This window comes from Mustela erminea, chromosome 7, assembly GCF_009829155.1.
Source record: "Mustela erminea isolate mMusErm1 chromosome 7, mMusErm1.Pri, whole genome shotgun sequence".
Classification (NCBI taxonomy): domain Eukaryota; kingdom Metazoa; phylum Chordata; class Mammalia; order Carnivora; family Mustelidae; genus Mustela; species Mustela erminea.
The window spans coordinates 134,812,854-134,956,650 of NC_045620.1; the positions used below are offsets into that span (position 1 = coordinate 134,812,854).

Here is a 143,797-nt window from a genome sequence, read left to right on the forward strand (position 1 = left end):
TCCTCTACAGGCACTGGTCTGCCTCTCTTCCCTTCTGGACCATGTCTGCGATGGATCTAAGCGGCCTTCGTGTTGTAAAGACTAATGGTCCCATGCTTCAGTCCCACTGCCTGGTACATGGTAGGCCCAAAATAAATATGGGACGAATGAATAAATAAATCATAGAACCCAAAACAGGAACAGTAAGGGCCTGAGGTTGCTAGACCTTAGATATATTAATAAAAACATTGGGTCTCTTTTGTAAATGTTCATACAGGCTTATTGAGCTTGTCTCTGAGAGTTCTCTAAAACAGAAATTAAGATCCAGATCTATGAGTGATCCGCCTAGCTATTGGCAATACCTTTATGTTTTTTACTATTTTTATAGGTTATAAAAATCATGCATGGTCATCGTTTTTTTAAAAAGGAAAAAAGAAAAGGAGAAGTAAGGGAACAAAAAAATGGAAAAAAGAAAATTTAAGTAACACGGAGGGTTTAGAGCCCAGAGTCCCTCCCTCTTCATCCTGTCCCTCTCCCCCAGAGATCATCACTGAAGTTTTTGTATCTCTTCCTAGATAATGCTTATGTGTCTGCAAGCATGCACATATTTTATTTTCTTACACAAATGGGATTCACACTGTGCACAACCCTTCTCAGTGTGCTTGCTTCTGTATCTTTTGTCTCCAACATTTTCCATGTGAGCATATACACATATGCCTTTAAAAAAAAATGACTACATATTATTTCTTTGTATTGATGGGTGACAATGAGACCCTATGGGTGAGCAATTAGGATTTTTCTCCTCAGTATTTCACAATCATAAACTTCCTGCAGTAAACATCCCTCTAACTATACACTTTGCACACTTGACAGGTATGGCTGTTGGGTAAATCCCAGAACTGGGACTTCCATGAAAAAGGCATGCAAAGTTGCAATTTTTATAGATTTTACCAAATTGTTTTCGAAAAGGTTGCCCCATATTTGGGTTCCAACCAGCAGGATATCAGAGAGTTTGAAGCACCACACCCTCACCAACCCTGGGCATTATCAAACTTTGCTGACCCGGTCTGTTAGATGAAAAATTCTGTCTTGTTGTTTTGATTTGCATTTTCAAAAATTATGAGTGAGGTTTGGCATCTTTTTGTTTGTTTGGCAATAATTCTTTTTTAGCCCATGAGTGGGCTTGTGTTTTGTTTTAAGAGAAGGAGGCTCTTTGAGGCACCTTCTCAAGTCGTGGGCTTCCAAGTAGGGAATGTGGAAGTTAGGAGGAAGGGCTGAATAGACGGAGTGAGTTCTAGCCCAGGCTCTTCTGCTTTCTGGGCCTCAGAAAAAGGAAGAGGTTGGACTGGACGTCTGGGCCCTTCCAGCTCCAACGGCTCCTGAGTCAAGAGAAGGGCCGCTAGCAGTGGTTCTGACCTTAGCTATCCACCGTCCACACAACTGCAGCCCAGCCTCCAAGCCTGGCAAGTTCCTTCTCCCTCCGGCCCCGGCATACATTTCTGGATTTCCGTCCCACTGAAAAGTCCCCAGCGCTCTGGATCCCCTCACAGTGTTCCCGGAATGTGTCCCGCAATCTCCGGCCCTGGTTGCCTCTGCTGTTCCTTCCCTCCTCTCCACCTCACGCCCCTCTGCCTTCGAGGCCACCTGCAAGGCCGCCTCCTCCGGGCCTCCCTCCCATCCCAACCGAACCACCCCTGCAGCGCCTCAGCTGTCCCCTTCTTAAATGGCTCTTCACAAGCTGCTCTGCCCCTCAGTTGGTTCGGCTCTGTGTGAGTTCGATGGAGTGACTTTAAGGCCAGGAGATCTGGGTTCAAATCTCAGATCTGCCTCATATTTTTACCTCGAGCCGTCTACCTCACGGCCAGTCCTCAGCTCTCCCTTCTGTAAAATGACGGAAACAAAAATCAGGTTTTGTGGAGTTCAATAAGATCACGTGGTCAAAGAAGCCACCACAATCCCCGACACAAAGACACTTGGCAGTTGGCCTCCATGGAGAGGTTAGGTGGTCGGAAGCCAGTCTGGTTCCTTCCCGTGCCTCTGCGTTGACCATGTCACCTCACCAGCACCTGACCAGCCCCGTGCAGGGCCCATCGCAGGCAGGCACCTCACGCTGATGAAATAGCCCGTATCGGAGAGACATCTCAGGTGGCTGTGATGCAGGGCCTCCGTGCCTGCCATCCGAGATCGGTCCCGCCCAGCGTACCACAGCCACCCTGTCTCTCACCATTGTGACATGAGAGCCTTCCGCTCTGGAGATACGGGGTGTGGACGGGAGAGTGTGGAGTCCCCACCCTCGCCTCCCAGCTCTGTGACTTGGGAAAGTGACGGAAACCCTGAGCCTCAGTTTCCACAACTGGGGGATATGAGACACTAATTCCCATCCCCAAGCGATTTATCTGTTTTGTTTTGTGAGAAGTGTCTGGAGCTATGCCAGATCTGTTGGAAGTCAGTAAATATGAAGGGTTCCACCTTCGCGTTTTTCCTCACTGTATTTATTATAAGCTGCTTAAGGGACAGAAACTATACCTCGTACCCAAAAACCCCCTCATCATCTAGCATAGTAATAAGCATATTCGAGAGTAGAGACAGTTGTCATTCAGGGGGTGATGACATTAGCCTGCTTTGGGCAACACTCATTGATCTGCATGTCCCGTCTTGCAGATGAAGAAAGGAGGTCCAGAGACATCAAGAGATGGATTCAGGGTCTCCTGGTCAGTAAATTCAGGACTTGAATCCAGACCCTTGTTTCAAATCCCTCGCTTTCCCTTGTAGGTAGTGGTACGGCCAACAATGAGAGCATTTCTGCCTGACGTTCCGGGTTTTGCCCGTCGCCTCATTATAAAAAAACCTGGACACTTTAATTGTGACAGAGCCCTGCCCGGGGCTTCCAGTGACATCTGGCATAGAGGACAGTGTGTCAGATTAGTCTCTGAATTGATTCTCCAACTCAGAGAACACGGTGACTCGCGGAACTCTCCATTTTGTGGTGTCCAGCGCGGTAGCCTCCGATGTCCTTAACGGCACTGTCCTGCACATGCTTGCTCCCGGAGGCTTCGCCCCTTCCCCTCCAGGTCTGCCTGTCATGCCAGGCTGACAGCAGTCTCCGGTGAGTCTTGTTAAGTACCTGGGACTTGATCCAGACTCTCTCCGCGTTTCTGAATGGAGGCAGAAGAAGCTGTGTCAGGTTGGGTGTCACCCTCCTGCTGGCAACAAGAACCCAGATATCTCACATTCTTTTCTTATGGCTTCACGCAGATCGATCATTCCAGAGAAGGCTCCACAGTTGCAACACGGCTGCCAGAAAGCCCTTGGCTTAGACACGCTAGCCTTACCCTTTGGTACACCTCTCCTGTCTGTGACTAATACGAAGCGGGGAGGAGCCATGTGCTTTGGAGCCGTCTCAAGAAACCGCTCCAGGCTTGGGAGTGGGAGGCCTTGGCTGGGCTGGCTGGCACCATTTGCATATTTCACTCTTTGAGGAAAAGGTTACTCCTGGTAAAACATCTTCACGATGAAACGGGTGTTTAAAATTGTAGCATCTCACCACATTTTAATACGAGAGAGAGCCATCACCCTGCCTTTAGAGGAAGGAAACATGGGATTAAGTTGCTGGCCCAAAGTTGACATTTCATTAACTCAATTTTTCTAGTAATTCTTCCCCAGCTGGGTTTCTTTTTACTTGCAATTTGAGTATTTTGTGACTCACCTTTGATTATCTTTCCTAAACACCCCGAAACTGTCAATTCCAATATCTGGAATTTTGAGTTATCCTTGTTGGCGACAGTTAGAAAAAGGAAGAACTAGGGATTGAAAAAAGGAATAGGAGGAAAAAAAATTCAGGAAAATTTCACAACAAGAACCCAGAGAGAGAAACGACGTAGAAGCAGGGATCAGAGTTGCGGGACTGCGTCTCATGAAGGTATCGGGGTGCTGTGTGCTCGGTCTGTGACCTCCTGGAGCACCACCTGGAGCTGCTTCGGTGACTTCGGACTTGGGGGAGGCAGTAGGCATTACCTCTCCGGTATCCTTCCATCCGCTTAGTCACAGCCTCTCAGGACATCACAAAACTCCAAGGGACTCGACTCTGGGGCCATCGTGGGGATCAGCAGATGGGGACGTGAGCTCTGAGACAGGACATCAGAGGGTTTTTAACACAGAGACGGCAAAGCACGAACAGTGCTTCCTGGCGCACACGTAATCCCTAACAAAGCAAAATTACATGCTGGCACCGCGTTGAGGATGCACAGAAGAGAGACCCCACGAAGTTTCTGGTGGGTGACAAGTAGAAATTAATTGTAGGGGGGGCCCTGGGAGGCTCAGCCGGTTAGGCATCTGCCTTGGGCTCTGGTCACAATCCCAGGGTCCTGGGATCGATCCCCACGTCAGGCTCCCTGCTCAGTGGGGAGCCTGCTTCTCCCTCTCCCTCTACTGCTCTCCCTGCTTGCTTGCTTGCTTGCTCGCTCTCTCTCTGATAAATAACTAATCTTCTTTAAAAAAAAGATTCTCTCTCTGCCCTCTCCTCCCTCTCTAAATAAATAAGTGCATGCTTGCATTAAAAAATTAATTGTATGAAGTTCATTATTATAAATCAGGTGTGTGACGTCTAAATGAGCTTCTTCTTGGGTGGGTTACTTACCTTTTTTAAATCTTTGTGCACTCTATTTTTCATATAAGATCTCAGGTTTCTTACCCTCAGAGTCTCCTACCCAGCCCACAGGTGCGTGTATCCACGAATAACTCACGGTCTGGTGCCCAAGTTGCTGGATCCGGAGACCTGGGCACATTCGGACAAACGTTGTAAATGCCCTAAAGGGGACGTGTGTCGAATGCTTAGGGAATGATGGATTCTGCCTGGGGGCTTGGGGGGGGATGTAGGGGAGGACATTACAATTGAGAAGGGCCATTAAGGAAGAATTAGGGGTCTCCTGAGATGAGGGAGGGCATTTCTGATAAGGAGTACAACAAGGGCAAAGGCCCCGAGGTGGGAGATGTCCTAGTTGTTCAGGATTGCCTTGTCTGGGATGGAGGGAGCTGGGCTGGGGCCGGCGACAGGAAGTCCTATGTAGGAGCCACACTTAGACGGACCGTCCAGGCTAAGCCATGAGGCTGTGGGTAGCAAGGAGTCATCAAAGGCTGCCGAGCCTCGGAATGTCATTAGATCTATTTGGGGAACGTAACTGGCAGGGGCATGACAGGGACAGATGCTGGGAAATGAGAATGGTTTTGCCCACACCAGGAGGAAGGTGATGAGGGTCTGAGCTGGGCAGTGACTATGTTGTCAGAGGACTCGAGACTGGCCAGAGAGGTCGTTGGTGGTAGAACTGTCAGGGCTGAGTGACAGAGATGTTGGGTGACAGACTGGGAGGGGTTATAGCGTAGGTGATTGGGTGAATGGTGCCATAACTGAGAGTCAGGGAACAGGTTCAGGGCGGAGGTTTTGAGGAGGGGGTGGAAACACATCAGTCATAAACACTAATGTCTTCTTCTTCATGGCAACATTTGGGCTCCTTTGATTCCAAACTGTCATCACCAGGGCTGGGAGCTTGGAGAGGCAGGGCTGTAAGCCGAAGCCCGCGGACACCTGAGCCAGTTTGCCTGGGATCAGGACTTCTCAGTGTCTTTATTTGTCAAATAACGTAGCACATCGTGGGATCCGTCAGGGGCTGAGAGCCGAGGGCTCTGTAAGTGCTGAGACCTGTCTGCGCCTGCCATAGTCCCAGCACGTGAGATCTTTGCGATACTGCTCAGGGGTACCTCAAGCAAAAGTGAGGCCCGTGTCTCCTCCTTCTGTTGTAAAAACTCTTCCATCCGATTCAAAACCAACACTCGGAGGGCAGACGACCGGCTTCCTTCGTCTAGCAGTGATCCTCGTGGTGCACAGCCGATAAGAAAGTAGGAAAGTTTTCGTAATCTTTCCCTTTTTGTCATCATTCCTTCCATCAGAACCCTTTCTTTTTATTATCATTATTTTTTTTTTATTAACACAAAACATATTATTTGCCCCAGGGGTCCAGGTCCCTGAATCGTCATCTTACACAGTTCACAATGCTCACAGTTCACACACCCTCCCCCATGTACATCCCCGCATCGGAGCCCTTTCTTGAGGATCTGTGGGAAGTCGGGTTCTCTACGGAGCATGATAAAGCACCCCCACCCCCTGCCCCATCTCAAAGGCATCCGCCTGCCTGGGGCAAGATGCATGCAGAAGTAGGCTCCCCTAGATGCCAAACACAGGGGTGGGGGGTGGCGGGGGAGCCCTGAGCGCCGAGGAGCTCTCCCTGACGCTGTGGAAGGGCCCTGTGCCCTTTCAGACGCAGGGAGGACGAGATCAGTGAGGGACACAGTGAGCTGGGGACCGGGAGACGGGGACCAGATGGCAGGAACAGACAGCAGAATTATGGTGCGTGGGAAGCCAGGTGATAAAGTGCAGACTCGGGGGCCACCCCACCCACTCGGAGCCTCAGGCGGTGCTGAGAAGGAGGAGGCAGGGGGGTCTAAACACGTAGCACCTTGACCAGACGCAGATCCCTGGGCTGGACCCGGAGAAATTCTGGGGCTAGACCCGGAGAAGTGGAGAGGGCTTGGCACGGGCCCATTGCGTTTTGGCAGACGGCACACGGGGAGTGGGAGGAGAGGGCCCAAGCAGAGGGACAAGGGGCCCCGGGCGGAGGAGACTGTCTCAGCGAGACTCCTGTTCTGGTGTGAATTTCTAAGGAGAGAAAGGTAAAAATAAGTGAACATGTTTATCATATATGCTTATCCTCCAGCGTGGTGAGGAACACATCTTTCCTACTTTTAACCTTTCCAGTTAAAACCGGAGACCATCTCTTTCATTTTAGGTAATGTTTAACTTAATCACGTAATCCGACTTAATGCAGACAACAATGGTGACAAAAGGTAATTACGTTTAAGTGGAATTCTAACTTTAAAAATTCTTTTGGAAATATCTGTGAGTCACCCAGTTCCACGCAAATATCCATAAAACATGTACTAATTGTTCCAGAGGAAATAATTGTTGCAGAAGGGCAAGAGGCCAGGGGAGCTGAAATACCAGGTTCTTAATTTATAAAGTCAATAAAAGCACTCTTTTGTAAGTTCTTCTCAAGTCGTAGCCTATTATCAGCTAAGTCTGGCACTAAAATCACTTTATGCTTAAATACTTCATAGGGCACAAAACAAGGGAACACACACTAAGAAAACATTTTGTGAGAGACTTAATACTTACTCAGCTTTCAAGAATAGAGAGGTATTTAAAATGAAAAAAAAAAGTCACTGCTTCTCCGCCCAACATGAAAATACATACTTTTAACTAGCTGCGATGTATAATAATTCACAGAACTTTGGAAATTCTACTCAGTTCTCCTGAAGACTTGGAAATAATGCTCCTTCTCTCCCAACCAGCATTGCTTTCTGTATAAATACAGGGTTGAATTAATATTGCTTTTCCCCTCCTAGGCTTTGTGCCAATGGAGGGGGAAAACAAAAACAGAAACAAAGAGATAACAAGAAACTACAGACAGTCTGTGGTTAAAGGTTCAGCCGCAGCTGCCCTGGTCCCGGGCTCTCCTCCTTCCTCTGCGCTGTAGAAGGTCCCACTTCTGTGTGACAACCGCAAGCCTGTTGTGGCCCCTTCGGGAAGGTAAAGCGCATGGCATAACCTATACCCATAACCTACGAGCTCACCCCCTCATGTCCACAATGATGTCCGTTTACCCGATGCAAGAGGAGCCGAGGCTGGCAGGGGGAAGGCCCTCCTCGAATCTCAAAACTGCCCGAAGAAATCCATATTTGTTAAGGATTAAAAAAACCACCCCTGCAAAAAGACAAAAACAAAAACAAAAACCCCACACCTATGTTCAAAATTTATGAGATAGGGGCACCTGGGTGGCTCAGTGAGTGAAGCCTCTGCCTTCAGCTCAGGTCATGGTCCCAAGGTCCTGGGATTGAGCCCCACATTGGGCTCTCTGCTCAGCGGGGATCCTATCTCCCCGCCGCCCTGCCTGCCTCTCTGCCTACTTGTGATCTCTGTTAAATAAATTTAAAAAAAATTTATGAGGTAGCCTTATAGATTAACAACATATTTAAGCCAGTGTTCTGTATTCTTACGGGAAAAGATTCTCGTCGTATCTGTTTAATTTTTTTAATTTTAAAAATCTAGAAGTTTTTTTTGTTACTCTACTATGATCAAACTTTTATTTGCCACAGATGTAGATGGGTAGATTTATCTAGATATGGTAAATGAGAAAACACGCAAAAGGTTTGGAAGGTAGGCAGGTGTGGAATAAGTGTGCTTCCCGGCTGTGTTTTCCACGAGGTTCTGAGGATCCAAATTTGATGCTCAGACAACTAAGAACAGGACATTCTTTCCACTTCAGAACATATATGCTCTATGGGCATGGCTGTGAGCATAGACTGGTCACTGACAGACACAACAATCTAAAGACTGTTTTTCTAGAAGTGATGGCATTTTTCTAGAAGTGATGGCATTTTCTAGAAGTGATAGCATTCTGCTCTCACCCCTCCCCGCCTTGGAAGGATCTGCTTTCATACGATTACAATAGTTACGGGAGCTGAGACCATGTGAAATATTACTTGGTTTTATTTCCTTTTAGGGTGGTCCCCTAATCTGTAATTTCACTGCAGTGGTAAGGAATTTAATTTAAGAAAACATAAAATAAGTTTTGTTCATAAAAGCGATTCCACCCAAATACGCAAAGATTACAAGTCACTCTAGTGGCGAAATAGCGAATTCTTAATCTCCTTCCAGGGGAAGCAATAAATTATTTCTTCCCCTGAAAGGAGATTAAAAATTCGCTTCCTGCTCCGCACAGGGACAGCCCGGGACCTGGGCACAGCTCCCAAGAGCCCGGCTCTGCCATGTGGCCCTTCCACCTGCGCCCTCACCTCCCCCTCTGTGCTCCTCCGGGGCTCGATCCGTGCACCATCGTGGCATCAGCCTACTTCTGCCTTATTGCATCATTGGGCACCTTTCTAGTTTAGATAGAGCTGAGGCAAGTGTCCAGGCAGAGACGGACCTTGAGGAGACCACCCACTGGATGCCCTGTGCCCATGGGGCCGGGGTGGGGGACTGCAGCAAAGGAGAAACGGCACCCAGAGAGTGGAGGTGGCCCAGGGACACCGTCATTCATTCTCGCAGTCCGAGTATGGGGGCGCCGGTGGAGCTGAGCACCTGCGTTCCTGTGGACAACCCCAGCCAGTGGGAGCCGAGCAGAGCGATCAGCACCCACGACCACGTGCGTCAGAGCCTGGCAAGGACCTAGAGGACACATACAGGGTTGGGGCTCTTCCTCCATCTCACCCTTGAACCCAAGGCCATCTAGGGAAGGAGACTGGTTGGGAGGAACAGCCTTCATAGGGATTTCAACTTTCACTTTGCTAAATATTTATTCTCCCTCTGCTTGCTGCTCTCCCTGCCTGGGCTTTCCCTCTCTCTCTCTGACAGGTAAATTTAAAAATTTTTTTTTTTTTTTAATTTAAAAAATCTTAAAAAAGAAAAAAAGATAGAGCAAATCTGGATGCCAGTAGTTGGAAAGTTTCTAACCAAATGCCCTGGTAGCAGACGATCAGCAGATGTTAGAAATTGTTTTGCCCATAATACCACAGCGTCATATTTTGCACATATGAGATGTTGAGACTTTGAACTAGAAAGGAGAGACCACATACGCAGACATTGTTCATTGCCTGTCAACAGACAGCCCCCGCCCCAACTCCGCCTTTCCCGGCTAATAGTACCGGAAGTTTGCTCAAATAGTAGAGAAAGACCCTTAATCCTAGGGAAAGTAGGAATGCATCAGGATAGTCTAAAGCAGTCATCGTAATCCTATTCCCCTTTGCCAGTGATGGTGCAGATTTGGCCAATGCAACGTAAAGGAAGCTCTACCGGGGAGCTTCTAGAAAAGGTTTTCTCACTAGACACTCTTGGGAAAACGTTTCGTCATAGTTCCCTCCTTCTACCAGGATTCGTTCGTATGGAATCGCAGCATCCATCTTGTGACCATGAGGAAGCAAGCTGAGAACTAGAGGCCAATGTGCTGGGAACGGCAAAGCAAGAACAGTTGGGCCACTGAACCAAAGCTGGTATGACTTACTTCCAGAACTTTATTATGTAAAAAAACCCCACAAAATACTTCTGGTTTACTAGTTGGAGGGGAGTCTGTTAATTGCAGCCTAAAAGCATTCCTTACTTCCCACTCTGTGTGTCATTTGTTTTTGAACGTGACGGTTATGTGATAGAACCAACAGTGGTTCGCACATTAGTGGGTGTGCAGCAGAATCTCCGGGAGGGAGATTCTCCACATTGTTGGGCTCCATGCTGAGTTTCTAAATTGGCAGGTCAGTGATAAGGCCTGGAATTTTCCATTTCTAGTTAAGTTTTCAGGGGGTGTCAATGTTGTTGGGTCAAGGATCACATTTTGAGAACCACTGTGATAGTCAAGACATTTTTATTGAATTATATTTACCGAAGTGTCCACAAATCTTCCTGCTGGTAATGGAGGAAAGAAAGCTACATTTCTTATGAACATAGATACAAAAAATCTTAACATTTCAGCAAATCAAATTCAATAATATGTAAAAAGGATGATAGATCATGACCAAGTGGGGTTTATCCTAGGAAGGCAAAGCTGGTTTAGCATTTGAAACTCAACTGAATTTCATATTAACCATATTGTAAATGCCATATTAATTGGCTAAAAAAGAAAAAACCATACCATCATCTCACAAATGCAAGAGAAGCATCTGAAAAACCAAACCAAACCAAACCAAACCAACATTAATTTCTGATTTAAAAAAAAAACAAACCACTCTGCACTCCAGGAGTAGAAGGGAACTTGAAGTAGGAACAGCATTCATAGAGATCTCTTCTATCTATGCAAACCCTCTAGGAGATCCCATCTGGCCTCACAGTTTTTAAATAGTGCTTATATTCTCATGTTTCCGATATTTACATTAGCCCTGACCCCTGCCCCTCCAACTTCAGATTTTGAGGTCTCTCCAGTGACTAACAGGGATCTCAAACTCAATATGCCCAAACACTGATTTCCCAATACCCACTCTTCTGAGTAGTGGATTGCCTAAAATCAAGGCCTGGTACCATGTGTGGCTTTGGCACCTGGTGAAACTGTGAGGGCCCCGAAGTGGCCTAACTTAACTTCGTCTCCCCACTTGGCTCCCATGGAGAGGGCTCCCTAGCCGAAGGCACCTTATTAAGAAGATCAGAGGAGTTCCTGCCTGCCCATGGGATTATTCAAATAAGTCAATCATACGCTCCTGCAGGAACCAGGGGTCACTCCATCCCTCCGACAGGACAAAGCCTGCCTCCCTGTCCCTTGTTCTCTGTTCCCGAGTGTGACCCCGCGGGCCCTGCGAGTGTGCTGCATCCTCTCCCAGGTGGAAGTATATGGGATTACGCTGCTGTCAGTCTCGTCTATTCAATCTTGGGTTCCCACAGCCCTATGGCCAACCCAGGATACGTCCCTCCCAACAGGGTGAATGGGGGAAATTAAAGCTGCCCATCTTAATAAATGGTACAGGGGGCAAAAATCAGGGCATTTGGATTTCTCACCCCTACAACCGACCCATCACCAAATCCTTATTATTTCATACGTAAACTGTCTCTGGGATCTAATCCCTTCCTAGCACTCCCATCACCACCTCTGCAGGGCACACCGCCTCTTGCCCAAACCAAATAGCAGCCTCTGTTGTGGGCGCTACCTCTGCCCACTTCCCCCTGCAATCTGTTCACTACAGAGCACGTGCTCCTTTTATGACACGCGTCTGATCACACCATTCTTTGTGTTTTTTCTTTTCTTTAAGATTTTATTTGACAGAGCGAGAGAACACAAGCAGGGGGATCAGCAGAGAGGGAGAGGACGAAGCAGGCTTCCGGCTGAGCAGGGAGCCCGACGTGGGGCTCTATTCCAGCACCCTGGGATCATGACCTGAGCCGAAGGCAGACGCTGAACCAGCTGAGCCCCCAGGCGCCCCAGATCACACCATTCTTTTGCTCAAAAATTGCTAATGGCTTCCCGTGACACCCTTGGGTTATAAGCCCACGTTCTTACCACGGCCCCGAACGTGAACTCTTCCATTTCACTCATGCTGCCCTGAACAACTTGCTATCCCTTGACTCCATCCAGCTCACTCTGGCTCAGAGCCTTTGCCGGGTTTCTCTGCTCGGAATAACCTTCCCCTGGAGAGCACCGGGGCTTCTCCACCCACTTGATCTCCGCTCAAGGTCACCTCCCAGGTCCTTCCTCAATCACCTTTCCTAAAAGGGCCCACCTGACACCCTCACCTTGCTTTTTCTTTGTTTGCACCTCATTAGCCCAACTCCAGTCCACTTGTTTACTCTCTGCCCCCACCCAGTGAGAAGATCCTCAAAGGCAGGGCCCTTGTTTTCTGCCGTGTCTCCAGTGCCTAGAATATGCCTGGAGCTCACGTGCTCAGTGTTTGTTGCATGAATCAACTGTGAACAAGAACGCCTGGTTTTCTAATATCCTTACCGGATATTATAAACCTTTATATATCTTTGGTAATCTATTTTAATTTGTATCATTTTTGGGGTTGACCTTTGTATTTCTTTTTTTCAGAAAGCTATCTTTTCAGAGTCCTTGCCCAGCTTGTCTTTTTCCTATTGCTTTGCAAGAGCTATTGATTCATTGAAAAATTATTCCTTTGTCTGTCCTATGCTACAAATATATTTTCCTACTTGCTATTTGCCTGTGACTTTGTAGTCACATTACCAATTTTTCCCTTTTGGCTTCTGGTTTTGGGGCATGCTTAGAAAGTCCCTCCCTGTTCCAAGATCATCCAAGCAGCCGTACTTGTTTTCTTCTAAGCAATATATGTGTATGTAAGAGATGATGGTGTTTAGATCTCTGATGCATCTGGGATTTCCTTTGGGGAATAAAGAGTAAGGAAGTGATCTAGTTAAAAGCAAATTTAGCTTTTAAGACGAAAAAGAAAAAAAGCAAAGAAAAAGAAAAAAAGAAATAAAGCAAATTTGGCTTTAAAATACAAAGAATTCAAATTTCTGGATACCACTTATGAAACTTATTGTTTTAATCTTCTCAAAGAATATTCATAATTTAAAAAATAAATTCAAACACAATTCACTTATTTTCCAACACACATTTTTAAAAGTGATTTATTACATATATATGAATCTAAGTATGTGTAGATATATAATAAAATTCTATTTCCCATAATTCTCTGGAATATTATAGTTTGACATTATCATCACTATAAAATATTTCGCACTATAAAAATATTTCATTTTTCTCAATATTTTCTCCGTTTCCTGGATCTTGATTTTTTTTTCGTTTTACTGTATTTTCTTTTAAAAAGTCTCTTTTCAATTAAGCTCACTTCTTCATGGAGAGAAGAGGCCTTTATTCTCAGCAGGAAGGAGAAGAGATTTATTATGAACTGATAGCTCAGCGAAAAATTTGATTCTTCATAGGTTGTCACGTGTTTACAATAGCTAGAAAGGGAAGATAAAGGAAGATGTTATCTTAAAACGACCATTTAAAATGTATGCGTCTATCCCTGAAACATCCCCCCCAGTTGGCATGTACATACGGTCGGACTGACAACAGTACTCAGAGTTGGAAGGAAACGTGGAGCAATATGGCACAGCAATTTTAGAGAGGACACACGCTAGCACCATGCCTGGGAAGCTACCATGCCAGGGTAACAGACGGTCTCGAGCAAGTGCTCACGACTCCTTGCCCAGAAGTCCTTCCATTCCAGATGTGCTGCTTCTTTTTACCGTGCCCAGAGCAAACAACAGCACACAAGCAGAGATTCTGGGCATAGTTTTAAAACAAAAGAAAATAAATCCCTAATCCCCACCCAAAATAAGACACCAGACTTGATAATGTAGCCTACAATCTTGTACCTATCACAGAAAGAAGAGTTTACAAAGCAATTCCACTTATCTTAAAAGTAGAAGGTCAAGTCTCCAACTACCACCAAATCTCTAATTACGGATCTCTAACACTCCATCTCTAACTAGACCAGGTGCAGGCAATCCAGGGGACAGAGCAACATGTTAAATGGTATCACAGGTCATAATCAGCAAAATGCAGACTATGGGAAATTGTATAGGACAAAAGACCTGACTTATTCAACAAGTAATTTTTTCCCTGCAAGGGGACAGAAAAAAAGACATTAAAGGGGAATTTACCAACCAAAACACTTAAGGGATATCTTAGCTACCTGCAATGTATGGGCCTTATTTGGATCGAATTATATTAAAAATTTCATAGCAAATGGAAAAATCTAAACACTGACTGCATATTTGGTAATATTAAGGAATTACTATTAGCTTTTTAATGTCTGATCGATGTTTATTATGGTTTTGCTTTTAAAAATATTATGACATCTGAGATATGCTTCCAAATAATCTGGGGGTGGGGTGGAGGAGTGAGTTGGCAGGGGCGAAGCCAAGACTAGTCACGGTGACAATTGTTAAGGCTGAATGGCAGGTATGGGGGGTTCATTATACTATTCTACTTTTTTAAAGATTTATTTATTTATTTATTTGACAGAGAGAGAGAGAGAAAGCGAGAAAGCACATGTATGCAGAGTGGCAGGCAGAGGGAGAGGGAGAAGCAGGCTCTCCACTGAGCAGGGAGCCCGATGGGGGACCCTGGGATCATGACCTGAGCCAAAGGCAGCTGCTTAACCGACTGAGTCACCCAGGCGGCCCTATTCTCTGTAATTTTGAATATACTTGAAATTTTCCATAGTAAAAGGCTTTAAAAAACAGGTAAACAAATTTTAGATATTGGATTTATATAACATATATGGTCCTAAGTTCCTGAAAGAAAGTTTATGTGTGCACCACAAAACTCGGTCTCCATAGCTGTGACTATGGATAACTAGCCTTGGTTCTCTAACCCACAAAATGGGAAAAAATAACACTGCCTACCTCAAAGAGTGAACAAAAGTATCGAATGAAAATATATATTAAGCACTTAATCCAAAGGTCAGAACACGGTAAGGGCTCAAAAATGTTCGCCTCCGCAATACTCCTTTAAAATTGATTTCTGTTTTCATTTAAAATCTTACTACTTTAATAATCTGTAATAAAGCCAAAACCCTGCCATATTCACTAACAGGACATTTAAAAGGCTCAGCTACTCATTGATTGGTTTAACAGAAATCAAGTATAAGCCATTCACAGGAAACTCTCACAAACTCGGTGGCCTCTTGCCACCAAGAGGTGGCAATTTTCTTTTCAATTTCAGCTACCATGAGAGAGTCTTCCAGACAAACCACTGTAACAAAAAGGGTAAAAAAATATCATTTCTCTTACTTAGGAAAGCTCTTTTTCTACACAAGAAAGATAAGAAAAGGTTTATAAATTATTTGCTCCCATAAGGACTTTTAAGTCGAATCACTAACAATCCTTTATAAGGATTACATTCTTTACCACAGATTCAGAGAACTATCCTAGAGTTATAAGCCACAAAACCAAACAGAACGTACAATAATGTGTGACTGCCAAGTATTTTGCTGTAAGTAGCATATGAGCCAAGAGATGTTCCTTGAGCTCTGACCGGGAAAGAAATGAATGTGGCAAATGGATACTGTAAGAATATGTTTATACAAATAATTTTATGGGAAGGGATAAGCACAGGTTTATATTTAAAAGAAGGGTGTACGGTACATCTGAATTTCCTTATGAGAACTTCCTTGTGAGAAGTTCGAACCTACGCAAAAATAGTCTCTCAAGTCGGTACGCCTGCAAAATTAAATGAACCTGCCAAAACAAGTTCAAGTTTTGGTGGTCTGAAAGATGTTCAAATTTGGCATACAACATATTTGAGTACTGTTTTTTTTTTAAACTCTAGTTTAAAATATTAGTTAAAATAAAAATTTTCAAATTCAAATCAAATTTTTGTGGGACCTAAACAAATCTGTGTGTGTTTGGGGGCAGGGGGCATCCAAAGCCTCTCCATTTTCTGTGGATGGCAACCTGAAGGACCTCGGCTGTCCCTCTTCTTGGGGAAGGAGCGCAGAGCCACCTGCCCCTTTCAGGGAGGCCGGGGACAGACACTTGATGAGTCAGGGCCCACGACAGATCTTTAGACCGGTCAGTGACCGGCCTCCTCCAGAAGCGCACTTCAACACGCACGCGGAACATTAGGGAAGCATTTACATTCATGGGGACTGTCCGTTCTGCCTCAGGTAAGAAGCATAAATGACCTCTTCGTGTCGGAAGTGCTCTTACAGCCTTTCTCTGCTTAGTCCTCACAGCCCGAGCGCTCTCGCAAGTATTCTACTGTACAACCTTTATCTCTCGAACCCTCAGACAGGAGACCTTCTGTGTAACACAATTCTCTGCACACCTGAAGGTCTGCTCTTGTAAGCATCAAAACACTACATTTATTTTGTACGGACATCTTTGAAAACCAAGTTACATGTTATTAGCATAAATTATAAGTGCATAGTATAAATTAGGATGAAATTAGTATGAAAACATAAGGTGTACTTATATTATTGTAAGTTGTTCAGTTTTACTGTAAAAATATTAGAAAATGCAGCTAGGAAACACAAACCCAAAGAGAACGCACACGGCATTGTGGGTCACGCCGCGGGACAACTGAGGCCCCCCCGGGCTCGGTTTGTTAGGTGGAGCCACTGCCCAGTGTTGTGAATGAGCTCCAGACCGGCTGCTTCTGCTGCTGCTGCTGGCTCCTCTCTGGTTCGTCACGGCAGGGCACTAATGTCTGCTGTCGAGATGACTATCAGCAGAGCACCTCTGCGGCTCCCTCCCACTTGTTTGATGATTAGGAGTTTGGAAGGCAGACCACTCCGCCTGACGGAAACACACCCGAAGGCAGAGCGAGCCGCCTGAGTGAGGGGCTAAGGGGCTTTCTGAGAAAAGTGCATTAGCTCTAGTCAAGGACTTTGTGACATTTTTACTGGTTGGTGGAAGCCTTTTTGGCCCACTCTATAGTTCTAGGCTATGGTCTAAATAGGCAAGGTGGACAGAATTTTGGCGCATAAAGTCATGGTGTCACTGAGGCTTGGTCTACAGGTTGTCATTTTCAGTCTTACAGTTCATGCAGAGAAAAAAAATCCCAGCTGTTTCATCTCTCACTCTACAAGGTCTGTTTGTGACTAACTGTATTATGTAACTATGACTGTATTATATCCGTGAAGATTTAGAAAGATCTAGAAATCCACTGATTGCCCCATGGGAAAAGCATAAAGGTACGAGCTCCCCCCAGCTAACCGAGGACCAATTCCACAAGCATGAGAGACAGAAGGCGCCACAACACTACCTCCCAGCTTACTGGTCTCATGCCGGTGCCCCTCACCGGCCAGGACTACCACCATTTCTCTTCCTTTTGATCAAATCTTAACATCGAAAAAAGCCACTGCGCTGACCACTGCGCAGGAATGTGTGTCCCCCTCAGACGTGGAGCGGAGCCTGGGGTTTGGATTCTGGCCTTTCCTTGTTGCTGCTGGGACCGTGCCACTCTGCGGTCATTCTAGACGCAGCTGAACTTTTGTTAAGCAGGAAATTTTCATTCAGATAACTTCATTTTGTTCTCTCCTATTGTATTTTCTACATTCTACTTAGCTTTGATTCTCAGGAAGAGAGTCTTCAAGAGAAAATCAGTTTCAGTCAGAGTAATGATCGCAGTTATCATGTACTGAGATTTACTATGTGACAGACACCACAATCTCATTGAATCCTCATTCTCTATTTCCCATGCATTCATTCAACACAGTAACCAGTGAGCACCTACTATGTGCTAGGCCCTGTTCGAGCCTCCGGGATTTTTCATTAACTAAGAGTCCAGTCCCGGCACTCAAGGACCTTCTACTCTATTCTGGTGTGTGTGTGGAGGGGCAGACGAATAAGCAAAACAAATATATACTCATCTATTCGACACTGACAAGAGCCGTAAGAAGTACAACAGAGGCCGGGCGGGGGGCGGAGAGAGCGCGGCGAGGTGTGTGTGTGAGGGGGAGGGAGAGTTCCTGCTGTTCCGGACAGGACGGTGCATGAGATGCAAGAAAACCCGGCAGGAGCGGGTAGTGTGGCCACGAGGAGGAAGAGCATTCTAGGCGAGAGGCACAACACGTGCAAAGGCCCGTGTGGGGAGTGTGCTTGGCAAGTTCAAGGAACAGCAAAGGAGGCCCGCGTGAACGAGGCAGAACGTGGGGTGGAGGTGGTGAGCAGGGAAGGTCAGAGAACTGCAGGGGCCTGTAGGCTCCTTAGGGTTTTTTAACCCTACTCTGTGTGAGGCGGGAGCCACTGGAGGTTCCGAGAGCAGAAAGACCAACAGGACACGCGGCTGTGCCATGGGGAAAACCTAAAGCTACGAGCTGCCCCAAGCTCGTCTGCACGCTGCTTCGTGAGGGGACAACGGCTGCAGAGACGGTAAATGACTTGCCCACAAGGCCCAAGCAGCAGAGCAGACAAAGGCCTGGTTCACGGCCCGGCCTCCTCACTACGGGAAACTGCCGTGTGAACAGGTTCTAGGGACAAAGCCTGAGATTAGTATACAATGAAATTAGTATAAAATTAAAAAGGCACATGGGGCGCCTGGGTGGCTCAGTGGGTTAAGCCTCTGCCTTCTGCTCAGGTCATGATCCTGGGGTCTGGAATCGAGCCCCGCATCAGGCTCTCTGCTCAGCGGGGAGCCTGCTTCCCTCCCCCCTTAACCTCTGCCTGCCTCTTTGCCTACTTGTGATCTGTCAAATAAGTAAATAAAATCTTAAAAAAAAAATTTAAAAGGCACGATGAAAAAAGTCCTTAAAGTCTAAAACCTTTTTCAGCTTTATCAGGATACTATGGACATAACATCTGTTAGATTTAAAGTGTGCAACGTGTGTCATGTAGTGATTACCACAGTAAGGTCAGCTAACACTTCCATCCCTAAAACTCTTGAACAAGACACAACGTGTAATTCCAATTTTCTTGATTGTGAGCACAACGTCTTCTAACAAATAACCTATCCGGTTCTTATACAGTCAACTGTAATTTTATGTGACTTTTTGAAATTAGGAAATACTACTACTTCAGGCCAAACTAGAGATTTCATGATTTTTTTATCCCATATTTCTGAAAGCATCACATACCTTCTACAGAATTTCTGGGTACTAAGCCAATAGAGTGAATTCTTGATTGTCAGTGACTGGCCTTTCTTCTTCAGGATCCCCTGGAGGCTATGGCCATGGAAACAGGTTCCTGCAGAGTCTCCTTCAGTCCAGTTGAACTGAAAACTTGAAGGACTTTTTTTTTCAACAGTTGGTGCTGAATCAGTCAGTGCGCTAAACTGTTTTTGTAGACTCACCACCATTTCTGGAAATGGAGGGAAAAAGGAAAGGAATAAAATAAAAACTAAAGTAAACCACAGATGGGTTTACTTGTTAGCAATGTACTACGCCGGTTTCTGAGTTGGACAAATGCACCACGAGAACGGAAGCGGGGAACACGGGGGAGAGGAAAGCAGCTGAGGAGAACTGGGGAACTACCTAAAAAAGGCTGAAGTGGTGGGTACTAAGGAGGACATGTATTGCATGGAGCACTGGGTGTGGTGCATAAACAACGAATCTTGGACCACTGAAAAAAATTAAATTAAATTAAATTAAAAAAATAAAATCAGCAAAGGGGAAAAAAAGTTAAATGGTAAATCTTACGTATTTTTACAATTAAAAAAAAGAAAGAAAAAAAAAGAATGAACAAGACACCTTACAGGCAATTCTCCACAGAAAGAGTTCTGAAAGTCATAGAAATACAGGATGATTTCAGATTTTGGTGGGAACTTAAGTTCTGTTTTAAAAAGTACAATGTTCCTGAAACAGATTCCTCTGGAGGTTTCTTAACGGAGGACGATTATTTCTTTGGATGGGCACCGGAACACTCGAAGAAGTAAAATAATCCCTTAAACACTTTTAAATTTATTTAAGTAATCTCTGCACCTGACATGGGGCTCGAAATACAACCCCGAGATCCAGAGTCGCAGGCTCCCTAGACTGAGCCGGTCAGGTGCCCCGAGACACTCACTTTTCAGGAAGTCAAGATATTTAGCTTTTCTACAACAATATAACTAAATGGCGTTAAGAGAAAATGCAACTTACCTCTTCTTTTATATACCACTGCTCTGTCAATGGATGAGTGGTAGAGTGGCTTTTCGCTTTTCCACACGTATCTGTATGAGGCAGAAAAACATTTGGAGCAGGATGGAGAAGAAATGGACCTAAACACATTTCAGAGACGTTTCTCTGAAGCAACATCTTCAATTCCTAATACTCCGTGTAAGGGCTCAGCCTTAGAACGACCCACTGACAGGTCTTACGTCCCAGATGCAAGCAAGGAGCTTTGAAGGGGACGGCTGGCCAAAAGAATGATGTGCTCGTCCCCAAAGACTCCCAGATGTCATAAGGTCCCGAAGAAGATATTATACAAAAATGTAGAAATGGTTTCTCTCACTGTAAAATTCTCTTGCTGTCTGTTCTCAGAAAGGGAATCCACCACCTAAGAAACAACTGTTCCTCCTTGCCCTTGCCCAGCTGCCCAGCTGCCCTTCTGCTGAGGATTAAACCAGAGGTACATCCGGTAACGGATACGAAGTGAACAGTAGGTACCAGTCTCCTGATATAAAGATGTAATCGATGTTAATAATGACTGTTTTCCTCACAATTATGTGTGAACTAAATCTTAATGAACATACCACATTTAAAATATATCAGAGAACTTGTCCTTGGCCCCTATGGTAAAGGAGGTCTGTGATTCTTTCAAATATCTTTTTTTAATTTGTTTTCTTAAATAATAAATGTAACAATATACTCAAGAAAAAATAATGAAGTTTCCTAAATAGTCTAATCCCAATTGGTGGATAAACCCACTATTAAAAATCTCTTGCAAATACCTAACCTAGACAGATTTTCTCATGCATTTATAAAGCCTATACTGGTGGCAACTAGGGCATTACTTCCTTGGGGCCATAAGTCCAGGAAATGGGAGAAGTGATCTAGAATAACCTTCTGTACAGATACTCCTTCTTTAAAAATGTACTTTATTTTGCCTACCTCTTCCCCAAAAGCTACAAAAAACAGAGGCACTTCACAAAGTCCTAAAGTTTTCTGCAGGAATTCTGCATCCTTCTCTCCAGTTTTCCAGTAGGATTTGGTTTCCCAGCTATTCAAAATTCAGGTATAATGTACACACAAACCCATCATGTTCAGTGTGCGGCTCCACGGGCTCTGGCAAACAACAGTCCTGTGATGACCACCAGGGTGAACGCGCAGAGCAGGCCCTTCAAGCCGAAAGTCTCTCAGGCCTCTTAACAGTCCATCCCTCTCCACGCTCCCAGATCCCTGGCCTTAGGCAACTACTGATGTTTTTCCATAGCTGCAATTTATAGCCTTTCCCAGAAAGTCACATAAAGGGAGTCATACCATAGGTAACCTTTTGAGACTTTCTTTCAGCATAATGCATTTAAGTCATTCATATTGTTGATGTGTCAGAAGTTTGTTCCCTTCATTGCTGACCAGTACTTCATCGTACAGATAAACTCCGCTTGGTTGATCCCCCTACCAGCTGAAGGGCGTTTGGGTTGTTGCTACTTTTTGACCACTGTGAACGGAGCCACCACGAACACTCGAACAGAGATTTTTATGTGGAGCTGTCATTTCACTTGGGTAAAGATGTAAGAGAGCGAACTATAGGTAGTGTAATAAATGTATGTCCAACTTTACGAGACACTGTCAAACATCCAAAATGGCTGCACCATTTTAAATCCCCACATTAGGTACGGTCAGTTTTTTTTTTTTTTTTTTTTTGCTCATTTCACTTTGTTTTTGACCATTCTAACTGGTGTGTAATGATACCTTACTGTGGTCTTAATCTGCATTTCCCTATTAACTAATGATGTTGAGTATCATTTCACAATCTTCTTTTGTTCAAATCTTTTGTCCATTTAAAAAACTGGGTTTTTGTGTTCTTACTGTATGAGAATTCTTTATTCTGAATACAAATGTCTTATCAGAGATGGGATGCGCACATTTTTTCTCCCATTGTATGGCTTCTCATTCTCTTAACAATGTCTTCTGAAGAGCAGCTATTCTTTCTTTTGATGAAGTCCAATTTATAATTTTTTTCTTTTATAGATCATACTTTTGGTATCATACCTACAAGATTTTGCCCAACCCAAAAAACTAAAAAGATTTTCTGCCCATGCTGTTAAATTTTCTTCCATGTTCCTCGCAACATCTTCCATGACACCTGGAAGTCATCAAGGCAACCTCTTAAGTGGTTATTAGACTGTCAACTACTGTTTACTGATGTTTTCATAATCTCCTACATAGGGACTCATACTTAGCTACGGAAAATGCTTTAAAAACTTTCATCTGGAAGGTGATGTTCAGAGTAACAGGAGAAAAATTACCAATTAATGTCACCAGTGGGGGTGGAGTAGGGTGAAACAGACCACACACACAAGGTCTCTGTGCCTAAGCACTAGTCATTAGTGATTTACATGTGGGATTTTGCTTAGCTCAAATCACCTACTCCATACAGAAGGATCTCGGTGGTGTATCCCCTGGACAATCTCTTCCCTGAGCCCTGGTCTCTCCCTGAAGATGCCATTTTGGAAACAGATATATCTCTTTGGTCATTAAACTCTCCCCTGATGTACCTAAAAGTCAGTAAGTCAAAGATGTGTAACTAAATGCTAAAATATCAATCTGGGCTCCAACAGCCACGTCTGCGGTGTAAGCTGGTACTTGGCTTGGGCTAATGAATTCCTAGTTACCACTGAGATGCCTGAGTGGCAGGGCCACTGAATACCTAGCCTCTCGGTATCAGCCAGGACAACCCCTGCTGGCACCACGAAAAGGCAGGCCTCGTGGCTGGTACTCCCAAGATAACCTAAGGCAACAGAATGAATTTCTGTTCTTCCTGATACTCTTGTAACCACTGAGATCCAAAGACCAAAGAGACATTCCTTCTCTGACAAAGAAGAGGAAGGACCCAGTTTCCTGGGCACCCACAGGCGGTCAGAGTAAGTTCACACGCCACCTCTTTTCTTTCATCGTTAGGTATCAAACCTGAATAGTGAGAAACTACTACCCCTCTTCCCTTTTTGGCAAGGATCCTCTTCCCCACAGTGCTTTATTCATCCCGCTAAGTCTGTTTCTCTATTTAAAAGCTCTCTTAAGGGGCGCCTGGGTGGCTCAGTGGGTTAAGCCGCTGCCTTCAGCTCAGGTCATGATCTCAGGGTCCTGGGATCGAGTCCCGCATTGGGCTCTATGCTCTGCAGGGAGCCTGCTTCCTCCTCTCTCTCTCTCTGCCTGCCTCTCTGCCTACTTGTGATCTCTATGTGTCAAATAAATAAATAAAATCTTAAAAAAAAATAAAATAAAAGCTCTCTTAAATGTAGAGGAAAAATAATGCAGTTCTACCTGTGAAAACTAAAATTTAGTTCTTAGAGCACAAATTCGGCATTATTATGCCTATTTCATTGATGAGGAACCTGGGGCTGAGCAAATTAATTTAACTAATTCTAGGAGCCTTGATTTTTCTCAAAGTATATAAAATTAGTTGATCAATTGAGTATTAATATAAGTTTACATAAAATACAGAGATGTTAACTTTTTCTTCAAAGTCTTGTAAAGACTCCAAGTTCTTTTTTTTTTTTTTCAAGATTTTTTTTTTATTTATTTGACAGGCAGAGATTACAAGTAGGCAGAGAGGCAGGCAGAGAGAGAGAGGAGGAAGCAGGCTCTCCGCTGAGCAGAGAGCCTGATGCGGGGCTCGATCCCAGGAGCCTGGGATCATGACCTGAGCCAAAGGCAGAGGCTTTAACCCACTGAGCCACCCAGGCGCCCCAAGACTCCAAGTTCTAAAAACAGTTACCAAACTGTTCAAATCAGAGATCAATAGAAATATACTCTATATTATGTAAGATATAGTATCTATGAAAATTTATAAGCAAACTAAATTTCAGTGCGCTGAGGCTAAGAAATCAAGTAACTTGCGTGGGGTTACACAGCTAGTCTGTACTGGAATCAGGATTCAAACCCAGAATGGTCTGTCTCTACAGGCTACACTCCTTCCACTCTATCATAACGAACCTACATCAGAACGAGAGTTCAAAGCCAAATGATGAGACTGACTGAATTAAATATCCTCTTTTTGTGCTTTCCTCCATTTTGATTTTTGTAGGGATTTTTATTTGGGGGAATATTCCAATTACAGACATCACGGGCTGGTAATTGTAATCTTTGTAATATTGGAAAGCAGACGGGAAATGATCAACTTTGAGAAAAGGGAAGAAGGAAGAATATTAGAAATGTAGGCATGACTCATGCAAATTAAAAAAAATTAATAACTAAGTACAATATGGTACTCTGGATTGGATCCTGGATTGGAAAGAGGTCATTAATGGAAACACTGATGAAATCCAAATAAAATCTGGAGTCTGACTAATAGTAACACCAAAAAAAAAAAAAAAAAAAAAAAAGTCGATTAGAACACAGGGACTAATATTTTCTAGAAAAAATGTCATAATGCTAAGTAGTCTAACTGCTGAAACTTTAGCTTTCAAATATAAGGTAACAGACTTGGAAATCAAGCAGGTAAACTTAAAACCAGAGGAGACAACATACTTTGCCCTGGCTTCTTCCCACTTTTGTTTTTTCTCATCAATAGATTTCTTCATAACTTGGTACCATTTTCTGAAATCAAACCATGGCTTATCTGAAAGAAATGAAATCCATGATTAGTAACCAAATAAGTGACATTATAACCATATACATTATTCACCGGAGTCTTCATTCTTTGGTATAACTAAACATTCTGAAGTCAGCATTCTGGGATTATGGAGTAACTGTCTCCATACCTTAACATGACTCCTGAGCAGTCCATCACGGAGTTCCTATCTATATTGTGGCCCTAACTAGATAATACTAAAATAAATTATTTATTTATTTACAGACATGGGGAGTATGACAAGGGACATTAGAAGACACCTTGGTCAACCTTTCACTCTGAGTAGAAGCTGACATAAAGCGATGTGTAGAAAGAAGTATTTAGCATGTATTCTGGAAAGAACTCCAAAATTGATTTCTACCACTAAATCCAAGCTCCTAAAACCAATGAATATATATGTGAAATCTTGAAAAAAAAAAAAAAAAAAAAAGTAAAACTCTTAGAAACAGTAGTTTCTACTCTAATAGAGTAGAAAGTAGTTCCCAGGGGCTGGGGGTGGGGGTGGCAGATAGGAAGAGGTTGGTAAAAGGGTACAAAGTTTTGGCTCTAAGAGAAGTAAGTTCTGAGAATCTAATGTAAAACATGCTGACTGTAGTAAATCACAGTGTATTATAGCAAGGAAATCAACTAAGGGAATAGGACTTAAATGTTCACACACAGACACCCAAGATTAAAATGCGAGGTGATGACTGTATAACCAGATGAGAGAACCCTTTCATAGTACATAGTACAAATCATCACAAGATGCACTTTAAATCGCTTACAATTTTTGAATGTCAATTATACCTCAATAAAGCTGATAAAAAAATACAATGACTATAAATCCTAATGAAGGAAATAAGAAACTAGAATTGCATTTAAGAATTCATACACCTACCCAACTTCACTGAATTGCTCTTAGGCCAGACACTATGTTAGGCACTAGAGAACCATTAAAAAATTAAAAAAGACAGAAAGATATGGTCCCTGCCTCTAGAAGCTATAATCTACCTATCCTTCTACCATTTATGTTGGGCCTTACTCTATGTCAGCTGTTCTTAGCACTCTACAGACACTAGCAATCGAACTGGGATGGACATATTTAATGCACCAGTTCTGATTCAGTGTGCTAACCTCTAACAGATGTTTGGATAGGAGCAACTGTGGCAGGAATGATTAGTTCTGATCTGGGAAGTGGTAAGGTCAGGAGTGGGTGTGAAGAGAAGGTAGAATCTTGAAGAATAAAGGCAGATCTGTCAGGGATTGGGGGAGTTGGGGGGTAAGAAGGAAAACATTTCAGGTAGAAGAACCAGCATGAGCAAAGGCTGAGGCATCACAACAGATGGTACAGTCAGGGAACTGCCAGGACACTCTAGGTCCAGCATGGCTAGGGAGGAGAAGGCAGGAATAAAAAAGCAGGCTGGTCTTTACACATCGCAAGGAATCACCGAAGTTTAGCAGCCTAGATGTCCTAGATGTATAACTAGGTAATTATAAAAAGAAATAACTCTGGTATTAGGCACAATTTTTATACATGTGTTTGTCTATGTGTACTTGTATATTTTTCAAATATACATAACATTTACTGTATCTTCTAATCCATCACTTAAAATCACTCGGAATTTGAATGACAAAAAATTAAGTACCTTCTTTGTTCTTTTCATTATATTTCTCAGCAATATTAGACAATGTCCTGGAAAAACCATAAAGCACGTCAATTTATTTGGAAGTCACTTATTTGAAGACAGTTAAATTTTGAGTTCTTCTGAAAGAAAAATATAGACTAGCACTTGAAACCTATGCTAACTTTTAATGGAGAAGCAATCACTCTACACACTGCCATTGTTTATTGGCGTTTGGGTGAAGTGACGATTTAAGTTGCGTTTACTTTCTGAAATAATCTTTGAAGTCGCATAGCGCCAGGAGCCTAAAGACATACAGATAAACTGCTACAAGATTCTTTAGAATTTCTGTATGATTTAATGTCGGGAATCAGTGAAGCAATGAGAACACATGTATCTACTTAAAAAATAGGAACACAACATGAGACAAACAACTTACTAAGGTAGAATTAACTCTCTGACAACTAGCTGAGTCAAAATTCACGTAGGAAGTAATTATTGGTACTAGTCAATGTTCTGCAACTAAGAGGCTCTATTTTCTCTTGAGATAATATAAAGATTCCTGTATTCCGACTAATTAGGTAAAAACTGTATAATTTTTTCCTCATAAAACTGACGTACACTCACCATTCTAAATTGTCATCCAATAAAAAGAGCAATTTCAACACTATGACGATGACAGCGACGGCCTGTATGTCGTATTTAACAGTTTTTGCCATTTTAGCTATAGGATCAAATGTCAGAAAATCCACTTCTCCTATCCCAGTCATTTTTACCACTTGGTAGGTTAAATCATTCATTTCATCTGTTGAAGAACAAAGAGTAAAATGGGAATTAATTCTTTGCCTCACTAGACCATACCAATGTGTACCTCTGTAAGATAAGCTTTATTATCCTAAAACACGGCATAATGCTAGAACTGAGGGAACACATTTTGTAAATAAAATAAACCAAAAAATGGTATCTGTACAGAAAAACAAGTGGTAGAATCATGGCAAGGCCTTTTCCTATTTGGACTTCCTAAAACATCTATTACGTATAGGACACATTCTGGTACCTAACACACAGCCAAATGCTTGTTCTCTACCGTTTCCTACAACTCCCTTGTCTGTGTTCTACAGCAATTTGCACTTGTCTGAAACAAAATCCCCTGTAAGACCGAGAGCTTCTCTAGGAATGCACACTAACCCGCTGGCTGGCACCCTAGGAGCCTCTGTCCACATTAAACTCGAGGCACTGCTTTCCCAGGGAAATCATATGGTCGGCTTAGCCTCTATTATTCAAAGCTCAATAATGTGGCACTTGGCACCAGAAAGCCTAGCCAGGGCCTATATATTTAGGTTTTCCAATCATTATCTTTGTGACTCTGCATTAGTCACTTAACCTCAGTTTCTTCATTTGTAAAATGAGCTGTGGGAGGATAAACTGAAATTTAAAAAGATTAAGTGAATATACTTCGAAAACTCTCAATTACTAAGCAAATTTCTTTACTCACTAATCTAAGTACCCAAGATGTACAATATTCTATTTTTAAGTGAACAGCTAGTATTTGTAAGAGCACGATCAGCTGTACTGAATTAAGTAGCATTCCCTACATGCTTTCAGTCGCCGTGTCCTGTGGATCTACTCCCCTTCTCCGTCCAGTGGCAAGCACGGGAACCAGACACTTGCCATGAGCAGCCTGTCAGTTACATTCTGGTAATCCCTTCAGTCCCTTGCGGTCCTTCTATTACCTACTATTACAGTCGTGTGTGTATGTAATATACACATATACTACCACATATTTATACTTATTTTTATCATACCTACAAACACAGTTTTGCATATTGCTTTCTTCATTAACATATGCATTTTCCTTCCCTATTAAAAATACATCCGACTGTGTTTTATACTGCTTAAGCAATAGGCTAACCACACCATGTCTATATTTTCTCTTTAGAATATAAGTCCTGAATTTCTCACATTTCTAGTTTTGCAAGAAATTCAGGACCGGGTTCCATTGGCAGATTCCACCGGGTGACCTGTGTCTTGGTATATTGTGAACAAGGTCTAGTGAGGCTCTCCCCACATTCCGCGCTTCATCGCCTTAAAGAGTTCATTATGACCCTGCAAACGACCAAGCGCTGCCTTCTTTCCAGAAGGGGGGCATCCAGCTCACTAAGAACACATACTGGAACATTTGTTACTTTCACTGCACTCAGTAAATTTACTGTAAAAACCAAGTGTATTCCTCACATCAAAACAGAATTCTTTATTTCTGAACAAGGTCCTTTTAACCTTTCCAGATAGCCTGAAATATTTTAAGAAAGGATTCTGAAATTAAGCTTCATGTTAAAATAGACCCTGTCAGGAGGCTCTAACTATCCGTGATCTGAGAGGAATTCTCTCTTTTGTTCATTGTCATTTTACAAGTCTGTAAAGGCTTCCTCACCACATATACTACACTTACCAGGGAGATTGACTTCCATCAAGTATTTCATACACAAGATATCTGGGTGAAGATAGCAGTCTTCAGTTATGTCTGGAAAACGTGGCAAATCTAAGAATTTGGCGATTTCAATCATTTTTTTATAGATATCCTCATAGGCAGGCCAAGACTGCAATAAAAAATAATCAAGGTAGCAACTTTTGCAACATAAATTATTTTTAAAAATATTTTCTAATTTTAAAAGTAATATGTATTTGCTGAATGAAATTTGGAATGTGCAGAAAAGCATTACGGGGAAACCACCCATAAATCCCTAATATCCTAACTTAGCAGCTTAAAAGTGGTAACGCTAAATTAAAAAGCCACTAAAATTCCATTTGGCTCATAAAACTCTTACTGGCCTTCCCCACGAGAGAGGGAAATCATTACTTCTTGCCAGTCACAGAAGAACCAGGGGAAGGGACAAAGCTGTGACCTAAACTGAAGTTCCAGAGCCCTCAGGAGTGCTCTACGGCACGACTTCCCTCTCATAGTCCCTCACCACACCCGTCTCATTTATCTTCAAGTTCATGTCTAACAAACTTAGCTCTCTGTTTCACAATATTCACAAGCTTCTATGTGGGAGCTAACACCAGAATTTAAGTCTAATAGTTGAAAATATACAATTCAACTTCATATTCTCCCATATAACCACATATAAAATTTTATACAATCCAGGAAAATCTATTAGCTACTATGAATAAATTTATTCTGTTCACTTGAAGATCACCCCTGTATTTTATCTGGTATGCTATTTTTAGCTTTGCAATTCATAAACATACTTGAAATTAATACTACAGGGTGCCTGGGTAGCTCAGTGGGTTAAAACCTCTGTCTTCAGCTCAGGTCACGATCCCAGAGTCCTGGGATCGAGACCCACATCGGGCTCTCTGCTCAGCAGGGAGCCTGCTTCCCTCTCTCTCTCTGCCTGCCTCTCTGCCCACTTGTCATCTGTCTCTCTGTCAAATAAATAAATAAAATCTTAAAAAAAAAAGAAATTAATGCTACTTTTTTTTTCTCACTTCTTCATCTATTCACATAAAAATATTAAATTTAGAGTCACTCAATGGAAATGACTTTGGGAAATGTAAAGATGACTAAAACAATGCCTTCATGTGTAAACCTGGCGATTCACAGACCTGTGCCCCTGGGGATAAAAATACATGATATGTTTATAAAAAACTTAATAAAAAAAAATTAAAAAACATATTCTTAAAAAAAAATGTCATCAAGGAGTTTATAACCTAGAAAGAGAGACAAGGTATACAAAAATACAGTATAAAATAGAGAGTTATCAGGTACCTCAAGTAAGACTTTTTTTTCTTATATGGCTTATGGAGTCTTGGAAAAACTAACACTTCTCATATGGTAGGACCCTATTAAAATTGAGCCTGAAGACACATTTTGGCTACCTGTTGGCCGTATTAAAGTTGATTATGTGTACATTCCGTGGCAAGGCAATTCTACCCCTAGCTACATATCCCCCACAGAAATGTGCATGACGTCCAGGAAAGACACGTCGGTTCTTAACGACACTATTTGTAAAAGCCCCAAGCTGGAAACTACCCAAACGCCATCAACGATAGGTAAATTTTGACAAATCTCATAATGGAACACTTCCGGGCCCGGAAATGAACGCTCTGCCTGCAACGACATGAATGAATCTTCAAAACATCACGTTAGAAGAGAGAAGCCAGATGCAAAAGAGGATGGTTCCGGTATATAAACAAAACTCCCGGTACGAAACTCAGCGACCGAGCACCAAGCTTCCACGGAGTGAGAAACGAGCACTGAGGCGGGGGAGTAGTGCCGGGAGGGGCGCCGGGTGGAGCTCGGGGGAGCGGGTCATGGTCAAGGTGTTTCTCCCTCTCCGGACTGGTTCGGGCTGTGAAAATTCATCAAGCTGCGTACATGTGCGACACGTTCGCTTTTCTGTATGTCTAGTTTACCGCAAAAAGTGGCAAGAAAGGTAATACCAGTTTAGAAAACCACTTCGTGTGACAGAAATACTTCATACATCGCCTCGTAGGAGGAATCATCAGCCAGCACATTCAGAGTTGGAAACACCCTTAGAAGTCTATGGTCCAACTTTACAAAATCCCGAGCAGGCAGATGTCTGTCCCTTTTTACAAATGTCCAGGGATAGGAACTCAATACCTTCCCCGAAGTTAGGCTATTCCACTTTTAATGGGTTTAGTCATTAGAAAGTTCTTCTGTATTCTAAGTAAAACGTTCCCGATTTGAGCTAATAATCAGTTAAAATCGGCCCAGCTGCTTGTGAAAGTGCTGCTGTTAAATCATTCCTTGTCCATCTTCTAAATGTTCGAGTGTGTCTGAGAGCTGACTAAAGGAATAAATATTTCTCTGTTAAATTTTACTTTGGTAAATTCAGCTCATATGCAATTGTAAAGCACAAGGAAATGCTTTGCATTATAAAAGATAATCATACTGGTAATTTCTAGAAATTATAACTATGCTTGATTCTACTTTGCCTGAAGCTACAATCTCATTTGTATTATATTTATTTTGAGTTTAATAGAAAAAAAGGCCTTTGGTTTATGCTGTATTATTAACATGTGATTAACTGTAGCTGAAGGCTACGAAGTAAATTTCTGTCAATCCGAAGTAGCAGTGTTACCTTTTAACCTTTTTTTAAGTGTTGAAATAGAGTGATTGTACTTGTACACTAAAGTACTGTAAACTGTATTCTAATCTGTGAATTTAAAAAATGAAAAGAGGAAAACATAAATTCTCAATGAACTTTGGGAAGAAGTGGTCTTTTTTCTTTACAAAATGAATTCATTTAGAACGCTGGGATGGAGTGGTGAACAAACAGGCTTCGTTTTGCACAAGATTTGAAGTATCTTTTCAAGTTAAAATAATTTTAACATTGCTGACGAGATTTATGACAACTCTAATCCTTTCAAATAATGCAGGTAGGAAATGTAATTAAGCACTTTTATCTGCAAACAAAATAAACACTAGAGAGCAGTGAATGATCCCCTTAGAAAAATAATCACCTCAAAAAATCAATTTAATGTATGATAAATTCATGACTAATAATTGTAAGGCCCTAGGAATCTGGTAAACTTACAAAGATTTAATATATTTCAAATGTCCACACTAAAAGCTGGTATGTCAAACTAAAAATCTTGTGACAAATAGGCTATGATTCTTTCATGTATGAACTGAGGATAAAATATTAATTATTAATAATGCAAGTCTATCAATTTATATTATAGTTTACAATAGATTCTAGATTCTCCTAGTCTCAAGTAAGTACAGCAGACTTCACTTTTAAAATTTTCATTTATTTTTGGGGCGCCTGGGTTGCTCAGTGGGTTAAAGCCTCTGCCTTCAGCTCAGGTCATGATCCCAGGGTCCTGAGATTGAGCCCCACATCGGGCTCTCTGATTAGCGGGGAGCCTGCTTCCTTCTCTGTCTCTGCCTGCCTCTCTGCCTACTCGTGATCTCTGTCTGTCAAATAAATTAAAAAAAAAAATCTAAAAAAATAAAATTTTCATTTATTTTTAAAGACTTTTCCTTTTTGAATACCTTGATTTTGAATACCTTGAATTCCTTTTGAATACTGAAAACCTTTTCTTTTAAAAGGTGGCTACAGGGTTTTCAGGGTGCCTGCATGGCTCAGTGGGTTAAGCCTCTGCCTTCAGCTCAGGTCATGATCTCAGGGTTCTGGGATCAAGCCCTGCACAGGGCTCCCTGCTCAGCAGGGAGCCTGCTCCCCACCCCCCCCGCCTGCCTCTCTGCCTACTTGCGATCTCTCTCTCTTTCAAACAAATAAAAAAAATCTTTAAAAAAAATAAAAATAAATAAAAGGTGGCTACAGAGTTTTCAAGATCATCCTACTTATTTTTTACCAATCTGCTATAATTGTTATGCATATAAGTTGTCTGCAATTTTTATACTACTGTAATTCCATGATGAATGTAATCTGATTATAAAACTACGTGATTACAGAAAATTTATGAAATATAAAATACTATAATAAAGGCAATAAAAATTGCTCATAATTTAGAGAAGGCCACTGTTAGCATGTCGGAGGACTTTTCTCTCAGCCCTTTGGGGCATATCCACATTTATAACACTAGGATTTCAGTTCGACAGCCTCTTCGACACTGCCACTGTAACACCTTCCCACTGTGCCAAACGTACGTGTTCCAGACTGAGTTTTTCATCTCCCATACCCCTAAATTTTATCCCTCCATCAAGGTTCCTTAACCCGTCACTAAAACCCAACACTTAGGAATCATCCTTGGCAGCTCTGTTTCCTCGCACACCACAAGCACCCGGACTGTTTGCCTCAAAGCTGGGTCTGGAATGCTGCTGTTTCTCATCACATCTACAACTACCCTCCTACTCTAAACCTCCACCATCCCAGACTGGACTCCCAGCCAAAAGTATCCCCCAAATGCTCCCTGCTTTAAAGCACTAGCTTCTGCCACTTTAAAACTACCACCAAGAGTGATATTTCAAAATGCAAGTCTGGTATGTCACTCCTCTACTAAAATCTAACAGTCTACCTCACTCAGGCTAAGCTCCCATCTGTCTGAGAACCACTGTACAAACTGAATTAGATGTACATGGTTTTGTCTCTTATCTTTTCACCTACCATTGTATTTTGTGAGTATTTTCTAATGTCAGGAGATAGCCTTTGAAAGGATAATTTTGAGTAACTGGAAAATATTCCCCTCTATGAACCCATCACTTCCTTATTATTGGCCATCTATGTTAGATACACATCACATGCACACGCACTAAGCAGCTATTAGAAAGCATTTTCATAGGCTGCTCTATGACTTAGGACAACATTTCATAGTACAATTCTGATTAAAAAAAGCAAGAAAGAAATGTATATATAGCGTTCAAGCCTAATTTGGCAAATATGTTTACGTACATTAAATGAGACAATCAAAAATACCAATGTTAAGTGTTAATGGCATCCATGAGTAATTGGATTGTGGGTGACTTTTATTTCCTTTTTTATACATTTTTTTCTACATTTCTTTTAATCACTCATTTAAGTATTTAAAAACGTATTACGTGGTCTCAAAATTACACATAGAATTACCATGTGACAGAGCAACTGTGCTTCTGTGCGGATGCCCAGAACTGCGAGAAGGGCCTCCAATGTCCACAGCAGCATTCTTCACTACAGCCAAAGGTGGAAACAACTCAAATGTCCACGGATGAAGAGATCAACAAAATGTAGTATATACAAACAATGGGATAGTACTGAGCCTTAAAAAGAAATTTTCATTTCTGAGACACGCTACAACATGGAGAAAGCTTAAAGACATTATCCTGTGTGAAATAAGTCTGACATAAAAAGACAAATACGGTGTTATTTCACTAACATGGAGGCAGGGTCACAGAGACAGAAAGGAGAGTGGCTGACCTCGGGCCGGGGGGCACGGTGCAGTGGGGAGCTGAGGTTTCACAGGGACAGTTTCAGTTTGTGAAAATGAAAGGGTCTGGAGATGGACGGTGGTGGTGGTTGCACAACCATGTGAATGGACTTAATTTCGCCAAACTGCGCACTTAAAAATGGTTTAAGTGGTTAAGTTTTATGTTATGCATATTTTGCCACCATTCTTTAAGTGACTTTTTTTTTCAAGATTTTATTTATTTGACAGAAAGAGCACAAGCAGGCAGAGAGACAGGCAGAGGGAGAGGGAGCAGCCAGCTCTCTCCTGAGCAGGGATCCCCATGCAGGGCTCAATCCCAGGACCCTGAGAACACGACCTGAGCCAAAGGCAGACACTTAACCGACTGAGCCACCCAGGTGCCCCTGCTCGTCCCTGCCACAATTCTTAAAAAGTATAAAAGAGGAACCTAAATAACATCTGTATAGAGGGGAAAAACCCACAACATATTAGAGAGGTCATAATTAGAAATAATTTTAAAAAATGATGAATATTATAAAAAAATCAACATATATAAAATCTACTACAAACATTCAAAATCTGTAACTACTTGCTAATATCTGCCTTTGTCATCTATAAAATACTGTAACAAAAGAACCTTACGTCAGGGAGATGGAGTCTATGTAATTGTAATTATTAGACATGTAACACTCAAGTATGGGTTTGCCTTTCCCAGAAGACAAAATATACTGAGCAAAAAAGAAAACATAGTATCTGCAGAATCGCTTGTTCCAGGTCTCTTTATACATAAATGATTACTTAACGGTTCTAGTACAATACCAAAAGGGACTGTCTTCTTGACACCTCAAATGAGGGAAGAGTCAGAACGGAATGTGACCACTGTATTCCATTTCTGTCCCAGAGGACATCATCAAAAAGCCCAGAATGCTACCCTCTGCCCCCAACCCCAATTGAAATGGTGGCCCCATTGTCCCTACAGGGCTTGGCTATAGACTAACCTCCCCATATAGCTATCTGCTTCCACTCCAACTGAGACAGGCTAGTCTGTAGGGCAGCAGAGCCCCAGCCTCAGGCAGGAGACCAGGAGCACAGTTACACAGCACTCTTTTACAGGGTTAAGACCACAGTGAAACATTTTTTGTTCCTGTCCTGTTGTCCTCAGCCCAGAGGGGAAACAGGCTCTAATTCCGACAGGATTCTAAAGCACCATATAATATTTATGGTAAACATTTAATGGGTATGTTAGTAAAGCCTTATTTTGACTTAGAAACCGCACTCGTGTATGGAGCACACCCCAGGAACGCTCTCAGCGAAGCTGCTGGGACTCGTACTGCATTTCCACTTGGGGAGCGGAATGTCTGGTGTATTCAGGTGGAATAAGAGGACTAGCAGGATCCTGTTGGAAACTCTGCAGGTGTAGGAAAGTATAATGACATCTTGTTTGATACTGGCCCTTTGGTTATCTCCCGTGTCTCATTCTACCTGGAACCTTTTGTGCAACAGGACGGAAGAACAAAAGCAAGCCGCGGCAGAGCGGGAAGCCGAGTCTGTACTGCCCAAAGCACCACCTTTACCAGAATCACTGCAAGACAGTCGTTAAAAATTCACATCCCCAGATCCCACTCCGGACTGAATGAATCCATCTCTGACATCCAGCTGAAGAACCTGTGCTTCCAACAAGCTCTCCAGCATATTCGGATGCCGGCACCCCACAAATAATACACTAGAGCGCACTGGCTTCCCATCCTCCTTTGCCCTGCAGCCCGGCAGAGCGCCTCGGATGGCTTCAGTGCACAGGCGTGAAGAGAAGCGCGCCCACAACTGCCAGCGACGGTCAGGGTACTGTGGGAGGACAGGAACAAAAGAAGCGTCGGTCGGTTTCTGTTCGTGCTGTCTGGCAGCGGCGACTCTGGGAGGAGGAGTGGGAGTGAGGGAAACTGAGAACACCTGTTCTCACTACACTCACCTCAGTTTCCCTCGGGGAGATTTACACCCGCCACCTCACTACTCTAAGGAAGCCCGCGCTGCAGAAGGCCTACGGACTGAGACGGCGAACAAAGCTGAGTGCGGTTGGAAGACTCCAAGACCTTCACTCGGAGGTGCTTGAGGAGGAAGTGACAGCTCTGGGGCAGTCTTTTCCCTCCTTCAACGACAGGGACCTAGTTTCACAAAGGGTGTAAGACCGCTCGGAGGCAGGGTGAATCATCTTGGCGAAGTGCCACCCAGTGGGCTGGGCCGCCCCAGCGTTACATCTTTTCTTTTTACTCCTCCGGAGAGAAGATCAGAATGCTGCTGGTCAACATTCAACAGACTGGAGATGTAGCTCCAAATGAATTTCCAGTCTCCTCCTTATGCCCTCTTGCTAAGTCTAGTGAGCGATGACGAAATGCCTGCCTCTAGAGAGGACTTAGAAACACTGTCACCAGGCCCAGCAGAATAGCACGTATGTGACATATTCTCCATGTAGAAACTGCTCTGTGGGTTTAACACATCCAAACAGAAAGAAAATCAATACTGAAAAGATACATGTAAGTCCCCAGCAGACTGAGCAGTATCTATGACAGGGACCCAAGCATGCCCAGGCCCAGCTTTTGTTTGAGCTGCGATCTGCGACCACAAAGATGGTCCCTGAAAGAAACATTTTTAGCTTATTCCACCAGACGGATGGATTTTTTGCTAGAAGTAAACGAAGCTTTGAATCAGTACCATACTCCAGAAACAAAAGTCATAAATAAAGCAGCAGAAGAGGCAGAGGGAGAAAAATGGAGGAGGAGTTATCTTAAATTAAGTCAGTAAGTAAGACGAAGAGCCTGTCCACCGGGAGATGGAATCGTAACTCGGAAAAGGGAGATGGTGGGAAACACTAAAACTTAACTCACACTCAAGCTCAACCTCCTCTTCTGAGCTCTGCTCTGCAGGGAGGGTAAAGGCACGAAGACTTGAGTGTTCATGGTTTCCTTGGAAAAGAAAACAAATCACACCAATACCCTGTATTCCGAGTTCCATTCGGGTTTAAGTGCGTTCTGTCAGATTTGTTGTCATTGGAACAGAGGGACCCACTTAAACACTAACAGAACAATTTACGGAGGAAAAAAGGAGCTCACCCAGGATAAAGGTTTAAGGGTCTTTAAAGCTCTTTTTGGGAGTGGTGGCTTGTTTTTAAGGTGTGCTCAACTTTCTAGAATAACAAAAACAAAACAAAACCAAACACAGCAGAAAGACCGTCCCCCGCAGCCCACACACAGAACACTCCACCAGCATTATCTGCATCGCCATCTCCTAGAACAATTGCACCTTTTGTCGTTTCTGCTGGAGGTACAGCTGCTGAAGAAGCCAAGACTTACTGGAGAAAGCGAAGACATGGAAGGAGGGAAGAAAATGCTTCCTTTGTTAACAAAAAGGCATTTCCATTGAAAAGTTTCAACATACTGTGGAACCGTGAATGCACTTTTGTGAGCGAAGGCAAAGCGTACAATGAAGAAAATCTGCCTGTCAATTAAATAAACGGTCATTTGAAGACATCCCAAACCTTCCCCCTTTTCTTGAGAAAAGGAGGGGAGAGGAGAGATGGAATGCTAACTATCACTAGACATGGCCAAAGATGTGTAAAAGGTACAGCAAATATGATACACAGGGCTCTTGGAGTGAGACAGATTCATTTAATTACAATCGTAAGAAATCACAAAGTTAGTATGTTTTTTAAAAGACCACAAAGCTATAATAAATTCTTGTAGCATGCATTAAAAACGAAGGGCTTGGGAAAGCATTTTATTGAATTTCACAAATATTCCGGCGAGTTTATTTTCCTTCATGAAGCAATGCCTTGAGACAGGTAAGGACAAGCTAGAGTTTCTGTTACACAACAGCAGGCTCTGGTGATAAACCTGATTACAATACCCTGTCAGAGGTGAACTTCCTGCTTAGCTATTAAAAAAAAAAAAAAGTACAGTGCCTCACCCTTACTTATTCTTATGATTGTTTTGAAGCAAAGATTCAGCTGAGAAAAAGCTAATGCTTCAAGCACCTGTTGGTCCAGACTTAGAGCAAGACTTTTCATGACAACGGAAAATTAACAAGAAATAAAATTAATGATAAAGCATGTAATATACTGCCTATGGAGGAAGGATAAATGATTTCCACATTATCATGATTCACAAAAACAGTTCACTTTGCATTTTTCATCTGTTGGAATTATCCTAATAGCTGTAATCTACCACGCAGCAACGTAAAATACTTTTATGTTCAAAGTCTAGTCTGGAAGTCTGTGGTGAACACCTTATGTGAAATATGGTCTTGGTCCTGGGGATGAGACTATTTTAGAAATATGCTGTCAACTTGTACAAAGACAAACCTTAGGAACAAACACTAATTTATGAACTGATAACAAATGAGGACTTGCCAACCAAATGGGGAATCACAATTTGTTTTGAGCCCAGGATGAGAGCGGGGAAAAACCTACTGGAGTCCCCTTCTTAAGATTTGTCTGTTCTCCAAATACTCTCCTGATTGTAGCACACCTGATGTTCAAATTTCACATACCTGTACTAACAAAGATTAAAAGCTATTATCCAGAAAAGCAGAGGATCCTCAAGCAGTTTCTATTTGATGCTGGGAGGGTTGTGTAACTATTTTTGCCACAGACTGACCTTTGTCATTACCCAGTTTTCTTTTGGCTAATGTAAAACTTAGGTCCCATCTCTCTTCTCCTGGGAAGTAGTGGTGAGGAGAGACTGAGCATGCCTGGTTCTGGGGGTACTGGCCAAGGATCAAACTAAGTCACAGACAATCCATGTGAAATCACCAGTTTCACAGAGCAAATATGAAGTATGAGATTCCCAAAAGAAATATCCTCAATGTAGCCTCATACGAAGTATTTTCTGACCAGGGTAATTCATTATTGGTTTTAGTATGTTGTACAATATATATTTAGTATATTGAACAGTATACTGAATATTTAGTATATTGAACAGTACAAATTAACCAAGGAGATTATTTATTTCACGCACTGGTTTTCATGAGTGATAGTGATACACCCCACAACTCACATTTCCAATGTCCTTGCTTATGTATCGAAGTTCTATCCCTTATACACTTATTGCTAAAATATTAGTAGAATCTTTTTATTTTTTCCATCAAATGGCACTATTTAATGGCCTCCTCATATTTTATGTAATAAATCATCTGAAAGTTTCCTACACTTAGGTGGAAAAAAACCCCCAATAGATCAATTTGGAATCTCCTGAAAATGAATTATTTAAACTTAGTTTTTTAGCTCTTTCAAATCATTTAATCAATAAACACAGACTGAATCCTTACCATGTTTACAGAATTATATTAGGTCTTAAGGATAAGAAAATAGAAGCACTAAATATGGTTCAAAGAGTAGCTGGGGATGCAGGACATAGACAAACCCTCACACCACATACTGCCTTCTACTTCTGTTTTAGAAATTTCTATTGGACAACATCCGCTAGTTGCCTTTAAAATCTTGAAAAATGCAAACACCACATGTAACATACTTGTAATCTTGACACGTGATAATAAAGCAAACACCCATGAATCTACTACCTGACTGAGAACCAGAATGTGGGAAACAGCACGGCATCTACCGGCACACCCTTTCCCTACCCTCCCCTGGCCCTCCTCCCTCCAGAGTTAGAACTAGTACCCTGAATTTTGCTCATCACAAGCTTACTTTTTAACAGTATCATACGCATAAACATACCTAAATAAATAGTTTACCTTCCTTTTGAAGTGAATACAAATGCATCACACTGTGTGCAGTGTTGTGAATCTTGCCTTTTACACGCAACAGTATGTCTTTTAGATTCATTCATGTTGCCGGTGGCTGTAGCTGTTTAATATATTAGCATCTGACTGTCCCATTTTATCTGTTTTCCTGCTGACAGACATTTAGATGGCTTCTAGTTCTGTTTGCTTTTTTTTTTTCATTACCTAGCTGCCTTCTTTAGCCTTTTATAACCAAGTACAAAACTCCACCAATAAAGAACAAGTTAACTAAACTGTGGCATATCGTATAGTTCAGTTCTTAGAAAAATGAAAAGTTAACTAAATTGTAGTCATATAGAAGAATATCTCTATTCTTAGAAAATACACACTAAAATATTTAGGGGTAATGGGCCATGATTGATGTAACTTACACTCAATGATTCAGAAATAGAATTGTGCAGATAGACCAACAGACAGACAGTGAGAACACCACAAATGATAAAATGAATGGGATAAAATGTTAATAGCAGTTGATCTGGGTTAAGGATATACGGGTGTCCTTTGTACTATTTTTATTTTTGTAACTTCACTTCTCTGTAAATCTAAAATTATTCCAAAATGAAAAGTTTATTTCAAAAAGATACTCTCCAAGATATAAGCAGAAAAGGCAAAAAGTGCAATGGTTATTGTTACCAAGACATAATCTCATTATTATTTTTATGTTTATACTTTCTACCAAAATCTCTAGAAAAAAATCACTCCCCTATCTTACCCCTGTCCCCTCACTCAAGATTAACTTAAAATAGTCAACAAAAGATATTATCACTAGGGCAAGTATTTTGTGTAAACAAAGTCCATAACCATGACCTTCCAATAATATGGTCCAGCCAGGAGAAAATTTTAAAGATCAGATTAGTGATAACATTCATTAATAGAGATTATAATTTTTTTTTAAAATCCAAGAATGAATGAGCAGTAAGATACTTTAGGCATTCAAGAAAGAATTTTTTTAAGGTAACACATCCCTAAAATACTGAGTCTACTTCAAAATGTCTAAAAATTAGTATTTGGCAGGCTTCCATTTCTGCCCATCAAGGATTAAATACGATGGAAACTGACTTCCCACCATAAACACAGAAGTGGAAAAATCCATGAAATAATAGTTTCAGGCAATGGACAACAGAAGTATAGGACTAGAATCCCTGAAAGAAGAGAAATAAATGGCCCAGTTTACTGCCTGGAGGCAGTTTCCAAGGTGCAGTGCAGAGAGCCAGGGACTGAAGTGGAGCCCGGTGGTTTTGCTGAGCTGAGGAGACAGAGATTGGAGCTCCTAAAAGCTGAGGTGGCTACACTTTGCAGGCAGAGGACCGCAAGGATAAAACCATACACAGAAAGAACTCTGGAGATCTGCAAAGAGGTCCTCTCAGGTCTCTGGCTGAGCACCGATTCATGCTGTATGAGGAAAAACCTAAGGCCAAGGAAAAAAATATCACTGGATTCTTTCCTAATGAATCTAAACAATTCCCAGAGCTCAGACAAGGCACCAGCTGCAGTGGAAAGATTGCATAACGCTGGGGGCACTGGATGGAGCCTTCTGAGGGAACATGCCATAGCAGCAAGGATAAGTTAGTTCCAGAATAAAGGCCCTGGACCAACAATGAAAAAGCTTAAACACAAGCTTCTACAGGATCAAAATGTTCTCCATATTACCTAATTATACCAGAACAAAAATCCAGTATTCAACAACATAAAATTCACAACATCTGCATTCAATCAAAAATTACCAGGCATGAAGAGACGCAGGAAAATCCAACACATAATCAAGAGATAAAGCGATCAACAGAAACATACCCAGCGGTAACAGAGACAACAGAATAGAGCGGACAAGACCCTTAAAACATATGTTGTAATTATGGTCAATATGCTCAAGGATGTATGAGGAAACACACATAATGAGGGAAATGGAGAAAATAAATCTAAAATGAAACTTCTAGAAATGAAAAGCATAGGATCTGAAATAAGAAACACACTTACTAGATTTAATAGCAAATTAGACACTCAAAAAGTAAAAATCAGTAAAACTGAAGACATGACTATAGAAACTGTCCAAAACAAAACACACTGAGAAAGAAGATATAAAAAACAAACAAAAGGGGCACCTGGGTGGCTCAGTGGGTTAAGCCTCTGCCTTCAGCTCAGGTCAGGGTCTCAGGGTCCTGAGATTGAGCCCCGCATCGGGCTCTCGGCTCAGCAGGGAGCCTGCTTCCCTCTCTCTCTCTCTGCCTGCCTCTCTGCCTACTTGCAATCTCTCTCTCTCTGTCAAATAAAATCTTTAAAAAACAAACAAACAAATCCAAAAAACCCCAAAGCCTTAGTGAGCTGTGAGCATTATCAAATGGTTAAACATATAACTGGTATCCCGCCCAAAAATCAAGGGGAGGGCAGAAAAAAAATTTAAAGAAATAATGAATGAAAAATGTCCAAATCTGATGAAAACTATATACAGTCACAGATCTGAGGTCAATGAACCCCAAGCAGAAGAAACATAAAGAAAACCATGCCAAGGCACATCGCAATCCAACTGATGAGAAACAGTGATAAAAAGAAAACTTTTAAAAGCAGCTGGAGGAAAAAAGACACATTACATGGAGAATAGAAGAGATAAGACTGACAGAATAGAAGAGATAAGAATCAGAAATCAGGCAGGCCTATATCGGACAAGCCCACAGCTAACAGCATACTCAATGATGAAAAGCTAAAAACTTTTCCCCTAAGATCAGGAACAAGACAAGGATGCCTACTCTCGCCACTTTTATTCCAGATAGTACTAGAAGTCCTAGCTAGAACAATTAGGCAGCAAAAACAAATAAAATGCACCAAATCAGAAAGAAAGAAGTAAAACTGTCTCTATTTGCAGATGGCATGATATTACATATAGAAAACCCTAAAGACTACCAAAAAACTATTGAACTAGTAAAGAAATTCAGTAAATTACAGGATACAAAATCAATATATGAAAATCAGTTGTGTTTCTATACACTAACAGAAAACTACCAGAAAGAGATATTAGGAAAACAGCCCCTTTACAAAGGCATCAAGAAGAATAAGGGGCACCTGGGTGGCTCAGTTGGTCAAATGTCTGCCTTCAGCTCAGACTGTGATCCCAGGGTCCTAGTCCACAGGGAGCCTGTCACCCTTTCCTCCCCACTGGTGCTCCCCCACCCCTAATAATAAATAAAATCTTTAAAAAAAAAAAAAAAAGAACAAAATACGTAGGGATAAATTTAACCAAGAAGGTAAAAGATCTGTACACTGAAAACTGTAAGACACTGATGAAAGAAACTGAAGACACAACTAAATGGAAAGATATTCTGTGCGTGTGGATCAGAAGGATTACTATTGTTAAAAGGTCCATATTATCGAAAGCAATCTACAGATTCCATGCAATTCCTATCAAAATTGCAATAGCATTCTTCACAGAAACAGAATCCCTAAAATTTGTGTGGAATCACACAAGACCCCAAATATGCAAAAACAATCTTTTTTTTCTTAAGATTTTATTTATTTATTTGACAGACAGAGATCACAAGTAGGCAGAGAAGCAGGCAGAGAGAGAGAGGGAGGAAGCAGGCTCCCTGCTGAGCAGAAAGCCCAAAGCGGGGCTCAATCCCAGGACCCTGAGATCATGACCTGAGCCCAAGGCAGAGGCTTATCCCACTGAGCCACCCAGGTGCCCTCGCAAAAACAATCTTGAGAAAGAACAAAGCTGAAGGCATCACACTTTCTGATTTCAAGCTACATAACAAAGCTGGAGTAATCAAAGCAGTATGGTATTAGCATAAAAAGACCTATAGATCAAAGGAACAGAATAGAGAGCCCAGAAATAAATCCATGCATATATGGTGAATTAATTTACAACAAAGGAGCCAAGAATACACACGGGGGAAGGATAGTATCTTCAACAAATGGTGATGGGAAAACGGGACAGCCACAGGCAAAAGTGTGAATGAAATTGGACACTATTTAACACCATGCACAAAAATCAACTCAAAATGGAATAAGGACTTAAATTTAAGACCTGAAACCAAAAAATTCCCAGAAGAAAACATAGGGGGTATATTCTTTGACATCAATCTTGGCACTGCGTTTTTGGATTTGACAACAAAAGTGAAGACAACAAGAGCAAAGATAAACAAGTAGGACTAGATCAAACTAAGAAGCTTCTGCACAGCAAAGATGACCACCAACAAAATGAAAAGGTAACCTATGGAATGAGAAAGCATATTTGCAAATCCTGTATCTGATTTATCCAAAAAATATAAAGAACTCACAAGCCTAAATAATCTAGCATAAATAATCTAATTTAGCATAAATAATCTAATTTAAAAAGGAGCAGAGGAACTGAGTAGACATTTTTCCGAAGAAGACATACCAGTGAACACCATGTACGTGAACACACTCAGTATCACAGATCATCAGGGAAACACAAATTCAAGCTACAATGAGATGTCACCTCACACCCGTTAGAATGGTTACCATCAAAAAAACAAGATAACAAGTGTTGGTTAGATTGTGGAGGAAGAGAGAACCCTTGTGCACTGTTAGTGGGAATGTAATTTGGTGCAGTCATTATGAAACACAGTATGGAGGTTCCTAAAAAAATTAAAAATATAATTACCATATGATCCGTTAATCCCATTTATGGATATACATCCGAAGGAAATGAAAACAGGATGTCAAAAAGATACCTGCACTTCTAAGTTCACTGCAGCATTATTCATAACAGCCAAGATAAAGAAATAACCTAAGCGTCCAAACACAGATGAATGAATAGAGAACGCATCACACACACACACACACACACACACACACACACACACACTCTGCAACATTATTCAGCTGCAAAAAAAGAAGGAAATCCTGCCATTTGTGACAACCCGGATGGACCTTGAAAACATTAAGCTAAGTCGGATAATCTAGAGAAAGATAAATACTTCATGGTATCAATTATATGTCAAATCTTAAAAAACAAAAACACCACTGAACTCATAGAAACCATGAGTAGAAAAGTGTTTGCTGGGGGGCTGGGGGTTGGGGGAACAAGGAGAGGTCAGTAAAAGGTTACAAACTTTCAGCTGTAAGATGACTAAGGTCTGAGGATCCAATGTAAAACACGGTGATTACAGAAGATAACACCATATTATACAATTGAAATTCGCTGGGGAGGTAGAATTTAAATGACTTCATACACACACAAAAAGACAACTGTATGAGGTGATGGATGTGTTAGTCAACTCGATGGGGGAATCCCTTCAGAGCAAACCACCATGATAGACACTTAAAATATCTTACCATTTTGCCCATTATACTTCAATAAAGCTCAGGGGCCGGGGCGGGGGGAAAGAAAGAAAGAAACCAGGCAGGCCTGCAGAAAATGAAACATCTTTAAAGTACTGAAAGAAATTAAGTACAGACCCAGAATTCTGTACTAGTGAAAATGTCTTTTCAAAAATGAGGGCAAGGGGTGCCTTGGTGGCTCAGTAAGTTAAGTAGGTTAAGTCAGGTTGTGATCCTGAGGTCCTGCAATCAAGCCCCACGTCCAGCTCCCTCTCCAGCGGGGAGTCTGCTTCTCCCACGCCCTCTGCCCCTCCCCCCAGCTCATGCTCACACTCTCGCTCTCTCAAATAAATAAAAAATCTTTTATAAAAAAATGAGGGCAAATAAAGACTTTTTTAGACCAAGAAACGCCAAAAAAGAATTCACTGCCAACAGATCTATACTCTAAGGAAATGTTAAAGGACTTATTTAGTCAAGAAGAATGCAGAAATAGCAAATACATAGGTAAATACAAAATAATTTTGCCCATTTTAATTTCTTAAAAAGATAAATGATTTTTTAAGCAAAAATAATTTAATGCATTGTGAAAATTATAACAGATAAAAGTAAAATGCCTGAGAGGCACCTGGGTGGCTCAGTCGGTTAAGCGCCCCACTCTTGATTTTGGCTCAGGTCATGGTCTCCGGGTTATGAGACTGAGCCTGGGGTCTGTGCCACACTCAGTGGGGAGTCTGCTTGGGATTCTCTCTCTCCATTTCCCTCTGCCTCTCCCCCCTCAAGTTCTCTCTCTTTCTCTCTCAAATATATAAATTGAGTTAAAAAAAAAAAAAAAGGTAAAATGTCTGACACTAGAAGATGGGAGCCGGGAAATTCAAGTATATCTTTGAAAAGGTCCTACTTTATACTTTATACCTACTTTGTACTGGTATACTAGTATTTGAGGCAGACTGTGGTAAGTTAAAGACGAATGTTCTAAACTCCAGAGCAATCTCACACACGCACACAAAACTCCCCAGGTGTAGTTAATATATCAACAATGGAGATAAAATAGAATCATTAAAAAAAAGTCGATTCAGAAGAAGGTGGGAAAAGAAGACAGACAGAATAAATACTAGATGGAACAAATAAGAGCAGGACAGTAGATTTAAACCCAATCATATCTATAATCACATTCAATGTCGATGGTCAGACATATAATTCTAAGGCAGAGAATATCAGACTGCATAAATTAAAAAAATCAAGATAACTACAAACTGACTACCAGGAAGGCATTTTAAATATAAAGACACACAGATAGGTTAAAAATAAAATAGTTCCGGGACGCCTGGGTGGCTCAGTTGGTTGGATGACTGCCTTTGGCTCAGGTCATGATCCCGAAGTCCCAGGATCGAGTCCCGCATGGGGCTCCCAGCTCCACAGGGAGTCTGCTTCTCTCTCTGACTTTCTCCTCACTCATGCTCTTTCTCACTGTCTCTCTCTCAAATAAATAAATAAAATCTTAAAAAAAAAGTAAAATAAAATAGTTCCAAAAGGTATGTTAAGCAAACAATTTTTTTAAAAATTAAAATTGGACAAGGTAGATATAAAAACAAATATTCTGGGGGGAAGAAAAGGACATTACATAGTGAGAAGAGTCAGTTCATCAAGAAGACAAAATACCCTAATTATTATGCACCTGAGCTCCAAAATACCTGAAGCAAAAACTGACAGAACGTGAAAGAAAAAACTGTAATTCTAGGAGTCGGAGATTATAATCCACCTGTCTTGGTAACCGATAGGATGAGTAAAAATTAGTATCTGAATGATTTCAGAGCAAAAATGAAACATGCAAGTAAATATAAAATGACTAATCTTGTTTCTTAATTTATAAAATTTAAGTCTCATATTATAAAAATTTAGGAGGGGCAAAGAAGAGTCTAGATTTGATACCATAGTGAGAAGATAGTATTTCAGGCTGCAAGACTGAAACAGCACCAGAAATAAACATGGCTGTAAAGGCAGCCACTCCCTCCCACGCCGCCCAGAGGAGGGCAAAGCCAACCTCAGCTAAAGGCTTCAGCTATGCTTCTGGGAAACGTTAAGCCACACTCACAGCAGTCCTGTGGTTCTGTGCATTATACATCACTCCTGCAGTCATTTCAACATTTGGCAATCATGGGATCTATTATTATCTGAAAGGACAAGGTATCTATTTTTTAAAATAATTATTTTTATAGAGTGAGATTTGAGTGTCTATTTGAGTATAAAGTGAAACCAAATGTCTTAATTTAAGAGGAAATTACTGGTTAGCTACCACTCCCAAGAATATAAAGTTAGCAGAGGAAGCAAGATCCTTTGCAAGAAGCTGAATTTATGGTAGCTAAAATTATAAAACACTGTAATGAAAAGCAAGAGCCCTATCCATGAACTTCCTGGCACCTCCTTGCAGCAAACTTGCAGCAATGGGCACATTCAAAGTTTTTTTTGTTTTGTTTATAACAGCTTTAAAATGAAAATTTTAATTTCCAAAAAATGATACATTTTTTTTCCTCTGAGCAGCTTGAGGATAACTCTTAATTTTTTCCTTAGAGGAAAAGCTTTTGCATCCTGGGACCTGGAAGGAATGTCCATTTCAATGTCTATGATATACCTACATTTTGAAGATATTACCTCAAATAATCCTCACAAAAACTACTGAAGTAAGTAGAGGTTTACCTATTCCCAAATCACATTCTTCCTTCGACCTGTTTCCTTACTAGAAAATGAAACGTGGACTAAGTGATGTTTAAATTTCCCTCCACCTTTAATATTTCATGATTCCATAGAAAAGTTTCTGGGTATTTATTCCTGAGAAGCTTATCATTTGGCTAGGGAGTTAAAAACAAGTAAGTAATTTTAGGCACCAGCAAAAAGTAAGAATTACCTAAACCTAGCAAAAATGATCAGTGTAACTTGAGTGGTGAATGGTTCTGAGGAATCAGGCTAAAGCCTAGTCATTAGACTGTAAGAGACAGACTGGGCTGGAGGCTAAGGGAGAAGAGAAGGGAGGCAGGGGGAGAAGGGGAGGGGGAGAAGGGCAGGGGAGAAAACGGGAGGGAAAGAGAAGGAGGAGAGAATTTTTTGTTTGCCAAGACTCCGCTGAGGAGATTAATGCAAAAATGGTTACTGAGTTCCACTGGTCCCTCCACAAACATTGAAGTGTAAAGACACACACCAAGAACTACTGAACTAAATATCTAGCCCATGAACAATTTTTTAGCAGCTAAAACTGAAATTACTCATCAGTGAATTATACAGATTTTCAAATCAATTACCAAAAAAAACCCCACCCCCCCCAAAACCAAAAATCACCTTCTATGTGAGTCTTAGGGTAGCATCAGTACTGCCCAAGGCATGCCCAAGAAATCCAGGCGTGTCTCGCTGAACACAGCATGCTATTTAAAAAGATGAAAAACTAATCAACCTCTAAAACCTGTGCTTTTCTTTTTCTAGAGGCAGGCAGGGCTCCGGAGGTGGCAGGGGCACCTTGCGCCTGGTAAGCGACTGCCGGAGGTGACTGTTGTTCGGCAATCCCGCCACATCTCCGAAACATTAGCTGGGTCTGGAGTGCTGACTGGAAACACAGTGTGTCCTCTGTGTTCCTAGCCCTTCACATAAATTATCGCAACCCTCCAGTTATGGAGTGAGGAAGGCACCAGAGAGAGAGGTACAACACACAAACTACAGTCGGTGACCCTGTAGTAGCGTTATATGGTGACAGATGGAAGCTACGCTTGTGCCGAGTGCAGCGAAACGCAGAGACGAGCTAAACCCCTCTGCGGCGCGCCTGCAACTGACGGAATGTGATAAGTCAACTGCAGTCGGGTTTAAAAATTTTTTTTTGAAGATTTTATTTATTTGACAGAAAGAGACACAGTGAGAGGGAACACAAGCAGGGGGAGCGGGAGAGGGAGAAGCAGGCTCCTTGCCGAGCAGGGAGCCCAACTCAGGGCTTGATCCCAGGACCCTGGGACCTTGACCTGAGCAGAAGGCGGACACTTAATGACTGAGCCACCGAGGTGCCCCTAAAATTAAAAAAAATTAAAATTAAAAAGAAATGATCACAATTCTGCCCAAGCTAAGAAAACTGTCATGAAGACCCATCATTCAGGAAGGCTATTCCGGCCACCCAGCCTGTGCTTCACGCCAGGACACGTGTACCCACACTGTCACTTCCAGCCTGGGCCATCCTCCAGCTAGACCCTCTCTCCCCGGCCTTCCGGTTCTGGTTGCCATCTCTTCCACAGGCCCACCTCTTGGTTTTGGTAACCAGTCCGGAGCCCAGTGAGGGGCCTGAACTCACAACCCTGAGATCAAGAGCAAAGACTGAGTCAGAAGCTTAGCCAACCGGGTCACCCAGGTGCCGCCCCACCCCCACAGTCTGGAGCTTCTCTATGACCTCAGTAACCTCCTTCCACTTCCTGGCCCTGCTCTCCCCGCCCTCCCTGCCCTACCCCTCACCCTACCCTCAACACTTGGTATGCTCCCACTTTTTTGGTCTCCCTCCAAACTGAGGCTGCCTTGGCCATGCTGGACTATGCTCAGAGTGAGGGGACCAGGCAAGTTACCTAATCTGTGTCTCAGTTTCCTCATCTGTAGAACAAGCATAATAATAATAATAATAACAATAATAATAATAATAATAATAAGGGGGCACCTGGGTGGCTTAATTGGTTAGGCGTTTGCTTTTGACTCAGGTCATAATCTCAGGGTCCTGGGATCCAGCCCCATATCAAGCTCTCTGCTCAGCAGGAAGTCTGCTTCTCCATCTCCCGTACCTCTACCCCTGCTTGTGCTCTCTTGCTATCGCTGTCACTATCTGTCTCTCTTAAAGAATAATAATAATACACACTTCATAGGGTTGATATAAATAATGAAAGAGTTTATAAAATACATAAAAGAGGGCCTAGTACAGAATAAGCACCACCACTGTTACTATTTCTTCCGCAGCCATACCCGCCTCCCTGGGCTGCTGTGGACGGGCGCCACCACATGTGCGTGTGAAGCTGTCCCATCCTCTCTCCTGGCTGTGGAATAAATGGTGACAATGTGGAAGTAGCCCTGGGGACCCAACCCCAAACTTGCTACCTCTCTCTCAATCCCCAGGAACTGCTCCTGCACAAGAGGTTCAGAAAGTAAAGCCGTTTCTGGTTTAAAAATCTAACGTTACCTACGAATCACTCGTAGTGGCCAGTACTCTAAACTCAATGCAGACATACAGTGTTCTGGAATGTTGTGCGCTTGTTTATCTGCATTTCCAATCATCCATCAGTTCTGGCTCAAATGCTTCAAAAATAATACTTCATATAATTATATTTTCACAGCACCTACTTAAGTGTTTAGAGGAACAAGTGTAAAAAGGAGGCGGAGTGGCGGGCACACAGAGCCAAAGATGATAAAATGAGTAAAAGGCTACAGGTACTACGGTTCCAAGTCTGGGATCACTAACCGTATGGCTTTGGCATTCGCTGTGTCTTCCTGAGGTGTCTACTCAGACGTACAACTGGGATGACAGTGAACCACACTTAAGCAGGGGTTTGGTAAGAATCACAAACGTCTCCTGAATTAAACCACAAACAATATAGGGCTGTGAAGGTTAGGAGGGCCTATAAAAATAATTCCTTAAGTGGGCAAACAGGACAATATTTAATGTTAATATACAGTACACTGAAAACCTGAGGGAGAACAAAGAGAAGATAAACTTTGAGCGCTGCACACAGTGATAAGACTCGTAATTAAAGGGCAGAAGTCCTTCCGTTGGAGACATCTGAAAACAGATCTAGAAAAAGACCAAGAAGCAAAGGACTTAAAATAGCACCTCTTGAAACAAGAGAATAACTTTCTTCTCTTTTCTCAAAAGCAATATAGTATGCAACTAACAAAAAACGTTTTTTAAAAATGTGAAACTACCTAAAAGTCTCTACAGAAAACTTCTGAAGTTCAGTGTCAACCAAATGGCTATTGACAGTACACGCACTTCACACCGTAGCTATACGTTCAGGACAACCTAAAGGATTAGAAGAGACCACATGTGGAAATTAAAAAATAACAATCCTGCTCCTCATTAAATTATGACTAATGTTCTACATATGGGCAGAACAAAAACTAGGTGCCATTTTTTAAAAAACTCCCAACACCAAAGAATAAGTCAGGAAAGGAATACAAATCACCATACTATTTTTGTGTCTCATTAGTGACTACAAAGTAAAAAGGAAAATAACTTGCCTCTATAGCAAAAATTCCTTTGTCGCGCCCATATAATTTCATCTCTTCTGGGAAATGCTGAAAAGCATTTATATAAGGAATGTGGCCCTCTTCAACAAATCTGTATTTTCAAAAAGAAAGTGTCAGTAAGAGATACATACTGATTCAGCAAAGCAGAACAAAAGAGCTGAGATGCGTTTCACAGCTGAGGGGAGAACCAGTTGAGCCCGCTGCGTCTCCCACATGTTTTTAGGGAGGATAAATCTGAAAAGATTAGTTAGTCTCTGCACCCATGTGTGGAGATAACATTTAGCCAACTGTCTAATGATATCTTGAAGTTTCTGACTAACTAGATGAAATATTCCTATGAACTATATAACTTACTTGTCAATTCACCACCAGGCGTGCAGACACGGCCTCCGTCTATTCCTAGCACCCTTCACATGATGAGCGTCCACTCTTCCTCTAAATCACTCTCTCAAGGAGACTTCCTGGATCCATGTTCCTTGTTAGAAAACCGACCTTGTCTACCCGCCTGTCCTCAGTCCCTACGACAGCGTACAACAGATGCTTGCCCCTAGACGTAATCCAGGAAAGGGACCTTGCCCATTTGCTTACCACTCCATCCCAAAGTCCAGCACACAGCAGCTGATCAAATATTTTGGGTAAATGATTGAGTTTGGAGAAAAGAGCACATATATATAAATAAATACACATACATATTTATTTACAATTCATGCATTAAGTCAACAGAAATTTATCGAGTACTAAAACCCAGCACTATTTGAGGCTGTGGGCATACAGCAATGAACAAAACAGGAAAACATTCTTGCTCCCAAGGAGTTTTATGTTCTCATGAAAAGATGACAAACAAACGAATGAATGAATGAATGAATGAAATCTATAGCACGTCAAGTAGGTAAAGACGGTAAGGAGAGAAAGCAGGGAAGAACGCAGACTGAGGAACGGCGGTACCGCAACCTAGGCCATATATACGTATCTATTAGATTTTTTTTTTTAATTTTATTTATTGATTTATTTGGCAGAGAGAGAGCGAGCGCGTGTGCACAAGTGGGGGAAGGAGCAGAGGGAGAGGGAGATGCAGGCTCCTCACTGAGCAGAGAGCCCGATATGGTGCTCAATCCCAGGACCCTGGGATCATGACCTGAACCGAAGGCAGACACAACCAATGAGCCACCCAGGTACCCCATCTATTAGATTTTAAAAATATGACAATAGTTTAAAAAAATAAGATAAAGACAGGAATAAGTTAGTATACAAATGTTTTACACTGACATCTTTGTTGTTGTTACAGCTAAACTGACATCTAGCTTCTAGCTTTCTGTTTGTGAATGAACAATATTGATTCAACTTTACTTCAAATTAAAAATGTGATTTAATTTTTTAGTCTACTGAAAGTTGAGAATTAAATATTATGTAAAAATGGTGTTTTATGAAGTTTAACGATAAAGCAGGCTTCTTTAGAACAGCGCTACAGGGAAAACCATCCTCATCTAGGTTTTCATTCATTTCTTTAATTTAAAAAGTATGTGTGTGTAGTAATCAGTATCCATATTATTTTAGAACTATATTCTTGGTTTAATATTATTTCATATTCAGGATGTATTACGTGCTTATCATTTTATAACTATGTAGTGTTCCATGATGTTAATATATTCATAATTTACACAGTCATTGCCCCCATGTGATAATACACATATGCCAGCCCTGTGTGAGGGTTAGTTGAGAGTCAGTCAAGCATGAAAAGCCCCCACCATGGCCCTAGCGGGACAGGCAGATAGCCTCAGTGGATGCCTCAGTAAAGACAGTGCCACAGTGCCCCACAGAGGCACACGCACAGTGCTGTGGGAGCAGAGGGAGGAATGACAAACCTGACGAGGGGAAGCAGAGACAGCTACACAGAGAAGTCTTGGCCATCTGGGGGTTTAACAATTTTCACCATTTATAATAGTGCTGCTTGTAATCTCTTTTCAAGTTCGATCAGTTTCTTAAAAATTTCCTTTAAGAAAAATACACTTTTTCGGGGCGCCTGGGTGGCTCAGTGGGTTAAGCCGCTGCCTTCGGCTCAGGTCATGATCTCAGAGTCCTGGGATCGAGTCCCGCATCGGGCTCTCTGCTCAGCAGAGAGCCTGCTTCCCTCTCTCTCTCTCTCTGGCTGCCTCTCCGTCTACTTGTGATTTCTGTCAAATTAATAAATAAAATCTTTAAAAAAAAAAAAAAAAAGAAAAAGAAAAATACACTTTTTCAAAAAACAGCTATTGAATCAAAGCTCCGAATAATCAATTTCATTTTCTTAAGTATTATCAGATGAGTCTCTCAATCAATCCAAGAAGCTGACAGAGGAACTGCTATAGACTAAAAGCATCCCATATGCCCTTCCTGGCCCTGTCACCTGAAAACAGTCTCTATTTATAATTTGTTGTGCTTTAAAAAGGTTTCTACCTGCAGTAGATTGGAAATTTAACAAATGGATTCTTTATCACAGATAACTAAAGAAGCGCTGCACTGGAATTCGGTCGTGTCCATCTGCAAAACATATCCAGAGCCCCCTCACCTTGTTCCATTTCAACTGCTACCATCCTACTCCAAACCGCTATCTCTTGCCAGATGTACAGCAAAAGACCACTGGGTCTCTCTGCTTTCACCCCTGCCTCCCTAGAATCCATTTTACTCCTAGCTGCCTGAATGGTCAGATAATGTCTCCCCTGCTAAAATCTTTCAGGGGCTTATTATCACACTCAAAAGCCAAATTCCTAATGAGTATTTAAGGGGTTTCCTTCTAAAGTGATGATCATGCTCTGGAAATAGAGGTGATGGTTGCACAACCTTGTAAATGTCCTGAAAACCACTGAATTGCACATTTAAAAATGTGAATTTTACTGTATATGAATTATACGTCAATTAAAAAAAAATCCAAACGCCTAGCCTGGCTCACAAAGACCTGTCCCTGGTCCCCGCTTAGTATCCCTCTGTCCTCACCCTCCCACTACCCCTCGAACTGCCCCTTCAAATTCTTACTCCTGTCGCACGAGCCTCCTCTGCTGTTTAATCCCACAGACCTTGCTCTTGCTTGAGGGCTTGCCACTAGCAACCTCGCTCTACTTGGGGCTAGCACTGCGGATATCCACCTGCTACTTCCACTCACGGTGCTTCTCAGTGAGCCCTTCCCTCATGACCAGTCTAAAGCAGCAGCCACCGTCTGATTTCAGTCTTCTGCATCACAATCCACTGTTTCCTCATTATTTATTTATATGCTTGTCTATCTCCTCCTTTAGTCTTGAACTTCACGAGAGCAGGAACCTGTTCTCTATGGTTCACCACTGTGATTCAAGGGTCTAGACTCTAGAACAATGCCTGCATCTAGTCAGTACTCAGTAAATATTTGTGGAATGAGTACGCTTTGACTATTTTTATTTATTGTTGTTATCACTAGGTAGGCAAGGTTCTTTATTTTTATTCTTTTAAAGATTTATTTATCTGAGGGGACGCCTGCCCGGGTGGCTCAGTCAGTGAAGCATCTGCCTTCAGCTCTGGTCAGGATCCCGGGTCCCGGCACCAAGCCCTGCATGGGGCTCTCTGCTCAGCAGGGAGTCTGCTTCTCCCTCTTCCTCTGGCTCTCCTCTGTGCTCTCTCTCTCTTTCTCAAATAAGTAAAATCTTTAAAAAATATATTTGAGGGAGAGAGACATAAACAGAGTGATCGAGCAGGAGGAAGGGCAGAGGGAGAGAGAGAATCCCAAGCAGACTCCCCACTGGGCACAGACCTGACACAGGGCTCGATCCCATGACTCAGATCAAGACATGAGCCAAAATCAAGAGCTGGACGCTCAAGCAACTGAGCCACCAGGCACCGTAGACAGAGTCAGTTAAAGGCGACTTTAAGAATTGTGAATTTTTACTAAGGACTATGGATGCTGCTAAAGGATTTAAACTGGGGAATGACATACAGGATGAGTATAAGGTACAGGGGTATTGGGGCTAGACTAATGATGTATTTCCTTCCCAACACTGTTTTTTAAATACTTTTTCTCCGTTTGGCAGTAGTTCTCAAATGTCAGCATCTGTAAGAATCCCCTGGATGGCTTATTAAAACAGAGTTACCAGGCTCTTCCCCCAGAGTTTCTGATTCGGATTAGAATGGGTTAGAATCTCGTTAGAATTTACATACTCGTAAGTTCCTAGGGGATGCTGCTGCTGGTGGTCAGGAAGCCACACTTTGAGAAGCTAAGACTTAGAGCTCCTTCTCTGAGAAACACTGAGAAAGAGGAGCAGTGGGAACAGTCTCTTTCCTGTTGCTCCAAGCACTTAGGCTCAGTTCCCAAACGCGTATGTCCCACAGAGCAAAATAAAAGCCCTCCAGCTACTTAGATCCCATCTCCCTGAAGGCACTTCAGAATTCTCCTTAAAGGGAGGGGAGGAAAGGAGGAGGGGGAACGGTAAGAGAGAGGGAGACAGACAAATGCGTAGGATCTTAGTACCTCTAACCTTCCAACCACAGCTAATATTCTCCCTAAGCAGAATTATGGGTGAATATTGTTTTGTCCATCTTGTTAGGCGTCTAGGAGTCCCGTTACTCCCTTAGAGATTGCCCTGAGGAGCTGGACTGCCCCTCTACCCAGTTCGAGCGACATGATTTGATTGCTGTTTCGGTAAGAGCCCTGGGCTATGGAAAGGAAGAGGGACAGGTGAGGCACAAGACGGTGGGACACAGGGCCCACTTGGGAGGCTGCTAAGTAATCCAGGTGAAGAGATGGAGGGAATGGGGAGAAAAAATGGTTTCAAGGGTTGTTTGGGAAGGATAATTGCCAGGATGTAACGAATGACTGTAGCTCTGGGGAGAGGAAAGAGTCAAGGATGAATCTTAAGTTTCCGGATAGGAAGAAATGGAGTGTGGGATATTTATGAGGGAAAAAAAAGAACACTGGAGAATGAGCTGGACTGAGGAGAAAGATGATGAAAGATGAACTTCTTTTCGTCATTCTGATTTTGAGATACCATCAAGACACCTAAGTAGTGTCCAACAGGCAGTTGTATGTATGAATAGATGGGCCTGACCCTCACTAAACAAGTCTGGGCTGTAAGATATAAATTTGGGCGTTGTCATCATCATATAGATGGTAATTAAAGCCTTGGAAGAAGATGAGATCACCCAATGAAGGCATATAGAGCAAGGTGAGGTTTTTAACTTAACAGTAAAATTCACTGAATCATGGACTATCTGCATGCAGAATTAATCACCTCTGAGAAAAGCCTTGTTAGTTGGTTGATGTGGCCAAATTCAAAGGCACTATCATCATTTACTGGAGGTTATTTTATTTAATCAAAGAGCCTAGTACTGATGATGATGATGATGAAGAAAACAAAATAATAGCTAGCACTGAGTTCTTATTATGTGCTAGGCACTGTCCTGAGTGCTTTTTGTGCAGCAATAATTACTGGAAGTAGTTACAACTCTGTGAGGTAGATGTTATTATCAGCCCCATTTCACCAAGGATGAGACAGAGGCAGAGAGAAATTAAATAATTTACTCAAGGTCACATATAAGTGGCACAGCTGGGATTCAAACCCAGGAGTCTGGTTCCAAATCTGTGCTAGTAAAAATCACTGTATGCACTAAGTAAATGCAAATGTTATTGTTTAGAATACATATAAAGCAAGGCAACTATGAACCCACTAATGATTTCAGTGTATCTTCTATTTAATGAGAAAGTCTTATACATGATGCCCTAATTAACTCATTAACTATAAAACACTGTAAATTATCTTGAAAAAAAGTCAATACTGACCATTCACTAACAGGTTTTTCTAATACTTTTGTCCTCAGTTTATCTTATAAACACAGAGAACCTACACCGTAGCTCTCACCGACACCAGTGCAAGCCGCTGTGGGGCTACTAATGACCATTTGCCAACAGGAAGCTCATCTGTTCATCTTCTCCCTTAAAAATGCAAAATACTTAATACTACCACTAAGCTACGGAAGTGTCACTTTTTGTCTTCAAACTCACATTAATTATCTCACAGGAGATAATTAATCTTCCAACATCCTGTGTAAGGTAACTACCATTATTTCACTATATGAATAAGGAAACCAAGGAGATGAGTTACCGGCCAGAAGATTACATTTCAGAACTAGAACTCAGGCTACCCAATCTTTCCTGTCTCTCCCTCAATGTAAGCCTTGTAAAATTCAAGATATCCAAAGGTTGTCCCCTGGTTCACACAGATAATCAGCAAAGACATCATTATACAAGAGGTCGAGCTTACCTCAAAAGATCCGAAAGAGTAATTGTCTCTCTCTGCCACAGTAAAGACAGATAGCAAAAAGCAAGTGTCCTTGGCACTGTCATCTTCACGATTCCCTTCTCCTTTCGTAGCGAATATTCAACTCCATCGAGAGATCCAGAACAGATGGATGCTGTTTCTTAGCGGATAAAGAGAGATTTTTTTTTTTTTTTAAGTGCAAGTAACTGTTTAGACAACAAAAGAAGGAAAACGACAAAAAGAATCCAAGGAAGCATTTTCAATATCTTAAAATCAAGTTATAATTGATACAATCTTTAAAAGAACAATTTGGCAATAAAGAGCAATGATGGCTTAGAGGAAATCGACGAAAAAGGTAATCACTGGTTCTTTATAGGAAAGGAGTGGCCAGAGATTCTACAGAGGGATGTGACCTGCTGGAATTTTTTACAGTGAATAGGAACAATTTTTCAAATAAGTACAAGAATAAACAATTACAAAGCAAAACAAAAAGTACGTAACTGCTTTGATGCAGGCCCTACCCGACATGTCCCTCTGAAGGTCTGAGAGGCTCTCGGAAGCCCTGACTAGGGCAGCACCTCCCCCGGCTCCCGTCCTCCAAGCACCCTAACCATAGGACATAACTTGCCCCCGTTCATTCACTCAACACTCACTCATCTCACTGTTGTGCCACCGTCTAGGTCTGGGGAAATGACAGGGAAGTGTCTCACATCCCTACCAACTTACATTCTAGTAATGGGAGATGGTCACTAAACAGAAAAAAAATCACAAGTGACAGACAGTGGTAAGTGCCACACAGAAAAATAGCCATGTAGGGGAACACAAAGTGATGGGAAGAGAAGAGACAGGTGCGACTTTATATGGGTGCTCAGGGAAGCCTCTTGAAGAAGACAGCATCTAAGCGGAGACCTGACTGAACTCAGAATAACTCCTGAGAGTCTCAGGAAGAACACCGAGTTCATCAGCAGTGAACTTAAAGGAACAGTGAGAGCGGGGATTGGGGGGGTGGGCAGCGCCTGGGTGGCTCAGTCAGTGGAGCATCTGAGCATCTCTTGGTTTCAGCTCAGGTCACGGTCTCAGGGTCAAGGGATCCAGCCTGCATCAGGCGGCGAGCTCAGCGTGGAGTCTGCTTGACATTCTCTCCCTCTTCCTCTGTCCCTGCCCCCACTCACACACTCTTGGAATAACTAAAATCTTCGGGGGGTGGGGAGGAATAAAAAGAACAGCAAGAAAGCCAGTGTGGTGAGAGCATCATGGGTAAAGTGAAAGTGTAGGAAATGATACAAGAAAGAGAGTAAGAGGGCACCTGAGTGGCTGAGTTGGTTAAGCATCTGACTGCTGATTTCAGCTCAGGCCATGATCTCAGGGTTGTGAGATCGAGCCCCATGTGGGGGCTCTGTGCTGGGTATGGAGTCTGCTTAAGATTCTCTCTCCCTCTGTCCCTCTCTCTCAAAAATAAATAAAAATAAATAAAAGCGAGAAAGAAACCATATTACACAGGACTTTGTAGGTCATGTTCTGCACTTTAGATTTTATTCTGGATATTGTAAGAAGTTTCTGGAGAGTTTTAAACAAAGGAACAATCTGATTTCATCTGTATTTTTAAAGCTCTCTCTGGTTGCTGTACAAGAATGGAGCTATAGGAGGGCAAGAGTGGACACAGGACACTATCATCGAGGACAGCGATGACAAGCACTTGGACCGGAGCGGTGGCAGTGCAGGTGGTGAGAAGTGGTTGGAATCTGGACATATTTTGAAGCCAGCAGAATTTGCCCGTGGACTGAAAGTGAAGTATGAGAGAAAAAGAAGATGAGTGTGATCCTGACAGTTTGGGCCTTAGCGACCAGCAGAATGAAAATGCCATTTACTGAGACAGGGGAGATGGCAAAAGAGCAGGTTTGATGAAAGAAATCAAGGTTTTAGAATTGCATGTGTTAAGTGTAAGATCCTATTAACTGTACAAATGGATATGTAAGTAGATAATTGAATATAAAAATCTGTAGTTCAAAAAAAAAATCTGTAGTTCACTAGAGAATCTGGAGACAGAAATTTCTGAGTCATCAGTGTGTCGCTGGTATTTAAAGCCAGAAGCAGGATAAGTAGAAAGCAGGACTAAGAATGACCCCAAGAGACTCCGTGATTTCTTGGACAAATATCTCTAAACTATTTCTCAAAATCACCCTTTCCAAGTCCTATAAATCCTTTCTTCATAGCATGAACTTTTAAATAAATGTGTGCACTTACTGTCCAGCTCCTCCTACAACAATCTAAGCACCCTGAAGGCAGACAACCTTGCTCATCGCTGTGTCCCCAGGGCCCCAAGCAGGCTCTAGCATGAAAGAGGAATCCAATAAATATTTGGTGACAAAGAGGCCAGCGGTTCAAGATTTTTCACCAGAGTGAAAAGATTTTTAAAACGTACAAAGAGGGAGCCTGGGTGGCTCAGTAGGTGAAGCATCTGCCTTGGGTTTAGGTCATGATCCTGGGGTCCTGGGATTGAGTCCTGCATTGGGCTCCCTGCTCAGCGAAGAGTCTACTTCTACCTCTACCTCTCTCCCTGCTTTTGGTTTCTCTCTCTCCCTCTCTGACAAACAAATAAAATAAAATCTTTAAAATAAATAAATAAATAAAACGTGCAAAGATTCAAGGTCAAGGCATGTTGTGGCAGTACCGTTTATAATATGAAAAACTTAAAACGACCAAACCGAAAGGAGTAGAAATTTAAATAAGTAACTCTACACAATGGAAAACTGTATACCAATTCACTCAGTGCTTAAGTCGGTGGTTCTCAAAGTACAGTCCCTAGACCAGGTGCATTAGCATCACCTGAAAACTTATCAGAGCTGCAAATTATTGAGCCTACCAATCTGTGCTCTAACAAGGCCTCCGGGAGATTCTGAGGAATGTTAAAGTTTGAGGACAACTGCTTTTAAAGAATTTATAAAGAAGCAGATTTCAACAAGGTATTATGTTAAAAAAATCTCTCTATATAAAGGCTTCCATATATATATGTGTGTATATATACATATACATATAAATATATATACACACACACACACAAAATGAGACAGAGAGCCTCTCCAATGTATGGCAGCTTCCAGTAAAGATGGCAGATTGAAAACACATAGTAGCTTCTGCTCTGTCTCACTACAACAATTATACAGGAATTTTTAAAAAATAAACTCAAGAAGAAATAACATGGAGAAGGAAGACAACAGCAATAAAATCTTAAAAGCTGGAAAGCAGAGGTACAGGTAATTATTGCTTTAGCAGTGTCGAGAAAGCTGGATTCAAAGCCAGAAGGGAAAACCATAAGCCAATGTAACTTTCCCCTGGGGACGTCTAAAGAAAGCTCCAGAATTGGTTAAACCCTGGAAATTGGGTGAAAGTAAGTCTAACACCAGAAAGATTGCCCGAGAGTTGACTGGGAAGCAGTCAGAGGCTCAGACTCCTGCCCCAACTCCGTGCAACAAATGCTTGCCTGGGAAGAAAATTGGTGATTTCTCCTCTAAAGAAGATAAAACAAAAGGTCTCTGGAATAGGGCATGTCAATCATACACACAGTAGAGAAGAGGGTGCATTATTAAAAACGGGAAGATTAAGTGAAAGTGTACATACTGTGTACCAAGACAGCCCCCAAGCCCCACACTCTCCCCCCTCAGGCCTTCTACCCACCTGGTTCCCAGAACAGCCAGCATTACACCCTCCAAACAGATGACTCAAAGAGATTTCTCTTGGAAATCCTACCAGCTCAGGGGGAAAAGATTTAAAGATGATAATGTTGGAGGCTTGCTAAGAAAACAGTCCCGCTAGATCATGCAAAGCACAACTGACAAAACTCACTGCGGGTATAAGGCTTCCACTCAATTTTCAGTCTCCGTTCTTAAGAAGACTCGCCATATTAGGCTCATAAACATTTGAAGAAACCCTCTAATACAAAAAGCAGAGAACAAAAGATTCAAGTCAAGGGGAAATATTATCAATATCATATTAATATCCTCAGTAAAATAAGAAAAGATGCACCACAAAAACAAGGGAGTAAACCAGGAAAAGATGAAACACAGTCAAGGAAATAAGGAATTTAACAAAAGAGCGGTAAGAGAATCTTCAGGATGTTGGTAAAGAGATCCCAAAGATAGCCGGGTCATAGGTCTAGCGATATATCATTGTAGATTAGGGTAGGTCAGAAGTTCCACAAAGACTTCTTCCAGAATATGAAACTGGTAGAATATCTCAGAATTTGGGAGACTTTCAGAACTGGGAGGAAACAGGGAGACACACGAGTAATAAATTATAGATTGGTAATAAAATAAATAGAAAACTAAACAAGTAACAGGTAATTATCGACTCTGGGAAAACAAAAATATATACGAAAATGTAATTATAAGGGTGCCTGGGTGGCTCAGTGGGTTAAGCCTCTGCCTTCAGCTCAGGTCATGGTCTCAGGGTCCTGGAATCAAGCCCCGCATCGGGCTCTCTGCTCCTGCTTCCCCTTCTCTCCCTGCCTTTTTCTCTGCCTACTTGTGATCTCTGTCCAAAAAAAAAAAGAAGAAGAGGAAAAAAATGCACAATTGTGTGCTGGTGACTACATGGGGAGAGGGGCAGGCGGTGAGGATTGTGTGAAAGAGCCAAGACTTCATCTTGCATCATGGCAATTTAATAGCTAATGTCCAAAAGCAGAAATCAAGATGTAGTACCACAAGCGTGTGCTACAGAGCTATGGAAGCTGCAGAAGAGATGAAAATGAATGCCTCTTAGGAATGGCACATTTAGGTGAACAAGGGACTATAATCTTTTCATAACAAGGTTTATAAACATTTTTTAATTACATGCATGGAGGATTTTGATTAAAAAATGTTAAGAATGAAGAAATAGCACACATTTTTATAAAAACAAATAATAAAACTCCCTTTTTCTCTCTATATATGTGAATAAAAACCTTTCTGGAATGATCTACCGTGGCAACGTGGTTATTTTGGGATGATACAATAACTAGTGATTTTTCCTTTGACTATTTATATTTTAGATTTTTGAAGTAAGGGTTACATTCATAGTTACTCTAAATGTACAAAATAAAATAAAGCTCTAAGGATCCTCATTTACTAAAAAACAAACACACAAACAAAAATTTAACATAGGTAAACAATCATGATGCTCTAAAAGGCTTGGATGATTTGAGAGTCCTAGTTGTCTGGGACAGTGTGAGCTTGGGCCGGCCTGAAAGCATGGAGCCAGAAACTCAAGATTCACCGCTGCCCAATGATTCTGTGCTCCTACGTCCTCTACCTCTTTGGACACAGAAAGTAACTTATCTGATATCTGGACTGTCACTGTGCAGTCCAGCGAGTAATGCGGATATACTGATAAAAGGAATTTTTACTCTTTGGAGGGCAAGAGGCCTGCAAAGCAGCAATCCAGACAAAAAAATGTTTTGCTGAAAATGTTACATAACCACACAACCCAGATTTCCACAATCCCTAACACCAGACAGTTTGGAAGCTATTTCCCAAAGAACCCTGTCAGCATGCATCAAGATTCTAGTAATCTATAGTAAGAGTCTGGTCTGTTCTCTGAGGTCTGTTTTCCATCATGTTTAAAAAAAAAAAAAAAGTAGTGTGGAAACAATGAAAATCATGAATAATAAATGCCTTGAGAAGATCTATATCTGTTACCTTAAATATACTCCTTATCTATTTTAGATTACGGAGTTAAATCAGAAAGTAAAATTCATACACATACACACAATATGGTAAGTTTTGCTTTAGTCTATGCTTAAAAATTGGACATAGCGTCTTTGACTCTTACCTATCTCACCATATGACTAAGATCTGTCATCTTTCTATTGCAACTTTTCTTTGAAAATTCTGAGCTCACACATATATGATCTTTGTTGCGCGAGCTTTCTTCTCTCTGGATCCACGTATTATTTAAGTTCCTTTAAAAATTACACAAAAATACTCACGTGGAAACAATGTACCTTTTTAAAAATTGCACTAAGATTTCATTTAATTTACATATCTTTTAGCCAAATGATTTAACAAATCATTCTTTCTTGCCGGGCCAAGTTTCTTTCCCTAGAAAATGAAAAGATTGGACTAAACTATTTTTAAGGTGCATTACCAGCTTTAAAATTCTAGATAGCCTGATTCTCATTTTTACCTGATTGCGACGCTTTGCTGATGGGGAAAGGCTTCTGAGTGCGACTATCAAGCTGAGAGTCTGGTCCACTTTCAACAAAAGAAGGGCAGCTAAAGTCACTCAGCACGTCAGGCTCACTATCCCAGTCTGAATGACTTGGGTTATCTTCTAATACCTATTTGCAAAATAACACACATAAAATTATTACATTGGAACTTATTCATTTCCACGAGCTACCAAGTCCCGCCCATCTGAAACACCATAAAATAAACTACTCTAGAGAACATTTGCCATGTTCCTAAGACTAAAAGAGTTTTACCTCTATACTGTGTTCCTGGCTTTCCAGGCTGCTCCTGGAAAATGTTTGCAGACAAGGATGAGCAAGGTAACAGGCTTCCAGCAGATACATCAGGCTTCCTTCTCCCTCTAACTAGCATCTCTCTTGTAACCCTAGTAGCTACACCAATAAAAACATCAATAATGACTCCGGCACAATGCTGGCTTCTCTTCACTGAGCCTACCTGGGAATTATCGCTTTGTATCTTTGCTACTTCCATTTCTCTTGCCTGGACTATCCTTTCTTCTCTTTCTCTCCAATCCATTATTTACTGTATCATGCAGTCTTTCCAACCAACTCTTCTTCAATGACTTCTCGATTCCCTGAACTCCTGTGGTACTTTACTATTTATAACATTTAATTGACAAACACACTGATACCATTGTTTAATTGCTCACACGTGTATTGTTGAAATGGTGGTCAGAGTGTTCCTAAGAAAGGTCAGCTGGCTGGCTACCTAAAGGTCTCATCATTAGCTGACATAACTTTGGGGAAACTGATCACAGTTAAAAAGCCACATTACCAGCCATGCAGATGGGGAAACTCAATCTTATCAAGAGGAGGTAAGATTCATGTTAAGGAAACTTGCAAGAGAATAAACTTAAAAAAAAAAAATCAGGGAAGAGATACTTGTGTCATCTTTGAGAAATCTGAAGCAGCTGTAGAAGAGGTCCACAAGCTTAGGCAAGCAACCAACTGCCAGGAACCTGACCACATAATCTACTCTCTGTCTGATTCTTCTGGTGAACTATTCAAGCTGCCATCTACAAAGCCAGTTTCAGGGGCGCCTGGGGGCCTCGGTTGGTTAAGCGTCTCCCTTCGGCTCAGGTCATGATCCCAGGATCCTGGGATCAAGCCCCACATCGGGCTCCCTGCTCAGTTGAGAGCCCGCGTCTCCCTCTCCCACTGCCCCTCCCCACCACTCATGTGCACTAATAAATAAATAAAATCTTTAAAAAAAAAAAAAAGGCCAGTTTCAACCTCTGGGCACCCAATCTACTCAAATCCCACCCTTTCTACTCAAAGCTTATCTCTCATTTCTATCTTTCCTCTCCCCACTGAGAATTTCTTCTCTCTTGTATTATTTCTATCAGTACAAAAATATGCTATCATTTATCCCACTTAAAAGAAAACAAACTTTCTTGACTCCAGCTGCAATATAATTTCTCTGTACTTCGTTGCAGCAAAATGCCTTGGAAGAGTTATCCAGACTCGCTGTCCCCAATTTCTCTCTTCCCAGTCTATCTTGAGCCTCACTCTAATCACACTTGCGACTCCACTGCTCTGCTCATCCATTTTTAGCCCTTCTCCTTCCCGAACAGGCGGCAGCATTTCGAAGTTTTTTTTTTTTTTTAAGATTTTATTTATTTATTTGACAGAGAGAGATCACAAGTAGGCAGAGAGGCAGGCAGAGAGAGAGAGAGGAGGAAGCAGGCTCCCTGCTGAGCAGAGAGCCCGATGCGGGACTCGATCCCAGGACCCTGAGATCATGACCTGAGCCGAAGGCAGCGGCTTAACCCACTGAGCCACCCAGCGCCCCCACTTCTCTCTTCTTGAAACACTTTGCTCCTTGGATTCCAGAACGCCCTCTCACTCTCCAGGCTTCCTCCTAACTTACCAGTTGCTCCTCAGACTTCCTTGCATGTTCTGCTTTCATCCCAGACATCTTCATCCTAGAGGGACTCAGAGCTCAGTCCTCGGTCCCCTTCTCTATCATCACTCCTCAGAGACGTCATCTGATCTTTTGATTTTAAAACACCAACTGCTATGTTGTTTTCGACTCTAAAATGCACTGCCTCTCCCCTTTTATTAGTGTCCCTGATAGCAGGTGTATCTTATAACCAATGGCATGTCACGGTTTGATGTGCAGCACTGTTTTCATTCTTGGGGATATTTAAAATAATGGAGCATCTTCCAAACAATGGCATTTGAGATTTGATAAATTATAATGTATATTAACAACATCCAAATTTTTATCTCTAACATAGTCCTCTCTCTTGAATCGAAGACCTGGAAATCTAACTACTGGGAATTTCCTCTCAGATGTCTGGCAGCTGTCTCAAACTTAAAACACGTCCAAACCCAAACTAGAGCTCTTCCGTTCCACCTGCTGTAAGAGGCCCCAAACTTAAGTCATCCTTCATGACTCCTCTCTTTCTCTCACACCCTATATCCAACCATTCAGGAAATTCTGATGACCCTACCCAAAGTTTATCTGGAATCCTAGCCCTTATCACCTCCATTGCTACCATCTTATCCCAGCCACCACCATGTCTTATCTGGAAGAGGGCTTCTCAAACTAGTGTGCACAGGAACCACCTAGGAACTGGGTTAAAACGCAGATTCTAAATCAGTAGGATTGGGGGAAGCCTGAAATTCTGCATTTCTTCCCCAAGATATCCCCATGGCTCACTCCCACCTAAGATCCCCTGATCACACCACAAATAACACCCTTTCCTGCCACCACATTTTCCATCTCCCTTATCCTACCCTGATTTTTAAAAATCTCTTGTTCATTTTTTCTGGGAGTTTTAAGTAATTTATCTCACCCAAGATCACACAAGTCACAGCACTGGAGCCAGGATTCAGATGCAGACCTCTTACTATTCTTAGTTCAGTCACATTCAAAGCATGAAGGAATTACTGAATATTTGAGAAGACCGTTTCTTTTTTTAAAATCCTTTTTAAATTTAAATCCAATTAACATATAGTGTATTAGTAGTTTCAGAGGTAGAGTTCAGTGATTCATCGGTCTTATACAATACCCAGTGCTCATTATATCACATGTCCTCCTTAATGTCCATCACCCAGTTACCCCACCCACCCGCCCGCCCCTTCCTCTTCAGCAACCCTCAGTTTGTTTCCTACGATTAAGAATCTTTAACAGCTTGTCTCCCTCTCTGATTTCATCTTGTTTTATTTTTCCCTCCCTTCCCCTACGATCCCGTTTTGTTTCTTAAATTCCAAGTATGAGATCATATGATAACTGTCTTTCTCCAATTGGCTTATTTCACTGAGAATAATACCCTCTAGTTCCACTCATTTCATTAAAAATGGCAAGATTTCATTTTTTGATGGCTGCATAATATTCTATTGTATATATAAACCACATCTTCTTTATCCATTCATCTGTTGATGGACATCTGGGCTCTTTCCATCGTTTGGCTATTGTGGACACTCTGAGGCTACAAACATTATTAGGGTGCAGGTATCCCTTCGGATCGCTACATTCTTATCTTTGCAGTAAATCCTTAGTAGTGCGATTGCTGGGTGGTAGGGTAGCTCTATTTTCAACTTTTTGAGGGACGTCCATACTGTTTTCCAGAGTGGCTGCACCAGCTTGCTTTCTCACCAACAGTATAAGAGGGTTCCCCTTTCTCTGCATCCTCACCAACATCTATCATTTCTTGACTTACTGATTTTAGCCATTCTGGCTGGTGTGAGGTGGTATCTCACTGTGGTTTTGATTTGTATTTCCCTGATGGCGTGATGTTGAGCATTTTTTTCATGTGTTTGTTGGTCGACTGTATGCCTTCTTTGCAGAAAGGTCTGTTCATGTCTTCTGTCTACTTCTCAATTGGATTATTTTCTTTGGGTGTTAAGTTTGGTAAGTTCTTTACAGATTTTGGATACTAGCCCTTTATCTGATAAAACAATTGCAAAACTCTTCTCCCATTCTGTCAACTGTCTTTTGGTTTTGTCAACTGTGCAAGAGCTTTTTATCTTGCTTAAGTCCTAATAGCTCATTTTTGCCTTTCTTTCCCTTGCCTTTGGAGACATGTCTATCTAGAAGTTGCTGCAGCAGAGGTCGAAGAGGTTGCTGCCTGTGTTCTCCTCTAGGATTTTAATGGATTTTGATTTTAACCCCAATGGAGAACACTAATAAAACAGATGACACATACTTCATAAAAAAAGAAATAAAAAAATTTTAAAAAGATTTATTTATCTGACAGAGAGAGAGCACGTGCACACGTGCACGTGCACGCACATACGCAAGTGGGGGGAATGGCAGACAGAGAAGCAGACTCCCCGCTGAGCGGGGAGCCTGACCTGAGCCTCAGTCCCAGGATGCTGGGCTCATGACCTGAGCAGAAGGCAGATGCTTAACTGACTGAGCTGCCCAGGTGCCCTAAGATCAGATTCTTAACAGCCTGGATGGCTCTTTCTTTTCTTTTCTTTTCTCTTTCGAAGTGTCACCTAAGACCCACGTGGCATCTTGTTTTCTTGAGCGGCACCTGCCTCCTGCATCAAGAGAGGATGGTATTTCATAACTTCATCACTGTAAAATTGTCTGTTCAAGTTATTCCTCTGGAGTGAGTTTAAATGCACGGTCCCAGGTGCAAAATGGAAGCTTCCTACACGAATTGCTTAGGTCAGTGCCCCTTCCACCATTCTCTCTCACACGGCTCCGCTGCTCTAACCTTCTCCTTCTCGGGACCTATTCCCTTCACTTAGACCTGGACTTCTCTGGGTCACTCAGCTCTGCATGTGGAACCCCGGTGACTCCAACCAAACAAGGATCCACTGGGCCAAGACTCCAAGCTCTTAAGAAATGTATATCAAATAGATTTGGAATCTCTTCTCAGCCCTGGAGAGTAAGTACCACACATCAAACATAGCAGTTTATCAAACGTGCCTTTCTCAGAGGCGGAACCTTCCTGTAGCCCCAATGAAATGTCCCACGGCACATCCATAACGCAGTTAAAAGCAAACTAATAATGTAAATGCTCTGGGGACGATGGGAACGGGTGGTGAGGCATCCAGACTTACTTTTCTTCACATAAAGCCTGCTGAGCAGAGATAACTGAGCTGCGTCATGAAATACCAGGTAAGTGGGTATTCTAAGCAAAAGGAAAAACGTGCCAAAAATTTTTTTAATACTACAATTCATGGAAAGTCCTTAAGCTTCTATTTAGAAGTTAAGTACAAATTTGTTTCAACTAGTCCAATAAGAAGTCAAAATTAATTCCAGTGTCTAGCTCAGTGACCCTTTCCTTCTGGACTACAAGAGAACACTCTTCCCTGACAATTCTCTGACATCATAAATCCAGATGACACTGGACCGGTCTTCATCTCTGCATCACACCAGAAACGGCTTTTTATCCCGCTTCTCACTCGTGACTTACCGTAGCTTTCCTTCCCCTGATATAAACCGGGTTCTTACAATAGGCCTGCTTGCTCTTCTGCAGGTAGCGCTTCCAAAAGTTATGCAAAACTTCATCCTAAGGTAGAAGGGAAATGAGTAGTGATTACGGCAAGCACACTGGTCCATCCAGACCACTTATACTTTATACACTTCCCTCCATCTAAATGTCTTCTTACCTTCTTAGTTACATTTCTTAAAAAGAATTATCATTGCAAAATCAGGTATATGGGAAACACTGAATAAATTCTTCATAATCTTAGATTTTTAAAGAAGAGCCTAATTCCAAACAGATCACCTAGTTGAAACCCTTCCTTTTGTAAGTTTAGTATATTAAGAATGAGAGAAAGAAAGCAACTCCTATATGACCACACTTCTAATAGAGGCAAAGCTGCTATTGGGTCCAAGTGGAAGTAAAATAAGATAACAAAGCAACTTTTCTATTTATTCATCACCTGCTAGGTAAGAGGTATCCATTAGTTCAAACACAACACTGCAAGCTCCATTCTACCACTGAAGAAACTGAGTAAATTGGCCAAAGTGACCCACCCGGTAAATAGAAAACCCTGTGTTCTTAGCATAATGCCATTCCTGTGCCATTTAAATGGTCAGGTCTAAACAGTTATGTTCATTGGCTAATTTCACACAGAACTGTTTTCGGGATTAACCCTGGTGAAGTGGGTAGAAAACCATATAGGAGTAAACCCCACTGTAGTTGGTTGGTATAACTATATGAAATTATAGATCACAAAGCATTTATAACATAGGATGACTTGAAAGAAAGCCCCAGATTTCACAAACCCCCAGATCACCACTGCGGGTGCCATCTGGTCTCTCACATTTTTGAATTTTTAACGAACTGAGACACCCAGGTGCCCCACTTATGGTTTTGTATTTTTATTTATTTTATTTTATTTTTTTTAAAAGATTTTATTTATTTATTTGACAGAGAGAGATCACAAGTAGGCAGAGAGACAGGCAGAGAGAGAGGAAGGGAAGCAGGCTCCCCGCTGAGCAGAGAGCCCGATGCGGGACTCGATCCCAGGACCCTGAGATCACGACCTGAGCCGAAGGCAGCGGCTTAACCCACTGAGCCACCCAGGCGCCCCTGGTTTTGTATTTTTAAATCCTATAATACCTCTCAGGGTAAGCCCAGAGTCGTCCTGGGCCATGCATCATTCTAGAGGGCATTCCTACTGGCTTGCCCCAAACACTGGTTTGAACAACAAAGGCTCCTTTACAAATCTTTCCTTGGTGACTTCAATCCACATTGATCTTTCTACCTTCTCTTTTTGCCCTCAATGGCACTTATGAGCACACTGTCCTATCATTTCATGTTTACTCATTCCACACATGCAGAGAACCCTCTCTCCAACTAGGCTGGCAAGTTGTACCCAATAATGGGTACAAAGGGAGTATACGAGAACCAACTGGCTTTCTAAACAATTCCTGAAATGGCTTCAACCAGATGAAGAAACATGAAGTTCACGCAACAGCAGGGATACTGTGGTACTCTGGAGGGGCAGCAAAGTCCAAGTGTGGTCCCTGGACCAGCAGCATCGGTGTCACCTGGGAACTTGTTAGCAATGACCTACTGAATTGGAAACTCCAGAATGAGGTTCATTAACTTGTGTTTAGGTGATTCTGGTATACATTCAAGATTGAGAACCACAGGCCTAATCTATCACTCCCCAAAGCACATTCTGGAACTCAAAATCCTGATCAATGCCACGCAAGCACGTACATAGCACACTAAAGGACATTGTTCTCAAGTTGTGAATACTGGATACTACATCCCCTTGGAAATCAAACAAGCACATTAACACATAAAAGACACCAAAACGTCTGCAAAGTTATTTGTTTTACTTTATTTAACTTAATGTTTCCTAATTATCTGAAGATTAAAACCTTTTTTATTTTCTTTTGGTTCTTTGCTTATTAATACCCTGTAGAACACACTCTGAGAATTATCAATCTAATGAAAGAAGTAAAGCAAAAACATCAGAAAAGATGATCCCTTCAGGAGTCCTAGTATCATTACTGATAATCCTACTTTTCTCCTTAGTTTCACTCCAAATCTTACTGTTCTTCAAACAAAACATAGGACTGCATACACACACAATGGACTTACCTTTAATTCTGGGCCGACTCCAAGGGTCTTTAAGGCTTCTGCTTGTTGATAAAGTATCTGCTGAAAACCTTCACACACATACCAATCCCAGCCTTTCTCTAGACGACAGATAACACGGTTCAGACACTTGTACTCCTACTTACCACATGCTACTACAGAGTTACAACTGTGTTTTACACATTACAGCTCGAAGTGTTTTATATTCCTGAATAGGATTTCCATCCTTATAATCTTCTGTTTCCAATCCAGCAAATATGGACACAAACGCTAAAGCTATATTCTAAATTCAGAGTTTCTATTTTCCATTGCAAATGGTATTAACATTCTCATTTTATAGACTTAGAAACTATGCAGGGTTAAAGAAGTTGAATGTAGGGGCGCCTGGGTGGCTCAGTGGGTTAAAGCCTTTGCCTTCGGCTCAGGTCATGATCCCAGGGTCCTGGGATCAAGCCCCACATCGGGCTCTCTGCTCAGCGGGGAGCCTGCTTCCTCCTCTCTCTCTCTCTGCCTGCCTCTCTGCCTACCCATGATCTCTGTCTGTCAAATAAATAAATAAAATCTTAAAAAAAAAAAAAAAAAGTTGAATGTAAGGCACTTAACAGCTAATTTAAAGCACCTAAATTTCCTGCAGCAATTTAAGTTGAAACTCTACATTTTAGTTACTTAAGTCACATCCAAATTAATAAAGTTCTACTCTAATAAAATGTAATTAAAAAGTAACCAGCTTCTAGCCTAACAAAAATAGTCACTATTAAAGGTTAAACAGAAACAAAAGTTAGCATTTAGGCTTTCTGTCTGTTATTCATCTAAGAATAACAGTGTATTTCATAGAGATATTTCACAAACACTGATATATCTGTATTTCATGTGTGTGCATCCTTAAAGCTTCCTCACCTATAAGAATCCCCCCTATCATTAGCCTTTTTCAAACTGGAGAATCTGGCCCTACGTAGTCACAGAAATAAAAAGCCTCAGTTAGACATTACCTCAGATTATTCTCAATCATGACTAATTATATGTACTCACTGGATTAATGAAGTAGATTACCTTTCAGAGCACACCCGTGCGGAGATTATTTTAAGGAAAATAATTTTCCTATTTTAAAAGGGTGTGTTCAAAATTGAGTGTGAGAAATGGGTTTCTAAAAGTTGAACATCACGTTAAACTTGCCTAACCCGACAATTCCATACTTGAATCATTTCAGAAAACATTTTTCTTTAAAACCACGGAAAAATCATATTCCCAATAGATCACAAGAACAGAAACGTGCCAACAGATAAGAGGGAATACACTCCATTATTTTTTGCATAATAGTTGCTCCACTTGAAAAGTAACTCACAACCGTAAGCAGGATGAAAACAGGATATGCTTAAAGATACTTACTTCCAATTTTACCATCAACAATTTCATTCCACTCTGGATGACCGATTTACAAAGCTGGCAACTTCTCGAGAATCTATTTAAAATTCCACTACCACATCCCTAAGCATATATGAAGAAAGGGCTTACCGAGTTTTCTTTTTCTTTTAAGTCCCCGGTTGATGGCTTGTATTTTAGTATTAGGAATAGCCCCAGTGTTTATGACTTCCTTAGATCTCTGCAGGAGACAGACATACCATTAAAAAGGTAGTTTTACATCTCCCTAAATATATTTCCAAGCATGCTGTGGGAGTATAATGAACCAAACTGTGAGTGCCAGGATTAAGAACAGTAACATTTTGGGAAAACTATATCAACTGTAACATTTTGGTTAACCTTTACATTGCTTTTTCACTCAAAATTTTTCACTAACCAAAACAGTACCTGGAACACAGTAAACACTAAAGAAAAGCCTGGCAAATGAATAAAGTTTTATTTTAAGTCACTTTCTAATTTTTTCAAACGAAACCTAATGTTAAAATAAAATTTGTTCCCTCTTTCCTCCATCCAAACACACTCCGGAATTAAGAAAACTGTATTTATTATAACCAGCAAGGACTATGCTACATACAGATTCGTTTCATCTTGCTTTTCTATATATTTTAATAATACAGTTTTCATTTCTGAAATTATGAAAGTACTACTTTTTATTTTTAATCAAGCCTACACAATTTTATTTTTTTTTTATTTTTTTTTTTTATTAAGCAGGCTCCCTGCTGAGCAGAGAGCCTGATGCGGGACTCGATCCCAGGACCCCGAGATCATGACCCGAGCCGAAGGCAGCGGCTTAACCCACTGAGCCACCCAGGCGCCCCAAGCCTACACAATTTTAGAATGACTAAATGGTGAGTATAATTCATCCCACGGTCTTCAACTCCCAGTGCTCTCAAGAGCTGGGACCTCGTATTCTGCCTCTCTCACAACCAGAATAAAGGAATTAAGTCTTAATAAGGGAAGAGAGGTGAAGATTTTTTAAAAACAGGCAAGATTTGTGTATTTCTCTCAGTTTAAGAGATTGGAATGAAGTTTATCTTCAGCCTTCATTAAGAGTAAAAGAAACATCTTTAACAAGAGGATTTGGGGAATGTATTTCCTCTAGTCACAGAAGCCACATTCGAAGCCATTCTGTCGGACTGGGTTGGCCACACTGAAAACAGAAGATACAACAATACATACCAAAGCAGTTACCCTACAAAGACGGGTACAATGTATTAAGAGTAGGCAGGGATAAAAAGGCTTAAAATCTGGACTAAATGAAATGTGAAATAACTAAAAGCTAGAAAAAACTAAATATCTAAAACTGGATCTATAATTAATTAAATTACTGAATGGTTATATTGTGGGATATTTATGTAGGCAATAAGACAGTACACAAATGTTTAGAATAACCCAGGAAAATATTTAATTAAGATAGAAGATTCAAAAGTGCTCCCCCACATCCCCTTTCCCTTCCATACACAGGAAAAAACTAGCCTAAAAGGAAGCACTTAAATGTTGACTACTGAGATTACTGGTAATTTTATTTTTATTATTTTTTTCAAAGATTTTATTTATTTGACAGAGAGAGAGAAAACACAAGCAGGGGGAGCGGCAGAAGGAGAGGGACAAGGAGACTCCCCGCTGAGCAGGGAGTTGCACATGAGACTTGATCCCAAGACCCTGGGCTCATGACCTGAGCTGAAGGCAGATGCTTAACTGACTGAGCCAGCCAGGTGCCCCAAGATTACTGGTGATTTTAGCTTTCATCTTCATAATTTCTAACTTTTTTTTTTCCCAAATAGTAGATAAGTTTTATTTTTATGGACAGATTTCTTCAGGTATCAATAAACATTATTAAAAGCCTAAAAACAAGTTGTTACGAACATTTTCTATAGATATTACAGACACAGATATATACATTGTTCTGAAAGCATATGCAATTATTTCATTCTATTTATTTTTTTAATTTCTAAATTTTCTACAATAAATCTAATGTTATAGTCATAAAAATCTATTGAACTCACACAAGTCTAGTCTATACCTTTATGAAATATCTACAAGAACATCCGTTGTCTAAATTGGCTAGATTTAAGACCTGAAAAAGGTTTTCCTATTTAAAATACACCAATGTAACATTCTTATTCTTTTACTAATTCAGAAGGCCTTTTCCCAGATTATAGCAAGTATCCACAGCCTGAGAATTACAAACAAGGTAAGACCTGGAGGGCAATGAGGGTACAGAAAAAAACGAGAAAGCTGCACCATGACCTCTACTCTACATAGCTAGAACTACGTCTCATTGGCCATCCTCCACCCACTAGGTATCAACATGGCCAGCACACAGCACCCCACTCCAGGCAGCACAGATCACATCACATGCTATACAAAGAACATGCCTGGGGACCACGAAGCCAAGAATAACCACTGGAATTGTACAGTCATAGCTCTGCCTATCATATGGAAGGCCCTGAGTTAGGTTCTTGGCCTATATAGAGATTCTGCCCAGCTTTAGGAAGCTACATCCTTGTCGCACCTGGGTGGTGTAGTTGGTTAAGTGTCAGAGTCTTGGTTTCAGTTCAGGTCATGATCCCGGGGTCATGAGACTGAGCCCCACATCATGCTCCACGCTCAGCTCAGAGTTGCTGGAGATTCACTCTCTATGCCCCTGTCCCTGCTCGCATTCTCTCTCTAACATGAATAAATAAATCTTTTTTCGGGGGGCACCTGTGTGGCTCAGTTGGTTAAGCAACCGCCTTTGGCTCAGGTCACGGTCCCGGAGTCCCGGGATCGAGTCCCACATCAGGCTCCCAGCTCCATGGGGAGTCTGCTTCTCCTTCTGACCTTCTCACCTCTCATGCTCGCTCTCACTGTCTCTCTCTCAAATAAAAAAAATAAAACTCTTTAAAAAAAAATAAAAAAATTTTTTAAATCTTTTTTTAAAAAGATTTTATTTATTTATTTGACAGATAGAGATCACAAGTAGGCAGAGAGGCAGGCAGGCAGAGAGAGAGAGAGAGAGAGAGAGAGAGGAGGAAGCAGGCTCCCCACTGAGCAGAGAGCCTGACGAGGGGCTCCATCCCAGGACTCTGGGATCACGACCTGAGCCAAAGGCAGAGGCTTTAACCCACTGAGCCACCCAGGCGCCCCAAATAAATCTTAAAAAAAAAAGAAAGAATGCTACATTCTTGACAAGTTACTCTATATAGGTTGTCTTTCAAATGTGGAACTATTTAGTGTAGTGGTATTAGGATCTTTCAAGTTAAAATGACTGCAGTAGATTTTATCAGAATCAAACAGGAACATTATCAAAGACAGAAATAAGAGGCAATTAGTTAATGCAGTTCAATTTCCACAAAAATAGCATGCTGACTTCACGTACTAATGGTAAATAGTCCAATCAGACACAACCATCCCTTGTTGTGTTTATGTTTGCACTGCTGCTACAGAATCAATCCTGGGTAACACTGCTAGTGCCTCCCCGGCATCAAAGCAGAGAGGGCCAAACTGCATATGTTTAAAGTGTACGTGTTGGGGCGTCTGGGTGGCTCAGTCGGCTGAGGGTCTGATTCTTGATTTAAGCTCAGGTCATGATCTCAGGGTCATGGGACAGAGCCACAAGTCAGGCTCCATGCTCAGCGAGGAGTCTGCTTGAGATTTTCTCCCTCTGCCCCACTCCCCACTCATGCTTACACACCTTCTCTCTCTAAAATAAATAAATAAATCTTAAAATAATAAAGGATGGGGCGCCTGAGTGGCTCAGTCAGTTAAGCATCTGTCTTCAGCTCAGGTCATGGTTCCAGGGTCCTGGGACCCAGCATCAGGATCCCTGCTCAGCAGGGAGTCTGCCTCTGCGTCTCCCGCTGCACCCCCACCACGCGCTCTTTCTCTCCTGCATGTGTGCATGCTCTCTCTTAAGTAAATAAAATCTTTAAAAAAAATAAAAAATAGGGGCGCCCGGGTGGCTCAATGGGTTATGCCTCTGCCTTTGGCTCAAGTCATGATCTCAGGGTCCTGGGATCCAGCCCTGCATAGGGCTCTCTGCTCAGCAGGGAGCCTGCTTCCCCCCGTTATCTGCCTGCCTCTCTGCCTACTTGTGGTCTCTCTGTCAAATAAATAAATAAAATCTTTTAAAAAAATTAAAATTAAAAAATAAAAAATAGAGTGTACAAGGTCATGTGTATACCTATGCATGTGTATCTACACATACCTACATCCTTATGAAACCATCACATCAAGATAATGAAATATCGGGGCACCTGGGTGGCTCAGTGGGTTAAGCCGCTGCTTTCGGCTCAGGTCATGAACTCGGGGTCCCGGGATCAAGTCCCGCATCGGGCTCTCTACTCAGCAGGGAGCCTGCTTCCTCCTCTCTCTCTGCCTGCCTCTCTGCCTACTTGTGATCTCTCTCTGTCAAATAAATAAATAAAATCTTTAAAAAAAAAAAAAGATAATGAAATATCCACCACCCACAAAGCTTCACTGAGCTAGCATTTTTTAAATACTCTGTGTGACTTAAGTGGGAAGCAGGCGTAGGCACAAGGACTGCACTGTATACCGAAGAACGATGACTGTTTCAAGAAAGGCTCTGTGCGATCAACAACGTAAATCAGCCACTTTTCCTCAAAGGAAATTTTTCTTTAGTTGTTTTATATATTTTGCTCAAGTTTTTGGTTGTTTAAGGTAGGAAGGTAAATCTGGTTCCTGTTACTCCACCTTGACCAAAAGCCTAAGTCTACAGAGTTACTTTCCTCTGTCCCAAATTTGCCTTTCTTAAGTCTATATGGTTAATGTAATACTTGTTCCTTCCGGGCTCTACAGACCTGGAGCCAATCTTTTTCCAGAGAGGAGTCCTGGCATGTTCAGCCTGTCCAGTAGCAGACTGTCCACACCCCTGGATTATTTTGGTTATACTGCCCGGAATGTGTGGTAACTGGAACAGGACCTAGGACTCTCAGTGTGAAGGGGGGCCTATCTACCAAGGTTACATGCAAGACAGCATGACAATCTCTAATGTAAGAGGCCGGTGTGAGGAGTCAAATGGCCACTGTAGTCGGAAGACTCAGGTTCACGTCCTGGCTCAACACTGTGTACTTGTGTGACTTTGGCAAGCTCACTCATCATGAGTCCTACTTTCCCCATCAATGGACAGGCAATAGTATATCTCACAGGTGGCTATGAGGAGAAAATGAAATAATGGATAAGAAAACACCTTGTAATCTCTAAAGTACTAAACAAAGATAAAATGACAATGAAGCTTATTTCCAATACTCCCAAAAGTCCTCAATCTTTCTAACATTCCATGTTCCAAACCTTTAAGCTACCAATATATTAAAAACTCTTCCATGAGTATTAACTAATAAAAAAACTGCCTCATCTTCTAAGTATGACTTTAATTATTTTCCCTCTTACTACACAGTCTGAATCATGAAATTATTTACCAATGAGGCCCAACATCATTTCAAAAACCCATCCTAAATCTAATTTACTCATTACTTAGCTCACATGTAAGCACCTGGAAGACTACTTTTATTCTTGGAATTTGGGCACTGCAGGAGTGACAAAAACATATTATTTGGGAACTATGCCACATATCGGGCTAAAACCATAATTTTAAAAACCTTAGCAGATTCTTAAATGACATATGTTACTTACTTCTGTAACGTTGTGGCAAGAAGTGCAATAATATTTGCCTTCATCAGTAAGACCCCAAGAGACAGCAGCACACTGAGTGCATCTTTCTTTGAACTCTTTCTATAGGAGAAGACAGGAAAGGTGTTACCATTAAACCATTTCCAATACACTGCACCTAAATCCTACAGTTCTACCTAAAGGGTTCCCTGCAATTTTACCCTACAGATAAAAAACAAACAAAAAAGCCATAGAAAATTAAAAAATGTACCAGAGAGACTAACTATAAACAAAGAGAAGAACAGTTCAGTCTTCTGAATAGTCTGAAATGAAATTAAATGATTTTAAAAGTTTCTAAAATATGCTGTGAGGAGGGAAAAAAAAAAAAAAAAGAAGAAAAGGTGGTAGGGGTAAAATGGAAAAAAAAAAAAAAAAAGAAAAAAAAGGATGAATTAATAAAGCTCCTGGAGAGTGCCCTGAGGAAAAAAAGAGGACGAGATTTAAGTAAAGAGAAGACTTTAAAAATAAAAATTGCATGCGATCTGGAACTTTCGCAATGAGACGAAAAACACATACCACAAAAGAACCGGCTTTTTATTGGGGTTGTTCCAAGTTTCAATTTAATCATTCAGCACCAGAAGGAAAATGGCCTATGTACGCACGGGGCATTTAACTGGGGGCCGGGGATTCAGTGGTGAGCAAAGAGACACGATGCCTACTACAGCGAACGCAGGTCAGTGGTGAGACAGGGCTACTGACGTCATTAACCCAGCACGGACAGACGTCGGTCACCGTCGCTCGATACACATTCACTGAACGTCTAACAGGCAAGGCCTTCCACCACCGCGGTGCGTCTGTGCGCACCAAGACGGGCACCGGACCACCGGTCCTGGACCTCACCGCCGATCCAACTGCCCAATTCGGCCAAAGAATGCAGCATCTCATGTATGTCAAAACCGAGCGCCGAATCTGTTTCAGCGAGTCGGGAAGGTCTGCAGTGACTCCCGAGCATTACCTGGAGTGAGTCACACCCGAATTTGGGATCCCTCCCCAGGCCGCGGCGAGGGTCCGCAGAGACAGCGGGCGGGGGTGGGGGGCTCGCTCAGAAGCCAGCCCGTTCCCGGCCGGCCCTCCCACGCCCACCCCGGGATCAAAGGGAACCTGTGGGTGGCCCGGTCCACAGGGGATGGGCCTCGTGGGTGGCCACCCCATAAAACCCACAACTCCATCCCGCTCCCGAAACACACCCACACGGACTAACGCCCCGCCCTCCCTTCACCCACGACCTCACCCAGCGCCCCAAAACGCGCGCACGCCCGGCCCGCCAGCCCCATCCCTTTCCCCGCCCCGCGGCCTTCCGCCCGCCCTCCTCCGGCCAGCGGCCAGTCGGCGTCCTCCAGCCTCTTCTCTCCGCCTCACTCCCCTCCCGCCCCGCCGTCGGGCCCGCAGGGCTCCCGGCTCGCTCACCGCCTCCTCCAGGTCCATAACTGCGTCGCCGCCGCCGCCGTCCCCGCCGGACCCGTTACCCCGGCAGCGAGCGCAGCTTCCGGGCCCGTTACCCAGGCAGCGAGCGCAGCTTCCGGGAGCGCCGGCAGGAACCCGCCGGGCGGAAACCGAGGCCGCGGCTTCGGGTTCCGGACGCCTGGGGATGCGGGGTCGTCTCCGCCCGCTCCGGGAGGGAAGCTCCGCCACCCCTGCAGCCCCCTCCCAGACTTCATGCCTTTCTCCAGTCCAGGTAACTGGAGCCGACCTCGGGAAGAGACGCGGCGCGCCGACTGCGGAGCTGATTCGGTCCCGCTCGGCTAACAAGCGGGACCATCTATCCCCGCTCGCTGCCGGGGAGGCGGTGGCTGCCCGCCCGCCCGCCCGCCCCGGCCTGGACGGCGGCGGCTCCCCGAGTCCGCTCGGTTGCGGCTCTCCCTGGCACGGGAGGGGCGTGGGGTTCTGGAGGAAGGAACAAGGCTGCTGAGGTAGACCTGGGGGCAGTCACCGTTTCCAGCTCCCCGTGCCTCAGTTGCCTCCTCTGTAAGCATCCGCTCCGGAGTGCTCGTATTGGGCGAGGATTTTACTTGGAAGCTGTTGGAGGAATTACACGGTCCGACTTCTGTTTGAGAGACCAGTGTGACCCTTGCGGGGAGAAGGCTGATGGGGGCGAGGGCAGAAGGCAAGTCAGGAGACCAGGGAAATAATCCAGACAAGATCCCATGGGAGCTTGAACCAGGTGAAAGCACTAGAGACTGAGAATCACAGAGATTCTGGAAGCACAGATTGTGAAGGGAGAGCCGTAAGGGCATCTTCATGGACAGGAGGAGGGCGGTAGGAGAAAGACGCAAGGGTGACCTCAAGGTTTCTGCCCTGAGTGCTGGGAGGGTGAGGTCTGGCCGAGTAGGGGCAGGCTGTGGGTGGGACCGTTTGGGGCAGGGTAGAGGAGGAACCAGGAGTTTGATTTTGGACCTGCGAAGTTCGAGATGCTGCTAAGACCTCCAGGCAGGATGAAAAGACAGTTTGACCTGGGAGTGCAGCATTCTCAGGTGGATTCTGGATTGGAGATCCACACTCGGGAGTTCCCTCTATCCAGATGGCATTTAAAGTCATGAGACTAGAGAAGAATAGAGAGGGACTGGCTGTCTATTCACTCACTCCTCGTTTGCTTGTCGATTCATTTATTTCCCCAAGTTAATTAAGCACCCACTGCATGCCAGGCACTGTGTGGGCAATTGGGAAATGAGAGGTGAAGCGTCCCAGCCCTCAGGAGACCCCCCAGTCCCATGGAGAAGTCCGTCTCATTATTTTAGCGTGGCACTAGACAAATGTCCTGTCCATTTATGTCACCCATGTCATTTGCCAAGCGTGGCTCTGTGCAACTTCAGACTCTTTCTGAGAAACCTTCCCTATCCGTACAGCATGAGGATTGCCCTAAGAACAGCTTGGTGATAAACCTTTTATTTTCTAGATCTCTCGTGATTTCAGCTGTTGAAATAATAGAACAGGAAGGGACAGTACTGAATGCACAGCTGAAGAGTTAATGTATTGAACTAAAATACGAGATCAGGAATCTTTGTCTTTTTGTTTATTGCTAATATATCCAGGACCTGGAATAGTACTTAGCTAATAGGAAGTGATCGATAAATATTTGTTGAGTAGATGAATGACTTGTAAGATTTTCATGTATATGCAAAATGGTTGAAACAGATGACATACCTTGATTTGAGACTTTGGACATGTGATTTCACAGAAATGAATCACAGATTTTTCCAGCCATTCCTTCACAGAAAATTAAGTGTTTTGAGCAAAGTCAGCCCTTTGGAAGAAAATGTTTTCTTAGACTATAAGACTTAAAGGAGGGTTTTAGCAGAAAAGCTTTAGTATGCAGTTCTTAAAACCTCTGGCTCAGGTGCCATTTTTGCTTATCAGATTGGCACAGATTTTTTTTTCTTTTTGGTCTAATGGAAATTATCAATGGTGGAAGTGCTCAGTGAACTGGTTTCTGCCTTATGGCAGAGGTGATCTTGAATGTGGGTATACTTCTTTTCTTTTCTTTTTTAAGATTTTATTTATCCATTTGAGAGAGGCAGAGCCAGAGTGAGAGCATGAGGGGAAGGGCAGAGAGAGAGGGAGAAGCAGACCCTCCCCACCCCCAGCTGAGCAGGGGACTCCATCCCAGGACCCCAAGATCTTAACCTGAGCCGAAGGTAGATGCTAACCATCTGAGGCACCCAGGCGCCCTGTAGATAAATTTCTGGAAAACTGTTGAGCTACATAGAGGTGGAATGGTGGAGCAATATCGAGGTAGCCCAAGAAGAGGAAACAGAGAAATAAAATTAGGGCAGAGATAATAAATCTTTAAAGGGACTGAGGAGTCTGGGCCAGTATTTTACTGAACATCCTGACTGAATGTATTAACATGTCTAAAGAAAGAATGTGTACATCAGAAAGAAATATGTTTAACCCTCCAAACCTAAGAAAGGTGGACCCAAATCCTAGCAAGGACCCCAGCTCTGCTATTATGCACAAGAAGCTCCTGTACCCAAGGTTCCACATAAGTAACAGACACAGAAACCAACACTAATCATTACTCAATTCTGTAATAGAGCCAGTAACTCTGGGCCGAGAAATTTGAAATTTTGATGTGATGGAAAAATTCCTAGAAAAATACAAGTTTCTGAAAGGTATGTAGAAGAAATAGAAAATCTGAACAATTTATTTAAGAAGTATATTCTATGTATAAAATAATCTCACTAAGAAAACCCCAATTTCATATGAATTAAAGATAGTAAATTCTACCAGATGTTTGAGAAGGAAATAGTACCCATCGAACACAGACTTCTAAATAATGGGAAAAGTGAGTGCAGTTACCAGAACATCTTATAAGGCTAGCATAACCTTGACATCAAATCGTGGCAGGGATATTTGAAAGAGAGTAAAAAAAGTCTGTTCTGTTTCAGAAGCAGATGTAAAAATTCCAAACAAAATATCAGCAAATTGAATGCAAGTCCTTTGCAATACAAAAATTAATTTGAAATGGACCACAGCCCCACATGTACTAAGTAAAGCTATAGAGCTTCTAGAAAAAGAATCAGAAAGTATCTCTCTGACTTGAGACAGGGCAGATTCCCTGAAAAGCACAGTCCTAAAAGCAGTCTTCATGAAAGAAAAGATTGCTACATTGGACTTCATTAAAATTAAGAACTTTAGTTCATCAAAAGACATTGTTAAGGCAACCCAAAGACTGAGAAAAGATATGTACAATAGATAAACTCAACAAAAGACATACCCACCACAAATACATTCCTACAAATTAAAAAAAAGCACTATTTCACAAAGAGGATAGTTAAAAGATCAACGAATACATGAAAAGCTGCTCAACATTATGATTCACCAGAAAAATGCAAATTAAAAGCACAAGGAGATGCTACAACACATCCACTGGGATGGCCAAAGTTAAAATGACAATATAGGGCACCTGGGTGGCTCAGTGGGTTAAGCCTCTGCCTTCGGCTCAGGTCATGATCTCAGGGTCCGGGGATTGAGTCCCTCATCAGACTCTCTGCTCTGCAGGGAGCCTGCTTCCTCCTCTCTCTCTCTCTGCCTACTTGTGATCTCTGGCTGTCAAATAAATAAATAAAATCTTTTTTAAAAAATGACAATATCGAGGTTTGGCAAAAAACATAGATAAACTCAGTCTCTTCTACATTGCTGATGGGAGTGTAAACTGGCAGAAATATTTTGGAAAATTGGAGGAAAAGCTAACTGTGTGCTAATTACAACTCAGCAGTTCTACCCTCTGATACATTCCCAAGACAAATTAGTACATGTGTTCACCAAAAGATACATGCAAGTATCTTTGTTAAGCTTTCCTTGTAATAGCCCCAAATTACAACGACCAAATGTCCATCAATGGGAGAATCAATAGCTAATTGTGATAGTCATACCATGGAATCCTATAGAGGAAAAAGAAAGAATGAATTCGTGCTACGGGCAACAACACGGATGCATCTCACAGAATCATGATGTGCAAAAGAAGCCTGTGGTGGATTTAAAGTGGACGTACGTTCTTTGCTGTCTTCCCATTGGAAGATGCAGTCCCTCTTCCTGCCCCTTGAATCAGCCATCGTCTTGTGGCCGGCTTGGAGCCACAGAATGCTAAGTCAATGGTATTGTCTAACTTCAAGCAGTGCCTTTGCAGCTTTTGCTTTTCCTCAAATATGCTGTCCTAAAAGCCAGCGGCAAGAAGTCCAACTCCCTTCAGACAGCCATGCTGTGAGGAAGCCCAGTCGCGCCATGTGTACTAGGGAGGCGACACGGAGGACTAAAGTGTCAGACGTATGAGTGAAGTCTGGGATCTCCCAGCCTAGCCGGTTACTAGCTACATGCAGCCCCTGCCCCATGCTACGTGGAACAGAAAACCACCCAGCCAAGTCCTGCCCCAATTCCTGACTGACAGAATTCCAAATAAACACAGTGGTTTTGGGCGCCTGGGTGGCTCAGTGGGTTAAGCCGCTGCCTTTGGCTCAGGTCATGATCTCAGGGTCCTGGGATCAAGTCCCGCATCAGGCTCTAGGCTCAGCAGGGAGCCTGCTTCCTCCTTTCTCTCTCTCTGTCTGCCTCTCTGCCTACCTGTGATCTCTCTCTGTCAAATAAATAAATAAAATTAAAAAAAAAAAAAAACAGTGGTTTTTGTTTTTAAGCCAATAATCTGACGTAGTTTGTTATGATACATAGTAGTTTGTTACAAAGTAATGGATAGCCACAGGAAATGCTTTTCGAACTAGAATGTTCTATAACAAAACCCTAAAATACACACCCAGAACTAATCCAATCCAAAAGCCTCCTCCTTTGACAGCAACCTCTCAGAAAAGAGTTTTGAGCATATAATGATGTATGTTATAGAATACTCATAAATATCAATATAAGCTAAAATATAAGTTATTAATGTAAATAACCTCCCTTTCAATGAAAGTATTAAGAACATTGTAATTAAACTAATCTTGTCTTAACACTATGTGATAGAGATTTGTAGTTCTTGTCTTAAATTTAGTTTACTTTAGTACTTCTTTTTAAAGGGATCATAACAGAAAAAGACACCTCACAAAGATACAGAAAATATTTTCACGCCAATGGGAACATTCGCAAACATTCATTCTCAAAATGCAGTCTCCATAGAACACATGTCTTCCAAAGAAGTGGTTACTTTTTCATTCCTTAAGCAATGGGGGAGCCTAGCATGTGCCAGACACTGGTTTAGGCACCTGGAATAAAGCAATGGACAGAAACAGTCTCTACCTCATGAAGCCTACATTCTAGGTGTCAGAGACACATACTAAATACATAAGCAAATTACTAAAAAATATGTCAGGAGGCTAAAAACTTCCATGAGGAGAAAGCAGAACATGAAAATAGAATAGACAGGAGGAAAGGTTGGAGGTGGGAGTTGCTATTTTATTTTATTTTAAGATTTATTTACCAAATTTAGAGAAAGGGGAGGGGCAGAGGGAGAGGGAGAGAAATCCCCAAGCAGATTCCCCACTGAGTGTAGAGCCTGACGTGGGGTTCTATCCTAGGACCCTGAGATCACAACCTGAGGCAAAATCACGAGATTTAAAAGAAGCGGGGGACTGAGCCATGCAGGGAGGTGGGGGATCAGCACTTCAGGTGCAAAGGCCCTGAGACGGTGAGGTGGCCCTGAGAAAGCAAGGAGGTGTGTGGCCGAGACCATGAGGTCAGGGAGGAGACCGGGCCAGATCAGGGATATAAGGTCTTGGGGATTATAGGAGGACATCAGGTTTTATTCTCAGTGAGATGGAAGACGGAAGAGTGACAGCAGCTGACTCGTATTTCGGAAGGCTCCCTCTAGGGACGAGGAGAGTAAGGGGGGAGTAGGGGGATGTCAGGGAGGGAGGGAGCAGACACTGAGAGAAACAGTCAACTTCTGGGCGGGTTTCAAAGGCACGGACAGTCTTCCTGAGAGATCAGATGCGGGGGCTGAGAGAGAGGAGAGTGAAGGTGACTGCAAAGTTCTGGGTCTGCGCCTGCACCAGAGTGCCGTTGCCATCTGTGGAGACCCGGAAGACACATGTAGGCTTAATGACGGAGTGGAGGCCAGAATCAAGAGTTCGCTGGGATGCTTAAGTTAGTGATGTGAACTCGTATCCAGGCGGTGCTGTTGAGTAGAAGAGTTTGATGTTCAGGGGAAAGCTAACGGCTGGGAGTCAGGAGCGTGGATAAACTCATCAAGGGTGTGTGGCTAGAAAGGTCCAAGGACCGAGACCCGGCCACTCCGACATACTGAAGTAGGGAGCAGGAAGGAGGCTGAGAATGTCATCACTGGGAGGCAACGTAAAGCCGAGGCAGATTTTTGTTTCTCTGGTTTGGTTTCTTGGCTTTCTTGTTTCAGACATGGGAAGACGGAATGATTCCAGGGGCTCCCACCGAGCTGGGGAGAGGGGCTGGGTCAGCAGCTCAGGCAGAGGGATTGGCCGGAGCAGAGACAATTCAGCCATGACAGGACCAGGAAGGGAGGGCCTGTGGTACAGGCACGGTGGGGACGTGAGGAAAGGGCTCCTCTGACTGTTTCTGGGGAGATGGCGAGGAGGTCCTGAGCGGAGTGGGAGAGTCAGGAGGGTTGCTCGAGGCCCAAGGAAAGGGCAGAGGTGTAATACCTCTGGGGAATGGGAGAGTTAAATCAGAAATCTGCTAAATTGTCAGGCACCTTCAGGGGCCCCCCTGGACATCTGAGATCGCAAATGTGAAGATAAGGCCAGCCAACACACCCGGCCATTCAGCTGCTCACTTTGTCGAAACAGCCCCTTTACCCCCAAGGGACAAATTAAGTGTATTCACAATTTCGAAAACACCTGCCAAGTGGTGTTACTACTGACAGCCCCTCGTCATTGCAGGAATACTTGCCTTTTTGTTTCATGAGAAAAAAGATAATTCACCTGTAAGTCTGACAGGTCTTCTGAGTCTTTTGCCATGAGATAGACAACAGGCTGCTGTGCAGAACAAAGGATGTTTGTGGACATTCGGATGGGTTATGGTAAGGATCTCCTGACATCTGAAAGGTCCTGAGTTTATAAAATCAACTATGCCCAGAGCATTCCACAGCCACACGTGCCCCTCTGCCTGTCGCCTCCGCTGCCCTTCACTGCTGGCGAAGGAGGTACCAGCAAATCTCCCCAGCCGTCTGCAGCCTCATCCCAGAGCTCTTCCGCCATTTTGTCAAAGTGGTTCTAGTTGGTGGTTCCATGGACATGGTATCTCCAAGTCGCTCTTGTATAAAAGATGCAACTTACTGTGGAGAATGTGTATTCTCTGATGCACCTTTCCACGAACGGCCCCTCAGAAGCCATCTTTCCCATATTCTATGACTGAAATGGAATCCAGCTGCTACCAGGAGCAGGGACTTGTTGGAAATATCTATATTTCTTCCTGCTGGATAGCAAACATTCACGTTGCAAACCTGAGACACGTAACACTCATTTTCTTCTAAATTTTCAGCAGTTTCTGCGTCTTTTAAAAGTATTTGCAACAGTATTTGTCATCCACTCTTTCCACCATATCTATCATGGCAGAATGATAGAAAACAGATAAATATAAAATATAACTTCAGGGAGTAATACATGCTTTAAAGCCAGGTAAGCATATAGGGTGACTGGGGTGGGGTGAAGTGAGTAGAATTTTTACAGGGTCATGAGGAAGACTTCTCCGAAGGAGGGACCGTCGAGCCAAGCTGGGAATGTAGAGAGAGCCATGCAGGAATGTGGGGAAATGTATTCCAGGGAGAGTAAAAAGGCCCTGCGGCTGGACTAGGCTTGGTGTGTTTGAGAAACAAAAGGAAGCCAAGTGTGGCCAGGATAATGGGTAAGAGGTAGAGCTGTGGGCCTCAGGGTGAGAGCACTGGGCAGGGCCCTGACTGTCCGGAGGTCTCCTGGCCCCACAGGACTGATATCAGCCAGTACATCCATAGTCTGTCCCATGCATGATACCAGAGGTTCCCGGGAGATCACACCTCCTGGTTACCACACTAGCTCCCACCAGGGAAGAAGGAAGGGAGAAGGGACACCTCATGGATCAACAGGGGGCCAGTCAGCAGGGCACAGCTGCCTTGTACTTCCCACATAACAGGGTGCCGGCCTGTGGGGATGATAGCCTTTGTGGAATTTTGGCTCAGAGAGGCTGGGGAGAGCCTGGGGGAGCAGACAAGTGGGGGACCCACACAAGTACTAGCCAAGCATTTGGGGCTTTGTTGGAATAGCAGTACTTCCTCCCCAGGTGGGAGGCTACAAGGAAGGAAGGGCCCAAAGATTCCAGAGTGTAGCTCCCATTTTTCATACCCAATTTCACTTGCATTGAAGGGTGTGTGTTTGTCAAAACCCACCACAAGCCTTCTACTCAAGGGCATTAACCACCGGGTTTTCTTAGTAAAGTGGGAGCTAATGCGTATCTAGCATTTTCTGAGCCAGGCACCATTCTAGACTGGTTGCCCATGAGCCCCATTTTCTGGACAAGAAAATGAAATCAAGGTTATCTAAAAATTTGTGTAAGTGTCTAAGCCAGGAGCCAAAACCACGTAGCCTAATAGGGCCCACAGGTTTGGCCACCATGCCCTGAGCCTCTCAGGAAGGATTGGGCTCAACACCATTCGACCCAGTGCTCCACAAAAGGCTTTTGTGACTTAGCCAATAGGATATTGAATATGAAAGAATCAGATGACACTGGAAGGAACAGGAAATATTTGAACATAATTGCTCTTGGTTGAATAGCAGCTGAGAGACAATTCATTACCACACACAATATTGTTCCTGAGAGAAATTCTCTATTTTGAGACTACAGGTTAACCTAGTGGCTACTGATTTATTAAGGAAGTTATTGGAGAAGTTGGCTGCATTTCCTTCTGTCAAGCCATAGCTCCAATAGCGGCATTACTTAATTTGTGAGAACATATCAAAAGCTCACACCAATAATTTCTGAAAACCAACAAATGACTTAGAAGTTATTAGACTGATTTGGTGAATGTTCTGTTATAATTTATTTTGTTGGCAGTTTTATTCTTTTTAAAAATATTATTTATTTATCTCAGAGATGGTGGGGAAGGGGCAGAGGGAGAGGGAGAGAGAGAATCTCAAGCAGACTCCACACCCAGTACAGAGCCCCACGCGGGGCTTGATCTCCTAACCTTGAGATCATGACCTGAGCATAAATCAAGAGTTGATCACTTAAGTGACTGAGCCACTCAGGTGCTGAAGTTTTATTCTATAAACAGATTTAGTTTGGGTTATTTAAAAATTAAAAGGGAATACATTTTAAAATTTCCACTTATATAGACTCTTATACATGAATATATTATTGAATATGGGTGTTTTGAATATTCCCTCTGAGGCCACGGTTAGACATTTCAATTGAATTCTAAGTGTGCTGAGAAGTCGTTGAAGGGTTTTGAACAGAGGAGTGGCGAGGTTTAATTTACACTTTGAAGTACTGTTCAGGTCTCTGTGGGAAACGAACCACAGAGGAGAAGGAGGAAGGATGTTGACTCACTGGGAGGACCAGGACTTGGTTTTGGGCGCAACAGTGAGCCAGGAGAAGCAGATTCACTTTGAAGGTGGAGTTGACAATGGACTGGGCGTAGTTGTGAGAAGAAGAGAGGAATCAAAGACGGCATAGTGAGGTCATGGTGGAGCCTTTCACTGCGATGGTGACGGGCAGGTCGGTCGGGGGCGGGGATCTAGATTTGGGACGTGTTAAGTGACTGTGAGAAATATAGGAGTAGATACTGAATAGGAATTTGCACCAATGAGCCGAGTTCAAGGGAGGTGTTCTGGCCGGAGATGTGAATTTCGGAGCCGTGGTGTAGACATGAGTTTTAAAGCCCAGGATTAAATGCAGACGCTTAGGGAGTGAGAGTAGATCATAGATGAGGGGAAGGGACCAGGGCTGAGACAAGGGCACTATAACAGGTGGAAGTTAGGCAGAACAGAACAATCCAGCAAAGATGGTGGCAGGAGAGAACCAATGGAAGGCAGTGACCAGAGCCATATGACTAGAGTTTCAAGAAAGAAGAAAGGTCAAATGCTGTTAAGAGGTGGGTGAGCTTAGCCCAGCACCCAGCGAGATAGTCATCATGGACGACATGGTTTCAGTCAAGTAGGAAGGGTGGAAGTATGATTGGCATGGATTCAGGGCAGAATGGGAGGAAAGAGTAGACAAGGCCTGTGGGAATTTTGCTGGAAGGAAGAGTAAGGAATTGGTCAGCCGTTCAGGGAGACACAGTGCGTTGCAGCATGTTCGTGTGCTCGTGGAAAAGCAATATTGGCTAGCAGGAGAGCGAGGGGAGATTACAGGCAAAGTCCAAGCAAAGCCCTTGAGTGGCTGAGAGGGACAGATCGGGCGCCTGATGAGCCTGAGGGGCTGCATTATTCTGTCCTGACCAGGCCACAGGAATTCCAGGAATGTGACCACCACTCCACCAGGCAGGGCCCCTGGTCGGGGGCCCCAGTGGCCACATTAGAGCTGGCCCCACTGCCTCATCCCAACTTCCTAACTCTGCCAGCATCCCAGGGCTTGGAACCCAGCACGCCTCCACTGAAAGTTCACTCAGGGAGGTTCTACTAAGTCTGGAAATAGCTAAATATCATTTCAAGGACCCAACAGAGCAGAGACTCTGTAACGAGAATAGATTTGAATCCTGGCCCTGATACGTACGGGGTAGCTACGTGACCTGGATGGTCACTTCTCTGGGGCCCAGTTTTCTCATCTGCAGTGTGGGGTAATAACTTCAACAAAACACCTGCTGAGACTGTAGGGTATGAAGGAGGTAACAGCGCGCAAAGAATTTGTCAAAGCTCTGTAAACTGGAAAGTGAAAACAGATGCCATCAATGGTCATGAGGCTCAATTTACCAGATCATTCCCCCACTTATCTCCCTGAACAGGCAGCTTGTGGAAGAGGCATTTCTAAGGACACATTGTGGGCCACGCCTCTCTGTGGGCTTGATTTTCATAACTAGACTTTTAAGTTTTTGTTTTCAATAAAGATAAGAGCAAGTCTTTAGCTTGCTGCTTGCAAGAGCCTCCAAATTTCATCACAGGCCTAAGTGTATCACTTGAAGACCATCGGTGGAAAGAGCATCATAGGTTGAAAGGGAGGGAGACATATTATTAACTTCAAAGCTTTCTTGGAACCTATTAAGCGTTAATCACAAAGCACAGGGATGTTCCTGACAGCAGACACTGTCTGGGCACTTCTCAGATGTATGAGCCTTCCTCCTTGGGCTCCCATCAGCATTTCTGCTGAAGGGAAGAGAGACTCTAGTACATCACCCAATGAATGGACCTTCTAGGTGTTCCGAGGCCTGCTCACGGCCTGGTCTGTCCACAACCAAAGCTGAAATCTTTTGTGGTTTGCCTAGTGCTGGGAGGAAGGCTGCAGGAAGGAGTACTTGCAGGCCCATTGTGTGTCAGGCTCGGCACCTGGCCCATTGCACAGGTCATCTCGTCATTGAGGAGGGGGTAATTGTTCTCTTCTCATCAAACAGGAAGAGAAACAGAGACTCAGGAGGTCAAGCCAGGTCATGCGGCCAGCAGGAGGACGAGGGGCAATCTCGCTCAGTTCTGTCTGCTCTAAAGAGCCTGCTCACCCTGCTCCCCGGGTAGGTGCTTCCTAAAGGTTTGTTTCGTGAATGAGTAGTTGGATATAAATAAAGTTCTCTGGATCCAAAACTGCCTTGTCAAAGGACATCAACCGCCAGAAGGCACAGCCCCAATTAAACAGAAGCAAAACAACCTTCTAAGATTGTGTGAGGTACTCAGAGTTTGCCTTAAATAACTCAGGAGTTTCCCAGACTCTTGAGTGATAAGATCTCGGGCAAGCTGCAGAACCTGTTGACGGCTGGTTTACCCATTTCTAGTCATGGGGCCCTCCTCTCTCTGCGCCTCCCTCCCTTTCAGGAAGCCAACTCAGCAGAGCCGCAGGACTTTGAGCTCGGGCTATGGGCTAGAAAATTCCTGGAAGAGCAGTCCTGGCTGGTGACCATCCCATGGCCAGGACTACCTACATAATTTGTGCAGAAAATGAAAGTGGAATCCCTGGTTCAAAACTTAGTAAGAATTTTCAGGGGGCAACAGCAGATCACTAAACAAGCGTATAAGGTCCTGTGTGACCAGATAGGCTGCACACCCATGAAGCCAGCCTTTGCCTGGAGCCCTTGATTTGGGAGAAGGGGAGAAGAAATAAGGGGATTGGGTGGAGGGGGCTCTGGGTAGCTGAGGCAGTTCAGTGTCAGACTTTTGATTTTGGCTCAGGTCATGATCTCAGGGTGGTGAGATCGAGCACCATGTCTGGGCTCTGCACTGGGTGTGGAGCCTGTTTAAGATCCTCTCTCTCCTTCTCCCCTTCTCTGCCCCCCCAAAAAGAAGGGGATTTGTGGGACATCATGAAAGCATCAAAAATAGGACCAGTTGAATACTTACAGAGGGACATCTGGGTGGCTCCAGTTGGTTAAACTTTTGACTCTTGGTTTCAGCTCAGGTCATGACCTCAGCTGAGCAGGGAGTCTGCTTCCCCGACCCCTCTCTCCCTCTGCCTGTCCCCCTACTTGTACACACACTCCTTCCCTCTCTAAAAATGAATGAATAAATCTTTTTTTTAAAATAGCCATGGAGATCAGGTTCTGATTTCTTGAAACATACAATTCCAGAATATAAAGTTTCTGAAAGTCATGTAGAACTACTCTTCCATTTTACGGATGAGGAAGTTGAGATCCAGGCAGAAGCAGACAGAAGCAGTGACTTGGGGAGTCGTGGGGTCCCACAGAGAAGGCACCCCCTCTCTGGATTTCAGTCTCCTTATCACTGAAACAACACAGAGCAGGCTGAATAATGCGTTATTTCCGATTTCCGCCAAAATAAAAGGCCAAGTCCACAAGGACCAAGGAAGCGGAAGGAGGAGGTGATGGCAGTTGAAGAGGAACTGGAGAGCGGGCGGGTGGGGCAGGAGGAAGCACAGACTAGAAACTGGGGAACTGAGTGACATCTGAATACTGCTCTTAACTTCCTTTCCAGAATGTCAGTAGCAAGTTTTACAGCTCCCCAGGCAGGAGACGAGAGTCTTCTCTGGTCTAAATTTCAGAAACTACCATTTGGGATTCTTCATAGTGAGTGGGCTTGAACTCTATCCTATTAGGCGGAAGCTCTTGGGCCCACATCTGGCTTATGTGCAAAGAGCTTTCTAGGCTCCTGAGAGCTGATGGCATCCAGCACTTCTGGATGTGGGAAAAGGCTTCTAACTTGAAAAGCAGATAGCAAGTAGAAAAAAGAATTGGGAGAAATCAGACATCTTCAGAATAAAAACTTAATATACAAAATACATTCAGAGATCATTCCAGAACAAAAAGACAAAAAGATGGAAAACAGCAGAGAAAAAATAAAGCAAGAAAGTAAGTCTGCAGGGTTGAAAACCATCTGGTAGAAATGCCAGATAGAGAGCCAAGGGGATAAAATTATCAAGGAAATAATACAAGGAAATTTCTCAGAACTAAAGCATATATCTCCAACTCAAAAGAGCTAGCAAAAATAATGAAAAAGGCCCAGAGTCAGATACAACATGGGAACTTTTTGAATATCAGAGATACAAAGAAGATGCTGTAAACTTCTAGGGAGAAAAAGAAAAGAATCAGAATATCTTGTCCTCTCCACAACACACTGGAATCTTGTGGACAAGGGACCAATGACTTGAGTGTTCCAGTCCACACCCTACAACTCTATATTCAGCCAAACCGTCCATCAGATAGGGTAAACTATGTCAGGCATGCAAGATCTTCCCTTGTTCCCTTTCCTTATACCTTTAGTGGACTACCAAAGGTGATGATCCAACAAAGAAGGGAGTAAACCAAGGAAGGAACCCATAGAATCAAGGAAGCAAGGACTCTAAAGCTTAAGAGTCCCTGTGATGATGGTGAATGGAAATTTCCAGATGGCATCTGTATAATGTCCAGTCTAAAATGATGTCCAGTGAAGAGTGTGGTAGGAAGGCTCTGAGATGACAGTCTCTAGGAGCAAGAGTATACGACATATTGGAGATTATGGAAAACATTATTGATAGAATTGAGGTAGACTTTGTTAGAATGTTAGGAAGAATGAATGATGTGTAGAAAATCAGGCATATGGAAAGAAGAGGAGGAAACAAGTAAATCCAGTAAGTGAGGGACTGAATAAGAAATTTGGTGTGAACATGGTGTTAATGTGGTTCTCTAGTAAACGCCATTTGTGTAGTCATGATCAAGTTTATATACTGACTATATAGCTAAAATTGTTTTATAACTGTGTTGGGGGGGAGGGAAGGGGAAGTAGGGATGTAGAAGAGATCTCAGTCCTTATTTATCATTGTAGGAACTCAGTATAGCATCTTGAAATGTTAAGTAATGCATTAAGAAACATGGATAGCTCCAGTCCCATGGTTTTAAATATCATCTGTGAGACTTCCAAATTTAAGATGGTGAGAGGAAGACATTCCTAATTCTTTCTTTCTCAAAAACTACCTCAAACAACAAAGAAAATAATGAACAGAAACACAGATTCTATCCTGGACATTAGAAAACACTGCAATTCTGAACCTTTACACATGCAGCTAAATGGCTAGAAGAATGACAAATGACAAAAAACAAGTGAACAAAGATGAATCAAAATCCCACTAGAAGTATAATTTATTATAATAAAATTCACCGATTTTAAGTGTACGTGGTGAGTTTTGGCGTGTGTGTGTGTGTGTGTGTGTGTGTATGTACATATACATATACACATATGCAACCACTACCAAAAAATTTGATTTAGAACATTGCAGTCAGTTCCCATCTTCAAGCCCCAAACCCCTAGCAAACACTGATCTGCTATCATCACCATAGACTTGCCTTTTTTTTTTTTTTAAAGATTTTATTTATCTGAGAAAGCACGAGCGAGAGAGAGCAAGAACGGGCAGGAGGAGGCAGAGGGAGAGGGAGAAGCAGACTCCCCACTGAGCAGGAGCCTGAGGACACAGGTTCGATCCCAGGACCCCTGGGATCATGACCTGAGCTGAAGGCTCAGCCACCCAGGTGCCCCTGGACTTGCCTTTTCTAGAACTTTTCTGGAACTTCGTATAAATACATACAGTGTGTATAGGGGTGCCTGGGTGGCTTAGCTGGTTAAGCATCCGACTTTAGGTTTCAGCTCAGGTTATGATTTCAGGGTTGTGGGATCAAGCCCTGCAGCAGGCTCTGTGCTCAGTTAGAATCTTCTTGTCCCTCTCCCTCTTTTCCTCCACTCCCCATTGCTGTCTCTCTCTCAAATAAATAAATAAAATCTTTAAAGAAAAACACACATACATTGTGTATTCATTTTAGATATGGCTTTTCTCATTTAGTAATGCTTTCGTGATTCCGCCATGGTATCGGGTGTATCAGTAGTTCATACCTATTAATTGTTAAGCAGGATTCCATTAAGATACAGATTTTTCTTTATTTACTTACCAACTGATGGGCATTTGGATTGCTTCCAGTTTGGGATTACTCTGAACAAAGCTGTTATGAGTCTTCACGTATAAATCTTCGTGTGGACATAATGTTTTCATTTCACTTGAAAAATGCTCGAGTGGAATTTCTGAGTCATATCGTAAGGGAATGTTTAACTTTGTAAGTAAATGTAAACCGTGGCTTCATGTTGTAGCCAAACCTTGGCATTGTCAATCTAGTAAGATTTATTCACTTCAAGGGATATGCAGTAGTATCTCCCTTTGGTTTAAATTTACATTTCTTTAATGACTAATGATGTTGCACATCTTTTCACGTGCTTATTTGGCATCTGTATTTTTAAAGTAAGATGTCTACTCAAATCTTTTGCCTGATTTTAAGTATCTTTTCTCATTATTGAGTTGTGAGTATTCTTTATATTTTATGAACACAAATACTTTATTTTATGTATGTTTTGCTAACATAGTCTCCCAGTCTGTGGCTTGCTTTTTCATTTTCCTAACTGTGCTTTCAAAAATCACACGTTTTTAATTTTGATGGTCCAAAGTATTGATTTCTTTATGTGTCCTATTTTTAAAATTTTGCCTAATTCAAGGTCATTAAGATTTTATGCTGTTTTTTCAAAATAAGGTTTATAGTTTTAGTTCATTTTTGTGCGTATAGCCAACCAATTATTCGAGCACCTTTATTGAAGAGATTATCCTTTTCCCATTTAATTGTCTTGGCATCTTCTAGAAAATCAGTTGACCATATTTTTGTGGGACCTCTTTCTGGACTTTCTGTTCTATTCCACTGGTTTATATTATATGTCACCTTTAGTTCAGTACCATACTATCTTGATTACTCTTAGCTTTATGGTAGATCTGGAAACTAGATAGTGTAAGTCCTCCAACTCTGCTCTTTTTCAATATTATTTTGGCTGTCCACATACATTTTAAATTTTGCTTACTGAATTTTAAAATAACCCTGTTCATATTTTGAATCTCATTGTGTTTATTTATTTTTTTTTAAAGATTTTTATTTATTTATTTGACAGACAGAGATCACGAGTAGGCAGAGAGGCAGGCAGAGAGAGAGAGAGGAGGAAGCAGGCTCCCTGCTGAGCAGAGAGCCCGATGTGGGACTCGATCCCAGGACCCTGAGATCATGACCTGAGCCGAAGGCAGCGGCTTAACCCACTGAGCCACCCAGGCGCCCAGAATCTCATTGTGTTTAAACTATAACTAGTTTGCAGGAGAACTAGCATTTGGGGGATTGGAGGTACGAATTGGTATTTTAACAATATTGGATCTTCCAGTCGATGAATATGGTATATGTCGCCATTTATACTTATTTTTAATTTCTCTCAGTAATGTTTTTTACTTTCCAGAGTACATTTATTGAACATATTTGTTAAATTTATCCATATTTCATAATTTTCTTTCTCTCTTTTCATGTGTGTGTGTGTGTTTGAGAGAGAGAGAGAAAATGAGGGAGGGAGGAAGAGAGGGAGTTTCCTCTATGTTTCCCAAAGTTGAGTAAAAGAAAATTGGGTAATTAAGGATTGTGGTTAGCTGAATTCCAGTTAAGTCAGATTTTACTGTATTTGGCATCCACACTAATAGCTCTGATTATGTCATGCCCGTGTTCAAAAACCTTCATTGGGAAATAATTATGGGATATGCTCAAAGAATGTAGTATCAATTTACAAAGGAGAAAATTGGGAACAGCCGAGCAGACCGATTAACTAGACGGTGCTGTATTCTTACCATGCAGCCATAAAAATAACATGATGCAACAGTGGCTTTCAGAATGGGGTCAGGGTGTCTTCCAGGGTCAGGCCGGCGTCAGAGTCTCCACTCATGCTCTGATCACAGTAGCCTTATTTTTATCCTTTTTGGCTTTTACGGTTCCTGGTAGGATTTTGTTTAAACACAGAGTTCCCAGTGCATCAAATGTTTAAAAATCATTATTGTCAAAAAATTCTGAATGACCAAGAAAGACATCTGTGGACTTAAAATCAGATTAGAGAAGAATCAGTGTGTTTTGTCCTTGGGGAAAAAAGGAGATATATGTGTACAGAATGACGTTGAAAGGTTATACATATATCAGACATTAATAGCAAGTCTATTTGTGCAGATTGTGAATTATTTCTAAATGCTCTTGTTTGTATGTTTCTAAATGTGTACAATGTAGAGTGTAAGTTCTTTAATAAGAATACAGATTCCTTAAAGGGCCTTTCAAGTCTTTCCGCCATCTGACACTGAATGCCTTCCCAGCCTCCCTGCTACCCTGCAAATCCTCCCTGAACCACAAGGTTAGCCTCAGAGAATTACTCACCATTTCCTGAGTAGGCCCTGCCTCTCCCTGTCCCCACACCTTTTCCCCAGCTAAGTTCTTAGCACGGCATTCCCTAGCCGTACACTATGGCTTCCCACTGGAATTCAGCCCATTTTAAATGCATGTGATAAAATGTAAGGTAAAGAGAAAAACAGTTCAAAACTACATCAAGAGTGTGATTTCAACCAGTTAAAGAAAAAAAAGTCAAGAAAAAAGCTGGAGGGAACGATGTTAAGCCATGCACAGTGACAACACCCGTGTACTGGGAGTAGCAGTCTTTTGTTTTGTTTGTTGGTTTGTCATGCTTTCCAAATCTATGATGACCTAAGGGGAAAATCATACTCATCTTAAGACCTATATCAAATGTCAACACCTCCAAGAACCTTTCATGAAGGACAACAATAACACATTTCTTGAACACTCCAGGCTGTGTCTCCAAGCAACTTAACTGTTTCTGTGTTGCGTGATGCAGGCCAAAGCAGAGGACTTTCTGGTTAACACTGGCCTCTCCTTACTGAATAAGTCACCTCACCTCTTTGGGTTGCTGGTTCCTCCCAGGGTTGCAGGAAGTGTTAACTGAGACCCCGTGACTATACGCTGGAAACTGGAAAGTGCTATTCAAATGTATGCCATGTCAGATTCCCATAGGGGGCTGAGGCTCAGTCACCCCGAACTATCCACTACAGGTGACACTCAACAAATGGTGATTGGTTTAAATCTCTTTGTAGTTCCAAAACTCGAGCAAAAGCCTCTGCTGAAATGCTACCAGTAGACTGGGATTTGATAAAGGTCTGTGCTCCAGAGAGCCCATGATTTTTACCGAGATTTGATTTTTCTTTGCTGTTCCCAGCACCTGTGGCCTTAATGGGCAAGCTGGTACTGGGTCAGTCATCAGCAGGGCCGGGCACAGCCCCGGAGCTGGGGGGTCGGGTGGGGAGTTTGCTCTTCAGCGTTTATTAAAAATAGGAAACGAGACTACAGTAACACTTGCAGATGGCTCTGCAGCCCTGGGCAGGCTATTCCTTGTCTACTTCTCAAACAGGGATGACCCAGGAAAGAGCCAGCCTCCGGGCTGGCCCGGCCATGGCCTCTATTAACTGGACAGACTTCGGGAGAGACGGCAGGGAAGCCACCTGCTTTGTCCAGGCCAACTTCTCGTTCCGCGGAGGGTTCTTGAAGCCCCAGAGGGGACATGGCTTGCCAAGGGCACCTGCTAGTTAGTAACAACTAGTTAGCACTGGAGCTAGAGCTTACATGTGTGTTACTTGCATCAGCTGGGATCGCTCTAAGGAAGAAGGAATTCCCACTCGACTCCATCCCCTGCCACCCCAAGCAGAGCCTGGCCCAGCTGGTCTTCTGTGATTGTGAACACAGCCGTGTGCAAGTCAGGCAGGGCTCTACCCTTGAAATCCAACTACGGCCCTCAGGAAAAATTCTTTCCAGACTAAGAAAGACCGAGCCACCTGTCCAGGACCAGAGCTCTGGAGTGATTTACAAGCATCGGCTATCATGGCTTTCTTACGGGGAGAAGCAACCACGAAAATCATGATGATGAGAACCAAACCAAGCTGACATACCAGAGAAGAAAGACCTGCTCAACAGAGATAAGAAAAAACTCCAGGGGCGCCTGGGTGGCTCAGGGGGTAAGTATTTGCCTTTGGCTCAGGTCATAATCTCCGGTCGCAGGATCAAGCCCCGTATTAGGCTCCCTGGTCGGGGGGCAGTCTGCTTCTCCCTCTGCCCCTCACCCAGCTTGTGCTCTTTCGTGCACACACTCTCTCTCTCAAATAAATAAGTAAAATCTTTAAAAAATAATAAAAGCAAAGAAGTTCTAGAAACTTCCAAAAGTCCGTGATTCACAAATGCCAACAGAACCTATGACTTTTCCTAACAACAAATGCCAAATACAGATTGAAAACATTCACAGGACCCATTGGCCTTTTGGCAAGCTCAGCTTTGCTGCAGAGGCCTGGGAGACCCACAGCCCTGCCGGGGTCACGACGGGTTTGGGCATCTGTCCCCACCTCTGTGCCTGGCCACCCCATCATGTGTCAGGAAAGTGACATGTTACCCTGTGAGGTGGCTTCCAGAAGAGCTCATGTGAAACAGAGACGCTGGGAGCAGGACACCTCCAGGAGGCTTTGGGTCCTCAAGGGTGAACCTGCATATTCCTCGCAGCCAGGGAGCCTTTTCCAAGATTTCTCACAGCATTTCCATCAATTTCCACATCTCTGAACTCTTCCCTGGAAAATGCTGCAGACAACAACAACAACAAAAATTGGGGGGTGTCTCACCACTGCTGTGAGAACTGGGAGCCCCAATAAGTGAGCTCCTTTGCCTGTACACAGAACCCAGAGAAGAGAACACAGGAAAAAAACTCAGCATGCACGATACCCTGTTTTTCTTTTTTGGTGTCTATGTCCTGGCAGGAAAGGGAGATGCTTTGAGATGAAAAACCAAGTATGAGGTCTGGCTCTGTCACCATTCAGTTCCTTTTAGTTTGATAAATACTGACCCACGGCCTCTGTCTGCAAGATGGTGTGCGAAGTCCCCGGGGGCAGCCGCCCCAGTGCCCCTCTAGGGAGAAAGCGGCTGGAATTAGCGCATCCCTGCCGGGTTCCCAGTGAGGTCAGATGCTCTTCACAGTGATGGTTTTACTTCCTCCTCAGGCAATCTTAAGAGGCTGGTTACAATCGTTCCTGCTTTTCAGAATGAGAAAATTAACACCGGACAAGAGAAAGCAGCCCAAACATCACCACTGATAAAACGGGTAATCCGGAATTTTTACGCATTTCTGTGTGTCTCTGAAGCTGGGGAACGAGTGAAAAGGAAAGGGTCATGTTCTGTACGCGTAGCGAAAACTCTAGAAGGAAACACCAAAATGTCAACGGTGCTTCTTTCCGAGGGGTGGGGCCGCAGGGATTTCTGGTGCATTGCGCACTTTCCCATCTCCCGCCTTCTCTCTTTGCCTGGACTTCGGTGCAGAGGAAGACATCGATCCATTCCTTGGTCCTTGGGAGACAGTCATCACTGGTCTGTAAGAAACCTGTCTTGAGCTTCCTTTAGGATGGGGCTAGAGGGTATAATGCTAAGCGAAATCAGTCAGTCAGAGGAAGACAAACACCAGATGATCTTACGCATGTGGGATCTAAGAAACAAAAGAAACGAGCAAAGGGGAAAAAGAGAGATGAATCAAGAAACAGACTCTCAACTCTAGAGAACAAACCCATGGTTACCGGAGGTGGGAGAGGGGGAGCCTGGGGGAAACAGGTGATGGGGAGCAAGGAACCCACTTGTCCTGCCGGCCACCAGGTGACGCCTGGAAGTGGTGAATTGTACACCGGAAACTAATATTACACTGTATGTTAACTAACTGGAATTTCAGTAGAAACTTGGAAAAAAACAAACTGAAAAAAAAAAAAAAAGAATTCCCTTTATCCTTGTTCCCTACCCTCGCCCGTTAGATGCTATCACTTTTATGTTCTTGGAAAGTGTGAGCTGTTTTGTGTATAGATGTTTCATTTACCTAAGTGGGATCAGCTAAAAAATAAAAAAATCTAATTTTCCTTATTATGTTTAAAACTATTCACCACAAGGTGCGCCTGGGTGGCTCAGTGGGTTAACTGACTCTTGATTCTGCTGAGGTCATGAGATCCAGCCCTGTGTCACTGGTGTGCTCTTGCACGCTCGCTCTCTCTCGCTCTCTCTCTCTCTCTCTCTCGTTCACAAAACAAAAACAAAAACAAAACAAAAAAACACCAAACCTCTGCACACAAAATTGTTTCTATTATAGACATTTGCAGGTGTTTCAAAGAGAGACGCTCTGGATCATTCTGAACCAAATCACAGACCTACTATTTCATACATGTGCCAGACACAACATTTCATTCAGTATGCATCTTTAAAAGATAACCGCTCCTCAGGAAAAATAAACGCAATGTTATTTACAACGCATAAAATAAAACGCAATTCCTTCATGTTATTTTTTTTAAAGGTTTTATTTATTAATTTGACAGAGAGAAATCACAAGTAGATGGAGAGGCAGGTAGAGAGAGAGAGAGAGGGAAGCAGGCTCCCCGCTGAGCAGAGAGCCCGATGCGGGACTTGATCCCAGGACCCTGAGATCATGACCTGAGCTGAAGGCAGCGGCTTAACCCACTGAGCCACCCAGGCACCCCCCTTCATGTTATTAAAAACCTAGTCAGTGTAGTTCCTTGATAACCTTAAAATTCTTTTTCTTTGTTTTTTTGTTTTTGTTTGTTTGTTTTCTTAAAGCTTCCTCCATTGTGATTATTTGCTACTTTTTTTTTTTTCAGTCTCTTCCAATCCATTGGCATCTCCTCCATTTTATTCTCCTAGTAATTTTTTGTTGAAAAAACCTGGTAATTTTTTGTTGTCCAACTTCCCACACTCTGCATTCTGCTAACTGCATCCTGTGGTATTGGTTAACGGGTCCCTCTGACCCCCGTACTTCCTGTAAATTACTGGTTAGATCTGAAAGTGTTTCAGACTCAGGGTTGTTTTTGCTTTGTTTTGCTGTTTTTGTTGGTCTGGGGAAGACCGCTACCTAACTGGTACCATCGGAGGTACCCAGACCTGGTTCTCTTTCTTTCATGGGTGTGATCAGTCCTGATGATCATTGTCCAGATCTGTTAATTCATGCAGAAAATGCTGCGTGTGTTCATTAGTCTTCCCGGGCTGTGATAACAGGATACCACAAACCAGTGGCACTTGGATGGCTCAATTCTGGATTTCGGCTCAGGTCATGTTCTCGGGGTCGTGGGCCCGAGCCCTGTGTCAGCTCCCACTTGGCACAGAGTCTGCTTCTCCCTCTCCCTCTGCTCCTCCCTCCTGCTCCTGGCCGTGCTCTCTCTCTCTCCCTCGAATGAGTGAATGAATGAGTGAATGAATGAATAAATAAAATCTTTAAAAAAAAATCACAAACTCAGTGGCTTAAACAACAGAAATGTATTTTCTCACTGCTATGGAGTCTGGAAGTCTGAGATCAAGGCCCTGGCAAGGTCGGTTTCTGGTGAGACCTCTCTCCCTGGTTTACAGATGCTGACTTTCTCAGTGCATCCTCAGGAGGCCTTACCCTCTGTGAGACAATAAAAGAGATCTCTGATGTCTCTTCCTCTCCTTATAAGGACACCTAGTCCTAATAGTTTAGGGCCTCACCTTAATGCCCTCGTCTAACCTTAATTATCTTCATAAAGGCCCTATCTCCCTGAAGGCCAGGGCTCCAACATGAGAAGTGGGGGGGGGGCAAAATTCAGGCCACAGCAGTGATATTTTAATTTCTATCATTCCTTATTTGTTTATTAGTTGGAATAAGTAATTAAAGAGAAACATTTCCTCGCCACCTATTTAGTTTAACTCTGAGGTATAAGTCATATCAGGAAAAGCAGGAAAAATACTTCATTCTTTCCCCTTCTTTATCCATTTTCAAAATGATGAAGCAGTTTCCTAGCATTGTCTAAGCGGGAATCAGTACTGTCTTGGCATGTTTGTTCTTTCGGTATGATCATAAACTCACGAATATAAACACACCGGATTGTTTTCATCGGTTGCAGTGATCAACCTTTTTAATGTGCAGATTGTCTTATCTCTGGCCTGTAGGGGTTTCTTTAGGTTGGATGCCGTCCTCTAACCTGAGTGATGTCTTCAATCGCTTCCTTGTGATCTGACCTACTTCGACCTGGAATCCATCGTGACCTTCCCCAAGGACGGGACCACAGGCAAGGCTGCAAAGAACATCCTTGTCCAAGGGGAGGGCTGGAAGGGCTGGGTCATACACTGGGTTAACCTCATGGAGAATTAGGTTAAATGATTCGATTAAAAGTTTCCAGTTCAGGGGCACTTGGGGGCTTAGCATCTGCCTTTAGCCCAGGTCATGATCTCGGGATCCTGGGATCGAGTCCCCCATCTGGCTCTCTGCTCAGCAGAGAGTCTGCTTCTCCCTCTGCCCCTCCCCCTGCTCATTCTCTCTCTCCCTCTCTCTCTCTCTCTCTCTCAAAAAAATAAATAAGTAAATAAAATCAATCTTGAAAAAAAATGTTCCTGATCATTCCAGGAGATGGCCTCACGAATTCACACTCTCGCCAACAGCATTTAGAAGGCTCTTTAGAGCCTTTACCCACTTCCTGCCCTTCCCCAGCGCTTGGTTTTTTCAGCCCTTTGGTGTGGGAAACCAAAATTTTGTTTTCCTGGTTTCCTTTTCTCTGATTGCTGATGAATTTAACAGAGTAAGCTTGCTCGCCTTTCAGGTTTCTTTCTTGTAAAGTGCGAGTGCATCTTTGGAAAACATTATATGGTGTGAGGTAAGCAACAAGTTTATTTATTTTTTTCCCTGTATATAGGGAACCAGTTTTCCCAATACCATTTACCTAAATACATATATATATATACACACACACACACACACCATATATATAAAAATCGTTTCCCTATTCATAGTGATGCCAGTTTCTTGAACTAGGTTGCCAAATATTCATGGGTCTGTCTGAGTACTCCATGCTTTTCCCTTGGTTTATCTCTTTTAGTGCTATTTTTATTAAAACGGCTTTGTGGTCTGTCTTAATTTCTGGTAAGGTCAATCGTCTTTCTTTTTGGTTTTAAAAGTTGACTGACCCAGTTGTCTAGGTGGCTCAGTCTGTTAAACATCTGCCTTCGGCTCAGCTCATGATCCTGGGGTCCTGGGATCGAGTCCCACATCAGGCTCCCTGCTCAGTGGGAGTCTGTCTTCCCTCTGCCTGCTGTTCCCCCTGCTTGTGTGTCATGCTGTCTAATAAATAAATATATAAATAAAATCTTAAAAAATAAATAAAAGCATGAGTTCATTCTGATACCTTTCCTCCCCATCCAGTATCACAAGGTTTTTCACTACCGTTATGGGTTTAACTATTTCCCCCCAAAAGATGTTGAAGCCCCCAGTAGTGAATGTAACATTATTTCAAAAGAGGGTCTTTGCAGACGATGAAGTTCATAAGCAGTGGTTAGGGCAGACTCCAGTCCAATATGGCTGGCATCCTTACACAAAGAGGAAATGTAGACACAGACCCAGACAGAACACCACGTAAGGATGAAGACAGAAATGAAGGAAATGCTTCTATAAGCCAGGGAATGGCCATGACGGCCAGCACACCACCAGAAGCTGGGCCAGAGGCCAGAACAGATTCCTTCTCTCAGCCCCTTAGAAGGAACCTTGATCTTGAACTTCTGGCCTCCAGAACCGTTAGACAGTATATGTCTGTTGTTCAAGCTCCTCGTCTGTGGTACATCATTCAAGTCGCCTGGGAAACAATCTGCTGACCTTTCTCCATTCCTTACTTCCAGCTCTTTTCTCCCACAGTGAAAACTCCAGCTCCTGGTGTCAACGTGTTTACCCATGTTCTCAGTCTTAAGATACACAGAAATTGTTGCAGAATTGTTATGTTTGTATCTCTCCCAACCACAAAATTAAGTAAAATTCAAGATTTTTTTCCAGTTCTTTTTTTTTTTTTTAAGACATATTTATTTATTTGAGAGAGAGAGAGAGTGCAGTGGAGAGGAGCAGAGCAAGAGGGAGAGAGACCATCCCTAGCCGACACCCAGCTCAGTGTGGAGCCTGATGCAGTGCTCGATCTCCGACCTTGAGCTCACGACCTGAGCTGAAATTGAAAGTCAGACACTCAACTGACTGAGCCACCCAGGTGCCCCTCCAGTTCTTTTCATATTTAGATTGAGGGTATAAAGTAACTGTGTTCAAAATTATTTAAATTAGTTCTTTTTCTTGTGTGGTTATGATATCCATTTGCTATAGAGGTTAGTTCCATTGTTTTGGCTTTATTCAATTTGAGGCCTGACCTCCCCATTCATACCGATTGAATCTTTTTTGCTGAATGTGTGACACATTAACAAGTTTGCAAAGTTTGTTAAAACTATGAAGTCAGAGAACTATCCTTCTCTCTCCTTTCCCTCCCACTCCATTCTGACCCACCCCATTAGGTCATTTGTTTTATTAGTTTCTAGTATAACCTTCCTGCATTTATTTTTTGCAAAAAGAAGCAGATTTATATCTATATCTTCTTATTTCTCTTTCTTACACAAAAGCTAGCATTTCACATAGGCACGTTTTTTCTACTTAATAGATTCTGGAAATGATTCCACGACAGTTTTTAGAGGTCTTTCTCATTGTTTTCACAGCTGCCTCATACTCCATTTAGTGGGAATGCCACCTTTAATTCATGCCATCTTAGATTATGGGATTAAGGCAGTTTCTAGGGATTTGCTGTTACATATAATGTTGCAATGAATATCCAGGTGCATATGTATTTTCATGTTGTTGGGAACATATGTTCAGGATAAAGTCCTAGAAATGGGATTGCTAAGGCAAGGGTTAAAAACATACCTAGCTTTGTTTGGTATTGTCAAATCATCCCAAAAGTCTCTACCATTTTGATTTCCACCCACAACGTATGAGAACACAACTTTTCCATGGCCTCTCCCATACAGTGTGTGCTCAAGATTTTGAATTTGTGCCAGCCTGATGGGTGAAGATGCCATTTTAGCATTGTTACAATTTGTATTTCTCTCATGATGAGTGAAGTTGAACATTTCTTCATGCCTTTCAAGGACCATTTTATTTCATTTTTTGGTGAATCGTATGTTCATGATTTTTTTTTTTTGTCCAGTTTGCTATTGGAATTTTGATCTTTCCTTCAAATTTTAAACTTTTTTTTTTTTTTTTTTTTAAAGTAGACTCCACACTGGGTGTGGAGCCCAATGTGGGGCTTGAGTTCACGACCTTGAGATTAACCCAAACTGAGATCAAGAGAAAGACACTTAACCACCTGAGCCCCACAGATGCTCCTCTTTCAAATTTTAAAGAGTTCTTTAACTATTAACCATATTAATCTTTTATCTTTGATATATATTATAAATACTTTCCCCCAGTATGTCATTGTGACTTTCCTTATACTTGTCATATAAAACTTTCTTTTCTTCCTTTTTTGCCATTTATGTAGTTGGATTTATCGGATTTTAAGACTGCATCTGGGTAGTATTTGGAGTGTTAGTTAATAACATCCTGGTTAAATCCTTTGCAAACAAAACGCTGGCTTTACTAGATTTTGTCAAATGCCAATCATTCTGGCCTGAGCTAATTTGCTCCTTTGCCTGAAATTATTATGGCAAATAATGAACAAGAAGACTTCCTCCAAATACAGTTGCCTTTGTAAGAGGCAAATATTACCGGTCTTAGAGCTACAGAGGCAGAGTTCTGAGCTGGCCTTGATGAAGATTTATCACAGAACCCTGAATAAGTGACTTCATCTCATTGAGCTGCAAAATGGTCCCTTGCTCTGGGTTCAGACTATAACCCGCCATCCAGTTTCAGGACAGGATCCGGGGCAGGGCAGAGCTGAATGCTGATAGCAGGCCAGCTGGTCAACACGCTGTCCCCTGTGAATTAAGCAGGAGATGGCCTTGGGAACCGGAGAAGAGTCCTGGGGTCCAAGGAAGCTGTTTTTACTGGTGACTCTGTGGGTCTCTTTCTCTGATAGGATTGGAGGCACTTCAGAAGGCTTCTAGCTTCCACAGCTGGTCATCCCCCAATTGGGGTCTGCCGTCCTGCCCGATATTTCATTATTAGGTCACTGCTTTGGACTAGAACACTGTACACGGGGGGGCTAAAATGCCTGTTAAATGGCTCCCATCCCCAGACAGTGCTGTGTGTGCCTAACTTGCTAACAGAGTGGCACAGACTGATGGGAGGGCTCGTCAGCTCGCTCTTAGGAGAGCTCTGAAGGAATGGGAAGTATGGAGGACACACTTTGATGGGAAGACCAAGCATGGGCTCAGGACTGGAGAGGCACTGATTGAGGCAGTGACTGGGGAGGTTGTGTCCTTGTGCGGCCATCCAGAGAAGGACGTGGGCAGCGGTATCAGAGAGGTGGACCAGAGGCATTGGGAAAAGAGGCATGGGTACAGTCACTGCTGACTTCTCTCTGCCCCCTTCCTCACCCAGTGCCCCAGTTCAGGCCACAGCTTCTTCCACAGCCCCTGCCTTTCCCCCTCGTTCCCTCACATGTAGCCTTTCTGAGGCTTCCCATACGGAGTTTGGAGCAAACTCCATATCCTGGCCTGTCGAGTCTGTCTGTCTAGGCTCTTGTCCCTCCAGTTTTGCCCACAGACCTAGGACTAGTCCCTGAACAACACTGAGGCATGTGAAATGACAAGGACATGGACAATGACTGGGGAACTGGTTTTAAACTAAGACCTTTCTCGTGAATCCAGGCGCAGGCCCATCAGCCTTGGGAACTGTCGACAAGACACACTTTCTCAGTCTTAGGTTCTCACAAGGCTCCCTTGGCTTTGAGGATCCTTTCCCCCATCACCGGGCTCACTGAGCCCCAGCATTCTGAAGTCTCAGCCTAGAACCCCCAGGCTAGTCGCCCAGTACAGGTGGCCCCAGTTGGCCCTGGTTGGGGGGATGCGGGCACCACCTGGTGGCCAAGCACTGTCATCACACCAAATCCAGACAAAACCCACAGGTCTGTGTCCTGAAGCTTGGGGTCCCAGGATACTGGGTGGGAAGACCCACCCTGCCAGCCCGCGTGTCCTGACACCCCACCCCTATCAGGACAGGCCACTAGGGGTGCGCAGGGGCTCCTTCCAGGAAAAGATGGTTTTAGCCCTTGGAAGGGGAAGGTCTCATTTGTTAGTCCTGTTCCTGTAGGTGGTGATGCCTTTCCCCCCACCACAGCTTTGCACCAACGTTGCAGCCACCAATTAGAGTGCAGTGTGGGTGGGAGTGCAGTGTGCGGTGGGAGATGAGGGAGAGCTTGGGAGGCAGAATCTGTCCGTGCTTCTAACAATCTTCTGACTCTCCATCCTCGGCCCTCTGTGGCCTTCTGCTGTCACTCCGGTCTCTGCCACATGACACTGTCTCCGTGTGTCTCTGTCTCAGATGGCATTTCCTCTTATAAGGACATCAGTCACATTAGATTAAGGGCCAAATTTCATGGCCTTATCTTAACCTGGACTACATCTGCAAAGACCCTCTTCTAAATAAAGTCATACTCATAGGACAAGAACATATCTTTCGGGAGCAGAGGGCACAGTCCAACCCCATAATAGGGAAGAAACTGAGCTGTGGTGAGATCAGGCACAGAGGTTGGAGCTGTGAGTTCCAGATCTGATGTTTCTTTGAAGTCTCAGTTTTTAATCTTAAACATCCCTATATTTTTAACACCCTTTGCTATTATAAGTTCATGTTTGTTTTGGTATGAAATAGTATCTCTTCAGATCTTTGACATTTTGGTGAAGGGACTTGTTTAGCTATGGCTTCACAAGCCTTCAAGGCATTTCTGAACTTTTTCAAGTGAATTTATAGCCCAGTTGGAAAAGTATAAACCAACATAAATTCGCTTAGTTCCCGTACAAACCCAGCAAGGCCAGTATGTTTAACTGAAGAGGAAACTGGTTCAAAGTGGTTAACAAGCTGCTGAAGTCACATCCTAATTGACCAGGGGCAGGATCAGAACTCAGTTCTCTGGTTGCCTGATCTGCTTTTCTACTATTCACATCCGACCCAGGGGAGATAAGAGGACCACAGGGAGCACACGTGCCCTGCCAGCGTTCCCACACTGGGGAGAAGGATTTGGGTACTTGTGGAGAAAATCAGTTCTGTGAAATCCGAAACATAAACACAGTGTTCTGCCCGGCAAAATCCATAACATTTTCATTAAGATAGAAAAAAAAAACCAAAACCCACTCACACCATATTCAATTACTGTATTCCCAAATACTCACGTTAGAAACGCCCTTCCAAGCGTCTGTGTGAAAGGAGGGGGCGCACAGTTCCTAGTTCTGCTTGTTATTTGGAGGTTGCTTAAAAGATCGTTAAGTGGGCTCTTTTTAGAGAGTGGTTTCGGGTCACTACCAAGGGCGTCTCTACCAGACGTTCCATGTAAGGGAGGCGCCATCACTACCCTAACCCCCTCCCCTCCATCCAGGCAGCAAGCCTCCCCCGGGCACCTAGCTGCACCAGGAGGTTCGCCACCCAATGACATAGACCCCTGCCCCTGCAGGAAGCTCATACACGGGGACAAGCATCCCGGTGCCCTGAAGAGGAACAAACGTGCAACCACGTGGAGGGGGGAGGCGCTGGGGAAACTGCGCAGTCCACGTGTGGGCGAGGCTGGGCAGCGTGTGCGCGCATGCGCATGGGAGTGGGCGTGCGCCCCCCCCCCCCCCAATTAGCCACGTAACCGCTTGTTGTCCTGCCGGGCCTCTCGCGTAATCTGCTTGCTTGGGGTGGGTGAAGCCGGGACACCTGCGGTGGACGTGAGCACCTGCCAGGTTGCCGCGCGCCTTTCCCAAGCCAGCCCCCGGGGGGAATCCAGGCTGGGACACCTGGACACTCTCGGCTCCCTGGGGGTTTGGGCAGCCTCGTCCCGTCTTCCTCAGCATTGCCAGGCTGGGGCCAAGCAGTCTGGATCCCTTTTTGCTCCCCGAAGCCGTCGACCTTTGGGGGTTGTGGGAGCCCCTGGTTTTCACCCACAGGTCCGAGGGGTCTCCAGGCGGGGTTTGCTAAAGGAAAGAGGTAGCTAAGGCGGCACCCATTCTGGGAGGATCCGGGTGAGTTTGTGGCCTGTGTGGGAGGCTGTTGTTTCTCAGTTACACTATCTCGTCGGACGAGGGAACATCAGCGGCTGGTTCTGAGTGCCTGTGTGCTCGCCCACTGCGGACACTATTGCTAATCCAGTCAACAGGAACCGCAAGCAGGAATTACCTGTTTGGTTTCGCAGAGAGGTGGAGTCCCTTGCCCGATGTCTCCCCGCCCAGGAAGTGGTGAAGCGGGGCTGCCTGCTGTACCCTGTGGCCTCCCCGGTCCTACCCTGGGAGAGAACGACCACTAGCCAGAAACCAGCCAGTGGCGACCCTGGGGACCGAGTGTCCATCACGTGGCTTCTGGAGCCCAAGGGCAGGGTTCCCAGCTGAGTGGCAGGGGCAAGCCAGGAGAAGCACGAGCAGCAGATGCCAACGAGGGGCACCCGGAAAGAGTCCAGGGGACCCAGGGGCATCTGGATGGACCCCAGATGGTGTCTATTACAGGGAGCAAAGCTGTGGAAGGAGCCAGGGGCCGGCCAGGACCTCAACGGGCCCCCACTCTGACTTGATCCCCATTGTCCTCCCCGTCCATCTCCAAGCCTGGGCCTGTTGGGCTCTCAGGGGACTCTTACTGGGGACTCCCACGGGAGGGAGGGGAGAGTCTCCTGGCCGCTGTCCTGCTCTGGAGGCCCTTATGCGAAACTTTGGTTTTACGTCTGTCCCTTTGCCTTCATTTGCTTCTAGTCTGTGAACGCTCACTCGCTGTTCTCTTTGTCTCTGTGTCTCTGTCATCCTCTGGGGGGCTGGGGGAACCGTGGGTGATATGCACGGGGCCAGATCCGTGGCTGCACGGGGATCCAGTGCCCTAACTCTGCTCCCATCAGCCTGCCTGGGACCAAGGCCCATCCCGGGGTCAGAAGCAGAAGCAGAGTTGGGGTTTGGAGCCAAGGTTCTGAGTCAAGCCGAGACAGGGCTTGAGGGAGAAGTCAGGGTGGACGGCCGAGTCTCCACATGACTGCTGGACCAGCCCGAGAAGTGGGGAGGCCAGGCTGGCCAGCACAGAGCCCACAGAAGCTGGGGCAGGGTAGCTGGGCAGGGCCATCCTTGGAGGCCAGGCCTCAGGCTGTGGGGTCAGGGCACATCCTGGAGGAGCGTGCCTGAGGAAGCTGGAGGGAGGGGGATCAGCCGTGGAGGTCCAGGCCCTCAGGAGCCGAACGCAGGGAGTCAGGGGAGACAGCAGAGGTGGAGGTGTGCGAGCGGGTTGGGAGGCCTGGCAGACAGAGTCCTGGCACTATGGCAGAAGCAGTGCCCACTGTGGTCAGGACTGAGGGCGAGCTCTGCTTTGGCACAGAAGCTGCTGGTCAACAACCCTCCACGATGGCTCCCGGTCAAGGTGGGCTGTCGGCACTACAGCCCGAGGGGAGGCTAAGCAAAGCCCGTGGGCTGGGGAGAAGAGGCCCGTGGGCACAGGGTCACAGAGCAGGAAGAAAGTGAGACGGATCCTCCCAGGGCTCGAGGGAGTGTCGCTCTGGAGGAAGCCACCCAGGGACATGTGGGTAAGAAACATGGCAGGCTTTCCTTGGGGAAGCCTGGAGACCAGGGTCTCTGCCCCTTGTGGGAGACCGAGTTAGAGTTCCATTAAGATTCATCTTTGACTGCACCATCGTGGGGAGAGGCAGCCTGTGGGCCCAGCCACACAGCCCACAGTGGGACCCTCTGCAAAGCCCATCCTTAACTCATCCTACGGTGTGAAGGAGCACGGAGCAAACAGCCAGTGCGGGCAGGTCAGGGACGGGCAGGTCAGGGACGGGCAGGGCGCCGCGGGGACAGACAGGCCTGCTCCGTCCCGGAAAGAGCCGGGCCCTCTCAGCCGTCCAGGACTTCCGCACCAGAGCCTCGGATGCCGGCCTTGCAGGCTCAGAACCAGGTCTGCCCACTTGCCGAGATGGATCCTTCCCTCAGAGGGGGAGTCCAACTGCCCCTGCTCACAGGACTGTTGTATAAAATGTCAACACATCCTGTTCTGGTGAGAAATGAAGGTCCTGAAGACCCGCTTTTGGCATAGGCGTGATTAGTGCGTTTTTATTTCTAGGACACAGAAGTGCGCTTGATGAGACTGGAATCAGAATGTGGGACTTGGACCGCCTGGATATTTAACAACCTCAGACTGTTCAGCCGAAGGAACAGTTCCTCCACCGGGAGGGCTTTGCCAGCCAGATAGTCCCGAGCTGGGTTAACTAAGCCCCTTGGGCAGTGTCTAAGGGATGTGGCCAGCCCGGCCCCTGTTGTTTCTCTTTTTTCTGTTTCCATGCTTGAATAAGCTCTTCGCCCTACCAATGAGCTCTTTTAAGAAATAAGAGGTGAGGGCGCCTGGGTGGCTCAGTTGTTAAGCGTCTGCCTCCAGCTCAGGTCATGATCCCAGGGTGCTGGGATCGAGCCCCACATCGGGCTCCCTGCTCAGCGGGGAGTCTGCTTCTCCCTCTCCCACTCCCCCTGCTTGTGCTGCCTCTCTCCCTGTGTCTCTCTCTGTTGAAGAAATAAAATCTTCAAAAGAAGACAAAAGAAATAAGAGGTGAAAGTTCGGTTAGCATAAGCAAAAGTTAATTTATCGGAAGGATATGTGAGAGACTGTATTTGGGTTCTCCAGAGGAGCAGACTGAGGCTGGTGGGTGGGGGAGAAAGAGATTTATTTTAAGCAATTGTCTCGCGGTTGTGGGGGTTGGCAAGTTCAGGTTTTGCAGTTCTCTGTGGCAGTCTTTTTTTTTTTTTTTTTTTAAAGATTTTATTTATTTGAGATAGAGAGCAGCGGGGAGGGGCAGAGGCAGAGGGAGAAGCTGAGCAGGGACCCCAACTCCGGACTCGATCCCAGGACCCCAGATCATGGACGCTTCACCGACTGAGCCCCCCAGGAGCCCCTCTCATGGACAGCTGAGGAGAATTCCTTTCCGTCTGTGCTGTTGTTCTCACATTTTAAGTTCTGGAGGCCGGAAGTCCAAGGTGAAGGTGTCAGCAGGGTTAGTTTCTTCGGAGGGCTGAGGGAGAGTCGTGTACTCCGGGTGTCTCTGCTTGGCTCGTAGACGCTACCTTCATGCTCGTTCTCGAGGTCTTCGCCTGATGCCTGTGCCTGTGCCCAAATTTCCCCTTTGATGGAGATGCCCGTCCCAGTGGACAAGGATCCCACTTAACTAATTCTATCCACCAGTACCCCATGTCCAAATAAGCTTGTATTCTGAGGTCCTGGGGGTTAGAACTTCAATATATGAATTGGGGGGAACACAATTCCACCCGTCACAGAGATAAATTCAGAGGAGAGTAGAGAATCAGGCTCGGGCAACAGCCAAGGCGGTTCTAGAGGCTTTGGAACAGGCCTCCCATCTGACTGGGAACCATCAGGTTAAGGGAGCTAAGAGAGCTAGAGGGGCGAGCAGCTCCCCAGGAGGGCTGGCCCACCATGTCCAACAGTTTTGTCCCTCATTCAAAATTCAAATCCTAAGGGGAGCGGGTGGCTGGCCTGGTTGAGGCAAGAGCCTGTCCCCAAGCCCGGCGGGAGGCAGTGGGGCGGTGCCTCCAGGACGTGTCCTGTGTGGGAGGCGTCACGCCCGTCTTGCACACGGGGGAGCTGTGAGGAAGAGGGAGTGGGGGCAGGTTGTGACTACGCGACTACGCCCAGTCTTGTCTCCCTTAAGAGGCTGTCACCCCTCTTCTCGGTCCGCGTATGTTGACTTCATGGCCTGGTTCTCAGGTTGCCCAGATGTGGACTCTGAGGCTCAGAGGCGCTCAAGCGGCCTGCGGTTTGAGCAGCCAGAGGTCTGGCTGGGAGCCAGCAGGCCCAGGGGGGCCGAACGTCCTCCGATCAAGCCCTGGACCGGGGCCAGGCCTCCCTCACAGGGAACATTTGGGCCAATGAGCTCTCAACACCTTCTGGTCTGAGTACTGACACTTGCAGTGTGTGCGCAGAAAGCTCTGGGCCGTTGCTTTAGCTGATGAGCCCCCCCTTCCCCTTTCCTAATCTCTTACAAAACGAAGGAAGCACCCCTCCTGCTGGCAGGGACGGAGCCCAGGCCCCCTTTCAGGGTGGTCCGGCATGGTGAGCGCAACAGGCTGTCAGGACTTCTCTGCCAAGACCCAGGAGGACCCAGCGGGCATCCCCTCCTGGGGACCCTCCACCTGCTGGCCCAGGCCAGGCCTCCCGCAGAGCCTGGCCCCCTGTGCTGCCCGGGCTCCCCTCCGGTGTTTGACGGGGACATCCAGAGCGTTTCTGAAAGCGGCCTGTTGCCATGCAGACCGCCCTGGAGATGGAGGGGTGACTTTGCCGCAGAGAGGTAAAGCAGAGACCCCAGCCCCAGGCACGGCCCCGCCCCCACAGCCCCCCGTTGCTCCAAGAGGACTCTGCCCGCAGCCAGCCTGCCACGCAGCCCCTCCGGACGCAGCCACAAGCCTGAAGCCCAGTATCCGGGGGGCCGCAGGGCCCAGGATGCGTCCGAGGAATCCCAGAGGCAAAGACGTCCAAGCTGGAGGAGGGCAGGGGTAGGCACTTGGGCAGCGGGCAGCAAACCAGACGCCAGGCTCGTCCCCAGTCATCCACTTGCGCTCTCTGCACGTTTGTCAAACGGGGTCCTCCTGAGTCCATCTGGGGGTCCAGGAATTCTTTACAAAGAATTTGAACTGGGCGCTTGTACTCCAAGAAAAGTCTAAGAAGAACATCCTTTCCATGTTCTGGGACATCCAGGCGAAGCTCTTATAATGGGTGCTTTGGAGGGCTTGGGGCGGGGGCCACCATGGACTGTCAGAGGCCCCCACCCTGCACTGAGGGCACTGATCAGGTGCGGCCGTTGGAGCTGCTGCAGGCTGACAGGAGCGGAGAGAAGCCCGAAGCCCGATGATGTCATGGCCCGAGGGCGGCCAGCGGGGAGGGCAGGGGCGGGGCACGAGCCTGACGGAGGAGGCTCCGAGGTCTGTGGGTTCTGGACAGCTTCTGGCCACTCCTCAGCATGTAGTTTCACTGACACAACCCTGTGACTCATGGCTCATCCTGGCTCAGCTACTGGAGCCCCAGGCCAGAGGCAGAATTTTCTAGGCTGTGTGGCAACAAGATCAGCCATCTCGAGAGAACTGGCTGTGCCGAGGTTGGGGGCGGGGGGGTTGGTTGCGGCAGAAATGGGGAGGCTCTGAGTAATCCCAGGGCAGCAGGGGAGCAGGAGGACGGGGGTGGCGGGGACTGGAGGAGTCATGAGGAAGAACGGGCCCTAGACACAAACATGGCACCCTCCATCGCAGGTTCTTAAATTTTCCATGCCCCTAATGCCTCTATGGGGTGCTGCTCACTCCCTACTCACTGAGAAGCATCTGGCACAGACTTCTTCATTTGCTGTGCTGAGGACAGTTTGGGGGGCGGCGGGGGCGGGGAGAGGCTGAGCCGGGCAGATACCAGAAAGCCTGTGGCCACCCTCTGTGCCCCGTGTGAAGCCGGACTCCTCCGGGACAGGTAGAGGTGCTCCCGTGGCAGGCTGCATCTCTGTGAGGTTGGTCACGGATTCTCTCTGGGCCTCTGAGAAGCCACGCTTTGCCCTGCCCCGGAGGTGTTGACAGAACGGCCTGGAAATCTGGGTTAGCAACGGGCAAGTCCCTACAGGTGGTCTCCGCTGCCGGGAGAGAGACAGGCCTGGATCTAAGAAAGCCGTGAGCTCAGCTGGGGACCGAGAACCTGCTGGTGTGACACATCTTGTTTCCGTGCCTGCCCAGAAACCCTTTCTGTGGAGGCAGCACGAGGAGAGGACAAGAGCTTAGCAGTCACCCAGGTCTGACTTTGTCACAGAGTCCTCCATTCCCTGGGGTTTGGATTAGAACATCTTAGGGTCCCCACTGGCAGCGACTTCTTCTGAATCTGGCTGGCTCGTCCTGCAGCAGGGCAAGTAAAACCTCACAGGTCTCAAAATTCTTATCCTCAGCCTCTCTAGGACAGCCTAGACCACGGCGAAAGGTTCCCTAGGGCCGCTGCCCTTGGGGGTCCCACAGAGACAAGGAGCTTCAAAAGAGGGACAGGCCCTGAGTTGACTCCAACTGAAGCCAAGCTCCAAGAAGTTTAAGAAGTTTAAGAAGGCTTTAGGCACTGGGCATGAAAATGCCTTTGCTACCAATAGAATGCTCTGAACAACTCGTGAATTTTTCTCTCGTGTATACCTCTATCCACCTGTTTATTCCTCCTGCTCCTTGCTCGTGAACAGAGCAGACCCAGCTTTTGTCCTCGAGTGGCTGCAGCAACTCCCAGTTGAGCCAGGAGGGGAGTGGGAGGCCTGTACTGAGGGTCCCAAATCTCCAGGGGGGAGAGACGCATGTTATTTTCCCATTTTACAGATGAGAAAACTAAGAGAGAAAGGTGTCTGGCCCAAAGGCACGCAAGGTCACCACTGAGTCAGGAATCTGCAGGGCAGAGAGGCAGGACAGGAGGGAAGGAGGGAGGCCTGGGGAGCTGCGGCTGGGATCAGCGCGGGACGCGCTGAGATGCTCCCCACCCCAGACTGGGCCCACCTGGCCTTCCTCCCTCCAGAGGGCTGGGGCCTGGATCCTGGGGTCTGAGGCACCCACCCCGCCCCACCTTGTCCCCTGGATCTGCGGGTGCGCCAGCTGCTGTGTGCCCCTGCCCTCTGGTGGCAAGATCTGGAAATGTCACCACTGCACAGCAACGTGAGTGTCTGATGGCAGCAGGCTTCAGGTCCGTCCAGTACCTTCTGTGTGCCGGACGCTGAACTCGAGATCAGAGAGAGAGGAAAATGGCCTGTGTCTTAGAGCACACGATCTAGAGAAGAAGCAGACCCTGACAATACAATGAGGAAGGGGCTCGGCTGGAGTGGAGTTTGGGGTGTCACTTGATGGCACTGTTTTAAAACAGTGTAGCCCCTAATCCATGGGTAGGAACCTTTCCCTGCCGAAGGTCCCACCGGATCCAGGAACGTTTTGTCAGCCCCCGCTCTGGAGCCCTGGGCCGCTCAGCAAGGGTGGGAAGGGCCCAGGAGTGGGTTCCAACGCCAGCCTCTAAGGCCAGAGCCCCAGAGCCAGAGGGGACATCTGAGTGAGGTTTTTAGCTGTGTCTGCCAAGGAGCCTCAGGGCCCGTGGGTGCGCAGGCTGGGTCCCACTCCTCACCGTCTTAACCCAGCCCCACCCTGCAGAGGCCAAGGAACAAGATGGTTAAGGGCCTGCTGGAGCGGCTCGGGGGGAAGGGGTGTGTCCCCCGGGGACGCGGTGCGAGCTGTGGCCGAGCCAGCCTGGAGCCCGAGAGTCAGAGTCTGCACTTTACCAGGAGCCTGGCCGATTGGGGTGCACGTTACAGACGGAGGAGTGGGGGTGTCTTGAGCTCCTGGACTATGGCGGACGATGACCTTCAGGGTGATGTGTGCTTTCCCTGCGCAGCTACTGCGCCAGGGTCTAGAAAATTCATGGGGTGTTGGCCAAGGTCTGGGCCTCCCCGCAGTCCCCACGGCACTGGCGAGTGGGCGCTGAGATGGAGGCAGGCTCCAGTTCCCTGCGAGCGTCCATCCGCCCTGAGGAGTCAGGAATTCAAGCTGACACTCGAGGGGACAACTGGAACTGACCAGGCAGACCCATGCGCGAGGCCAGCCTGGACCAGCTCCCAGGCCGCTGTTTCCAGAGGACGGAGTTTTGCAGACCTTACCCGAACACTGTCAGGACCCAGGGCCATTGGAGGCCCACGTACTCAATGTCTACACGTTCAAAAGTTTTAAAGCAAGCTCACAGACTATTAAACCATGTGCCAGCCTCTTACCGTGACAGATAAGCTTCACGGGGACCTCTCTCGTCCACCCCTCCATGGGGGAAGCTGACTGGCCAGGGGGCCTCTCCTCTGCCCCGCCGAGCTGGAGGGAGGAACAGGGATGCTCAGGGTCAGGGAAGGACTGTCCCGGGACGGTTCTCCATGCAGGCCACAGGCAGGGAGGGGGCCTCTTTGGTGTCAACAGTGTCCTCTCCCCCAACCTTGGCTACAATGAAAATTCCCGATTCCAGGCCCCACATCCGACCATTTCAAGCTGAACTCCAGGAAGCAAGGCCCGAAACCTGTGATTTTAAAGTGCAGAGGTGAGGCTGCAGCCGGGCGGGGAGCCCCCGGGCTCGATGTTGAGGTCAGGCGTGCGAGACCGGCGGGAGGCGGGGAATGGAGTCCGGGCCGTAGACCCACGCAGACCAAGCTGCCGTCCTGGGTGTGAACCTTGGTTCTGTCTCCGAGTTCTATAACCCCGGACACTTCGCGGCTCCGAGCCTCGATCTTCCAATCCGTAGGACGGAGACAAGGACACCAACCTTGAAAGGTGCGGTCTCTCTCCTCTGCTTGCGTCTGGACTGGCCTGTGGCTGCTTTAACCAGGAGGGTGCAGCAAAGGGACACAGAGGAGGCTCTGGGCCTAGAGTTCCAGCTCCTCAGCCTCTTCTCTGACTTTTCCTAAGGGGAGTAAGACTGAGAGGCCGCTCGCCCGGGGAGAAGGGGGAGCAGCGTTCGACCCCTCGCTGCTTTCCCAGCTCTGACGGAGGAAAAAGCAACATCTGGAACCACAGACTGGGTCAGGATTTCCACGTCTGAGTCGTGGTTCTGCCACTCCCCAGCTGTGTGAGCTCGAGCTGGTTCATGAACTTCTCTGTGCAGATGCCTCCTCTTTTTGTGAAGAGATGGTAATAATGGGCTGTCGTGGGGTCTCACTGGGAGTGGCACCCAGCTCCCTAAGCGCTCTGTGTCCGCTGTTAGGCTCGCTGACTTCGGTGGGCTCCTACAGGCACCGGGGGGCAGGGAGGCCTGTTCTGGTTGGGGGCCCCTTGGCTCGGTCCTGATGCCGAGGCTGCGAGGTATTTGTAACTAGGAGGCTCTGCCAGCCCTTGAGGTGAGGTTATTTGGGGTCTAGCCACAGCTGTGCAGGTCTGTTGGCTTGTTTTTGAGGGGGAAGCCTGGAAGGGCCTGGAAAATCCCTCTATTTCCCACCGGTCCCCTCTTTTCCCCTCTGGAAACCACAGAGCCATCCAGGGGGTGTCAGGGTGGGGGCAGGATTTCCCCTCTTGGGGAGCCTTGGGGATCCTACCCCTCCAAGTGAGTCTTGGCCCTTCTCGGAGCTTCTGGCAGGGGAGGAGGCTTCCTGAGCAGCTCAGACAGCTTCTGCCTAGAGCCCTTCCCTCCCCACCCCTCCACCTCTCCACCTCTCCAGCTTCGGTGTCTCCTCTGTTTACCCCGCCCCCAGCTCAGGGGGCTCCCCTCTCTCCCCTCCCCCAGCTCAGGGGGCTCCCTTCTCCCTTCTCTCCTTTTCAGAACTAAAATCTCAAATCTCCCCTTTGTCCTGCTCAGAACAACTTCCACCATCCAGGAGGCCCTGGGGCCTGGGGTCACTTGAGGTAACCCCCCCACCACCACCACCAACAAAGACAGTCCTTCCCCTTTGCCAAGAGGCATTATGATACCCGTTGCTAAAATGATGTTAAAAAATCCTTTTCACCTCATTTTGTAATATTTGCATTTAGCCTTTGTATGTATTTCCTCCTTTGACTTCTCTCTCTTGTGGGAGACTGTGTTTGGAGACAAGGAAACCTAGGGGAAGAGCTGCTCTCTAGTTTTTAGTGAAAACGTCCCCTTCCCTCTGTCCCCACCAGTTTGTCCACTCTGGGCTGCAGTGCTCACCAGGGACCCCGGACTTGGGCAGGCCCTGCTGCCCTGTCTAACCGCGGAATACCCGCATGGCTCCAAAGTGCTCCGCAGAAGGGGCCCCGGGAGCTTGAAGGAAGGAGCACAACACAGCAGACAGCGTGTAGAATCCGGTGCCGGAAGGGGCCTGGGAGACGATCCGACCCAGCAACTGGTCAGACCGCCTATTATGGCAAACTAGAAACAGGATTTACCGTCTTAACCATGTTTCAGTGTACTGTTCAGTGGCGGTGGGTTTTTATAGCTAAGGTAACATTTACGCAAATGAAATCTTAAGCACAAACCTGATAGGAAACCATTAATGGCCAGCGGCCCTGGGGAGCGCCAGGTGCTGGAGCAGGGACCGGCAGCCCCTCCTCGGGCAGGGAGGGACCGGGTGAAGGGCAGGGAAGGGAGGGCGCGACTGCCCCCCAGTCAGATATTTGACCCCCTCATCCCCTGCCCTCCAGGCATGGTCCCACCCTGGGGCCCCATATCTACTTGGGGATCTCCAGCCATAGGCAAAGGCACTCTGGACAGTGGCTTATGGTGGATTTGGGTGATGGACAAGAAGGTACTAGGTCTGAGTCTCCCAGAGAGAAAAGAGGACCGTGAGATGCTTCTGAAGCCCATTTGGTGAGGAAGGACTGCTGCCAGGCTGAGCCCACAGAGGCGCACTTGAACCTGGCCCCGGGTCACTGCTCCCTACCCCCCACCTCTGCACCTGGAGTCCCATCCAGGAGTGTTGGGCCTGACCAGGGCAAAGGGGCTCCACTGAACCTCGTGCAAGGTTAAGACTTTGCCCGCTTGGATGAGTTTCTCCTGACGCCCTCCAAGTGGAAAGCAGGTCAAAAGTGAATCCCGTGGGTCGGGTCCTTCAGTCCTCTGTCCCTGCCCAGAGGAGGTAGCAGACATGAGCCAGGGAAGAGCCTGCAAGGACGGAGAAGGAAGCCCCATGACCTCGGTGGGCAGGTTGGGCTTCCAGCTGCTGGAGGAATCTCTGAGCCCGGAGAAGGAATCTCAGGAGGGAATGTGGTACATTTGTCCTCCCGCAGTGCACACACCACACACCCTGACGTGCTCACCAGCAGCGACCGGGTCTCGGTGTGGCCCTGCTTTGGTCCCTAGGCTTCCCAGAGGGCCGGTTGGAGCTGGAGGTGGCTGAGCTGCCCCATCCACCACCCTCATGCACCAGACACAGCGCTGCTCTGTTTGGGCAGTGACCAGGGCAAAGGCAGAAGGCCCTGTCTTGTAGAACCTGGCCTCCACTCCCCAACCCACCAGGGGTCTGTCTGAGTGTGGTGGGGGGCACTTGTCTGGGTCAGAGTTCTAGAACATTCCTCAGGGTTCCTTGTGGTCAGCTATTATAGAGAGAGATATGGCAAACACAGCTGCAGGGCCCTTTGGAGCTGAGGGGGGCCTGATGACAGCCCCCCAAAGTCCCTTCCCACTGGTCCTGGAGCCAGTGTGCCGTGCTCTGCTGGTTTGAGGCAGGGGTCAAGACTCTGGGTTTCCCTGGGAGCTTCTGGTAGGCAGCGCTGTGACTGATTTTACAGTAAAAGAACCAACCTTCTTTAAGGAGGGAAAAGAGCCAGCCAAGAGGTTTTCTGCCCGAGTTGAAAGCTGTGGTGAGTCAAGGGGACCCCGGAAGCCACATACTATGCGCTCGGCAGCACTTTGTACAGATGCCAACAGACCCAGCTCTTCACCTGACACAGTCGACCTTCTGGAAAAAGAGCAGAAAAGTGACCCCCGAGGCTTTGTTCCAAGGACCGATGCTGGCTGCCTTCACACACAGACGATGCACTGAAATCCCTCCCATCCTGAGGGTCTGATGCCAGAAAACTTCCTGAAAGCCTCTCAGAAGAATGTAGAACAACTTCAGAGACGAGCATGTGGAGGTTTGGATGAAAACACCCATCTTCGGGAAAGCCAGGGGACAGCAGGAGAAGGTTCTGGAAGAGAAGGCGCACAGGGAGACAGGGTCTCTGAGGGGACGTAGCTGAGGAGACACCTTTTCCTGCTCGCTTGGGAGAACGTCCCACCGATGCTGCTAACCTGCATCCAGACAGAAAGAGTGAGCTGGGGAAAGGAGACCAGAACTTTCTGTCAGAGGTCGGTTTGCAGAAACTCACGGATGCTGTCAGCTTGACCGCTTCCGCTGAAAGGCTTGGGAAGAGGAGCGTGCGGAGAGTTTTCTGAGCAAAGTGCTTACAGCTGGACAGTCTCCAAACAGAGCGAGCATTTCAAACAGGCCAAATTTCAAACCCTGCCTGAGCTTCGCCGAGAAGGCGTCAGGGAACTCAGCCGAACCGCCGTCGAGGAGGGAATGGGCCGCTGAGCAAGGGAGAGTGTCTCCCCCAGCCCCCTCCCGGCGTGGCAAGGTCAGCAGCCCTCGGCAGGGCGCCTCCCGAGGGCCGAAGACCTGGAGGGAGATCTGGAAAGAGCCACCTCCTTCTATGACAACTCTTGTTCTCTCAAAGGAGAAGAAAGCTCCAGAAGGTGGTGGGCAGCTCTGCCCAGCTCAACGGGTAAGATCACACTGACACAAGTTGGCAAAGGCAGACGTAAGGCCCAGTTTTTCCCTCGTGGCCTCTGCACCCCCAACTCAGTCCAGGGCAGAGGTTCCCAAGGGAGGAGGCTGGCTGAGCCACAAGGGCTCAGGGACCAAGGTCTTATGTGGGTACAATTCACAGCAGCAGGCCCTGCATGTCCACCCAGCAGAATGTTGGACTCGGTTCTCTCTCAAAAGCAATTTTGATCAGGGCGCGGTGCTCAGTCAGTTGAGTATCTGACTTGATTTCAGCTCAGGTCATGATGTCGGGGTCATGAGATCAAGATGTACTTCAGGCTCCGTGCTCAGCCCAGAGTCTGCCCCTCCCCCTCCCCCTGTGTTCCTCCCCCCCTTCTCTAAAATAAACAAATAAATCTTTTAAAAAAGTAATTCTGATCGGTATTTTTAGTTTAATTGCTGCCATTTAATTGATGCCACACTTGCTCTTATTGAAGACCGATAGAACTGTATTTCCTAAGATAGCATTCTTCAAGTATAGATGATTCTAGTATAATTATTATGAATGTGTTATTTCTACTCTGTTGGTCCCTCTAGAATTAGATGGGATAAGTCTTGTATTTTGATTGAAACCAAACGTCCAGCAGACCCCCTCTCCTTTGCTGTCCTGCCCACCACTCCCTTGCAAGGTACTCAATAAACTATCTCCTTTAGAAGGAAGGAAAGAAAGAAAGAAAGGAAGGAAGGAAGGAAGGAAGGAAGGAAGAAAGAAAGAGAGAGAGAAAGAAAGAAAGAAAAAAGGGAAAGAAGGAAGGAGAAAGAAAGAAAAGACCCACTATTACTTAAACCATATTGGAACTTGGACGTGCCCAGATGGAGAGGAGTAAAACAATAAACACTGTTTCAATTCACTATGAGCTTCTAGAAGAAATATGTAGGCACCTCAGTAGATTCTGATGAGTTTTAAAAGCCACGTAACTCTCCCCCAAAACCACAATGACATCCCCAGCTGAACCTGTCAATCATTATAATGGTTTCGCTGCAAATTCACAGACTAACTGAAGGGAGTTAACATTTTACCATCATCAGCTCCTCGTGTTTGATTTTCTTTCAACCTTCCTTATTCTATGCAGGATTGTGTTGCTGCTGTAGGGCTTCTACATTTTATGCGCTCAAAATGAAAGTTTTTTGCTTTCCCCCTTGGGAGAAAAATGAATGAAAGTCAGCCTCACGCCCATAGTGCCCTGTGAGGGGGGCTCTGAAAGCCTGAGGACTTTTCCATGGACACCTCTGACCCCTCGTGTTGCGGGCAGGGAGACAGAGAGGCAGTGACTTCTCCCATAGCTGAGTGACATCCATGGCAGTGCCGAGATGAGAAGCCAGGTGTGCTGCCTGGAGGAGGGGGAGAAGGCTCCTCGGCTCCCAGCTGTGATGCTGAGAAAATTTAGTCAGCTTCCTGGTGATTTCCAAGGTAAGTAAGAAGAACCAGCTCTTCTACCTGTTTGCAGCCTGGCCTCGTGTTACCTTGGCAACAGCAGTCAACAGGAACATGGCCTCCCCTGGGCCCGTGGGTCCTTTCCTCCAGGAGGGTGGTGCAAACTGGTGTGGGCCTCCCAGCCCCAGCGTGCGGGCTCTCTTCCGCTGAGGTCTGCTTATTTAGAACCCAAAGGAAATTTGCCCAAGAAACAGGATTTCCGCACTTGCTGACTAATTTTTCTTTTTATATTCTAGAAGAACTTAACAGAGAGAATTTTGCCTCTTGAAGAAATTGCTTATTTTTAACAGGCAGTATGAGACCAGAGAGCCTAAAAATGGGATGTTTCCAGATCCGGGAGGAAAACCCACTTCCCCTCATTGCACAGAGGAGGAAATGAAAGCCCAATAGGAGAGCTGATTTGCCCGAAGTCCGCATCATTTATTGGCAGGGTAGGACTTGAACTGGCTGCCTTTTATGGGGTAGGGATTTCCGCCGATCTGGTTTGCTAATGGTGCCTTGTGAGAAACATCCTTCAGACGGATGGGCACAGGCTACTTTGTGGACTTTAGCGGTGGAGATCAGTCTGGGGCTGCTGGAGACATCTCTCCATTCTCCTGACTCCCCACCTCTCCTTCTCTTGTCTGCCAACCGTCCGCCAGCTGCTGGAAACCTGGAGTCTGCAGGGTTGGGTCAGAGGACAGAACCGAGTGGACTGGGCTGCGTGGGGCTGGCCAGCGGGCTCCTCTGTCCGCTAGCGTCACGCCTCACCCCTGCCCGCCCCTGCTCGGTCCGAGTGAGGCCAGAGCCTGGAGGATGTGCTGTCTGCTCTCTCCCTGCTCAGCCAGGGCCTGAGGTCTGTCCTGGTGCCGAGGCCCCACCTGGACTTCTGCAGGGGTCCCATGCAGCCCCTGTGGTTGGTCTGCGTCCTTCTGTGGGGGGAAGGATTTGACCTCCCCCCCCTCAGGTCTTCAGCAGGGCCTGAAAATTAAATCGACCTACAAGGATTATGGGAGAAGAGCACACTGATATTTGTAGGTACACGGGAGCCCCGGAGGGAAAAAAAAAAAAGCAGCAAAACCTAAGTAGTTACCTGCTGAGTAAAGCGAGGCAAGTAGGGAAAGGACAACAGTTACGGGGGACACTAAAGGCGGGCGGTCCTCCTCCCGGGGTCTGCCGCACAGAGTTCTCTCGATCTTGGTCCCCGTCTCTTACTCCTGGAATGGGGTGCTGTGCTGGGCACCCCCCGCCGCGCACCGTCCGATTCTGATCTACAGGCAGCAGGGACCCCTCTGTGGGTTGGGGCAGGCCACAGGTACCACGCCTGAAATGAACGCTGAAGTCGACCTCCCAGCTGTCCTTGCCAGAGGGGAGCTGGGGCCCCCCGCTCTGGGCCAGGGGTGGGAGCTGCTGCTGGCCGGCCTATCTGCCACCGTGGTCCTTTGTTTCACACAACACTGCCTTCCCCACCAGCCCCCCCACACCCCTGACCTGCGGTGACCTGCTGGGTGACACGCTCGTGTCTTTAAAAAAGCAGTTGAGACACGGTGTCCCCTGTGGGCTGCCTCGCTCTGAGGGAGGAGACGAGCTTCCAGAGGCGGGGGCTGGCAACCAGAGCCGCACCGCAGGCCCCTCCAGCCCTCTCCGTCGGGCTGTGCAGAGGCGCTCACTCCTATCACTTCACAAGGACTGTCTGAGCACCTCTTCCCCCTCCTTTTCCTGGAAAAATTGTGTTCATTCTCCCAGAACCGGTCACTGAGGAGCCTTTTCTCCAAAAAATGTCCCACCAACGAGAGTCAGGGTCCAGCCCTGGACTGATGTTTCCCTCCGGGCTGTCCGTCACCGCTCCTCGTGCCCAGTGGCCGTCCCCAGCACCTGCCTGTCTCCTGCTATGGGCACGGGAAGGCAGAAGTCCCCGACTCCTTCTCCAGCTGCGGGGGACCTGCGGTGTGCCCCAGGCCCTGATGCTGCCATCCAGTGGTGGCCGTGACCGTGACCGTGACCCAGAAGAAGAGACCAAGGTGTGATAGCAGCAGGGCCCGGCCAGGTTGCGGCTTCCTCTGGCTGATCTCCCTGGGGCTCCCTCGATTTCTGCCTCTCTGTGACCCCTCTACAGTCCTAAATGGCAGCAGCAACAAGGAAGCAAAAAACCAAAACCAAAACAAACCACCCACCCAACCACCCCCACACCCCCCACCCCCGCCACAAACACACAGACCAGCCCTTGGCGGCAGACGACCAGCTTTGGTTTCTGGTTTTGCAGCCAAGAGCCCCCGAAGGATGAAGAATCCTGCCTGAGCTCTGGAGAGTCTCTGCTTGGCCCTTCTCTGATGTGGTGCAGGCGCTGTGATGCTTCTACCAGAAACAGTGGCCATGACTCCTCGAGCTGAGAACGGGGAACTTGACAGATGTCCTCACATCGCCCCTGCAGGGTCTAAGACCTAGAGCGAAGCCCCTGGACTTGGGAGGAGCAAGTGGAAACGTGCCGGCATCCCCTGACAGCTTGTCACGTAGTCAAATGCCGCCTGCCTGCCCAGACCCTCCGTTTGGCCCCAGCTGCCGGGACCTCAAGTCCCACTCCTGGGACAGCTCCATCTGTGGTGCACCAGTGATGGCCACACATCCTTTGACATTCTTTCCACTGAGTGAGGTGTGTGTCCCCTTCCCTGGAGTCTGGGCGCGATGCTCCAGGATGGCTTTGCCCATGGAACACAGCAGAAGGAGAGCGGGTCTGGTGTCTGGCTGGGCCTGGAGAGGCCAGTAGCTTCCATGTTCCCCCTCTGGGTCGCTGTCTCTGGGAGCCCTGAGTCACCCCAGAGAAGACCACCCACCCTGGGGCTGCTGTGGACATAGTCATCAGCAAACAAGAAGTGTGTATCGGGCTGTGTGCTAGTGCCTGTTTATGATCCCCGCAGTGTGTCTGGGGAAGCAGGGGGGCCGCAGGACAGGGCGAGCTGGATGTCAGGAGGGCCTCGGCAACCTCGCCAACCAAGCTCCGGCCTGTGGATGTGTCCTCTCAACGAGAATGAGCCCATCAAGGTTTCTGAGCAGGAGGGGCCATCTCTGTGGCTGTGAGTTGGAAGGTCACCTGCTGGCAGGCAGCAATGGACCAGAAGGTGTGTGAGGCTGACTTCCAGGCATCAGTACATTGGCTGGAGACACATCCTTGGGGAGGAGCTGGGACAAGTGTACCCTTCGCCAAGCTGTGATGTGCTCAGACCTTCTCTTACCCCCAAACCACTTCATCCACGGAATCCCCAAAATATCTGATTTGGTAATTCTAAGGATTCACGATTCCATGACTCTGTGCTGTGAAATGCCCGCGTCTCTAGAGCTCTATGATCTGGAGGCCCTCCCAGTAGGCGATTCCAGAATTCTCTGATTCATGCTGCGTTGAATCAGCCCCTTGGGTTCCTGCCAACCCCTCTGGCCTGCGACTTCTCCCAGAGCGGAGGGAAGGCTTGGTTTGTGGCTCTTCTATTCAGCCAGACAGGTGTCACCTCCCTGTGAGGTGGCGGAGATGGGGAGAGAGTATGTTGGGAAGGTCCGGGAGCAGGATGGAAAAACGTGGGGCCTGTGCAGGCGAGCTGAGGCAAGAGCAGAGCCCCTCCTTCAGGGGGTGCTGAGAAGTGCTGCCTGCCCCAGGCACGTTGTCCTCTCCATCCACGCCCACCGCCCCCAGCGGCGCTCCTGGGACCCTGGCTCCAGAGAGGAGCCCTCTAGAGAAGAGCATTTGGAGTGGGCGGGTTTGTGTCTGATCTTAGGTCACTAGCAGGAGTCACGCATTGACAGCTGTCATCACCATGGTTGACAGTAGGCCTTAGGACATAGGCCACAAGCAGGGTGACCTGTGATTTAGGTAAGAGGGGATGTAGGGAGATGAATGAGGAGGATGTCAGGGGTCAGGGCCAAGGGCCGGGTACAGCTAAAGAAACGTTGGGCAGAGCTGGGCGGGGACTCAGGTGGTGATGGACAGTGTCTGATGTGAAAAGATGTCTCGCCCACCGGGACCCCATCGTCATCCTTGACTTCCTGTGCCACTTTAGGCCAGTCCTCTCCCTCGCTAGGCCTCCATTTCTCCCTGTAGCAACAAGAAGGCAGATCAGAGGATTTTAAAGATCCTGAGGACTCTAATGCCCCGGACCCCATGAGTTGGTCTTTGATCCTCTCAGCATCCCATTCTGGAGATGAGGTCCTCTTGACATGTTGTTGTGAGGGCTGGTCTGGGAAGCGGAAAAAGCCCTTGGCACAGTGCCTGGACTCTTGCTTTGTGCTGCCAATAGCTCTTTTCAGGGCCGTGTGTGGGCCTCTCTGCCCCGTCAGGCTGCCCTGGCTCTCCATGTGTATAAGAGTCTCCATGCAAGTGAGACTGCTCCGAGGTGGTAATGAGACAAGGAGGCAGTGTGGAAGGACAGCTAGGTCCGCCTCTACTCCAGAGGTCCCTTCTGGTCTCTCCAGAGCCAGACTCAGGGGTTCAAGAACATCTCTAAAAAGGAGATGAAAAGGGCTACAACTGTGGGCAGTATTGGTTATGAAAGGTGAGGGAAACATAATGTAGCATCCATTCATCCATCCATCCACCCATTTATCCATCTACCATCATCCTTCCTTCCATCATCCATTCATCCTTCCTTCTATCCATCCACGCTTCTTTCCACCTTTCCACCTATTCATACTTCCATCCATCCATCCATCCATCCATCCAGTCAGCATTTATTAAGTCCCCACTACATCTAGAAGAGAGCACACTAACCCCCATGAGCAACTTTCTATGCTCCCAACCTGCTCTGTTATTACTCATGACTTTGTCCATGTTCATGGTCTTTCTCGCACACTAAATGTTAACTCCATGAAGACTTTGTCTTGTTCTCTGCATTCCAAGTGTTTAAAATTGAGCCTGGTACTTAATAGGTGCTCAAAAGCATTTCAGCACAGGAATTTAATCCTCCTCCCCCAGCAACCACCAGAATAAATATCATTATCCTTAACTTATAGATAAGAAAACAAGACCAAGGGGGACCAACTGACTTGCCCACAGTTTCACTGTTATTAAGTGGTGACACGAGAGGTGAATCCAGGTTTCCACAGTTGCGTCTCACTCTTCCCACAGCTCCATGCTTCATGGCAGGGAGAGAAATGCACACCTACTTCCACCAGGGCAGTTGAGACAGGCTTCCTGGAGCAGGGGGCCATGGCAGGCTGGAAGGTGAATAGGACTTCCTCAGGCAGGGGAGTAGGTAAGGAAAACCAGCTGACGGGATGTTTTTGGCCAAGCCCTGGGGCACAGGATGGCGTGGCTGGCCTCTGGGGTAAGGAGGGAGAACTCTTACAAGATCTACCCAAGATCCTGCTGGACTTCCTGGGGAGGTAGAAGCAATCTTCAATCCCCACTGGTGTGTCTCATTAGGAACTTGGTGCGTCATCTGGCCTCTCCTTGCCAAAGCAAGTGTCAGTAAGATATGTCTCCAAACACGCCGGGAGTGCCTTTCTCCCAGGTGTGAGCCCCAGGGCATCTCTGCAGCCCAAAGCAGGCTCCCGGCTCCCAGCCCAGAGGAAGGCTCACTTAGCCAGGCCTGGGCAGAGGGCTGGTCTGGGACCCCTGCTTACGCTGCCCCTATCTGCTGCTCAAGCACCTTCCGCTCTCTGGACCTCAGAGTCCCCACTTCTAATCAAAACGGTTTCTGTGGCTCTTTGTCCTCCTGCTGCGCCACTCGCCCCACCCAAACCTGACACTTGGGTGCACTGCCCTGGGGTGGAGGCGTCTTTTCACATCAGCCTCTACTGATCTTCCCAGTCACCCTGGGGAAGAGCTGGAGTTACCTCCACTTTCCCAGATGAGGGATCAGGGTTGGAGAGAGAACATCATTGCCTGAAGTCACTAAGTTTGGAATCCCCAAGCTCTCCCTGTGCACGCCTGACGCCTGGGACCACAGGCAGAATGGTGGCTGAATTTTCTCAGGTTCATCTCTGAGCTCTCCCGTCATGCCCCCCTGCCCCCCAGGGAAAAGGCAAAGGGGCCCCCCCTAAATACGTTGGAAAGACTTCTCTCTTCCTCTCCTCCAAACCCCGCATCTAGGGGTTGGAGCCAATACACAGCATCTCTGTAGGGAATTGCCCTGTTTTAGGGACCAGCTGTGGGTTCCCACGCTACCATCTGTCCCAGGAAGGAAAACTCAGGCTCACTTACAACCTGACCTCATTTTCAGGAGAGGTTTTTTTTTTTTTTTTTTTTTTTTTCCAACCCAGAGAAGCTGAACCTAGCACGGAGGCATTCTTAGTTGGGGAAGCAACTTTGTGGGGTCAGACTTATGACCTTTGTAGTAGCTTCTCTGGGTGGAAATCGGGGTGACCACGACTTGCCTCTGGCTAATGACCCGTAGGTTGCTCCAGAACCTTGGGCACATACGTGACTTTGTTAGTTTTCTTTATCTATAAAGTGGGGTAACCATCTCTCCCCAGGGCTGTCCATGTCCAACTGGTTAAAGGAGGCCAGGAGAGAGTGGGAAGGGTGTCGAGTGCTGGTGGCAAGTCAGACCTTGATTCCTGCCCTGGTTCTGTCACTTACCAGCTCGGTGTCCTGAGAGAAGTTACTTAATAATACTGTTTACCTCCCAGCATTAGTGGGGGCTAACTTGATAGAAAGCATTTTAAGACGGCAGAGCTCCAGGGGTGGGTGGGGGTGCTGGGTTAGGGGTTATTGTTACCTACAGACCCTCGCAGCCAAATGTACGAACAAGGGAAGGAATGAATGCCCCAAACAGGCTGAGGGGTTCAGGGCCAAAGGCTTAGGGCCTGACGACCTTCCTGGAGGGAGACGTGGGTGCTCAGGCCGGGAGTCTGGGCAGAAGGTGAGGGAAGCGGGTGGGGTGCACGTGGGTGTGATCCGGCTCGGGAGCGACACCTTGAGCTGTGGGTACCCTCCGGGGAAGCTCCAGGGAGGGGACCAGGACAGGAAAAGTCCGCTGAGCACGAGGGATAAGTGCACGAGGAGGTTCCTGAGCCTCTCGGAGAGCTGGTCTCTCTGGCTGCCCCCAGGGCCGTGTTCTGAGCCCTCCGCTCGGCTGCTTCCCCTAGAAAAGACCCTGGTCCTTTCCAACCTGCAGCTTTGTGAGATGGCGAAGGGACCGCTGGGGGCTGTGGTGGGGGAGAGGAGGCCCCTGGCTGGTGGAGATTTAGGGAGCTGATCCAGAGGCCATGGGATCTCGCTTTCCCCCAAGCAGTTTCCTTCCTTCCTATGCCTCTGGGTCATTTGCTCCCCTGCCTTTTCTCGAAGGCCTGTTCCCGAGGGACAAACATTCCGGTAGGTTGTGGGCCAACTGTGTGTCAGGTCTGGGCAGAGACAGGACCACTGCGGTCGTGGACCCGAGGAACTCTCCTGGTAACTCTAAAAGGACGGTGTCGTGACCCTGTGGGCCCAAGGGGAAAGGGAGCCTGGGTGGGGGCCGGGGGACAGAGGGTCTGACCATCGCCTCTCTCCACGGCACCAGGGCCCCAGGCCTCTTTGTCCAGTTCTCCTGAGGCTTCAGTCCTCTCACGCAGTCCTTCCGGGGACAGGTGGGGACTGACCAAAGCCAAGGAGGGAGGAGGCTTGAAGGGAGGGCCACTTGTCCCTTTTCCAGCCAGAGTTTTGGGGCTCAGGGACTGTCTGAGGGGCGCTGCTACGACGAAGCCAAGACCCTTCCCTCAGCCCCTGCTCCCACATACTACTTTAAAAAGAAAACTGGAATCAAAAAATGAAGAAAGCTTCTATTTTTGGTGAGGCGCCAATGAAATGGAGGTTTTTAAATTATTAAGATCCTGAAATAAATTATTTATTTGGGTCAGATATAAAGCCTCCTTTAATTTCCTGAACACCAACCTTGCTAGCACACTGCCACTAATTTGCCGTGTGCCCCGGCAAGTCTGGGCCTCCGAGTTCTCATCTGTAGAGTGGGTGGGGACCGGGCAGGGGCTGGGCTGGATGGTCTCCACGGATTCCAGATGCTGGAGGAGCCTCCTGGGGCCCCTCCGTCTCTGTTCTCTGCACCCTGTCTCTCTTCATCCCGCACGCTTTGCACTTGGGCTCAGACTCTCCCTCCTGCTCACACCTTCTCTGAGCAGCTCAGACAGCAGGAAGGAGGCCAGTGCTTGTTGACAATCATATCACGATGGGCCAGGCCTGCACAGCGGTGGACACAGTCCCACTTCTCCTCCGACAATCCCGAACAGTGGCTAATGTTATGATTTCCATCTTACAGATGAGGCACCATAGAGCCAAGCGCCTTGCCCAGGGTCACCCAGGTTGGGAGTGACACAGCTGGAGTTCAAGTGTGGACAGCCAGCTGGACTCCCAAGCTGACCTCTGCCCCGCAAGGGCCTCAGACCCACCTCCCCCCTGATGATGCAACTTCCTGGAGCTGTCAGTGCCCCCTTTCCTCTCTGCCTGCGCACTTGCTGTTTCCTCTGCCTAGGGTGCTCTCCTTGGAAAGGTCACCTCCTCCAGGAAGCCTTCCCACTTCCTACTTCCCTGTGAAAGTCTTTACTCTGCAAATCCTCATCGTTTACACACCTGTCTTTTCAGCAGACCGTGACCTCCTTGATGAATTTCCTTGATGAATTTCCGCATCCCCAGGACCTAGCACAGTGCCTGGTATGGACCAATAAGTGGTTGATGAGTGAATGAGTGAGGGAGTGAGTGTTTGAAGGGAGGGGTGTGGGAGGAGGTTATTGGTTGCTCTAGGGCTGGTGCCCAGAAGCCCCTAAATTTACCCATTCCTGGCATCTCTGAGATTATTCCCCCGAAAGTCACTTAGGTTGGTAAAGAAGACATTAGGTTGCCATGGTGACAGAATTTTTTTCCTGCCACAGCAAACACTTCCACAGAAACCCCAGTGGATGTCTGCAAGCGCACTGCCCCTCCTTGCACAGCACACCCGCCTCCCCCAGCACCTGAGCCCAGGCCAGCCCTTCTCCCACCGTGGCCTTCGGCTGGGCTCCTCCATGCCACCCGATTCAAAGCTGCATTCAGCCCACTTCTCCTCACCCCTCCCCTGCGTAAGCAAGAGGCACCCCAGCCCCAGGCTCTCAGCACTGGGGAGTCAAGCCCTGCCATCCTCAGCCAGGAAACATTCGCCCAGAAAGGGGAAGGTGCAGGGCTCCCACCCCCTGCCCAGGCTGGTTTCACTCTGCCGCCTGCCAGCACCTGGTGCCTTGCTTTGCTTCCCTTTTCCCTCATCTCCCAGGGACCCTCTGGACTCTTGTGACAGAAGCCAGGGACGGGCACCTGGAAAAGGACAAGGTCTCAGGCCAGGGAGGAACAAGGGAAAGAAAAAGCATCTGTTGGTGGAAGCTGAGAGAGGTCCAGTAGCTTTCCCAAGGACACACAGCAAAGGAGTGGCGGAGACAGGATCGGAACCCTGCTGTCTGTGGAGACGAGGCCCAGCCTCTACCCACTATCCTGCCAGGCCGGACTCCACCTTCCCTGGCACAGAAAGGGGAGACGGACGGCCCCATCAGGAAGTGCAGACAGAGCCCCTGGTTGTGAACGTGGGGTGCTGACTTGGGCAAGGGTACAGCCCATGGTGTCCACACCTCCCCATATGTGGACTGAGGAGCTCATCAACCCTCTTGACTCTCAGACCAGAGAAGAGGTGAAGTAACTTTGCCCAAGAGGGGCCAGAAAGCAGGGAGCCGATCTGTCAGATTCTGAACACTCAGCTTCTGTCCGTATCCCTGGACTCCAGCTCTCCCTGCCTTGGTGGAGGCCGTCAAGGAGGAGGGAACGGGGCAGGTGGAGGTTGGGGGGGCGGGCAATGGCCCAACCCAGGCCAGGCCAGGGACCAGCAGCCAGGAGAGCCCCTCTCGTGCAGGCAGGAGGGCCCGGCTGGCTCCGAATGCTCTTCCTGGAAGCAGCGGGGGGTGGGGGGGGGGCGCTGGGACGGTGAGAACCGGAGAAGCTGATGGGCAGGGACTCTCGGGCCCTACCAGAGGGGAGCTGAACCCCAGCTGCACCCTCACCGGGGGTGGGTCTGAGTTTGGGACGGTCATTTACTGGTTCTCCCTGAACTACTGTTCTTCTCACCTGTACAATGAGGGTAACGGAGACTAAGGGCCCCTGGCTTTGTACAACAGGTCAGGATGCATTCGAGGGAGGCTCCCCAGACTATCATTGTTTTTCTCTGTGTTTTGCTTCCCACGGAGCACCCGAGTGTCTGCAGCTGCTCTGGACTCTATGTATGCATGTGGCGCTTAGCAGGTGCTCTCCAGGAGCTGCTTAAATAGACTGAGACCGGAGTCCATTTAAGCTGCCTTGTACTCTGTTACTGACGTGCTGCTCTCCCTGCTCGTTGCTGAGCGTGACGAGAGCCGAGCGCCACGTCACTCTTGTCTACTAACTCCCGGGAGCTCCGGGCTGCGCTGGCTCATAGTAGGTGCTCATTGTCTGTCAAGTTGAATTCACTGGGGACCAACCACAGACTCTGCTCAGGGCCACTGATGGGCCCCGCACCTCTGGAGGTGGGGGTCAGTGTTCTTCACCCCACCTCACAGCTGTGAAGTCTCGGGCTCAGCAGCGGTGGGTAGGTCGGTCACTCTCAGAGTCAGCTGGCAGCAGCTGTCCGCGGAGTTGTTTCCCGATTCGGACCCTGTGATTTCCATCCCCCTGGCCTGCAGGAGGGAAGGCGACAGAGAGGCTGCGGAGCCTGCCAGACCCTCACTGCACTGCTGCTTTCCCAAAGCTAGTTACTACCCTGCCCTTCTAAGCCCCTGCTCTGATCTCGCTGTGGGCTTGGCCTTGGCATTGGAACCGGCATGACTGCCGTGAAGGAATGGGGCCAGGGGTGGTGTGACACCGATGGGAAGACAGAGGCCCCCTAGTCTGGCTTTGTGCAGCTGGCCGGAGACCCGCTAGCAAGGTCCATCCAGCCTATAACTCAGGCAGCTGGTCCTGCCATCCCAGAGCACCGCAATACCCCCGACCCGGCCCCCAGGACCCCACCTCCATCCCCGCCCAGCCCCTCTGAGCCTTGCCCTCCCTCCCCAAGACCTGCGGATCTGTGGTGTTCTGCCGCCTACACAGAGCCTGCCTCCCAACGCGGCATCTCTGGCTCTCATCTCCATGGCAACACTCGCCACCCCCGCAGGACCGCAGGACTGCTGTGCGCTGCCCGTTTGGGTCATTTGGGTCGAGGGGACACCCACGCACCTGCTCAGGCCAAGACTGGGAGCTCACTTGTGCACGCACTCCCTCCCCCACGGGGCAGAGCACTAGTGTGTGTGTGGAGGGGGGTGTATACATCTGGGCGGGGCTGCGCACAGGTGTGCGTGTGCATGTGCGTGCGTGCGTGTGTGTGTGTGTGTGTGTGTGTGGTGTGTGCCCTGTAGGCACAGGTGCTGTTATCTGGAGCCCAGGGGCGGCGGGCAGTGCCTCACTGTGTGTTGTGTGTGTGTCCTCTGTGTGGGTTTGTGTCTGACAATGTGCCTGCGCCCCTCGGGGTTTGGGCACTGTCTGTAGGTCTGTGTCTCTGGCAGAGGCTGGGAGGGGCCGGTCCTTCTGCCTGTCTGTGCCAGAGACTCAGGGACGGCAGCTCCTCTCACCGCACCTACCCAGTGGCAGGAGAAGGACCCCAGCTCCGGCCTGTTTGCTCAAAAGTCCGGGGCCCCGCAGGGGCCAGCAGAGGCGCCCATTTGCCATCTTTGCTGTGCTCTCCCCCAGGGCCGGGAGTTCATCCACAGACACAAGATGCTGGTCTTTGGCCCTTAGACTCCACACTGTTCTCTCCTGAACCACCTCCCGACTCCATCTTCCAGTGCCAAGAATGAAGCCATGGAAAGGGCCATGGTCGTGTGTCAGGAGTGAAGGGACTTGTGGTCTTGGTTCGGTTCACAACTGGCCATGGGACTTTGCACGGGACACGGTTTCTCCGGCCCTCAGTTTCCCTGTTAATGATTTCTCATGGACTTTCTAGTTCTGACCACCCAGAACCCCGTCAAATGACAATTGTCTAAACGCTCCACTCTCTCGATGCAGAGCATCTCCTCTCCCCTTCGTGACAGCAGCCCTCTGGCTTGTCTGTCCTCTCCAGCCGATGAGGAGGACATGAGAGCACAAAGGAGTGAGGTCACCCCGGCGGCCTCGGAGGCAGGGGTCAGCCCCGTCAGCCTGACCCCGAGCCTTAGCTTCCTTCTCCCACCTGCTCCCCGCGCGCTCTGCCCACAGGCGCCAGGGCCAGCCCGGCCTCTCCCTCCACAGATGCTCGGCCGAGGGACAAAGGGCACCAGCCAGCTCTGCTGGGAGGCCCCTGCTCACCCCTGCTGGCGACAGGGCCATAAATCAAAGAGGGAAATGTCAGAAGGGAAAGAAAAAAGGCAGAGCCATCATGCCCCTCCAGGCTGATGCGTAATAACTCACGGAGTCACGAGATCAAGGACTTCACTGCAGGGGGTTGGGGGGGACAGGCAAGGTTCAGACTCAGGGCAGTGCGGGAAGCAGAAGCCTCAGAGCCGGATCAGGAGGTGGGAAGGGGGCAGGGGTGTGCTGGGGCTGACTGGTGCTGGGTCAGGGCGGGAGGAGTGAGGCTCCTGGGCTCCGAGCAGGGGTGTGGAGCTGCGGTGCTCAGACTTCCTGTGCACACTGGTCACTGGGACTCCCGTGTGCATGTGCTTCCTGGCCCAGCGGGTCTGGGGGGGTGCCTGAGCTTCTGCATTTCTCACAAGCACCCAGATCATGCTCCTGGCCTGGTCTGGGACGTGCTCTGAATTCTACGAGTGAGGGCTCAGCCGTCCCACCGCCTCGGTGTGAACTTACATCTCCCCCTAAAATTGGCTGTGAGTCCCAAACCACCATGCCTTAGTTTCCTTACTTATAAAATGGGGGTAATCCTGGTAGCTGCTTGGAGGAGGTGGTTGTGGGGGTTAAAAAAATGAATCCATGTTAGCACACGTGAAAGCCCATAGATAGTGTTTGGTGAGCGGGTTATTCTAGAACGCTGGGCTGAACGTGAGCTTTTTGCTGAGGATAATGGGCTGCTGTTGAGTTTTAAGCAGAGAATGACCTGACCAAAGTCTTATTTAAAAGACTTTCTCTGGGTGGTGTTGGGAAATGAGTGGGAGGTGCAGGGCAAGCCCAGGACAGGGCTGAGTCAGGCCTGTTCCAGGAGGGGGTGAGGGCTGAGGTGGGGAGAGAGGAAGCAGCAAGCGAGTCTGGAACAGCCGCAGGATGGAGGGAGAGAGAAGCAGGAAGGACATTTCTGAGTGGCTCTAACTCGAGTCGGCCAAAGGCTACCCTGAGGCTGTACCCAGGCCAGGCAAGGAAGCTTCTGGGCCGAGCCGGGGGCTCCCAACCTGCTGGGCTGCTCGACCGTCCTGATGGGCCCCCAGCCCACCGCTTGCCCTCCTCTGCCTCACCTGCCCGCAGGTTCTCAGGCCCCCAACTCAGCTCACCTGCCGGGACCCCAACTCCGCTTGCTCCGCCAGGCGCGGGTGAGAGGGCCTATGCGCCCCGCGGGTGTGTGCGTGGGATCGTGGGGGGTGCTGCCTGCATGGGGGCCGCCCCCGTGCCTGTGGTCTGGGAGAGGAGAAAAGAAGGAAAGGCCGTTGCATTGCTCAGGTGAAGAGTGGAGGGAACGAATTAGGAGTATCCGTTCTGTCTATAAAGGCATTTCATGAATGAGCTTGTTCCTTAAAAAGTTCCCAAGGACCCACTGACTCATTCATTCACAGGCAAATGTAACTTTGACCCTGCTCCTCCCCAGATCCCACAGTAGGACGAGGAGACCACACGACCACACACGACCACACACGACCACACACACATATGCCAAAGTCCTTAGAAGACGGATTCTCAGACCTCCCTGTACTATGGACCCCCTGGGATTCTGTTAAAATACCGATTCTGGTTTGGCCCGTCCGGGCAGGGCCCGAGAGTCTGCGTTTCTAATGGGCTCCTGGAAGATGTTCCTGCTATTGAGGGTTCAGGGGAGGCTTCATTTCTAGAAGATTCTATCCCTCTCTGCTTGTGTGGACTTTGAGCCAAAGGAACCCCGTTCACAAAGCAAACTAGTTCTATGGAAAATAGCATGCCGTCCTTCTCTGGACAGGCGCACTTCCCCACCCTGAGAGGACCTGGGAGACATATGTCTGCCTCCCTCAGGTCTCCATCCAGCTGGGGACAGTCACAGAGGCCTGTGCACTCTGCTCCCAGCTGTTGGAGAGGAGAGCCGCTGCGCAAGGCCCCTCCCTTCAGAAAACGCCTCCTTTCCTGCTTCAGCTGGGGCTGGGGGGCATCTGGTGGGCTCAGCTGAGCGTCTGCCTTCGCCTCGGGTCATGGTCCCAGGGTCCTGGGATCGAGCCCCGCATCGGGTTTTCTGCTTAGTGGGGAGGCTGTTCCTCCCTCCGCCTCTGCCTCTGCCCCATTCTTGCTTTCTCCCTCTCTCTTATAAAGGAAGAAAGAAAGAAAGGAAGATTTGCAAAGGAAGAGCCCAGGACAAAAATTTTAGTCCAGGGACTTCTTCCTCCCGCTTCCTTCCTCCCTCCCTTTCTCTTTCCTTCATTCCTTTCTTTTTTCTTAAGTAGCCCCCATGCCCAGCATGGAGCCCAGTGCAGGGCTTGAACTCAGGACCCTGAGACCAAGACCCGAGCTGAAACCAGCAATCAGTCGGTTAACCGACTGAGCTCCCCAGGTGCCCCCCGGGGATTTATTAACCATCTGTTAACAAGTCACTTGTGGGTCTAGAGAATGCGGGGAAGACCCCAACTCTCTCGCTGACGCCAGAATCGTGGGGCTGGAAGGACATGTCCAGCTGCCTCTGTTCAGTACGCCCCTCGCTCAACCTGTCCCTTGTCGCTGGCATTTCTCTGCTAAGTAAACTATTTGATAATGATTAATCATACTACAGAGCACTGCTCAGTGGGGTTCTATACAGTTATGCTTCACAAATGACAGGTGTGGAAATTCTGTGGCATTATGGAAAATGCTTAGCATATGCCAAGTGAGAAAAGCGATATGCAAGATGAAATCATCGTGTAAATATGCATATGGAGAAAACAAGGGGAAAGATAGTTAAAAGGGTAACCTTGCCTCTAGTTGGGTGTTACAGCAGGCAGGATTCTGGAAGAGGGTTGTCTATGGCTTTCAGCTGTTCTGCACACCGTGACCTTGACTCCAGCTCTGAGGAAGAACCAGCCCGTGAAGAGATCTTTCTGTAACAACCCCTTGCAGGGGATTCATGGGGAATGCCTGAACGCGGACTCCAGAAGATGTAGGTCGAGTTTACGCACCAGTTGACTTGGCCATGAATATATACAACACATCAAGAATATAAAATACAGCTAATTTTGTTAATAATTCCTGCTTTTCCCCATGAGACAATTAAAGACAACTGTGACCAGTAAGGTGAAGCAGAGAACTTCTATTCGAGTCGCAGCCTGTTCTTACCTCCCAAATATTGCTGATCCTTTCCGTCGGTTTCCTTTTCCTTATGTCATGGCCCTAGAGAATCCATAGGATCCTTTTGTGTGAATTAGGGAAGGATGTGGCTCTGGACAGCCCCACGGCACACAGCGCGGTGAGTGGGAGGCCGGCCGGATTCTAGCCCCACTTGCCAATATCACGCAGTCACCATGGGGAGCAGGGACCGTGGGGGACACTTTTTTCTTTCCCCCACACTTTCTAGAACGCCATGCCGCTCTTATAACCTGAATTAGAATTGACGAGATCAAACAAAGTAATACAGAAACTTCTTTGGACTGGGGTTGTTCAGCCAGAAGAAATCTACCTAACCACACCGGTGTTGTGTCCAGCCAGACGACCTGGGACCAGATCCCAGCTCTGCCACTTATTAACCGTGATCTTAAGGGAAAGTTATTCACCCTCTTGGTGCCTCGGCTCCCTCATCTAGATAATAATAGTAACTACGTCAAGGGGTTGTTAGACTCAATAAATTGATATATGTAAAGCTCTTGAGACAGGTCCCAGTACATGGCCAGACCCATGATCTCTGGCTCCGGTTGACCAGATGAGGAAGAGAAACTTGGTCAAGTGCCTTGTTCATATTCAGATTCTCTCCTCTCTTCGGCCTTCCCTGGTTCCTGCGCTCTAAAGAAATTCCTGTGTCTTTGGGGTGTCTTTTACATTGTTTTCTGGTGTGTCTCTCACAACTCCTGGGTCAGTGTCCCTCCCTCTGTGGCTCCATCAGGTCGCCCTGTCTACTGGCCGAATACAGGAGCTCCTGGTGGGCAGGAGCCATATCGCCGTCCATCTTCATACCAGCGCATTCATTAGCTGGGACGTGCCCAGTGCTCAGTCCAGGACTGCGGGAGTCAGGGAGGGCATGGCCAAGGGCGTTCTTTCCCCGTCCCCGCCCCACCCCTACTCCCATCGGGCACTGGGAGGTCTTCAACCCTTCTCTCTGACTCAGACTGAATGTGTTCTGGAAGTTCATGACCAGACATCCTCACTGATTCGGTGTCCTGGAGACCCCTGATGGCTATGAGCTTTTTCTTCCCCAAAGGGTGCGGTAAAACCCTAAAGGAAGTGGTCGTTCCTGCCCTCCCAGATCCACTGATCACCTGATAGAGATGCGCCCAGGGCTGCCCCACCTACCCCAAGGTGTCCCCAAGGGGTTGGCAGAGGTGTTTCCTGTTCAGCTCACATGCTGCCCCGATACCCACGGCCTCCCTTTCTGGAAACACTTAGGGTTTCTCTCCGGTGCATTGTTCTCCTGGATGATAACTGTAGAAACCCATTCTTCCGTCTTTTACCATAATAACCCAATTCCCGGGAGTCCAGATGGAAAATAACAGCTTTAAAGTCCGGACTGCTGGGGCGGGGGAAGCCAGACGGAAGTGTCCAGCTCGGGGGGTGGGGGTAGTTCTCCCTGTGCCCGACCAACTGCATCCAGCCCAAATGACTGCTTGAAGCTTTATGGGAATTCAGGTGGCCCCGTCGTCACTAGGGTCTTTGAGCTGGGAGGCCGTGAAACAATAAGGCAGATTGTGCCTCGTATGCGGGAGCTGGACCTGGGAGCCTCCGAGCTGAATTACAGCTGGCGAGCCTGATGTCTGGGAGCTCCCAGGGAAGCACTCTCTGGGGGAACCACAGACCAGTCTCCCCAAAAGGAACTAAAGACGGGCTCCATTCCACGGTGCAAACAAAAGTAATGCAGCTTCCCAAAGGTCTTTCTGGCCAAGATAAAGCCGGGGTTTCTATAAGTCACCGAGGGCCACTTGCCTGGAAGCAAACGGCCTTATTGGGCTGCACGACTTTAGCACAACCTCTGCCTGGAGGTTTGGGGAAACAGACAGCCCCCCGCGGTGTATATGATAAGCATTAGGTCTCTCTCCGGTGGTTCTGAGGCTCAGCTCATTATCCAAGGAACAAATGGAATCTGAAAGCCGCACCAGGGCTGCCAGAGGCCGTTAAGAAAGGTATTATGAAACAAAGTCTGTGCATGGCTCCGCGGCGCAGGGAAGAAGCTGGAAGCAGAGCCGTGCAGGGAAGCTGCCCTTCTGTCCCCAGCACCTGTCACATGGCTCGCTCTGTGATTTCCTGCAAGTCCCCATTCAGTCCCCTCGCTTTTCCCCATCACCCAGCGCTCAGCCTGAAAACAGCGGCCTCGGGATAGAATTTCCAAAGGCCCCCCGTGGCGCAGAATCATTCCCATTGAAAAGCAAGACATTCAGTGCCTTTTCTCTGACTCCTGATCAGAATAAACATCGGGTTGTTTCTGTTTGCCTCACCTCAGCTCCGTGAACAACAAAGAACCAGCTGACATCTTTCTTTCTTAATTCACATGCCATGAACGTGAGCAGAGCATCTTATGACCGACCTCCTTCTCTGTGCTGACCCTTCCGAGCCTTCTCTCCCTCCGGTGTTCTCTCTCCCGAAGCCTTGAGGTCAGGAAGCCCTCCCACCCCTCCAGGGCTTCTCCAGCCTGGCTGTACCTGAGGGTCCCCCAGGATCTTAGGAGAATTACCGCTGCCTCCTGCACCCCAGACCAACTCAGGAGGACCGAGAGTCCGGTCTGGGCCTCGGACCCCCTTAGAGGGATCGTCTGCTTCTCCTCACTCACCCGCCCAGGCACCAGGGGGTGTACATCTTCCCTGCTCGGCTTTTCTCAGTTCTCCGTCCCCTCCTCCCCACCCCAGCCACTGCTTTCAGACCACTGCACCTGTCACTTGGGTGATGACAAAGACACTGTCACTGGTACCTCCCCACCCTGGGGCCGCGACAGACCCTCTGCTGGCTTTCCTCCATTTGTGGCCAGGACGATTTTTCTCAGGCGGCTCGCAGAGCTCGTCCCTGCCTTGCCTTCCCTCCCTCCCTTCCTGTCCCGATTTCCCAAGCATCCGCGATGACCCAGCGCCGCTCTAGGTCTGGAGAACTGTAGGTCTAGAGAATTAGTCTCTGCTCTCGTGGAGATGATACTCATTGGCCCCAGGGAAATACTGACTACCAAACTATGCCAGTAACTGTCGAATGACAGCTGTGATTTGTGCCTGGAAGAAGAAAAAGGTGACACGAGAATGTTCCCTGCTGCAAACGTCCCAGTGGTTCCTGGAGTCCCAGGGCTCTGGGCTGAGGGTTAAAGTTCAGTTGTCCCCACTGTCTCTGTGCTCGCCACACAGGTCCCTCGAGTACACAGTGCTCTCATGTCTCCAGCCTCACTCTGCCGCCTGGACTTCTTTCCATTCCTTCCCTTATCTTTCTTAAATGTCACCCCCTCCAGGAAGCTTTCCTTGATAGGCCCAGCCTGGATTAGGTGTCTCTATTCTGTGCTCCCAGACCACCTCCTGCCTTCCATTGTCAGTCACAGCATAGATGTCTGCTTTGTCATGGTCCCTGGTGCCACCTCCCAACCACGCACTGGACTGGGAGGACCCCACAACAGGCCAGAGTCTTGTAACTATAAATGAACAAATGAAGAATAAAGCTAGTTAGTGGGAACTAACTGAGAAAATTCTAGGAAAAGGAAAAAGCTTATTTATTTACCATTGAGACTATACTAAAGTTCTAGAAATTGAGAGACTGAGTCTCCGGGCTTCTGCCTCTAATAGAAACGCTACATAGAGTTGAACCCTGATAGGCTCTTCACCAGGATATGGAGGAGTTAACACAGCAGAAGAGAGCAGCATTTATAATCTGATATTTGTGATTTGTCTCATTTCCTACAGGTTGTATTTATGAAAAATAAATAGGGTTATTAAAAATCACATCCTAGCCAAGTATGTTGGAAGCCTTGCTCCCTGGTTTCAGAGCCCTGTTGATGTAAAGAACGCCCTAAAATGGGAGTTGGGCTGTCCTTCTAGAATCATGGCCCTAACACAGAGGTCACGATTGTCAGTGCAGAAGCACTTTATAAACCACTGGTGCTAAATAAATGCTTAATGTCATTCACAAAATTCCGTCCTACAGCGGTGAGCACACTTCTTTTGCAAAATACCCATGTTTAACCAGAGGAATTGCTTTCGGCCAGCAGCACCAGGTGCCTTCAACAGCTGGCAGGTAAGTCACCCCACCCCTGGTTTTGAGGCTTGCGGCGACATCTGAGGGGCTGGAGGCAAAAATGAGTCTTTCCTAAGAAGGGTGGAGCAAGGTCTGTCTGGGAAGGAGCTAAAAGCAGCCGGGGGCTCCACAGTGGTCACTCCATCTCAGAGACCAGAGAGGGTGAAGGGAGGCGGCACCGCT

At 46.0% G+C, this 143,797-nt stretch overlaps 2 protein-coding genes across 8 annotated transcripts; one reads left to right on the top strand and one right to left on the bottom strand.

The window, feature by feature from the left end:
- Nucleotides 1–5,946: 5,946 nt before the first annotated feature.
- TAF1B (TATA-box binding protein associated factor, RNA polymerase I subunit B) lies at nucleotides 5,947–80,113 on the bottom strand. Of its 3 annotated transcripts, none has more exons than XM_032353348.1 (16): nucleotides 80,031–80,113; nucleotides 78,588–78,686; nucleotides 73,047–73,134; nucleotides 71,538–71,635; nucleotides 69,390–69,485; nucleotides 63,948–64,101; nucleotides 57,792–57,942; nucleotides 51,526–51,625; nucleotides 28,793–28,940; nucleotides 26,971–27,148; nucleotides 26,368–26,414; nucleotides 24,640–24,730; nucleotides 20,110–20,180; nucleotides 19,108–19,330; nucleotides 6,446–6,688; nucleotides 5,947–6,411 (listed from the first exon to the last, which is right to left on the bottom strand). In XM_032353348.1, exons 1-16 carry the CDS (start codon nucleotides 80,046–80,048, stop codon nucleotides 6,375–6,377), a joined length of 1,842 nt encoding a protein of 613 aa, XP_032209239.1. In that variant the 5' UTR covers nucleotides 80,049–80,113; the 3' UTR covers nucleotides 5,947–6,374. The 3 variants fall into 3 exon arrangements, with proteins under 3 accessions (XP_032209239.1, XP_032209238.1, XP_032209240.1); XM_032353347.1 differs by having other exon boundaries at nucleotides 5,949–6,411; nucleotides 57,792–57,948; XM_032353349.1 differs by lacking the exons at nucleotides 5,947–6,411; nucleotides 6,446–6,688 and adding an exon at nucleotides 13,036–13,483 and having other exon boundaries at nucleotides 57,792–57,948.
- On the top strand, nucleotides 79,454–112,893 carry LOC116596214 (proline-rich receptor-like protein kinase PERK2). Of its 5 annotated transcripts, none has more exons than XM_032353350.1 (3): nucleotides 79,454–80,298; nucleotides 91,597–91,710; nucleotides 112,568–112,893. In XM_032353350.1, the coding sequence occupies exons 1-3, from the start codon at nucleotides 79,750–79,752 to the stop codon at nucleotides 112,694–112,696; spliced, it is 792 nt and encodes a 263-aa protein (XP_032209241.1). In that variant the 5' UTR covers nucleotides 79,454–79,749; the 3' UTR covers nucleotides 112,697–112,893. The 5 variants fall into 5 exon arrangements, 3 of the variants coding, with proteins under 3 accessions (XP_032209241.1, XP_032209243.1, XP_032209242.1); XM_032353352.1 differs by lacking the exon at nucleotides 112,568–112,893 and adding an exon at nucleotides 103,501–103,799; XM_032353351.1 differs by lacking the exon at nucleotides 112,568–112,893 and adding an exon at nucleotides 100,551–101,097.
- The last annotated feature ends 30,904 nt before the right edge of the window (nucleotides 112,894–143,797 follow it).

What these genes read in the sequence shown, in the direction of transcription:
- LOC116596214 (XM_032353350.1), top strand. Translation starts at nt 79,750, where the DNA reads ATGGGCCTCGTGGGTGGCCACCCCATAAAACCCACAACTCCATCCCGC. An exon ending in CATGCCTTTCTCCAGTCCAG is followed by an intron (nt 80,299 to 91,596) that starts GTAACTGGAGCC and finishes CTCATCAAACAG; the next exon opens with GAAGAGAAACAGAGACTCAG. An exon ending in CTGCTCACCCTGCTCCCCGG is followed by an intron (nt 91,711 to 112,567) that starts GTAGGTGCTTCC and finishes TTTTATTTCTAG; the next exon opens with GACACAGAAGTGCGCTTGAT.
- TAF1B (XM_032353347.1), bottom strand. An exon ending in ACCCAGAAATTCTGTAGAAG is followed by an intron (nt 6,689 to 19,107) that starts GTATGTGATGCT and finishes TTCTCTCCTTAG; the next exon opens with AAATTCACACCAGAACAGGA. An exon ending in GCCTCCTCCTTCTCAGCACC is followed by an intron (nt 6,412 to 6,445) that starts GCCTGAGGCTCC and finishes GGTGGCCCCCGA; the next exon opens with GTCTGCACTTTATCACCTGG.